Source organism: Colossoma macropomum, unplaced genomic scaffold, assembly GCF_904425465.1.
Source record: "Colossoma macropomum unplaced genomic scaffold, Colossoma_macropomum, whole genome shotgun sequence".
Lineage (NCBI taxonomy): Eukaryota > Metazoa > Chordata > Actinopteri > Characiformes > Serrasalmidae > Colossoma > Colossoma macropomum.
Window position 1 is genome coordinate 31,748,927 of NW_023494799.1, and position 144,179 is coordinate 31,893,105.

The following is a 144,179-nucleotide window of genomic DNA, read 5'->3' on the forward strand; positions in this document are numbered from 1 at the left end:
GGGTCTAAGTGGGACTTCTTTTCAGACTAAGGGTAACATGATCGTAACATGACCAGTCCACCTTAAACTAAATTTCTCCTGCTACACACACACACAACAATCACACACACATACAGCATTGCTGTCATGCAAAATAACTTTTTCTAAAATCTGTGCATTTTAGTCTTGTTCATTTCTTGCTCTTATTTATTATTTACATGCTACACTGAGATAGCTAAGATGGCTAGTTAGTGATGACGTGAATACTGGCAAAAGCTTTTATCTTAAATGTGACATAATTTTGACAGTCAATATGCTATAAATTAATGCTAGCTTAGGTCCTGTCAGCATTCTTCAGTGCCCACTTGCTCAGCTATGTCCTCATCCTGCTTTTCGTTTTGGTTTTCTTGGTGCCACCGTGTGCACAAGATGGTGCCACTGCTGTCCATCTTTTCATGATTAATTTATGGAAATTGCTAAATTGGAAATGACTCTGAATTTGACATGCTAATCTTTCGAGGCTGATGATGACTATTTATTTGATTTTCTGATCCACCTTAAATAAAGCAGCAGTTACACACTACCTCCCATTCACTACTAGAGACATACTCTTAAATGTAGCATTTGAAGTTTCTCTGAGCCTTCTTTTGCTTAAATGCGTAAGCTAACAGTTACCAGATTACCCACTATGGCACAGACCAAGATGGCACTAATCATCAGCCATGGTTTTTAGAAGAACGACCCAGATGGGACTCGAACCCACAATCCCCAGCTCCGGAGGCTGATGCCTTATCCATTAGGCCACTGGGCCTCAGCAAAGCACTTCTAGAGTGGAGGACTGCCACTCGATGTCTTCTGGCTTTGCCAGAGGGCTCTCCCCAGCAAGTCCAAAATGAATGGGAAGTATTGTACTAAAGCCATTACTTCATTATAATTAAGAACAACAGGTGAAGACTACTGTTCTTACTTATATACACATGTGACGTCTACAGCAGTGTTGGAGTACATTTTGGTAACATGATCACTCAGCACAATGAAAAAACTTCAGTTTAATGATGTAAGAAGTGAAAATTCATAACAAAAATATTTCACACCAAAGATTCTCTGATTGTGAAATTATTCTTAAATATACCTATTTTTTTAACCAGAGCATTTTGTTCCTACTGACAACAATTTAGTATTTACTTTCATGGACACACGGGGTACATCTTGGTAGTTTCACTGAAAATGGAATAATTTCCTCTGCAAACATATTTATGACAGTGTACAGCGGTAGATTATTTTGGTTTCTATAGTCAGAGACGTTTTAAAGGAAAGGAGGACGCACAATTAAGGATATTTGGAGGCCCGGTGTCCAGCAATGCTTGGACACATTCCTGCTCAAACATACCCACTAATCATTGCAACCAGGCAAACCGAGCGGGACACCAGCTCATCAGTGCTTATGCGGGACACGGTGCTTCAAACAGGCGCCTATTGGTGCCTTGATTACGTCTCTTTCCACGGAGACCAAGCGCTGTAAACAAGTTTGAATTCAAACTCTGGAGTCTCACTGTGACGCAGTGAAATGGAACACTAGACGCTCCATCATCGCTCTAAACAGGTGGAAAAGAACGTTGATCTTCAGTCGTTCATCGACACCACAACAGACGAGCTGATTTATCCTGAGCTCCGACATCGATCTTCATCCGCACTAATGCAGCGTTTCGCTTTTCGCAGCGGTCTTCCATCTACCGTCAACTGGCGCCCCCTGCTGTGTGTAGCCGGGGCTGCCGCCGCCGCGGCGACCATTTATTATTTTTCCAGACGGAGGAATCGGCAGAGGAGCAGAGAGGAGGCAGAAGAGCTGACCGTCATCGAAGGTACACACAGACACAAAAACAGCCTAAAATAGTTACTAATAAACAGTGTTTACATCAACAGAACCGCTCAAATAGCAGAATTATTCCAGCTAGACACCTAATATTTGAGTTATTAGCATAAGTAGCTAGGTTAAATAGCTAGTTGAGCGCTAATGTTGTTAGCTAGCTAAGTTAGCTAACGCTAGCTAAGTTTCTTTACTGACTAACGTTACTTTATTGACTATTAAGTGTCTTAATATTCAATTTCTGCATTTTATGGTCTGGAACCGGAGCTAGATAAACGTAAACTCTGAAATTGGCTACCTAGTAACGTTAAACTAGGTACACAGTTAGGTTAGATGCTACTGAAGGAAAGTCGTTAAATCGTCTCTATCTGTTTACATTCAAAACTGAGGTTAAAGGGCAATTCTGTCGGGTTTTTCCCCTGAATATCTGCAGACCTACATCATTTAAATGTAAACAAAACTCATTTTCAGTGTTTTGATATGAAATGTGGCATTTTAGAGAAATTTGTGTCAGAACTGTCTACAACGTGGTAGTGATAGGAACCAAACGTCTGAAGCCTTTAAAGCGCTCATATAACGAAGAACAGTACCGTTTATTACCCAGTCCATGCGGTCCATATATGGAAACTGTGCTGTAAAAACAGCCTGTTTAGAATTCATTGTTTCTGTATGGTCAGGAGAACCAACTCATTTACAATTATTTAATTAGCCTACAGCTGTTCAGCCCCGCCCAGTTATAATGAGGTTCTAGGGAAGGTGTATTCTCCAGGGTATATTTTGTTTTTTTTCATCTGAATTTACATGACCAAACCGTAAGGCACATTATTCAGTAACTGCATGAAATAAAAGTAAATGTTTATTTATTTATTTATTTATGTAAAAGCTCCCCTCAAATTAACAGAAAATTTATTTTATGATCATACACATATTGCTATATGCTTACAATTCACTGCTGAAAGCCAAAAATCTTAGACTCTCTTTGTATTATTTTATAAAAATAATTTTTACAGAGCAGATCACTAAAGAGACGCCATCTGTTTATAGTTTTTTGTGGAAAAATGGGTAGACTTTCAGTAGACAAATTGTGAGTTCAGCTTCTTCTATTATATGGGTTTAAAATTGCATTACCCATCTATTTGACTGGAAAAAAGACAGTTACAGCTTTCATAATACACTGACTTTTTGAATGTAGCTTATGAAATATGAAAGTTATGAAGAATATGAAGAAGTGCATTTTGGAACCACTGGTGGTCTCAAGGAGTTGAAGAGGTTAAGTTCTGAGTGCTTTTTAATGAGGCACAATACAGGGCAGCCAATCAGAACAGAGCTCATTTATCCTATATTAATAAAATAACAATAATATAAAAATTAATAATAAAATAATCTTATATTATTCTTAAAGGAAAATAAAAAAACTTCTATGGGATAAAGAGAGACTAGAAAACGGTCGTGTAAAAATTAATTATGACCATTTCTGTTACTCGAAAAAAGGACGATTATTGTTCTTTTGTTGCTGATGTGTTGTTGTTGTTGTTGTTAGTGTATTTGTGTTACTTTGTTAACTTGTGTCCAAGGAAAGTGGACTTTGTAACTTTCCTCAAACATTGTGTCTTTCCTCATTACTCCCCCACTGGGCTTGGCATTTCTTGCTGCTGTTAAAGTGCCTGTTTAAAATAAAAGAGCATTTACCCAAACGTGCAATGCTTTCAGCAACTTTTTGGATGCCAAACCACAATAGCTGTACAGGTTGTTCGAATGTTCCAAATAACAGCAAAATACAAAAATAACATTTTTATACCATGTGATGTCATGATCACACATACTGTGAAGCAGCACTGGCATAAAACCATGACTTCTATTGTTTAATTGTATTTTAATCATCACAGTTACATGACATACATAATATTCAGCTATATTTTGTATTCCTAGCACCTGTGGCTGTATGCTCTCAACATGAGCCTATTGCACCTCCTCAAAGTCCTCTGAGGCCACCTTCCCCACCTCAGTCACCACTGAGGACTCCTTCAAACCCAGGATTTTCCTGTCCAACTGCTCCTGAGGTAAAGTTATACAGATTACTGTTATCAAATACAACTGCGTTTTCATAGTTTTATTTATCAGTAATACTTTCTATATGTTTGGCATTTTAGGCAGCTGGAGATGATGCAGCACCCCAGAGCCATCCATCGGCACCCTCTTCACTGGTGCCACTGGCTGAGCCTCAGCCTGACCCAGGGTCTCCTAGTGAGAGAGCTGCTGAGGTAAGAAAAAGAAAAGACTCTTACTAGTTCTAATTACGTATTTCAGCAGTTTTTTTAGTAATAAGCACTGTATATTTGACATTATAGGTAGCTGGAGATGATCCAGCACCCCAGAGCCATCCATCGGCACCCTCTCCACCGGTGCCACTGGCCGAGCCTCAGCCTGACCCAGGGTCCCTTAGTGAGAGTGCTGCTGAGGTAAGAATAAACAGACTTTTATCAATCCTACCTACATTTTCAGCAGTTTTATTTTTCAGTAATAAGTGCTGTATGTTTGACATTACAGGCAGCTGGAGATGATGCATCTTCCCTGAGCGAGGAATGGTTACCTCCACACGTTACACCTGTGGCACCCTCTCCACCTCAGCCTCAAGGAGACCCAGCATCCACAGAGCAGAGTGCTCCTGAGGTAACACCATGCACATTGCTCTTATCCATTTTGTCAGTAATAAGTAAGATGGATTCATGTATTTCGGGCCAGTTTTAGAAACTTGTTTATTCAGCTATTAACTGATGCTTTCTAAATGAGCAATGAGTAGATTTTGCTACTCAAGTACCATAAAATAATGACTTTGTTATTCAGGACTTACAACCTATGTGTCTTACATTAACCAACACACTGTCCCATTTTACTGCAACTCACTGTACTGCATATTTGGTGTTACAGGCATCTGGAGATTCGGCATCTCCTCAGAGCCGACAAATTTCTTGTCCCCAGGCTCCGCCGCTGCCACCCTCGCCACCTCATTCAGCACCCGAGCTGCCTTCTTCCACCCAGAGTGCTCCTGAGGTAAGACTATGCAAACTGCTCTTATCAGTTCTGACTACATTTTCAGCAGTTTAACTGGTCAGGTAGTAAGAATTTCATATATGATGTTATAGGCAGCTGGAGATCTCACTGTGCCTCGTGAGGCGTATCAAGTGCCCGCTTTGTAGTAAGTAATTTAGTTTTCATCTTTTTGCTGTGAGAATTAAAGCTCTGCTAATTAAATTTATTTCAAATGATATTTACAAAGTATCCACATATATGAAGTTTGTTTTGTCACTACAGTACCTACTTTGCCATGAAGAGTCCCAACTTTCCTCTCAGGCTCGCAGCATTGCGCCAGGCTTTCACTGTAAGTCTATCAGATGAAACTTCATTCTCAATACTCAGTAACTCTGTCTTTATACACCAATACCTGTTCAGTTGATCTTTTCCGACAGCCATTTTCTTGGTTTCATTCTACAGCTTGTTCTGAGCAACAGCCACCATGCAAAATACATCAGCATAGCAGGCAGAGTCCTTCTTGGTGGACTGGCTGCTCGAAATGCCAGGGTAACAAAACACTGTCATCTAAACCAAATCTGAACTGTTCAGTCTGAATTATCTCACAAGCAAACAATGAAACGAATGTATCTCTTTTTTCTGCAGGAGCTTCCAGCCTTCCAGGAGGCATATGCTCGCCTGGTGGCCTTTGCTCAGGATGCCTCACATCATGAAGCTATTTGCACTGAGCTGGCGCAAGTTGGGGTGAGTTCATGCTCTCTTGGCCTCAGTTCGTAACATGATCACTGCTTTACTACAGTGAATGAGACTGTAATACTAATGTTTCTTATCCTGTTAGATTCAGCACTTCAACCTCTTAGACGTTGTCTTTGAGCTGGTTCTTATGGGAGTGCTGCAGGGAGCGAGGCCTCCGATCTATCCAGTAAGAAACTCTTTTTCTTAGAATCAAATGTGACTTTGTGTCCTGTATTAGATACATTAGTGCTGTAATCACCGGCTCTCCAAATGGATACAGTTCTATTCAGTAGAATGTGAGATGTAACATTAGATCTTAGATAAAGACTCTTATTCTGATTCTTGTATCATATACTTATGCACCCATAATGACTGTAAATGATCTACTCACATTTTTTGTCTCTATTCCAGACACCAGGAGGTTTCCTTGGGCACTTGGTGGACATGATTTGTTCTTTCAGTCCTGTCAGCACGCAGAGGAGACCCAGGGCTGACAAGTACTTGTTCCTGCTCCTGGTAAGTAGCACATTAATAGCATTAATAACACAAGTGAACAGCAGTAGAATTCTTTTCTTACTGTTTAAAGTGACAATGTGTAAATTAACATGATGTAATAGCATAACACTAGTTCTGTCTCTCTCTCAGGATGAGGCAATGCTCCTGCTGGAGGAGATCTTTGGCAGAGAGGAGCATGTTTATATGGACCCTGGATCCCTGGCCCTCACTCTGTGGGACTGCCTGGAGAAACATGTCCAGCAGCTGTTGGCGAGACTACAGGGCGTTTAACATCTCTGCCTTTCTTAAAACACAACATATATAGTTTAATTGTTTCATTTTTATTAATCACACCAGTATAATATTTGTAATTTTAAGTATGCTATTAAGTGCACTGTATACTGTGTTGCCAGCTGTTCGGTTTATCTACCTTGGACCTACATTTGTGACCATTTTATGACCCATTTGTTTTGTGAAACAGCTTCCCTTCGTAGGTTTACAGTTGCTGAGTGTAGCTCCTCTGTTGCTGTGGTACAAGTGTATTAGACACAGCAACATTAAATCAGCTAATTATTAAACCCTTCATGAAACAGCTCCCTCTCTAATTAGCTTAGACCAACCTTTGCTGTTGTGGGAGAATTTTACAATTTGAGCCTAAATTTTCCACCTCTGATTGGGGAGAGTAAGTACTTGACACTCTGTGGGGCAGTGGGTCTCCAGGACTGGAGATGAGAACCACTTTTCTGTGTTAGACCGCAGCACTGGTGGTCCACAACACTGCAAGGTTTAGCATCCAATTTTCAACTATACAGCTAATTAGCAAATGTATCTTACCATTTTAGAACAGTGTTTTCTATCCCCAGTCCTCCAGTGCCACCAGTTTGTGTTTTGTCTGATTTAACATAACTGATTCAGCTAAGAAGGAGATGCTCATTAGTTAATGATATGACTTGGTTCTGTTTGATCATGGAAAACACAAAATGGTGGGGAGTGATGACAGGAGAAGAGGGACTTTAATCTCTGCAGAGCTGTGACTCTCCAGGACCTGAGTTCGACACCCCTCCTACTCTAGCCCCTCATCGGAAGTCTGTCTCTGTTTCAGAACTAGCATTGCCTCTTTGGTTGGCAGACCAGACTCAATCCAGTAATAGCACTGAGGTGTTTAAAAACTCCAGCAACGCCGCTGTGCCTGATTAAACACATACCAGCATTACACATAACAGTGTCACTGCTGTGCTGTCACTGCTGTGCTATATTTGCTCAGAGGTGGTCCTTTGGATACATGTATCAAGTACTGGTAACTCGTTGTACAGGGCGCTTAATTGTAGTCAGTGTTTTATTATTGTTGTAGTTTTGTTAAGAATTGCTTATTAAAGGTGCACTCTGGCCAAAATTAAAACTTTAACCATTGCTATATCTGTATACCTGTTGTAAACTTGACTACTTGCATCTCGTCAGCTGCGCCGCAGTAGTTCTTAGTGAGATTGTCTAGGATACAGACTAGGTAAACTCCCTTCAGATTAGTATCTTGAAGGTGGGATGAACATTTGAACAAATACATTCTCTTTGGGGTGAATACATGAGAGCAGTTTTGAAATGTTTTTTGGCCTCTAGCTGGCTAATGCACAAGAAAGTTAGATTGCTGACGTTACAGTTACATCAGTGCATTTGTTTATCATTGTGAGGGTGGGGTGGAGGGGTCTCATTGTATGACATATTTGTGCAATGCATACATAGTAAATGGTAGTTTTAGGCCAGAATGCCCCTTTGAGGCAACATAAGGTAAGAATATAAAATGATTAATTTTAGTTATGTTATGTTATATATAGTTATATATGTTACAGACAACTTCATAGTAGATTTTAAGGGTATTTCTTATCATCTCTCTTTGCCTATCTTCCTTTATCTCTCTCTCTCTCTCTCTCTCTCTCTCTCTCTCTCTCTCTCTCTCTCTCTCATGTATTGGTGGACACGTTGTTTGCCTTTTCCTCTCTTGATGTGCTTGCAGGATCACCGGACCCATCTCAGTGACGTTACCCATCCATCTGTCTGTCCAGCCCTCCGTTCATCCATCCATCCACTCATCGATCCAGTACCAGGCAGCAGAGCTTTGACCGAGCTGAACTGACTGGCCTCCACCATCATCACTCGGTAGGTTCATCAAGTTATTTGGCTTTATCTGCATGAAGCCCCAACACAGCAGTTCACCATAAAACACGCAAAGAACTCTTCAGATCACTGTCCAACAAAATAACGTTACTAAATAACCCTGATACTTTTCTGTATGTTTCTACTCTTACTTTTCTTTCATAATGTTTTTTTTTTGTTTCTGTATCCGTGTTTCTCCAGATCCTGCTGTTCTGTCCAGAAATCCACATTCAGCTGATGATGGACTGGAATGAAGATGTGTGTGTGTGTGTGTGTGTGTGTGTGTTGCATGTGATGGTGTCTTGTATAAATCTTGTAAATATTGTAAATATAATTACTCTGTATTTTCTTCGTAAATAAATATTGTTATTTTGTTCGTTTAAATGTTTCTGAGATTGATTTGTTTTTCAAAAATCTGTTAGAAACATTGTTAAGCCTATGTAATGAAAATGTAAGCCAGAAGAGGTTCTGTCCTACTGGTACAGTCAAGGCAGAACCTATATAATAGTCAACTTGCCATTCGCCAGCTTCTTGTTTGAATTTTCCCTGTTCCACCTCAAATTGTGCAGCAGTTAGCTGCATTTAAGGTGGAACAGAAAAATTTGAACAAGAAACTGGCGAATGAGGGGCTGACTTCAGCCTCGTAAAATATCAAATGTTAAGAGACATTTTAGAAGAAGCTATTGCAGTTTTGTGGAAAAATATCCTGCTGGAGAAAAGCAGCTATAGCTGAGCTAAAGCTTAAAGCAAAGAAAATCAAGTCTGTATTTTCATTTACATTATATTTTTTAGCCTGTACAAGCACATTAGCACTTAGTGAGGCATATTTACAGCCAAGATGGTAAACTAATAAAATGAACATAAAGTGTGGCTCTTGGGTGGTTTGATTTTTGTTGAAAAGGGACAAAATAGCTCTTCTTAACGTCTGCGTTGCTGCCTGGTGTAGATCATTTCACTACACTAGTCTGATGTCATGTGCTGGGGATTTTTGGGTTTTAGAGACATTAGACTTTTCATTGAATCAAATAATTATGTTCCCTAAATATGATAAAACATTAATTTATAGTGACTCTGTGATTTTCAAAAGTCGACGTTGTGAGCTCAATTGTTCTTACATAGAATGACCAATGGTAAGAACTCAGGATATTTTATTATAAAAATGAAAATAACCTTTGGACAAAAAGGCATACAAGAATGAGCAACAAAGTAGACAGTGTCCGTTATGCTTGAGTTACAGTGCCATAAAACATGCTGCAGTAGCATGAAGTAAAATGTTTAAAATGTTCATTCTACTGTAAAGTATAAAATTTAATGTGCTGCACTTACAATTACATTAAAAAATCAAGCACTTGTTTTGGATTTCGAACACGATTGTAGAAGCTAAAACATCTGCTTATGGCTGGAAATATGTATAAATGAGTTCTGTATAACTTGGTATCTAAATAATTTCTTTTTTCTTGACCTCGCTAAATCAGTAAAAGGCATAAATAATATATGTGGAAATTTTCACACTTGTGTAAACATTTCGTTTGGCAGCTCACAGCTCGTATCTGTCGATCCAAAGCACTCATCCTGATATTGCAAGTGCCACTTGTCAACAGAGACCGGAAACAGAGCAGGTCGAAGCCCCCGTGCTGATCAGTAGGGGGGCCGCGTCTGTGTGTAGCTGCTGTAGTTCAGCCTGAGTGATACAGTGCAACACAGCCTTTTATATGCTGCACATATTTAAACCTAAAATACAGCTGATGTAACGCCAGCTATTGGAAAATGATTCTTAACAATACACTACAAAGCTAAAAATATGTGGACACCTGACCGTCACACCTAAATGAGCTTGTTGGACAACCTGTTCCAAAATCATAGGCATTGTAATAGAGTTGGCCCTACTTTGCAGCATGTCTGTGGGAATTTGAAGCATTCCAATTCATCCTAATGTGTTCAGGGGGGGTCGAGGTCAGTGCTCTGTGCAGGCCACTGGAGCTCCTTCACACCAAACTCCATGTATGAACCTCTTTATGGAGCTCATTTTGTGCACAGAGGCACGTTCACACTGGAACAGGAAAGGGCTTTTCCCAGACTGCTTGCACAAAATTGATAGCATATAATTGTCCAAATGTCTCTGTATGCTGTAGCATTAACATTAACCTTCACTGGAACTAAGAGGCTGAGACCAAACACTGAAAAACAGCCTCAGACCATTATCCCTCCTCCACCAAATTTTACTGTTGGTACTATGCCCTTCTGTAGGTAGCATTCTCTTGGCCTCTGGCAAATCCAGAGTCAGCACTCAGCTTTAACATAACTCAGAAAACACTGCTTTGTGTGTGGCCCAGTGGCCTAATGGATAAGGCATCAGCCTCCGGAGCTGGGGATTGTGGGTTCGAGTCCCACCTGGGTCGTTCTTCTAGATTGTGACAACGTTGCTAAACCCTTCAAACAGTTTCATGTATATGTTTCCTTTAAAGTTAGTTAATAAACTGATAATATGTGAAATGGAAAAAGCACAGAGTAGATCATTATAGGCAAAAACATTACTATAGTACCAAACTTAAGCAAATAGTCCAATCACAGGTGTTTCTCAGTCTGTTGAGGCCTCAAAAGTTTGGCCTAAAGATGCTGGCTGGAACACTGCCCTTAGCGGGTCAACAGGAGATGATTCAGGCAAGAGAGGATCCAGTAACACTGTAAGTGCAGCAATAGACTGCTGTTACGCAAATTCCAAACAGGGCCTCAACACACAGAGCTGCTCATTTTCAAATTTGATTCATGGTTGACACCTGAGGAAAACTTGTAACTGGAGAGAAAAAAGCCTCCTTCATTTCTTTTAAAATGTCTTGTTTATTTGTCTTTAATACAACCCAAAATGTTACAGCGTTGATATGTTTAATGCTGTGCAAGAAAAGCTGTGACTGCAGGTCCTTTTAAATGAGGTGCACCCCCAATACAGCATTCAGTGTAATTGCTGGCAAGATGTTCAATGTTGTGGATGTAATCTAATCTCTAACTCAGATATTAAAGTATGTGAGCTACTACAGTACACAGGTACAGTTATGGGTAGAGCTGCAATTTACAATGAATCAGGCCACATAAATAATAATATTTATACTTATTTATAATTACTATACTTTATAAGAATTTATACTTATTTGTGGGTAATTCTGTACAAACTCACATTGGATCTCTCTCTGGTTATGTCATGGATTTGAATCCAAATTTTCAAGCAAAATCTTCAATTCAATTCATAGAGCTGTGCAAAATCTTACATGTATGCTCCTATTAGTTACATTTTTCTGTAAGTAGTTAAAGTCAATGTTTAAGACTTTAAATAATTATAATTAAAATGAACTGGAGCTTAGTGGTAATTATATTGCTATTTTTGTTTGAATATTTTTCATGGATATTCGTAATGTGGTCGGACAGGCCCACAGGCCCCCAGCGCTATGGAATAACCGTTACATTGGCTTTGCCTATGTAATGATATAAAGGAATCTCTTTTAGCTCAAGCTTACATATTCATTATATTGGCATAACATTGTTTCCACTAGATTAACAATGACATTTTAAAATGAACCAATCATAGAAACATGTAGAAGAACAAAATAACAATGTTTATTTATAAATAAAATAGTTTATCCAGTTTATCATCAGCTGAATGTGGATTTCTGGACAGAATGGCAGGATCTGGAGATACACAGATTAAAGAAACAAAAATACAGTATTGTGAAAGAAAACGAGTAGAATCCAAAGAAATAATGTATAATATACACATAAAAGGTTACGGGTTATTTAATAATGTTATCTTGTTGCACAGTAATCTGAAGAGTGCATGTTTTATGGTGAACTGCAATGTTGGGGCTTCATGCAGATAAATGCAAATAACTGATGATCTCACCAAGTGATGATGGTGGAGGCCAGTCAGTTCAGCTTGGTCAAAGCACTGCTGTCTGGTACTGGATCAATGAATGGATGGGCAGATGGATGGACGGGCCGATGGACAGACAGATGGATGGATATCCACTCAGATGGGTCCAGTGATCCTGCAAGCACGTCCATAGAAACAAAACAAAACATTAAGTTTCACACACAAGATGTCCACCAGTGCATGAAGGAAATAGACACAGATAGACAGAGAGATGGAGAGATAGAGAGGGAAAGAAGAACAAAGCATCACAATAAGAAACACCTTTACAATCTACTATAAATTGTGCACAACATAACAAAACTAAAATGAACCATTTTATATACTTACCTAATGTTGCCTTAAAGGGGCATTCTGGCCTAAAACTACCATTTACTATGTTATGTGTCATGTTATGTAATATTCTGGTGCAGGACTGAATCTCTCAGTATGATCAGACTGACAAAATTAATGATTTATCTTTTCAACCATCAATGTTCTCTCACTATAATAACCAGCATGCATTGTTTAAAAGCTCCTCCCACCCTCAAGATACATCATAAGAAAGGCTTTTCCTGCTCTACTACACAGAAAATCTCACTCTAATAAATGTTATGATGTGAGTAGGCATGTTTACAAAAGATATAGCAATTGAACTTTTAAAATTTAAACTGTATTTTGTGTATTTTGCTGTTATTTGTAACACTGACGTATAATCAGATATAACTTACTATGGCAGTGACAACCTGTGCAACCTATAAAGCTGTTTTGCTTACTGTCTAAAATAATGAATGAATCTATATGTGTCTCCTGAGTTTTTATATATAATTCTTTAAAGAAATATATACATTATCTTTGGGACCAGAAAATGTCATAATTCATTTTTACGTGGCAATTTTCCAGCCTCTCTTTATCCCATAGAATTAAACAGATATATTTGTTACTGTGCTTTTAAGATTAATATAGGATAAATGAGGTCTGTTCTGATTGGCTGCCTCTATTGTGCCTCATTCAAAAAGCACTCAGAACTTCAACTTTCCCTAGAACTTCATTAATACTGGGCGGGGCTAAACAGCTATAGGCTAAATAAATATATGTAAATGAGTTGCTTCTCCTGACATTGCAGAAATAATGAATTCTAAATAGGCTGTTTTCACAACACAGTTTCAGTAAATGGACCGCATGGACTGGGTAATAAAAGGTAACTACAGTTTTAAAGGCTTAGCCCTTTAAAGGCTTCGGACATTTGGTTCCTATCACTACTATGTTGTGGAGAATTCTGACACAAATTGTTTCTCTAGAATGGCACATTTCATATCAAAACACTGAGAAAGAATTTGTTTACATTTAAATGATGTTGCTAGATATGCAGAAATTTGGATAAAAAAACAACAGAATTGCCCTTTAACCTCAGTTTTGAATGTAAACAGAGATGATGTGACGACTTTCCTTCAGCAGCATCTTACTGTCTATCTAGTTTACTAGCTAGCTAATTTCAGAGTTAACGTTTATCTAGCTCCGGTTCCAAACCAGAAAAGCGAATAAATTAAATAATGAGACTTTTCTGTATTTCTGACTCGTTAGAAATAACTTTACAATGTAAGAACTTAACAATGTTAGCGCCCACCTAGCTATTTAACTTAGCTACCTATGCTAAGAACTCAAATATTAGCCATCTAGCTGGAATAATTCTGCTATTCGAGGGGTTTTGTTGATGTAAACGGCGTGTATTAGCAACTATTTCAAGCTGTTCTCGTGTCTGTGTGTGGGTCATTCTACAGAAACGTCCACTTTTCTGTCTCTCCATAGGAGTCACTGGTGTTACCGATCGTCATTGGTGTTACACGTAAGAAAGGTAACACCAGAGACATTTTTAATGAACAATGCATTTTACAAAATGGCTGCTACAGAGAATCAAACCACATGTTGTCAATCATGGAATATCCACTAAAATAATTAATTTATTCCATTATTTTTTCACAGTTACCTCAGAATAAAGTAGGTCACACCAGTGACGTCAACTAAAAGCTTCATATGAAATCATGAGCTAAATGAGAAAATCTCTGATAACTGAAAGACACAGTGAACTCACCATGTGCTTTTTTCATAGATCCTCAGAAAATAGGTAAAAGGAAGTCAAGTGATGTCAACAGTGTGATTTTTATTTCAAAATAAGAGATTTTTTCTTATGCGGTAACACCAGTGACACGACTCTTGGGGACAACTACTTTTATTATGTATTTTATAATATTTATTTGGCATTTGTTCTCTTTATGTCATTTGATTTATACGTTCCATAGTCATGTATAGATTATTGTAGTTAAAACTGCTGAAAAATGTTTTTTCCTCAAAATACGGCCTCACCCTTCATACATGACTGTGGGGACAAGCACTTCTGTGGTGCTTGGAATACTAGATAATTGATTTAAAAACCAATATTGCTACATTGATGGATCAAGAAGGAGTAATTGTTAAACTAACTTATTGTTTTATTTAAAAATATAAATAAATTGTATTGTGTTTTTCAAGTTTAATATATCTGTAAACGCTAGGAACACAAAAACGGACGTTTCTGTAGAATGACCCGAGTACCTTCGATGACGGTCAGCTCTGCTGCCTCCTCTCTGCTCTGGAAAAATAATAAATGGTCGCCGCGGCGGCGGCAGCACCGGCTACACACAGCAGGGGGCGCCACCTGACGGTAGATGGAAGACCGCTGCGAAAAGGGAAACGCTGCATTAGTCCGGATGAAGATCGTATCATTATTATTGTAGGAAGTCTAAGACAACATAACATACAACAAGCAGCAGTAAGTACACCCCTGTATTTACACATTAAATAAATCATAATCAATATACAATTCCAAAGTCCTTTTTGCTTTCTTGTTTTTGAAATTTACCATAATAATTAAACATTGTACAAAAAAGAAATACTTTTACATCTAATCTATCCATAGAGAAATAAACAACAACATCTGAAACATCCAGTGCAATACAGTGTCCAGTCTTTCTTCTTACAACATTTTAACCCTTCAATCCAAAACACTTTTACACTAGTATACATAGATCAGGCATAGCATTATGACCACCTCCTTGTTTCTACACTCATTGTCCATTTTATCAGCTCCACTTACTATATAGGTGCACTTTGTAGTTCTACAGTTACAGACTGTCGTCCATCTGTTTCTCTGCATACTTTGTTAGCCCCCTTTAACCCTGTTCTTCAGTGGCCAGGACCCCCATGGACCCTCACAAAGCAGGTACTATTTGGGTAGTGGATCATTCTCAACACTGCAGTAACACTGACGTGGTGGTGGTGTGTTAGTGTGTGTTGTGCTGGTACGAGTGGATCAGACACAGCAGTGCCCCTCACAAAGGTCATATTTGGAATAATAAGCCTATTTATTTTCAAGAATAAATCTCTCTTTCTTAAAAAATGGCTTGATAACAATATTATGATAGTAAAATAACTCTTGAACGCTGATGGCTTTTTGTTGACATATAGTGGATTTCTTAGTAAATTTGGAGTGTCAGTCACAGCCAAAAAATGAGCTGTAGTTTTTGACGCTATATGACAACAAATGTTACAGCTTATTAAGCTCAGTAAGTGGTGATGTGGATGTCATATGGACTGGGATTTTTATTGGGGAAACTGATATCCTTCAATATAAATGTACAAACAAATACATGAGGCAAGTCATATCTTATGATAAAATTTATAAACAACCAAATCCATGAGCTCAAAGCCCACATCCCTCTCAGACCAGCTGCATATGTTTGCAGTGCTGTAAATGGGTTTACTGAGACAGTACTGTGGCTCTAATATCACACAACTGTCTTAAACTTCTATCTGAAATAGTCAAACTCATTAAATTATTCCTTATGAAGCCCTTTGGTCTCAAACAAAATTGTCATTAATAACAGAAGGCTAACTGCTCAATTCCACCTTAAAACTAAGTCATCTAAACAGGGGAAAATGGCCAAAGTGATACATATTTGCCAGTTCAGAAAGTTGTGACACTGAGAGACACTCGATTAGTAGGATGTTTGATCAAAGAGTTTAATTCCTGCAAAATTAAGTTGTTAAGCTGTAAACAAATCAGTCAGAGTTAGAATAATGCACAGTGGTGGTGACATGAGCCAGATATCTAAAGATGTTAATGCCAAAATGATTTCATAAGCGCATTATTATTATTATTATTATTATTATTATTATTAAAAATAGTAAACAATATTATTATTATTATTATTATGATTAATAATAATAATAATAATAATAATAATAATGATAAAAAATATCAGTATTACTGAAAAAAAGATTTTGTAGGTCTGATTCAAATTATGTAAAAATTAAAACAACAAAAAAGGAGAAAAAACTGCATATATAGTGATGGTACACATCTGTCTAATTCTGAGCTGCATTACTGAAAGTCATTAGGGGAGAGTGGACTAAGGTAATTGCTACACTGGTCATTGCTACACACAGAACATTGCTAAATCCTAAATCAGTTCACTACATAAAGAACAGGGTCGATTCGAGACACAGCCCCAATTTGACAGCAAAGTCTTAGCACCTTTGTGACCAAATCAGGTCTCTCACTTGTAATCATTCACTACATAGTGCACAAAAGATCGATTAGGGACACTCCCCAGTGTTACAGTAAATCTAGTCCCCTTTATAAGCTAACCAGCGCGCACGCGTTCGTTCGGTGGATCTCTATGCATTGAAGTACGGGATAAAAAAGGAATAAAACCGGAGTTTTTCCCCTACAGAAACAGTTAGCCAGGAGAAGGCGCTGTCTCAATATTCTTGCCTGCAGGCGCAAAGGCGCTACTACAGGCGCATGCGCGTTGCCGCCTTTATTCGGAGCAGGCGCTTCGGGGCGGAGAGCGGCGCTGCCGTTTTACACAAATATCAGATCAACAAAAGCTGGAGCGATGCTCAGAGCAGGGCGATAACACGGCAAGTACGTCTGTCTATATGTCGTTGTCTTTCGGTAGCTGTAGTTTTTCTGGACGTAGCTGCATTTCTGCATTTCTCCGTCCACGGGCAGGAGCAGTTTCCTCTGCGTTGCCAGCTTGTTGCAAGTTAGCTGATGCCCAGCTAATCAATGAAAATAGTTTGTTGCAGTGGGCTGTGCAGCTAACCGGCTAAGCTAGCTAGTTAACTGCATATTCAAAATGCTTGACTTCTTGACTTTGCAGTGTGGTCTGCCAGAAGTTAACGCTACCTTTTAGACAGCGAACACATTGTGTCAGTTTTTACAATATTGCTCTTAAAAGTGAAGCGGCGTCTTAGCCTTTTTCACGGCTATATTGAAAAAGCACGAGTATTTGGTAGTTAATAAACAAATAAGCTGAAGTCAAGCTTGTTATTCTCCAGCTTCTCGTTTGAATTTTCCCGTTCCACCTTAACTGGTGCAGCGGTTGCATTCTGGCGCCTCGGAATTTAAGGCGGAACGGGAAAATTCGAGTAAGCTTGGCTTCATCTCCGTCCATTTATGTGGTGGACGAAGAATGTCAGAATTTAACTGCTGCACCATTTAAGGTGGAACGGGGAAATTAATGCTGAAGCTGGCGAATAGGAAGCCAACTTTAGCATCGTTATAAATGGTGCTCTAACACGGGACAGGAGGGCTTTTCTGTTTGGACTGGAATAGTCATGGGATGATTTTTTTACCAGAAAACAAAGCTAAGCTGCATTTAAGTCTAATGGCTGGTGTCCAACTTTAACAAAAAACCAACGAAGTTACTGCGATGTTGTCAGGTTGAGGATGAGGTTAAACTCCCACAGTATTTGGAGGCTGAAATCAGACTAAAACAATTCCGGATTCACTTGTAAACCGCTGCTGTTAATAAGTAAAACTACTGGTAGCTTTTCTAGGTGCTCTGCTGTTAATGCAGTGTTTTTGAGGCCATGCTGTCAGCAGGAGGCTACAGAGCTAACTTAGCTGGCTAGCATCTGCCTGGTACTGTCTGACAGGAGGGAACACTTAATATTTTTCTTCCAAACTATGAGATTCTTAAACCTTTCTGACAGATCCTATAGCAGTAGTCCTGGTCACTTTTTATTTTTGTTTTTGACAGCTGGGTCCTGTCTCACTCAGGCACTGAAGCCCAGGCCAGTGGCCATCCTGTTTACACTGGTAGCAATAGACAGAATAGATCCTTGCTGTTTCAATAATGTTGGGTTTTTCTCTGTTTTTCTAAATGGGACAGAAGATTACAGAAAATATATATGTACTCAAATTGGTTAAAAAGATGATATTGTTCTTAAGCTTCGCCAGACATGCAAATTTAGACAAACTGTTATCATCTGCAAAATTATTGCAATTGTATCCTCAGTTATGAAGTATCACAGGTGAGCTTTACAGAACCTATAGCTTGCATTTTCGCTGATTGTAATAAACACTGATCAGCCATAACATTAAAATCCTTGTTTCTACACTCATTGTCCATTTTATCAGCTCCACTTACTATATAGGTTCACTTTGTAGTTCTACAATTACAGACTGTAGTCCATCTGTTTCTCTGCATACTTTGTTGGCCCCCTTTTACCCTGTTCTTCATTGGTCAGGACCCCCACAGAGTAGATATTATTTGGGTGGTGGGTCACTCTCAGCACTGCAGTAACACTGACTTGGTGGTGGTGTGTTAGTGTGTGTTGCGCTGGTCTGAGTGGATCAGACACAGCAGCGCTACTGGAGTTTTTAAACACCTCAGTGTCACTGCTGGACTGAGAATAGTCCACCAACCAAAAATATCCAGCCAACAGCGTCCTGTGGGCAGCGTCCTGTGACCACTGATGAAGGACTAGAGGATGATCAACACAAACTGTGCAGCAGCAGATGAGCTATCGTCTCTGACTTTACCTCTACAAGGTGGACTGACAAGGTAGGTGTGTCTAACAGAGTGGACAGTGAGTGGACACAGCAGCAGGACTACAGTCTGTAATTGTAGAACTACAAAGTGAACCTATATGGTAAGTGGAGCTGATAAAACAGACAGTGAGTGTAAAAACAAGAAGGTGGTTGTAGTGTTATAGCCGATTGGTGTAATTAGCATATGATTACCATTCTGTTCATAGATTAGAAAGATTGTATGAAGGAAGTGGTTAAATAAATAAAGACAAAGACATTATTAATATTCGGCCCTATCAGTTATAGGCTAACTGCTTTTTGCTGTCTTCTGTGGTGTACTTTTAGTCGGGTATGCTTCTTTGATTACTTTGATGGTCAATACAGGTAACTTTCAATTTGACTTTCTTGCAGAGCGACGAACACTACAGAAGAATGAGGGACTCAGCGTTGGATTCACTTCCCTTCACAGATGACTTGCCAAAGTCTTTCCGTTACCAGTGTTTGAAGTGTTTACTGTAATAGCTTTAAGCCAACATACGGTGCACACTTGCCAGCACAATCAACAGAGGCTTCCAAATAAAGGGACATCATTTTGGGAATAAATTGCCAGTTTTGCACCTTCGCTGATCACTTTTATTGCGTTTGGCTGCTTTTTTATGCATTGCTCTGGGTTCCGGTCTCTATCTGGTCCAATCCTAAAGAAATATGGAGACCAATGTGGAGTATATCGTAGGGCAAGTGATGCAGAAAGACTTGGGGCGACGACTACAGGTTGGACAGGAGATCATAGACTACATCTTGGACAGACAGAAGTCACATGATCTGGAGCATGATCAGACCATGTTGGACAGGATGGTGGATGGCCTGGCTACTTCATGGGTCAACTCCAGCAATTTCAAGGTGACTTAAACAAATGTTTGTTTTCATTTCTTTTTGTGTAGTCAAACAAATAGTGATATCAACCCAGAGATCACTAGAACACTGTACTGGCTGTGTGTTGTTATGTAGACTAACATTGGTGGTGCATCTCATTTAGGCATCACACTTCAGCAGAAAATGCAGCAAATCATTTAGATGAAAATGGCTATTGATTTTGAGAATGCTAAAAGCAGCTGCCCTGATTCCTGGAAAGAGAGCAGGGAGCTTCTTTATATAATGGAATTCAGCAGGGCTTGCTTTAGGCCTGGCCATCTACTGATATGTTCTCTGTGTGTCTCATTATTAATTGGAATTCATTTTTGGTGTTTTGAAAGCAGTTCAATATAGTTTAGAAAAAATAACAGGGTTATTTGTTTTGAAACCTCTGCCTCGTGGACACTCCGCTGTCTGTCTTCAGTATTAGTTTTTATTGCCTGACATGTAGGAAAATTTGTTTTGGCATGTTTAATACTGCCTGCCATAAAACACACAGATACACAACATATATAGACAAAACAGTTCATAATTTATAATGTTTTTTTGTCTGCAGCAGTCATGCTTTCTTAAATCAATCTTTCCAGGAATATGGGTGCACCAATTTCCTTATTAACTCCTAGGGTGCAGTACAAAGTAGGTGGAACTAAGTAGGCTACATTCACAAGTTGAAGAAATATACCAGGCTCACAATTATCACAGATCAACCTAAAAGATAGCAAACAAAATGCAAATGTTCTGCAAGTATGACTGTGATACCGCACTGTTAAATCAAGCAATTTGGCCTGCAACAGTCACAAAAAAGGGCTGTAATAACTTGGTGGGACTGTTAAATGCTGTGTAATCTTTTTAAGCAAATTGAGTCCAACTAATCTAGAGGTTTAAGCAACTATATGCTATTTTGCATCATGGATGGCCTGCTTATGTCTTTACGCTGTAAACTCTGTGACCTCAGAATGTGTCGTGGCAGTGACTGCAGTTAATGTTATGAGTACAGTGGAAAGTATTCCAGGAGTAAGAAATTCTGCCTGGAAAATACATTCGGAGGTTTTGTGGATTTTTGGCAGCAGCTTTCAGCAGACCATAATATTGCCCCGTCTTAAGTGTGCTCCATATTAATCTGTACGAACTGTAGCTCAGTCAGGCTGGAGTAGTGGTTATGCAGTCACTCCTGATCATTTGCGTTTCCTGCTCGTCACTGTGGTGCTTTCTTTTAAGCTCGTGATGGGTTTTTAATTGGAGTGACCACTATGTTTTCATGGCCGTCTGTCATTTTTGCAAGGCTGAGTGCTGAGCTAAAATGGATTACCAACCAGAATGATTTCAGTGGGACGCGAAGCCTAAAAGAAAAGCTTATAGAAAAATTAAGTTTACACACTTTTGCCCAAATATGGTGGATCAGCCAAGACAGGTCTGCCATGTAAAGTTTGCTTTAAAGCTACAAGGCTAATATAATAATGTCTATGTTACCCAAAATCTTTCCTTACGTTTTTTAGATAAATCAGCCCTTACAGTGCCAGTGCAAAATCAAGAAGCAAATTTATAACACCCATGGCTTGGCTGATCCACTATGTTCAGAGTGAGGAGACAGTTGTTGGTACGTTGTGCATTAAGCATTCTCACTCAATCTGACATGTCCCTGGGGGTTGGGCGGTTGGGCGGTATAATGGCAATATGGTACATTGTGGTATTTAAAAATTATGCCAGTATTTCAAATTGTGATGTCAGATTTCTATTCCACGCGTGAACGGCCGAATGAGCACGTTTATGTTCAGCTTCGGCTTTCACACTAACAGCTGTCACTCGGCTTTGCACTCTCGGATGTCCTCTAAACGAATGTTATTTTAGCATCAGTTAGCTGGAACGAAGCCTGTGCTGTGTTGTGTGGTAAGTTTGGTCTGATAACTAAGCTGTCGTTAGCTTAGCCAAAGCGCCTCTGCCCCAAACACAGCAGAACAGTTTGGCTTTCTTTTGTTCTCTCAGACATTAGTTTTTATCAAAGAAACTTGTTTTAACAGAGCATCAGTTAGTGAGAATCAAACCTGTGCTGTGGTGTGTTGCACTGTTTGGGTCTGTAGCCTACTTGCTAAGCTAACGTTAAGTTAGCTGATTAGGCTACAGATCCAAACACCATAGAACAGGTTTAATTTCGCCTTTTTTCTATTCAACGCCGGTTGCTCAACTTCGCTCCCTCAGATTTGAATCGTTTAGTGGGTTTAATTAGTGCAAGGCATGTTGCAGTACACAGAAATATAATTGCAATTTGGTATTTTGTCCACATTGTGCAGCCCTGATGTCAACTGGAACAATTCCAGCATCATGTCAAGCTTCAGACAGCTTTCAAGGCCCTATACTAGACGTCTATTTATTCACTGATGTGCTTAATGGAGCAAGTGTGCTTTTGTGCATAAGAACCCGCTGGGGTTTGATGTGGTGTAGCCTGCATGTGTGGAGCTGGGGTACATTAGACTGATGGCTCCTTCATCTGAGCAGCACTGACCTCAGGCTGACTTCTACAGATGAACTGCAGGAACTGACACATGTCTAATCTTTCTCCGTCATGCTATATTATCCTTCTGTTTCAGCCACAGGCTCTATCCTGTGTGACTGCTAACACTTTAGCTATGAGTGAACCGGAACCTGCCAGACATGTGTTTGACACCGCTAGTGCAGAATAGGCTTTTAGCTGTACTGTTAAAGTGCCTGGTTTTCAGAAAATAGCATGTAGGCTCTTTTCAGGTGCTGAATTTGAGTGGAGGGTCATTTCTAAAACTGAACTTGATTGATGGTGTAGTTAAAGAAGTAGTTTGGCAAAAATGTATATTATTGTCCCCTTACCCAATTAGTAAAGACATGTTTAATGGCTGAAGTTAGCTAGTTTTCCCCTGGAGCTGTGAGGCTAATGTAGTTGAGGAGTATAGAAGCTTCTGTCTTAAAACTTAGCAAACAACATGCCTAAATCACAACATACTGGCCAGAAACCATATCCAGTTGTTAAGTAACCTCAAGATACACTTGCTTACGTAGTTTCTAATACTGTAAGATATACTCTTATACACAGCATAGCTAAAAAAAAACACACAGAGCTGGCTAGCAGCCATCTTGAAGCCAGAAGCTAGTCTGTGCCCTTTTTAAACGTTTGTAATATGAGGGAAAGCTGTGAATTTGACTTTTATATACAATTATTCCTTCAGTAATGTAGCTAACTCTACAGGGCTCGAAACTTCACACATTTGTGTTTACCGAAGTACACTACAAAACTAAGTGGACATCTGGCTATCACACCTATATGAGCTTGTTGGACATCCCATTCCAAAACCATGAGCAATAATATGCCCTCCTTTTGAAGCTCTAACAGAATCCACTCTTCTGTGAAGGATTTCCACAAGATTTGGAGTGTGTCTGTGGGAATTTGTGACCAATCAGTCAAAAAGCAATTGTAAGGTGAGGTACTGATGTTGAGAAGGTCTGGCTTGCAGTTGACGTCCCATTTCATCCCAAAGGTGTCCATTGAGGTTGAGGTCAGGGCTCTATGCAGGCCACTGGAGTTTTTCCACATCAGACTCATTAAACCATGTCCTTATGGAGCTCATTTTGTGCACAGGGGCACAGTCATGCTGGAACAGGAAAAGGCCTTCCCCAAAGTGTTGCCACAAAGTTGGAAACATATAATTGTCTACAATGTCTTTATGTGCTGTAACATTAACATTTCCCCTCACTGAAACTAAGAGGCCTCACCCAAACCATGTAAAACAACCCCAGACCATTATTCCTCCTTCACCAAACTTTACTGGCATCTCCTAAACCAAAATTGGTACATTAGACTACCAGATAGTGAAGCATGATTCATCGCTCCAGAGAACACGTTCCCAGTGCTCCAGAGTCCAGAGCTTTACACCACTCCAGCCAACGCTTGGCATTGCGCATTGTGATCTTAGGTTTGTGTGTAGTTGATGTTGCTTTCAGAGGTAATTTGGAACTCTGTAGTGAGTGACCCCACAGAGGATAGGCGATTTTTTTAGGCCCCGCTCTGTGAATTTGCGTTCTGAGTTATTGTGGCTCCATTTCACAATAATAGCACTCACAGTTGACCAGGGCAGATCTAGCAGGGCAGAAATTTCACAAGCTGACTTGTGACAAAGGTGGCTTCCTGTGACAGATTTAAAATTACTGAGCACTTCAATGACCCATTCTACTGCCAGTGTTTCCTTATTGAGATTACATGTGCTTGCTATGTGCTTGATTTCATGCACCTGTGTTTCAATAAATAGGAGATAGGAGATGGCTACGTGCTTTCAGCCATATACAGCAACTATACTTTTATACAGTCCAATCTGTATACGTGGCAGTGATTAAATATTCATTGAGGGATCTCTGATTGTTTATGAGTCAGTAGGGGGGTAGCTGATGTTGTATTAGCATTTTTAAGTGATTGCAGCGCCAGCCTCTGTGCACTCAGTATTCCTGAGGGGCACTGTGGAGAGCACACGTGTCACCTTGGAGGAGCGCACAGCACGTACATCGCTGTATCTGCAGCTCTGACTAGAACCTGGTAGTGTAGTGACACTCAAACATTAGGGAATGGAGAGGGACCTGAACAGCTCTGGGCCACAAAATTGAGGCATGCAGAGAGTCATGTTTCACTGTGAAGAAAAGAGTATAACAGTGTTGGGGGTCTGTATCATGGAAAATTGTGGTATCATGGCTAAAGTGTATATTTAAAGGTCATGTACATATATCAGTCTTAAAGGAACAGTCATTAAAAATAGCCTGTTGAGTTCTATGGGATAAAGAGATGTTGGAAAATGGTCATGTTTTTATGTTTTTGATTCCTAAAACCACATGAAGTGGAGTTTAGGTTTCCTTTAATGTGGACCTTAAATCAGCAGCATGTTTTGATCTTTTTGTGATTGAATAGTTTTAATAAGCATAAATTAGTGGAACTAGTGCATATTGGTTCAGTAAGCGTGCAATTAGATCACCTGCTATTGTGTCTTTATTCAAGGTGCTTTTTTGTGCTTTGGGAATAATCAGTGGTTCCTTGCAACCCCTGATTGGTAGGGAAACAACTTTCCTCTTTTCCTGTCTGTAACATGATGACTTTATTGATGACCTAGTGCTGCACTCACTGGCAATAAAGCTGACTAAGCAGTGATTATGAGTAACAGCTCACAGGCTGGAAGAAGTTTTGTGATGGCCAGTGATAGTTGAGCATGTTGTTTGGACTTGATTCTAACCTGAAATATGTACGGCCTGACTGATATGACATTTGTTTTGTGATCAGTTTTTATTGATTTTGTGACAAATACATTCCACTTAGAAATACAGACAAAAATAAATACAGTCACTGTTACTGTTTTTACAAAGTTACAGATTCCATCGGCTAATAGAAGTTTACAGTACTGTGCAGTTGTTGGAGCTCAACCTTCATTTGTTTAATTCCCAGCCAAAACAGCCATCAAGTACAGTTATTCATTTTGCAGGAATAATTTCTGAGGAGATTAGATAAAAGATAATCCACTTTCATGAGTGGAAAGTAAATGGAAAAACAGGAGTGTCCAAAACTAGAGTTTAAAGTATTTTTAAAAGTTATATAGAAAACTGGACTAACAACTGCGCAAGACCTGGGTCCAGATGCCAACATCATTAAATATGTTTGGAATTACTTGAATTTTGAGAAGCAGAAAGTGCAACCAACTTCTAAGACTGAGCTTTGGAGGTATGGAAAAATATCCCTGCAGATTTCTTTAAAAACTGAAAGCAAGTATCTCAAGAAGAATAGAAGCTATAATTAAGGTTAAAGAAAATTTTGAAATTATGTTTAGTTGTTGAGACTTTTTTCCTGGCACTGAAAAATCAATAGCTTGTACTTAATGGCCATTTTGACTGGAAGTGAAATAAATGAAGGGTGTTGTCTGACTTTCAAACATCATCAAAATTGGACGGCATTGCATTAGTCTAGTTACGCAGTGCTTTACTTACTGATGTTATTGTCATTTATCACCTGTGAATGGTCAAGAGATCATAGATCTGTTTTTAATCCATCAACATTTATCCATAACCTTGATTAAAAGATTTTTTGGTAACACTTTACTGTAGGGTGCTGTTTATAAGGCTACATGACACCTACATAAGGTTGTTATGACAACTGACATAACCCTACATAACTGTTTATAAATGCTTATTCCAACAGGCGCCTGTGATGATGTACGGTACCCCTTACACATCACAGAGTAAACACTGAGTGTATATACTTACCTGCACTTACCTGAGGACCGATCATCCTTGCCTTTAAGGACCAAAAGAGAACTGAATGGGTTCACCTGAGTTTTACTTACCTGGGTGAGTCCATCCTCTGTGGAAGAGGAGGGAGGAACAAAACCTGAATGAGAGAAAATGGTGTTTAATAAGTGTACGCAGAATTGTAAATGCATGTTAATGACGTCATGAATGTGGATGGGAACAGCAAGTAGACAATATAAATTATATTTACTGTTGCATGTAAATATTTAAATATTCAGAGCTCTTGTTTTAACCCAGGCCAGTAATGGTTTATTCTAGGGGAGGAGCACCCTGTATATAAGCAGCATTACTGGGGGTACAAAGAATTCTTTCAGCTCAGTGGATGACTGAATGTAATGAATGTTGGAGATCTGTATGACTTTGCAGTCATTGATCTGTCTTCTAGTTGTAGAGACTATTTTCGTTTTGTTTTCCGTTTGAGTGTGCGTGCGTGTAAATATGTATATAGCTGTGAGCGTTGGTGTGTAAATAAAGGTGACGGGGAGAAGAACTCTTATGCCAGCTCAACTTTTTCCAATTCCTCAGACCATTTGCCCGACACTACCCATAAAGTGTGTCCCCTACTACAGCATACTGCCGGATTGAGGGACACGCTTTATCACAGCGTCATCTGTCATACAGGCTACTTTAGCTAACTTTGATCAAAATTGGCCAATTTAACCTGTATAGCAAATGATGCGTATTGTAACAAGCATTTATAAACAGTTATGTAGGGTTATTTCAGTTATCATAACAAGCTTATGTAGGTGGCATGCAACCTTTTGAACAGCGCCCTATAGTAAAGTGTTACTGATTTTCTCTTCTGAATCACCACTGACATTACAGTTAAGGAAAACACCACATAGTCTTCAATACTGTAAATATTTTAGGGCTGGGGTCCACCATTCTTGGTGATTGTGTTGGTTTGTAATTAGTTCTTTTTTATCACTTCATTTCATTTTATTTTAATGTTAGATCATATCATCCTCATGATAAATGTTGTATTTGAGTGCATTTTACAATTTTTGTTATTTTAATTATTTCAGTGTTTTGTGTGTAAATTTACCACTTCAGTCTGTATGTGACCAATCAGTTATTGTCACCTTAGTAGTTCATTATAATATGTGTATTATAGTTAAATGCAAAGTCAAAGTAAATGGGTGTGAATTCAGGCTGTGTTTATACTGGGTCAGTGTCTCAGACAGGCGATTTGGAACGAACATGTGATGTATGAAAGCAGTAATCCCTCCTCCTGTTTTTCCTGTTCTCCATTATTGTTTGTCTGGCTTCTTTCCTCTCATTGCCTCCAGCATGGTCGTAACCTCTTTTCAGGCCTTTCAGTGTCTGCCCTGTTGATTCAGGATTAAGCTGCATATCATATCTGTTATTACTGTCTGTGTAGTTTATGCTGGGCAGGTATGAGGTAGACTCATTACTTGATGGATTTCGCCTACTTTTACTGCATAATGACCACTGTGCTGTCTCTCGACCTTGGCTAGGAGACATGAACATGGTTGCTTAGGTATAGCTTGACGAATAAAACATGACGTTTTTCTTATTTAAATGAATCTCATGAGAAGCAACTAACAAAAAGATCACAGGCTAACTCGGTTGTGGGTGTTGTGAATAGAATGTTTATTAGGATAGTATAATAAAAGTATAGATAACAACCTCTTATATGTAGTGACTCTGTTGGGGATGCACTGGGGTGCTTTAGCGTTCACACTACAAATGTCATGGCTATATGAGTCATATGAGCTAAAATATGGTGTGCATGCACTGCTGAGAGTCACCTTGTAAAGCCTGAAATAATCATTTAAAAGTCAGGGGTGTTGGGATGGATTTTGTGGGAGTTTTTCTAACCACGTCCCATATCTTTATGTATTAACGTCACATGCATAGGCTCAAAAATAAGGTCCAGCTTGATTTTTAGGTTTTAAATGCAAAAGCAACGTTATAATGATGAAGATATGAATGACAGTAATAAATAATTCACTTACACTCTGAGGTCCTTCACCAAGCCAGCAGAGAGGTCTCCAAATCCCCTCCAAAACTTACTTAGTGTATTTGTAATCTAAGGAGCTGCAATGAGATGCAAACATTAACCACTGTTAGCTTTACACTCACATAACATTGGAGTCCCTATTACTGGGCTAATGGAAATTTGAATTACCTTAGCGGTGGCATGTAGGGACTGAATCTGCCTCTCTGCATAAATAAATTTCAAACGTGCAACATGTACAGTCTCACTGTACTGTGCTAATGACACAGAGACCACACCCCTTACAACAACACCTAAACAGTGCTAATCGTAGTTATTACAATTGAAAATCAGCGCCTAGAAAATGACATTTTCTCCACAGAGGAGTAAATGAGAGGGTAAAACGCAAAACACAAATACTGATTTAAGGTGTTGTTTATACTCTTCACACTTTTTGAGTGAGCACTAAGATATTATTTTTATTTGAAAAAAGCAGTCCTTTAAAAGTCTGTCAAAGCTGAACTTCAAAGTAAAAGCAACATGCAGATACAGAATCATGCGCACTTCCTTTTCTATATATACCTAAACATTTTATCTCAACAAGCTTCGAATAGTGTACATATCTAAAATGCAAATTGCATTGCTGCGAATTAAAATGAAACGCCTAAAAATAATTTTGGGTGAAAATTACAGTAAAGAAAGACCAGTTTCATCCTCTGATGCCACCTATCAGTGTTGCATGTTTAAAAATGAAACTTAAGCAGGAGGGCATTGACATTGGCAGTGGCAGTGCAAACAAAGTGATGTTTTTGCATGATTATTTAACTATGTTTGCAAGTGAATAGTCCTGCACATATGAATCTTTCTCACTCGTGATGAGGGTAAATCTATGGCGACGAGTATTTTGAAGAGATATTCTGAGCTTGGCCATGTTTTGAACCAGTGTTGCTTATATCCGTCTATGCCCTTGTGTGGGTTGTAGAGTCCTAAACATGAAACCCTTCTCTGCTGATCGCACCAGTAGAGTGAGTGATTCAGCCCAGAGATATGAAACAAGCTAAATAAAGCCTATTCACAGTCTCAGGAAGTCCAAGGCCGGGGTAGGGGGCAAAGCTAATTGTGAAAACTTCAAAAACTGTTGGTGTAAGTGACGTGCGTGGGGCAGTGTTGTTAAATAGACATAAAGCAGTGTGGGCTGATTTGTGGAAGTTTATGTCTTCTGGAGGTCTTTGTTAATTGTTATTACATATTATCTTGCAAAACTGGTACTGCAGGAGGGTATGATATGCAAATGAGCCTTCTAACCAATCACAAAATTCTTGATTGTGTGCTGCGAGCATCCTGACAAATCATAGACCTTCTTGACAACTGTCTGTGACTCTTTTCACAAATACACGTTGATCACAGTAGTGCAGGCCAGTGTTCAACATCTTCCAGGGTTCACAAAATGTGTTTCAATACAGGGCTGTCACTATTGATTGTCTTAGTAATCAAGTAATCTGCAGATTATTTTGACCATTAATAGAGTTGTAGAGTTTTTAAATAAAACCAATAATAATAGAATTAATTGAAATATAAAACAAACTATGAACAGCTTTTCAAAGATTCCAGAATATGTTACTGGAAAACCATAAACAAGGAAGCCTTTAAAAAGACTTAATTCAGCAAAAACTACACAGAATTTAGCATATTGGAAAAAATGAAATAGAAAATGTTCAAAGGTTATGACACAGTTTTTGATCATATTTAATTATGTAGTTGTTTATTTTCAGAAATAATAATTTCATAAATAATTAATTATTATTATTTAATAATTTAATTATTAAAAGAAGACCCCCATTTGACATGCCTGCTCTATAGAGAGAAACAATTACTGTTTATTTGTTGACACATTTTATACTTTATATATATATATATATATATATATATATATATATATATATATATATAAATGGGGGTGTCAGTCACACAGTTTCTTACTATAAGAGAGACGTGGTTTGGGCTAATTAAAATATGTGTTATTGTCATGCGCAATAATAACTAAGCCAAGCCAATTAATCAAGAAGGTCAATTTTAATTGATCTTTTTTTTTGATGATTTTAGAATTACTGTATTTTGCCAAGTATGTTGCACATATGAAGAATACATACGGCACACATACGACATGTAACGTATTAAATACAGACTAAAACAGTTGCATTCAAATGTTTAAACACCCCCAGTCAAATGACATGTTTTGTTGGTTTTCTGAGTGAAAATAAGTTAACGTCCTCTACAAAGAACAAACTCAGATATGACATTTTTAACATACTGGAAAAATCTAGATAATATAAAATTTACTATAACTTTTGCATAAGCCGTATTTTATGTTTTATTATTTCAAATGTGTAAAATTAAGCAACTAAACAGTAATTTTGCATCAAAATGTGCAGAAGTGTGTTCTCTGTAGAGGAAATGTTAACATATTGTCATTTAGAAAATCAACACAGCATGTCATTTGACATTTGTGCTCAAATAACTCAGTAACTAAGTGATTGAATATGTTTATGTGTGTGTGTGTGTGTATATATATATATATATATGTGTATATACATACACACAGATATGTATATATCTGTATATATATATACAAATGTGCAAAATCTTTACGTATAAACTTAATTTGGTACTTGCATTTAATGGAATAATCATGATAGCCTTATTCTAATATATCACAGTGCATATGGCTGTTATAGGTTGCAGCAATAGTATTGCAATATGGTGCTTTGTCTATACTTCAGTCCTAATCCATACACAGTGAGTTGGGCCACAGTTTGGGTTGCAGGCTGAAAATTACTTCAGCATTTTTGTGCTTGGAGTCAGTAAGGCCCGTAAGAAGGGGAGGTCTGTTTTTATGAGTGTGTGAGATTCTTTAAGGGTCAGGAAGAGGAAGATTAACCTCTGATTTCCCTCTGCTGGCCCCTGTCCTTTGTGTTTCCCTGCTCTCTGCCTCAGACAGTCCAGCTACCCTCAGGGTTTCTGTGGGAAAACAGCTTTATGTACTGCTTCATAGACATAGAGAGGGGGAAATCAGGATTAGCCAATAGCAGAAATGTTCAACTGACCTCATACTCATTAAAGACTTGATTTGATGCTGGATATTTCATGTGTTAAAAATGTCTTGATACTACAGAGCTTTAATTATATACTTGATATATTGTTTTATTATTACTTTTTGTGGCGTCATTTTCAATGTTGCCTGTAATTGTCGGTTACCTATCTGTTTTGCATTGCTGTGGAGCCAACATGAACAAATCCATCAATCCATCCATCTGTTAATCAAGCAACTTGAAAAATGCCAATTTAAATGTGGGAGTGTATGTAGCAAAAGCCCCGCCCCTTTCCCATCCACTTGACTCTGACAGGATGCACCCATATGCCTTGTTTTGGTCATTGACGATGGTTTCCACAAATGTTTCCACAGCAATTTCAATGCTGTATAGAAATCATTACCCTCTTAAAGGGGAATTCCTCTGATTTCTGCATAATTCAGTTGTTGAGATGTGAACGAAGTCTTTACATCTGGTTTGATGTGAAATAGTTCATTGTAGAGAAACTTGCCAACTCAGATTTCTTTACAGTGGTGGTGATATGGACCAGAGGTGGCAACGTCCACAACGCACATATAGTCATTTTATTTACTATCCAAAGCAACTAGTGACTCTACACATCAGTTTTTTTATGTAATATAATTTTTTATAATGTTGCTTTTAGAGGCATTAAATGCTTCAGATGTCTAGTTACTATCACCACCACTGTGAACAATTCTGACTCAGTAAGTTAATCTACAACAGAGCTTTTCAAATCAAATCACTCTTTATCGCTTTGTGTACATTTCAGTGAAAAGGCCTACTAAAAAATGAAGTGCAGCTAAAATAGTGCTGTTTCATCACTATAGCACAACAGTGATGTACCAAATTGAAAGCACACATCCGGCAATGATAAAACAGACAAAAGTACAAGACAAGGATGAGGTTGACGCCGATGGCTTTTAATAGCTACTGAGGTAGACTGAGCTAAAGCTGCCCCGGTCATGGGAATTATGTTCGTTTTAAGTAGCTGCTAATGTGTGGGAAATATAACTTAGAAATTTAGGATATAGACGTTTCAGTAGCTCATTGTGTATTCCTGTCTTTTTTTGTATTTGATCATACAATCATTACATACAGTTGTATGTAAAAGTTTGGGCGCCCCTGGTCAAATGAGATGCTAGTAGACGTCCTCTACACAACATGTGTCAGGCTCCAGTCCCCACTGGCCAAAACACTGCAGTCTTCAGCACACTACTTCATTAAACATACCTGATTCAGCTCATAAGCTAATTAGCAAGGTCTTCATGAACTGAATTCAGAGCATTAGATGAGGGTAAACGCAAATCTCCGCAGCACTTTGGCCCGGAAGGTCCCTGTTTTGACATGCCTGCTCTACAGAGAACAAACTTCTGCACATTTTAATGCACAATTACTGTTTATTTGTTGAATTAAACGTATTGGGGGGAAAATGAAACATCAGATTTGGCCTGTGCAAAGGTTAGGACAGATTTTATATTTTATATTTTTTCAATATATTGAACTCAGCAAAAAAGACAAATTGGACCGTAAAGGTTGCAGAAAAATCTCATATTTGTGTTATCTTATTTTTATGAAACATTCAGACTTCGGCGTATATCTGTATTGTTGTCAACCTTTTGGTTTAAACAAAACTGGGTTCTTGGGTTTAATAAAGTTTCTGGGCTGTTTGCTTCATATACAGGCTTGTGCTTGGCCCTACATCTCAATGCTGCATTCTGTGGTTTAAAGAAGGAAAACTTTTTAATGTCTCAGTTCATTAATACAGAATTCAGTTGTTATGTACACTCATATATGTGTATGTAACATATTTCACAGTGGCTTCGAATGTGGTTTAGCTAATCAGATCCAGAACCAGCTAGCGATGTGTTTTATGATAAAGTTGCTTTCTCCAAATTCAGCTTGCTGATTTATGATTACCCTGTTGGACAAGCACTGTAGACGAGCATATCTTGTCACCACCAAAACCAGTGTGCGTTGTGTTTTAGATGCTGGTACACTGGTCAACCAGCATGACCATGCAAGGTGACCAGCTAATCCAGCACCAGACTAGCACAAACCAGCTTAGACCATCTTAGAATGCATGCTTTTTCCAGCAGAGTAATAGCCTTACTTAGAGGTAGGGCATACACCATATTGTGTGTAAAGTTGTATATGGAGAAAAGTACACTTAATTTGGACGAATTTTATAAACACTTTTTATTTTATGGTTTTAACTTTGAGTTTATTTCACAACTCTGATGGTTTGTATGCAGTGTGCAAAGTTTGACTTAGATGTTGTGTAATGCTTTATCTGTTCGGACCTATCCTTGTGTATGGTGTGTGTGTGTGTGTGTGTGTGTGTGTGTGTGTGTGTGTGTGTGTGTGTGTGTGTGTGTGCTTAGTTCTCTGGCTGCAGCTGCTCTGTGTACCATGGTAGGATTTGCAGGGGAAAGCCTGCCGTATAATGACTGCGGTTGAACCCAAGTAAAAGCCTGGATGAGTTTTTTTAATTACAGCACAGCCTTAAACATGCCCTGTTTTGTAAAATGAACATTCATATTTACATGTTACTGCTTGCCTGAGATACACTGCCTTTCTGAAGTTTTGAATAACTTGTCATATTAATAGCTTTTTGTTATTTATGTATAGTAATAACATATACAGTGTAGACTAAAATATTATAAACTAGACCAGGGGTCGGCAACATGCTGCTCAGGAGCCACATGCGGCTCTTTTACTGCTCTCTTGAGGTTCCAAAGCAGAAATAGATTTGTATGTAAAAATAAAATAATCCTCCTTTGCAGTAAAATAAAGCTCTGCTGATCATTCAACACAGTTTTAACAGTAAATGGTCCTAAACACTGGAGTTATTGTAGAACTGCTAATTCACCCTTTAACCCTGAAGACTGGTGCACAGACTGCTGGTCACATAGGAGCGCAGACAACAGTCTTGCCTAGCTAGTAGCTAATGAAATGGCAAAGACAAAGATTTAAGATGAACATTGACAATTTAGAGATAAAGGGACAGACTTATTTGCATTTATAATCACTCCAGCTGCTTTCCTGGTACGTTTAATCTGCAAGAGAAACGGTCAAACACTAAAAAGTTGCTGAAGTCCTCGTTCACCAGCTCCTTATTCAGATTTTCCTGATACACCTTAAATGGTGCAGCAGTTAGCTACATTCTAGTGCCTCAGGCACCGTTTTAAGGTGGAACGGGAAAATTCAAACCAGAGACGGGCAAATGAGGAGCTGACTTAAGCCTAATAAAAAGTTGAAAGTTGAGTGACATTTTAGTAGAAGCTAGTTTAGTTTTGAGGAAAAAGTTCCTGTCAGAGATGCGAGAAAAGCAGCTATAGCTGAGCTAAAGCTTAAAGCAGAGAAAAGTAAGTCTGCAATTTCATTTATATTATATTTTTTGGCCTGTAGAAATACATTAGCACATACTGAGACATATTTACAGCCAAAATCGTACTTCAGTAAAATGAGCATTAAATGCCGTGGTTCCCTTGGTGTTTTGATTTTTGTTGAAACGGGATAAAATGGCTCTTCTTAATATTTGGGTTGCCGACCCCTGAACTAGACCAAAAGAAATTTTAGATAGCATTTTGTGAACAACAAGATCACTTATATAATCTCCATAGAAAGCTTTGCCAATAGAATAGCATGCTGAGGGGCAGCCATACATGAGCCTGAGATCACCACACCCAGTGCCAAGTGTAGGCTAGAGGGATATAAAGCCCCCCAGCATTGGGCTGTGAAGAGAAACTGTATTTTCTGGAGTGATGGAGCTCAATGCTGTAGTGATCCAGATCTAATCACCCAACATCTGTATCTGACCTCAGTAATGCTCTTACAGGCAGCAATCAGATCCTCACAGCAACCTTCCAACATGTAGTCCAAAGCATTTCCAGAAAAGAAGAGGCTGTTACTGCAGCAAAAGAGCAACAGACTCCCTATTAATACCTTTCATTTCTGAAGAAACGTTGGGTGAGCTGGTTTCTACAGGGCCTTGGGCATGTATTCTGCAACCAACATGGTTTTATGTTACTGAAAATATTGTAAACTTCTGAATGGTAATGTATTTTGCTGATTTGCAGATTGAACCTGATGATAAAAAGCCCCATGTTAGGCCGTCGAGGCTGAATCACACTGTAAAGTGAAGGTATCAGTTGCAGTCACCTCCCTTTTGAGGCATTCAGTCCTCATTTCGTAGAACCTGTCTCAAAACGCCTGAGCTGAACCCGCCAATCAGAGCTCTTCTTCCACAGCTGGCCTGGAAACCCAGCCGCCTCCAACGAGAGTAATCACCCCACATGCTGTAATGAGGACAGGAGTCCCGCTGCAGCTCTGCCCCAGCTTATTTTACCACACACACACCCCCACCCATCAACCAACACACATACTGGCACTGGAGGAGGGGGTGTGGTGGATTAGCCACATGCTAATTGTTAACATGTGAATATGGGTAAATATCAGTTGTTGTGAAGAGTACAAGCAGCAGCTACAGCTATAGTTTGACTGAACACCAAATTTACATGACTTTCCTTTTGGCCTAAATATAATCAGTTAGCCAAGACATGTTTGATGTCTGAGGTTTGCATCTTGTGCTGGAGCTACAAGGCTAATGTAGCTAACAAGTGTACTCATGCTTTAGCATTGTGCAAACTTAAATGCCTAAATCATCACACACTTACCTCAAACCATGCTGAGTTGGTAAATACTCTCAGATAGACAAACTTATGCGGTTTTACACTGTATGACATACTATTATCTATATAAATGAATGAAAGTACATTGCTAAAAACACTAGCAGGAGCGAGCTTGAAGCCTGTACTTTTGACCATTTTAGGGCAAAAATAATTGAGATGACTTAACAGTTCAATACAGGTTGAAGCAAATGTGTGATGATTTAGGCTAAAGATAGCTAATCGATGAGGTATAAGCTTTCAGTCCTTGTTAGCTACGTTAGCCTCAAAGCTCAAACTAAGGAAGTGAACCTAAGATAACACTTTATTAATCCCCAAACGGACGTGTTTTAGCAAGAAGACAAACAGACACACACACACACACACACACATATATATATATATATATATATATATATATATATAATATGTGTGTGTGTGTGTGTGTGTGTGTACAGGATACGTACATTCAGGGTAAAAATCTCTTTACAATGTAAGATTTTATACTTTAGATCAGGGGTGTACAACTCCGGTCCTAGAGGGCTGGTGTCCAGCACACTTTGGTGACTTACATACTAAGACACACCTGATTGCATTTATCTGTTAATTGGCAGGTTTAGTGGGTGCGTTTAAGTAGGGAAACCTCCAAACGGTGCTGGACACTGGCCCTCCAGGACTGGAGTTGTGCACCCCTGCTTTACATACTTTACAGAGTGTTATGGCAGCCCGAAAGTGCTAGGAGGGTCCAAGCGTGGTTGCAAGCTCATTCTGTGCAGCATGTGTTGCATTGTAAATGTTTATGGTGTACAGATGCAGCTCTTTCAGCCATGTGAGCGATGAGGCCTGTAGTTCAGGCTAGCCAGGCTAATGCTACATTCAATCATAGGAGGAAAAGGAAGCTCAACAGAACTGCTGGCCTATGATCAAGACTGCTTGTGTGGAGGGGTCGACACTGCCTTTTGCCCCTGGCCACAACATTTCACACTTAGGCCACTGGAGATTATTATTTCTTGCTTTTAACAGACGTGTTTGGTCGGACATGGAATACTGATTTCTGTCATGGAAGACTGATTTTGTCGCTGTTAACTGTAATCACTGCAATGGCTAACATGCCAGTGTGGTGACTGTGGCTGTTCCTCCATTTGGCATCATTATGTATTGGTTGAAGTTGGCTAGTATCACTCTGTGTAAAAGGTCTTCATAAAAACAGTGTTAAACAAGCTGGTGTTACCAAGAGGCTATCGCTGAAATAGCTTAACAGTACCCAATGAAGTAACCTAGACAGGATGACAACAGGATGGACCAGATCAGCAGGGGATACTATCTAATGTTATTAATTAAGTTAATTAAGTCTTATTAATTTTAAAAAATCCAGTTTTCAAAACTTAACACATCTGAGAAGTTTTAGAACTAAAGCATTCTTTGCTCATTGTGAATACAGTGTACAACAAATGTGTTTCTATTATTCTGGCCACAAGATCAACTTGCTTGAGTGGCCAGTGCCTGTCTGCCCCTGCTTTGTTCATACTAATCAGTGTCAAAATCATATTGACAATGTACCACCAGCTTTGTAAAAAAACTTAACATGGTAAGTTCAGCCAATGCACAAACTGCAGACTCACTTCCAGTGAGACGATCTGTGACTGTGCCCTCCAAATGTGGTATTTAGTCAGCGCAATAATCGAATGTACCGCTAGAGGGAGCTGTTACTCCAAATATATTATTATTCTTTCTTTTACAAGCGAGGCGGAGGTTCCAAAAATTGCACCGTAGCCTGAACAGAAACGCTCAGGTGATGCTTGATGTGTTGGTAAGGTGTCAGCAGGGATGCTCTCACTATTCGTTCATTGACCACCCCAATCCACCCCCAGACAAGGAAGGTTGAGGTTGGGCGCGTCGGGATGGGCGCCTTATAAAATCCTATTAGAAAATACATCATGGTGACTAATGACCTTACATGTTGCTCAATCTTTCTTTATACAGTGCATGTTAAATGGTACAAATAACAGTTTTCAGGTGTTACTTTTAAAATTCCACAAACGAGTATTAAAATAAAAGAGAATAAGTTCAGAGTTTGGGCATTACCCATGATGCTTTGCTGTACCTAATTTGCATGTTGTTGTTGAACTGTCCAGCAGCCTTTCTTGGCCTGTTTATTGAGTAAAATGTGGAAAAATAGTGTTTACTTCTTGCATATGTTGTGGAAACTTAACTTTTGGCTGTTTTATTTTATTTATATAATTAATTATTTTATTTATTTTTGGGATTTTTGTGGCAACAACTACGTTTGTTACATTATTCACTTACTTGTTTACTTATTTACCTAATTTATTCACTTAACTTGAATAATGTGTATGTATGTAAGTATGTATGTATTTATTTATTTATTTATTTTCATGTCTTTCTTTTTCAGGTGGCCCTTTTGGGAATGGACATTGTGTCAGCTTTAGTAACAAGGTTACAGACTCGCTTTAAGACACAAATTGGAACAGGTAAAATCATTTTGATTGTTTTAAACTATATTTTTGGGCAGTTTTGCAGATAAAGGACTAGCGTTCATTGTTTATAGAATCTCTTGGCTGAATAGTGTGGTAGTCAACTGTTGAGAGATAAAGGACCAGCCATTCACACCTTCTCTCAGGCTGATGGCTTATATGCAGCAGTTCACGGGAGGAGAATAAGTGACCTTTTTCTCTCTTTGTCTCCAGTCCTGCCTAGTTTAACAGACCGTTTAGGTGATGCCAAAGACCAAGTACGAGACCAAGCCCAGACTCTGCTGCTAAAAATAATGGACCAAGCTGCCAATCCACAGGTATGCACTCATGTTCTTGTAAATCAAATTGTGCAGGTCAGTCAGTCTCTGACACTGACCTCATGAAGGACTGCATAATTTGTTTATGAGTTGAATTTGAAGGGTTAGAACAATTTTGACTCATCAGCACTGAACTGTGTGCAGTGTAGTGCAGGAATCCATTGGAGCTGTATCATGCTTTAAAACTTTCACTTTGCACCTTTTTTGCAGTACGTATGGGACCGAATGTTAGGAGGTTTCAAACACAAGAACAACAGGACCAGAGAAGCTGTTTGTTTTTGCCTTATTTCCACATTAAACATGTATGTACTGACCAGTCTCCATTATATCGTCTTAATTAAACTGCTTTAAAAGGATTTTGCTTATTCTTGTTTTTCCTCTTTGCTCATTTCTTCAGATATGGAGCTCAAGGTTTAACTTTAAGCAAGATTGTACCCCACATATGTAATCTACTAGGAGACCCCACAAGTCAGGTGAGCACACCCCCACTTTAGCATGTGCTTTTTAGTTCGGGTTTTTTGAGTGTTTGCGGAAGTAAGATTTTTCAAATCGTGGTCTTGGGAGCCACCTAGTGGTTGTTAAAGGTACTGCATGTAAAAAAATATCTACAAGAGGAGTATTCTCTCTGGTCAAGCAGACTGTTTGGTGATTTCCATGCTCAGACACACCCACTAAATCTACCAGTTAACTGATGAGTTGAACGAGGTGTGTTTCAGCAGGGATACATACAAAACTGTGGTGATTGAACAACCCTTTGTATGTGCCGTATAAGCCCACTTGCGTTTTGAATGTAAAATATGTTTAAAAATATTGTATTTCTTAAAAAATACTGGAAATCTCATCCAATAAACACACATGTAGTCTGCTTCAGTGTTTTCAGATAATCGTGTTACTGTGGAAGAAGCATCCTGAATATATGGGAAAGTTGTTTTAAAGCTGGTCTAGCAAAGAAGCATTTTTCAGAATGGTGTGATACAAAGAAGAGAAATCTTGATACTATTCACAAAATACAGAGATTATTAAAGAAACACTGAGGGACACTGTTCAACAGTGTTCCTCAAGATGTATGAATTTTAATCCAGATTGAAGTCAGAAGTCACATGATTACGACAGCCTGGACAGTTTAGGCTGTTTCTTGAAACAATATAAAAAAATGATCGTTTTTCTATTTTTTTTATATTAGTTGTTATTCACAGGGTGGATTTATAGGGCTTGTAGCTGTGCACATACTTTGTGGTTGGATGATTAGCCAAATTAATAAAATTAGCCAGTAACTTCTCTCCCACGCAGGAGAGCAGAGTTCAGTTCCAGCGCAGAGGAGCACTCATTAGGATTCTAACAGTTTGTGGTGGTGTTGTAATAATATCTAATGTAGTTTGATCTGTTGTGTCATCGCTGCTCTAACATTGTGTTTTTCGCGTTGAATAATTGAAAATATGATTCATCATACAGATCTAATACACGGTTATCAGGGCTATTTGTACACCTTTCAAAAACACCTTTCTGTTGCTGTGCACTTGATAAAAACCCTTTTTAGAAAATATGAATAAGAAGATAGGGCCAGTATTTTATTGTTTTTTATTAGGGAGAGTAATCTATGTATTTTTAATTTGTTTAATAAAACATTAATGTCAGATTCAGCTAATTGAAATCATAATGGACCAACTAATCGAATATGAAAGTCATTAGTTGCAACCCTACTTCGAACTCCTCCTAGGAGAAGTTCTCATAACATTTTTATGTTCTGCATCTCAAGTAGTTAAACAATATAGAAAGTAAGTTTCTTTACTCAGGTACCCAGCTATCTGGAACTTTTTCCATCAGACAGTCCCACCAGGCATTTTCTCTTCTTAGGCTCCCAGTAATGGATGGCTGTGGCATCAGTGGGCTTCAAACTCACAACCTCCTGGCCGGACTGACTGCTTAGTCAAAAGCACCACTTGCAAGCTTCTAAAATTACTCAGATTAGTGTCCTAAATGTTTAAAGCACTTTACAAATGTGCTGTTTTTAACTTTAAATACTAATGTAGTAACATGGTGCAATGATCTAACACGTCAGGAGTTTGTGAGTTTAAACCCCAGTGATCTCACAGCTGTGTATTTTTTTAAAATATTAGCAGTTATTCACAGAGTGGGCTTAAATGGGAAGCTGTCATTCTTAATGCCTGATGTGTTTTTACAGGCCTGTAGTTCAGGGTGTAGAAGTTTTTATGCTGTGCACATGTTTTGCACTTGGATGTTTAGCCAAGTGGTTAAGTAACTTCTCACTTGCAAGCTTCTAAAATTACTCTGATTAGTGTTCTTAAATGTTTAAAGCACTTTACAAATGTGTTGTTTTAAACTTTAAACACTAATGTAGTAACATGGTGCAATAATCTAACACTTCGGGAGTTTGTGAGTTTGAACTTCAGTGATCTCACAGCTGTGCATATCTGGAAGCCTGAGAGGGAATGCCTGGTGGGACTGTGTGAGTCCTAACTAGTGGAACAACTGAGTAAAACACAAAATTATATATTGTTTACTTAGAAATATTAGTTAGTGGAACTTTTGGCTAATCTAAGATGTTTGAGCCTCAAGTTGAATTAACTTAATAAAATCAGTGTAATCAGTTACCTTATAATTTAACATTTTTGCAGTAAATCGAATCACAGTGTACAATAGCAAAATCACATACATTTTCTTTATCCACTGTAGGTTCGAGATGGTGCCATGAACTGCCTTGTGGAGATTTACAGGCATGTCGGGGAGAGGGTGCGAATGGATCTCGGGAAAAAGGGATTGCCACAATCACGGTACAGCACACATTTGGACCCTTTCATTCAGTGTGACTGTGCTTAGATATTGCAGCTGAAACAGCCGCAGGTGCATTGTAGACAACGTTATTTCTGAATGTGGCGTCAAAGCTATGTTGCAAATGCCCCTCTGAGTTAAGTTCCCCTTTTTGTGTTTTTGCATGTGACTCAAGTTCTCACTTTTACAAACTGAAGATCAGTGTTTTCACATGCTAGGTGTGACTGGGAGGGCTGAAAGGTTGTTCTTTTCTGTTTTTTTTCTTTCAGGTTGAATGTAATTTTTAGCAAATTTGACGAAGTCCAAAGATCAGGGAACATGATCCTGTCCGCAGGTGAGTGAGTACACTTGTCTGGGCGTGTCAGCCTAACAGAGCTTAAAGAAATACTCCGGTATATTTCAGTTGAATCTCCGTCTGCTGCTTCTGTATTGTGTGGTCAGCTGCCACAGATGCTGATGGCTTCTATTATTCATATGTTGAGTCAGCTGAGGTTTTCTGTTTATTTCTAAATACAAAGAAACTCAATGAAATTACATTCTGTGGTAATCGACTGTACAATACAGACGTGACTGATAGATATAGAAAAATGTTGGAGTTTTCCTTTAACTAGGACCATCAGCTCATCTCCACGTAATCACATTCGGCTGGAAAAGAATGGCCAAAGTTATCAGTGCTTACTCTGAGAAATGTGATCCACATATGGTCTCAGATCTGTTTCTCTGCAGAATTCCAGATTGATTGTCTGTTGCTTGCTGGTTATGTTCTGTTTGTTGCTTTTTAAATGGCTGCTTAATAAATCACTCTTAGCAGAGGCAAAAGATCCCCAAGGAGTCCTGTTAAGATCTGTACTGAATTTGTCCTTGTTTTTCTGGCAAACTGTACTGTGCAAAAGTCAGAGACCACTCACATCCCACTCACCCCTCTGTCTATGAAGTCCCTATATGTAAAATAGGCTGCAGAAACCACCTGTTTGGAATGAATTGCTTCTTGTGATGTCATGAAACCAATGCATATATAACAAATAACACTGAAATTATAACAAGGCATAATACAGGACAGCAAATTGGTACAGAGATCATTTACATATATCAGTCTTAAAGGCACAGTAACAAAAAACAGCCTGTTTAATTCTAAGGATTGAAGAAAGGTCGGAAAATGTTAACGTAATAACAAATTATGACATAAATGAGTATAAAAGTGTATCTTAGGGGAAAAATATAAGAAAACCATAGGAGGAATTGTGTCATTTAATAAACAATATATTGTGCAGCTCTAGTCAGGACCAGCTTTGTTCCAGGTCAGAGTGAATGACATTCACGGCCTGTGTGCTTTCTCAGCTCTGTTCTCATATATTAAGCAGCTGGGAGGACTGGTACAGTCAGCAGTGTGTTCCACTAGACAGCTGCTTTGAGCTTTGTGTGATTAATGCTGCCTTTGTCTTTCTCTTATCTTTCATTCTCTGTAGCTTCTTTATCACTTTACTTGCCTCTGGTCAATAACTTCAGAAGCCTAATTACTGCTGCACTGGGGTTTGCACTTTCATAAGAAGCTGAAGGAGAAAGATTAGACATTTAATTCACTTTCCTTCTGTAAACAGATCTGACTTATAAGGAAGTGCAAATTGTACAACTTGAGCTTCTCAGCTTGGTAACTTTCTTTGAGGAAGTATCAGTTAACTTCATTTTTTTGACCTAATGTCATACGTTTCTCAAGAATTTAGACCCTGCCATGCTACATTTGAGGGTGTGGAAAGTCTGCTGCAATAACAGCCTGTTTTTGTACTGGGATCCACTTATAAAATCTGTGTGGTTTTATGCACTAAAAACATAATTAATATTTACATGATAATTTTCCAACTTCGGTTTGAACCTTAGAATTAAACAGGCTGTATATGTTATTATACATTTAAGACTGGGACACGTAAATGATCTCTGTTCTGTCTACCGTACATTTTGTCTCATTCGAAAAGCAGTCCTGGCCAAAACACCAGCAGCTAATAATGCTTCAAAAGTTAAAGCAGTTGCAGAACACTGTTAGTATGGTATCCCAGTTGGTTGTTAAGGTGTTAAGCCATTGCTGTGCTATCCCAGGTGGTTACTAAGGTGTTGCTAAGCCATTGCTGTGGTATCCTAGGTGGTTATTAAGGTGTTAAGCCATTGCTGTGCTATCCCAGGTGGTTACTAAGTTGTTGCTAAGCCATTGCTGTGGTATCCCAGGTGGCTTTTAAGGTGTTGCTAAGCCATTGCTGCGCTATCCCAGGTGGTTACTAAGGTGTTGCTAAGCCATTGCTGTGCTATCCCAGGTGGTTGGTAATGTGTTGCTAAGTCATTGCTGACATATTCCAGGTGGATGGTAAGGTGGTGCTAGACTGTTGCTGTGGTATCCCAAGTGGCTGCTAAAGTGTGTAAAAAAATTTGGCTACAGAGTAGACGCTAACCAAGCAACTATTTGGGTATTGGCTCGACGAAGCTGCAAAATTTTGTGGTTCTAGCTTGAAAGGTGTAGGAGGAGTAGCGTTGCAAATTTTTAAATATAGAATAATAACAAGCCTGCTTAATGAATTCAAAACAGGATGTTTTTTGCAGCTTAGTTTCCATATATGGACTAAGTTTCTATATATAGACATATCGAGAGACTGAAACTTTAAAAAGGTTTTTTTGTTAAAATCGAAAGAAGTCAAGAGTCAGTTTTTTTGACCACGTCTTACATCTTTACATATTAATCTCACATGCACAGGCACAAGAAGGTCTGCCATGTTTAAGTCTGAAATGCAAACATAGCATTATACTGATGAAAATACGATGACGGTAGAAGCTAATTTGCTAACAGACTCGGAAAATACATATTTTACCAAGTTTTGAATAAGTTCTCTTTAAATATGCTTTCAACGTGCTCACAATCATCAGATTCATCCGGCTCAAAGCACAATCAATGTTTCAAAATGTTCTTTCACACGTTGCTCGCAATTGCATATTTCCACCAGAGGGGTCTCCAAATTCCCATAACTTACATAGTGCAACTCATATACTTAAAAAACAGCGTTTCCTATAATATTGTCCAGTAACAAAAACACTTCTAAATGATAAAGTTGGGTTGGGAAATGGCCATGGGGAAAAGAATTGACACTGTTCTTGATACATAAGACCACAAGAACATGAGGGCAACAAAAATACAAGAAAAAATGTAGGATATTAGAGGTAAACAGGACACAAAGGCTAAGTGAGAGTCCACTGCACACATCAAAGACCTCGCCAGCACGCAGACTTCACTAGAATACCAATTGTCCACAAAAGACTCCTCTGTGGTGTAGGTCAAATAGAAGGATTAAGGGCAAATGAGAGACAGAAACACAGAGGGAGAGAGAGAGAGAGAGAGAGAGAGAGTCAGGAGTGAGGGAATGGAATTGAGGTGAAATCGTTGAGTAGGCTAGAGGGAGCTGCTGCAGCCTTTTTTTGGAGAGCGCTAGCACTTTGTGTACGCAGTCACAAGATCAGAGGGAGGGGAGGAGAGAGTGAGAGTGAGAGAGAGAGAGAGAAGGAGCAATGCAGAGTGAAGGAGCGACACTTCCACTTTGCACACGCTAATTACTGTGCTACAAACATACGCTAACTGTCCTGCTCTACACTTCAGCACACTGGATATGACCACAGGGGAAGGTAAGGCTGCAGAAAGGAGGAACACATTTTGTCTTCTTTTCTTATCTTTTCTGTTCAGTTCATGTTTTGCCAGATGATTAAGATTCTATGCATGTGGCTGCGCGCTGAGTTAAACGCACTGTTTCCATAAGGCTAATTCTGGTGTCACAGGCTGTGCTCTGTCTTCTCGCTCTCGTCTGATAACTGACCTTATTTCCATCTTTAATGAAGAAGGTGCACATTTACAGACCCCCTACCACACTAGCCACTTTATAACATGACAGCTACTTTTGCAGGTTTGTCCACAGTCCCCACTTCATTAGATTGCTGGAATAATATATTATAACGGACTGCCTGTCACTTGCACTGTGCTACACTGTTGTTACAGTTTACATCTAATTTTCACTGTATTATACGCTCTTGTTCTATATATTTATTGTAGTGTATGTAAGGATGCACCGATATGGGATTTATTCCAGGTGCTGATGCTGAACATTTATAAGCTGTAAAGGCTCGGAGTAGATCTACCTGGATTGGTATTACAGGGAAATGCAACACACCATTGTAGAGGGTAACAAATGCAGGAAAATGAGCAAAATGCAGATATTTTGAAAACGAACGTGCCTTTCACATCGAGGCCGAAATTGATGGACTGCAACGTGGCATAAAACTAATCAGCACCAACTTGATTTTGATTATAATGCTCATAATGGCTGTGGCAGATCACAAAAGCAACACACTGAGAGTAAAAATGCTGAGGTTAAGGAAAATATATGGTAGTTGTGTAAAAGGTTTGGGCACCGTGAGCAAATTACAGGTTTTGTATAGCCCCAAACACCTTCTTTGTTTCTTTCTTTCTTTCTTTCTTTCTTGTTTCTTTCATTCTTTCTTCCTTTTTTTCTTGCTTTCTCACGTTCTCCTTTCTTTTTCTTTCTTTCTTTCTTTCTTTCTTTTTCTTTCTTTCTTTCTTTCTTTTCCCTGCTTTATACTTATTTGCAGAGTTTAACATATAAACTCATAACTTATAAAATGTGGCAGAATTTTTCCATAGGCCTCTTTTTACATTTTATTTTTCCCCTAATATGTTAAACTCAGTAAATAAACAGTGATTGTGCATTAAAATGGCGTCTGTTCTAAATAGAGAATAGAGTCTTATTTTCACTTAGAAAATCAACTAAACGTGATTTGATCAGGGTGGCAAAACTTTTGCATACAATTGTAGCTGAATAGCTGGGGAGTGACAGTGAATGACAACAGAACGTGTTTTGGTGTTTCAACCACATAAAAATCGCATCATTTTGTAGCTGCTGTAAAAAGGCCTTAACTCAGCATCATCTGAATGTTGCTCATCCGCTCTTCTGGAGTCAGGGCCAGCTCTGGCCTTGGAGGCCTTTAGCAGGATTTTGCTGGTTAATGTTCCATAAAATTCTGACAGTAAGAGTTTAACCAGTGATAATGACTACCACGATCTGCCTAAATTCTATAAATGTATAACTGGCTGATTATATTGTACATTATATTGTACATATATGTTATATTAATGCTATATTTTTATTCTGTATTTAAGTATATTATTGTATTGCTGATGATTGGATGCTTGTTTGGGGTTCTAAAAAGTTACGATTTAAACTGCAGATAATCGCGGCTGTGTTAGGTTTTGGGAAGCTGCAAGTTGAACCTGCTTTGTTAGACAGACCTCAGATCCACTACTTCCACTATAACTATAAACAAAACAAATGTCATAATGTTAACACCACAAGAACAAAAAAAAACACGTTAATCTTTAACAGCTTCTCTTTTACTTTTCAGTTTTTTGGCTCTGGATGCGTACGTTCTTTTTAAGACATGATTCGCCAGTTGCTTGTTACCCCTCACTCGTGCATCTTAGACAACATAATGGTACTGTAATAAAACAGAAGTTGTTAGAGGGCCCCCTTTTGGTCACAGGACCCTAAGCAGCTGTTTATGTTGCCTATTAGAAAGAGCCGGCACTGTTTGAACAATACAGTAAATACCCCATTAAATATTGGTTTAAAAGATATTTTTAAGCAAATATCTGCCAATACTGATATGATTCAGATATCATCATGCATCCCTAGCTGTATTTGTTGATGATCTTTAAACCTAGTGTCGCCCTGATTTGTAGGCTACTTATTGTATTATATTTCAGTTTTGTACTGCACTGCCTTGGTTAATTTCACTGTGTTTATTTGTCATGGTCACCTAATGTTGACACCTGACCCTGTGGATTTGTGCTGAATAGCTCATTGCATTCTGAATATCTAAAAGAGATGTGCAAAACAATCTCTTCAGTTTTGCTAATGTGGACTTTAGCAGGTTGTTTTGTTTTTTTTATTGGTGGTTCAGCTTAATGTTATGAATTCCTCTTGAAACAGAATCTGAAGCTTCTTCTCGGTTCTCAGATGTCTTTGCCAGGGATTAAGTATTCATGATGACCTTAATATTTCAGAGTGTGCTGCCTGTGAAATATGAGCTAGACTATGGAAAACCCTCTGACGCCTGGGCTTATTATTAGGTTATTAATGTTACGATCTAGGAATTACTCAGTAACTACTATGAAACATATATATGTGATACTGTGCAGAAGTCAGAGACCCCCCCTTCATTTATTTAATTTCCAGTTAAAGGGGCTGAAATGAACTTTCAGGATGTATTTCTCAGGAGATTAGATATAAGATAATCCACTTGCTTGAGGAAGGGTAGATACAATGGACAATAAGTGAAAAATCAGGAGTTTCCAAAACTGGTTGTCATCAAGCTCCACTCCTTCTTCAGATCTGAAAAAATGCTTCTGTCCATCCATCCATGGTGTGAAGACAACTCAGCACTGTGGGTCTGAAAGGATGTGTAGCTGTTATTGAGAAAAGAAAATCAACAAAAAAGAAGAAAATTGGCACTAAAACACAGAAACTGGACATCCTGAGACTGAGGTGTGGAAAAATGTCCCTGCAAATTTCTTTGAGAAACTGAAAGCAAATCTCCTGAAGTTTTTTTCCTGAATGCTGAAAAGTGAACTTAATGACTGTCGTGACTGGAATGAAGGGTGGTCTCTGACTTTTGCACAGGACTGTATGTTATTTAGTTAAGGAGTGAAGTTTAGGTCTTTAAGCTTTAAGGGGTAACACTTTAGTGGAGCGGTTAGTAGTCAAAATTATTTTGAATCAATATTTTTTTATTATCATATTTAGCATTGTTTTACAAATTATTGCATAATAATAGTTGATGGATGAAAAGCTTTAAAATGTGCTGTGAAAGGCTGAACGTTTTCTGACAGGCGAACAGAGTGAGGTTTCTGAGAGCGGAGTGGAGAAACGAGGGAGTGTCGGCCCAAAACAAAGATTTACCCCCGAGTGCCTCTCTGATAAGGTCAGAATGTTTGGGGCGGAAATCAGCTGAATGTTTCTTTTGTCTTCTGTCCTGCACTGTCAATTAACAGGCCCTGTGTGCCGGGTGAATAGAGCGCTGACCACGTGACCAAACCATAGTCCAGAACTGAGTGACAGGCAGAAGGGCAACTTTCAGCACTATAGCACTCATACCCTGCACCCATAACGTCTTTCTTTCTTTCTTTCTTTCTTTCTTTCTTACTTTCTTACTTTCCTTCCTTCCATCCTTCTTTCCTTTTTGCTTTTTCTTTTTCCTGTTGTCCTGTTTTCTTTTCTTTTTTTCTACTTTCATGCTTGCTTGTTTTTCATTGTTATCTTTCTTTCTTTTTGCTTTTTTGCTATTTACTTTTTTCCTGCTTTCTTGCTTTTCTTTCTTTCTTTCTTTCTTGCTTGCTTGCTTGAATGCTTGCTTTTTTCCTTTTTCTCTTCTTTTTCTTTTTTTGCTTCAGTCCTATTTTTATCTCTTTATTTCTTTTCTCCCTCCATCTCTCCTTCTCTCTCTGTTTTTTCTCTCTCACCTCGCCCTCTCCCTACTCTATTTCTTGTTGTCTCTCTATGTCTCTCCCTCTTTCTATCTCCTGTACATCTTTCTCTCTGCCACCCTCTTTCTATCCCTCCGTCGTTTAATCTTCCCCTCGGCAGTAGAGTTAGGTGATTTCTGCTCTTTTGGGGGGCGTGGCTCTGTGGGTCTGTTTCGATTTCTAGCTGTGTGATTGGTTGCCTGGCAGTGAAGATCTGAAGGGATTACTGTGTTGATTGTTGCATTTCCAGCATCTTGGCATGCCTGTGTGTGTGTGAGAGCGAGAGAGCGAGAGAGTGAGAGAATATGTGGGACCTGCTGGCTCTGTGTTGCTCTTTTATTGTGCTGAGCCCACACTCGGCAGCTTTGCTCTCCAAAACCCTTTTGGTGCAGCGCTCTCTTCTTTTAGGACGGCTGTTTTCTTCTCCGTGCTCCCCTCATCATTTTCTTATTTCATAAGCTATAATGCTGGATATCTTCTGAGAGGAAAGCACATGCCTTTGATGATGTGTTTCGGATTTTGGAAGATGAAGAACTTGTATAAGACCTTAATGTTTACCAGCGTTCTGATCAGATACTACAATCCTCTGGGTCCTGTTGACTACCTGCTCTGTTACAAGCTCTGTTATAGAGTTAGTGCTGATTCAGTTAACAGTATCAATATCGGCCAGATCCCAGCAGAAAATCCTGAATTGGATATTGAATGAAGTAAGAATAACAAATCTAGAGGGAAATATTACAGGCTTGCTTGTAGCACGACATGAGTGAAGTATAGTAGGTTATGTAATAACAGAAGTGACAGGTAACCTTAACATACTTAGCTGGCTAATTACTATATTAAAATTACAATTAGGGATGCTCTATGATTTCAGATACATATTAATATCGACTGTAATTTCTTAATGATTGACAGATTTTAGATTTGGTTGATATTTCAAACCGATGTTTGATAACGTATTTATTATACTCAGAAAGAGTGAAATGTTCAGGTGATGCTGGCCTACTGTGCTAAAATCTCTACTTTTTTTAGTCCTTAATGCATTTGTGATCCTATAGAATTAGATTTTGTATTTCTCTGTAATGCTAATCCAGGTAGATGAAGTCCCAGTTTCTATATTTTATAAATGTTTATGTAACATCGTTGGCAGATATGTAAATGAAAAACATGGATTGTCAGCATCAACCCACAATTCCCAAATTGTGCATCGCTAATTTTTAAATACTCCACACTGCACACAATTGCACTTGTTCTTGTTTCATTTTGTTGTAAAATAATGAACTGTACAAAAAAGGTGATGCCTTTTTAAATGAGAGGCTCACACTGTTTTATGCTAAAACAAAACAGGACGTCTTTGGGGGCTGATCAACACATTTGTTTGGCAAGTAGGTAAACATGAGGCTGCGAATTGAGAGAACACGAAAGACAATGAAAAGAAAACTCTTTTTCACATTCAGATTATGGCAACCTTTGTGTCAAGAGTTCTGGTTGTTCAGACCTTGCCGAACTAGCATCTCATCCATGTTGGATAGTGACTAGAGAGAAGACATCCTCAGTTGATTGATCAAGATGTGGATGAAACATGAGGCTGTTTCAAAGGTGGATGGTTCTTCGGCCAGAAATTAGTCCCAATTTTGTATATTTTAATAAAAGTTTAAAAATCAGGTAGAAAATTTGATATTTTGATAAGCAAATGAGCTTTTTTCTAATGTTTTACCCTTTATATGGTAGATCCCTGAGATGTTTGACCTCTGTACTCCGCCGCCTTATGTTTTGGTCTGACTTTATCTGTTTAGTCCAAAAAAGGCATAGAAAGATTACTGCAGCCAGCTAAAGGCTACCACAGACTGAACGGGAAGTGCTGTACTGCCAGAGGGTCTTTGGTGCTAGGTAACAGATGGTACAATGTGCAGCTAGAGCACATAGGACGTGTTGCGGAAAGGTACCAATAAGAAGCAGCTTAGTTTCATTTTTCACTGTACTCATATAAATTTAATGAATTTATCATTTTTATTATCAGCTAACTAACGTTTCACAAACTCGCTGTTCTAAAGCTGAAAGGTATGAGGTGAGATACAGTGTGACTAGGCTACTAATAGCCTAGTTAGCTTAGTTGAAAAAAGACGATTAACGTTTACCTGTTTAACTTAAATACCTTAAATTGATGCTTTTTTGTCTGTATAAATTTCAAGCCACGTCTCCTACCATGGAGTTAGAGGTTAGGTCTGAGTTTAATACAGTACAGTAATAGAAAGATGCTGAGTGTCTATGGTGCCTGATGCATCTGGTGTGTGGTAGCCATACAGGGGAATGTCCACCAATTTTTCAAACTTTCTGCTTAATTAAATGGTTCAGGTGTAAACAGACTCATTCAGAGTGGTTTGATAAGAAATGCACTGTTCTAGAGAAACTTACCAAGTCATAATTATTCACAGTGGTGAATCACAAAGTGATAGGAACCAGATGTCAAAGGAATTCAAGTCTTTTTAAAGCTCCCTTACAGGTAGTTATTACGTGAAATGGTTATGAATATGCTGCCTGATACCTGACACATAGTTTTGTGATGTTTTTGCTTTATATGCAGGCTAGAGGAGTGCTTTGCTCCATAGACGACAATGAAAAAAAATGCACTGACAGAATTTAAAAGGGTGTCATCTGAACACTCTGTAAGTCAAGTTGTTAGCTGTTATTTCTTCCTGTAGGATAGTAGAGTGTTTGAGCAGTTTCAGATTAATACTTTTAGATTTCCATCATAGGTGCTTCCATGAAAAATATATGTATTTTTAAGTTTGTAAACAATGCAATTTCAGATCAGTATTGGTATCAGCCAACATTTAAATTTCAGATTAATATCTGAACAGAGGATGTGGTATTGTGCCATTTCTGCACAGTTTCCTTCATTACTGCATTGTTGATTACTGTGTAGGTTGATTTCTGTACTCTTTCATTGTAGCCAGCAAACAGCAGGGTATACTCTTGTGTATAATGATGTCAACAAGCTGCTTGTGAGTCATGGTTGAGTTGCACTTTCCCCGTTCTGAGCAGCCCTGTGGGTTAATAAGAGGGTTAGGTGATGTCTGGTAGCCCAGCAGGGTTTACAGTCTCATCAGAGCGTCAATTTCTTCAATTGTCCTGTTTTGTAAGGACTGTGAGACGGTCAGTTTTCAGTACTGCTGAATGGCCGTGTGTTGATTGCTAACGTTCTGGACGGTGTATTGGTTTTCGCTGGTGCAGGGCTGAACAGGAGTATTGTGTGGTTCCATTTCACTTTCTGTTTGAGTGCAGCCTGGAGTCCCCCCCCCCAAGCGCCCCGCACCGAGGGTTGCCATGGTGACGAAGGGGGGGAATACCGCAGTGGCTGCCCCATATAGTGCTCCTTGGTCTGATGTTTCTGTGCCTTTAATAGTGCGGTTACACCAAAAAGGAAGAATAAAAAGAAGTATGTTTGCTGACTTTTAACTTTTCTAAGTACAGTTGATTATTAATGTCTGTGGTAATCGACTGTATGCTACAGATGCAGCTCACTGAGTTTGGGTTGAAAAACACTGGAATTTTCCTTTTAATGTCATTATTGTGCACATTCATTTTGGATGTCTCTTAGTAGATGTGGACCGTCGGCAGCTGGGTCAGAGTGGTGACTGGCCAGCAGAGTAGGGCCTGTAGCTCATTCACCATCCACAGTCTCTGAGAGTCAGTTGATGGACGCTGGGTTTGAAAGCACAGTGGATGGACACTGAGCTCTGTTATTACACAGCCAGTGAGGTATCCCGCACTGTGATCTGAGCTGGATGGTGCAAGAGACATTTGGCTTCATTGCATGTATCATGTGGCACGCTCCGTGGGATGTTAAGCAACTTTGGCATCTGAAACGCAACAGAAATAGAGCAAGAAAATGCGATCAAAATTCCAGCCTCATAGATACACTGAGCAGCTACAGGCTGTCTACTGTCAACATCTACACCTTTCATATAAGACTGACTGAAATGATACAGTCGACTATTTGTATATTAACCCTTTAAGAACTGACAGTGTAAGTGGCCTTCTAAACACTACATAAAGATGGTTCTTTAAAGGTTCTTTAATAAAGGCAGTGGTGCTACTTAGAACCATTTCAAGCTTAATTGGTTCTTTGCATGGTGTAATTGTTCTTCAGGTTAATGGAGAATGTGTTGCATGTGGTTCTATATAGAACCTTTTTGAAAATGGTTCTATATAGCACTAAAAATCTTCTATTGTTACAATAGAAAGAACATTTTCAGAAAGGTTTAGTATAGAACCACACACTTAAAAGAAATGGTTCTTCAAGGGTTGGTTTGTTTAAAAAATGGTTCTGTATGGAACCTTGAACACTCAGAGAACCTTTTGGATGATAAAAGGGTTCTTCGCATGGTGAAACGATTCTTCCATCAATTAATGGAAAATATTCTGCTGTAGATGGTTCTGTACAGAACCTTTTTGGAAAGGGTTCTATGTAGCACCAAAAGGGTTCTTCTATTGTTATAACAACAAGCTTGTAAGAATAGAAGAACCTTTTTGTCGCTATATAGAACCCCTTTCAAAAAGGTTATATATAGAACCATATACAGCACATTCTCCATCAATCTGAAGAACCCTTTCATGATGCAGCAAACCCTTTAATCATGCAAAGGGCTCTTTAAGTGTTCATGGTTCAATATAGAACCAGTTTCTTTGTGAAAGAACCTTTGATGAACCATCTTTTAAAGTGTGCATATGCAGCACATTCTCTATCAGACTGACCACTGACCATTAATATGTACACTTACTTTCTTCCAGTGTTGACATGACGCTCTGGCTGAAATGAAAAACATTGCTGTTGTAGACGTGCGTAGTCGCCTTTATGTTTCCCATAAATTTGAAATGTACGTTAGAGCTGAGGCAGGGAGAGGGATGTCAGCATAAATAAAGAACAAAATTCATAACAGCATTTTTTACAGTCATTTTTAGGCCTTTCACAATTATAACAATCACCTAATCACAATTATTTGAGATGATCCTAATTGTTTGAGCTGACTGCAATCATTTTCCACAGTTGTTACATTTCATAGTCATATGCTGCAACAGACAAAATGTGAATTGGAAGTGTTGGGTTGAGGCCAATTAATGTAAATGAAAGAAAGCAGTAAATGCATTCATTGGAAGTCAGCATGACAAATGACCTGTTAAACACTAGTTTTAGGCCGGAATGCTCCTGTAATAAGTGCTGGGTGCTTTATGCGCATTCACTGCTGCTGTGCTGGGTGCTTTATGAATGACTCCAGGAGCTCAGGAATGTTATTTACAGTAGGGAAGCGTCCGCGGTGCCGGAGCGTTTAGCCGTTAGGGAGCTGACCTGAGAGGCCTAATAAGGAGGTGGATGGAGCATCTTTCAAACGCAGCAGAGCCCAGAGACGCTGTACCTGAAACAAAGACGGTTAGAGGGGTGTGCTGGAGCGGATCAGAGAAATCAGGCCACATTTTAAGCGATATAGGTAAGGGACGCGTCCCGGCCTAGTTAGAACCTGCTTTTACGAGCACTGACCTTCATGTAAGGCTGTGAGGAGTAAAAAGTGAAGTAGGGCGTTTATTTTGTTTTCATTTTTCTTCTGAACAAAGAACAAAAAGTCAAATTTATGCAGCTTTCTCACCTCAAATGAAGCTAATCAGTGACATATCTTGTGTCTGATGTTTGCTTCTTTAGTTTTTAGCCAACAAGCAATGATAGCTTATTAACATGCACGCCTCAGACTGTTTTGAGTTGTTCAGTTATCTCTGATAGACTTCTAGACTTCCTTTTGTGGTTTCTGACACTGTATGTATAGAAATGGACAAAAGTGTAGATATAGTTCATCAGACTATTCCTTTAAAGGGCCCATATAGTGGAAAATAGAATTTTACTCTCTTTTTTTAATAAATAAGTCTGATGTAGTATGTAAACATTGCTAAAGTTTTAAAACATACTGCTCACTCCTCTGTATATACGGTCTCTATGGAAACTAAGCTGCAAAAACAACCTGTTTTGGATTTATTGTTTTTCTGATGTCATAAATACTATCATATTTACATACATTCACCTAGTAAGCCTACAGCAGTTTAGCCCCACCCATTCATACTGAAGTTCTGAGGAGTGTTTCAGCCTGGGCTGCTTTTTGAACGAAGCACAATGCAGGGTAGCCACTCAGAACAGAGCTCATTTAAGTATATCAGTCTTAAAGGCACAGTAACAAAAAATACAGATAAAGAGAGGTTGAAAATGGTCATGTAGAAATGAATTATGACTGTTTTTGATTTGTAAAAACATTATAAGTGGACCTCAGGGAGAAAAGATAAAATGCAAGAAAAAGTGTAGAATGTGGGCCCTTTAATCTGCCACATTTTATGAAGCTCATTCCTCAATCCAGCTGTTGTGTGAGGTGTTTTGTAAAGAGTGAGGGCTAGGAGGGAACGTTCAGCTTGGAGTGGTTTTAAATGTTACGAGAACGGTTAAGAGAACGGTTCTAAGTAACAGGAGCTGCACATGAACGTCCTGCAGCTCTGAGCTTTTGTTGCTGTGATTGAAGTTAAGCTGATCTGCAGAAACGAACCGAGACTTAAACCTCCTACTGCATTCCAGCCCTTTTTTCTGTCTCTCTCTTAACAAGGATTATTGGATTTCATTTGAGATGAAACGTGAGACTTTGCATCACACGGTTCAGTTTCAGTGGGTGATGATTTATGCTGCATCTCATAGCATCTACTCTACCACCCTTCATGTATTGTTGCCGGGACAAAACCACATATCTCCAAACCGATAAGGAGGAAAAAACACACTTTACTTTTAATGTAAGCGGAACTAGACGGAGTCATTTTGGGTCGTTTCTTTTGGTCCTTCAGGTTTTGACAGAATTTAAAAATGCCTGTTGTCTTTTACATTATGTGTAATTTTTATGATGAATGGACCAAAAGAAACGGCCCAAAATGACTTGGAAAAAAGTTCCGTTGACGTAAAGGTTTTTTCCTGTAAAGTTATCATTTTGGAGATTCGAGGTTTTGTTCAAGAGATATATATATATATATATATATATATATATATATATATATATATATATTTATATAAAACTGTGCAACACCTGGTAGACCACCAGATCTGAAAAAATCCACAGGTGTTTCTGTAATTAAGGTATTAATTATTGGTTAATTATATCAGTATTGGCTACAATAAGGTGGTTATTATTGGTTTATAATATAGGTATTAGCTACAGTAAGGTGTTAATTATTGGTTTATAATATTGGTATTAGCTACAGTAAGGTGTTAATTATTGGTTTATAATATTGGTATTAGCTACAGTAAGGTGGTTATTATTGGTTTATAATATTAGTATTAACTACAATAAGGTGTTAATTATTGGTTTATAATATTGGTATTAGCTACAGTAAGGTGGTAATTATTGGTTTATAATATTAGTATTAGCTACAGTAAGGTGGTTATTATTGGTTTATAATATTAGTATTTGCTACAGTAAGGTGGTTATTATTGGTTTATAATATTGGTATTAGCTACAGTAAGGTGGTTATTATTGGTTTATAATATTGGTATTAGCTACAGTAAGGTGGTAATTATTGGTTTATAATATTGGTATTAGCTACAATAAGGTGTTAATTATTGGTTTATGACATTGGTCTTAGCTACAGTACGATGTTAATGATCGATTTATGACAGTATCAGCTACATTAAGGTGTTAATTATCACTTATTGTATCAGCACAAATTCCATATTAGTGCATCTCTAGTAAATTTAATTTTCTTTTTTCAGTTTCTTTTAAAGTCTGTGTTGAATATGTTGATCGCTGGGTTCCATTGTCTTCATCTGAAAAGAAATCTGTCCCAACTGTTTTTAACTCGTTTTATAAATTATGGAGCTGTCAATCAGCTGTCCGGAAGAGTTAGCGTGCAGAGTGGCTGTGTGTGTGCTTTAGCCAGGTGGGGACAGGAGGCCGTGGGACTGCCCTGAGAAAAATGACTTTATGTAAAAGACTGTAGAAGATTACCGACTCGGATGTGTGAGAAATGTGTAAGGTTCACATTCATGCTCTTATTTAATGTATGTAAATGCCTGTTATGTAAGTTCTTCTTGCTGAAAAGACCAGCCTGCGTCATCACATGGAGATTCCTGGCTTAAACCCAAGAGGCCCCACGGTTTTACAGTCTGGTCAGGGATTAATAATTGGTTAATTATGGAATTGAGCCAGACAATTAAACAGGCTTATATATATAATTTTCATCAGCAGATGTTTTTCAACAGAATTCTAAGACTTTCTTTAATCGTTTATTCAGTTGCACCTCTGAAATTCTTACTTGGGACTAAACACAACACCCACTCATAGGACTGGAGCTCCTACAGTTAGAGAAGACTGTCACCCTGTGGATGAATATGGTACTGCATTTATAATATGGACCACAAATTTCACTACCTTTTTATTTTACCTCAGAAGTTTTACATGTATTTGTTTTTTAGAGCAGTGAATTGTAGCACTGCTACAGTTTAAATGAACCTTTTTTTATCTGTTTTTTAAAATAGAATAGAGCAAATTAAAAGTATTTTCTCTGTTCTCATTCCAGCATGGATCTAGCATTGATTTCCATCAAGCATCATGAAATAATAAGTCATTTTGTGATTCTTTTGCAAATAATGATGATCATTATGCTTCAAAGTCTTGAGGAACACAACCCAGTTCGGTATAAGATTTACATCCATCTCATTCTTTAATAATGTTGCAGTATAACATTACAAGGCTTAGCTCAAAATATATGTAAAGGCATTGAGTAATTTAATATGCTTATTGTTAAGGGTGAAGCTATTTCTATACAGTATCAAAAAAGGTGTTCAAAACATTTCATCAAAATTTAAAACTGTATTGGCGGTACATGCCTCAAACTCTTCCAAGCATGTCTCATTTACCGTCTTTTGTGGAAACCAATTTCAGTGGTCGAATCTTTCAGCATCAGGAAAAAATTTTAAAATATATCTGGCAAAAAACAGACACAAGTAAATATATAATATCAGTTCATTTACCTTAATTACAGTCTCCATTCGGTTCAGGAGTCTTGTTTTCAGGTTTTCATAGAAATCTGTGGGGATATTTTCCACACCTTCAAAGTTCAGTCTTAGAAGTTGGTTGCATTCAGTGAGGGTTAAGGTCTGGACTCTGTGGTGTGTCAGGCAGCTTCTTTGTTTGATTTGGAATTTTTCTACTTTTTGTCTATATCCTTTTCTCAGTAAGAGCTTCTTGATATCCTTTCCGACCCGTAGCGCTGAGTTGCCTTCTCAAAGTGGAAGGGCAGACAGAAAAAACAATGATTTTCCGAAGATCTGAAGCAGAGTGGAGCTTGATTTTCTCCTCCTCTGGACTACCAGGTCTTGCATGGTTGTTAGGAGTCCCATTTTCTTTATATATGTTAACTTTCTTTGACTATCTTTGACTTCTCCTCTTCTTTATTCATCCCCTTTTACACTTCTGCACATTTTGATGCACAAGTACTGTTTCTGTACAATTACTGTCATGAACAAAGCAAGAATAACACTACTGAAACTTTACCAAATGTTTCAGTAGTGACTGTTTTGGTGACAGTTTTAGCTAATATTGAGCAGAACTCAAAAACGCTAGCCAGTAAATGACTAGCAAACACAGCTTTGAACAGTTATAGACACATAAAATCATAATATTTGTTATTATGTTAATATTTGTGTCTCACTTCCAGCTCTCAAATGCTGGGGTGTGGCTAAAATAAGGCTCCGCCTACAAACTAAAACTCTTTTTGCTTTGATAGTGACTTGAAAACAGGGGACAGCATTTCTTGAATAAAGTTTTTTTTATTTAAAAATTAAACTAATGACTCATGAATCATGAAGATCTTTAAAAAAAAAATACAAAAAAAAATACAAAATCATTTTTACAAGTTGAAATTTAGCTTATTATTATATAACATAATCCTTGTAACTATCAAAAGTCTGAATACTTGTTTTTTTTTTTTTAAATAGTTTTTTACTGAGTCCACAGTTTGAACTACTCTGCTAGAATGGTCCATATAAAAAGTCCAGTTTGTATTTCCTGCTCCATTAACAGTGTCTGTGTGGTAACCCAGATTGCTCAGGCAGCACACTGTGTTCCAATACGGCTGTTCTTTCACTGGCTCACTTTCACTGGTGTCTCATCAGAGTGTGTGTCCTGTCAGCGTTAGGCAGCATGCAGATTCATCAGGAGTGTGTTATTTCAGAGAGGAAGCAGGATGGCCACTGGAGAGGTGCAGATGGTTTGGGTTACACATCTTGACTCAGCCAGTGGCCAGGCTTCTAAACGATGCTTCTAATCCCGGCCTAAACACATGACTAGCTAATAACATATTTACAAACAGATATTACTGTGTAAAGTACCCCTAAAGGCATATTTTAAATAGTAAAAATAATCTATATTAAATATAAATATTTTCATACATTATTGTTATTCCACAGGAAAGTGCTAAAAATGGCATAGGAGCATCCTTAAACCTTAACACTGAATAGGAATGCAAACATTTATGAATATGCATGATTATACACATTATAAACACCCAAAGTTGTTCCATCTTTTGTAATAGAAAGTGAAATAAGCAGGGATAATAATAATGATATTTAAAGGACCTATGTCATACAAAACCCTTTTTTTCAATAAAAGTTTGAAATGTGTGTATATATATATATGTGTGTGTATATATATATATATATATGTGTGTGTGTATATATATATATATATATATATATATATATATATATATATATATATATTTTCCTTACAGTTCATATATGGCAACTAGGCTGCAAAAACAGCCCATTTTGAATTTGTGACGTCACAAAAATCAATGCATTTAAATCTGTCCACCTATTCAGCCTGCATTAGTCATTTATGCTGAAGTTATAAGGAGTGTTTCAGCCTGGACTGCTTTTTGACTAAATGCAGAGCAGCCAATCAGAACAGAGCTGATTTACATGCATCAGTAACAAAAAGAGCCTGTTTAATTTTTAGGGATGAAGAGAGTTTGGAAAAGGGTCATGTAAAAATAAATTATGGCTGTTTTTGCTACATAAAACCACACAAACGTTGTATGTAAAATACAGGGGTATGAAACTTTTAATATGCAAATAAAAAAAATGTACATAATAGTAATAACCAAATGCTGAGTGGTGTTTTTTTTGGACGCTGAGTGTCGTCTGGCTGACATGTTGGGCGCTATGTAACCCCCCCTTTCCTGGCGTTATTTACATCATAAAATTGCAACACAGATCGGCCAAATTTAAAATAATGAATTAACTGATTGCCAGTTGCTTGTTTGGAGCACCACTCAGCACGTTTACAATCTTGGCTGATTTGGATCGTTTGGCCCTATTATTGTAATTAAGGGTATAAAATAATAACAATTTGACAGGTTAATTGATTGGACGGGTATTTTTGCAGATATAATTGAATTACAGATAAGAGTGAATGTGAGTGAAGGTGGTTATCATGGTGTGGGTGTGTGTGTGTGTGTGTGTGTGTGTGTGGGTGAGTATGTGTTTATGTGTGTGTACGTGGACCCTTCCCCCAGCTTTGTCACCCCCCTCCCCCACCTTGTCAAAATGAGAGGTGGGGCTTAACAAGTGACAGCTCAACCAAACGGTGTGATCCGGTGTGCTCCAGTACACACACACACACACACACCCACACACACACACACACATGCGCACACTCAGGGAGGGAGCCTCTATGAATCGCTCACAGAGCACACACTATTTCGTAGAGGAACACACACACACGGACACAGGAGGCCGTGAGAGCATCTCTGCAGAGCACACACACAGGCAGGGAGGAAGGGAGGGGCAGGCTGTGGAGACGGGGGCAGCATGAGGCCGAGCGCGAGTGTGTGACGGCATGTTGAGGAAGCTGGTATGCCGGAGGATCTGCGCCTGTAAGCATCTCTGTTTCTTTCCATCGCAGAAGGGAGGGAAGGAGGGAGCGAGAGAGAGAGAGAGAGAGAGAATAGCAGCTTTGGGTGTGAAAGATGAAAGGGCGTGAATAGTGGCTAATCTTCATCTGAGGGTGGCAGCATAGTGACAGTGTAAATAAGCAACAGGGCTGGATGTGCTTAGGATAGACAAGTATTTTTTATTATTATGTTGTAGCTTAGCATGTGTTCTTTATTGGTTCGGGCTGTTCTTGTTTTGTTTAAATGTAAGTGATAATAATTTGGGAATGTGAATTGATTTTCGATTCAATCTGACACTATTTTAGACCCTACTCTCTCTGCTCATGTGGAAAATGTGATAACTAGGATGCAGGCTTATGTGTGTATGTGTGTCTGCCTGGTATTTTCCATGTAATAGCAACCTGCAGTAACTGTTAGTGTCACAGGGAGTATGAGTGAGAAATAGGTGTTGTTAGCAATGAATGATGAATGATGTCTTCACCAAGCTGATGTGGTATGTGTGTGTGTGTGTGTGTGTGTGTGTGTGTGTGTGTGTGTGTGTGTGAATAATTCATTGCCATTGATTGCTGGTCTGGCACATTTCAGGGCTGTAGCGCTCACGTGTGCGGCTCAAGGGGAATTATATAGCCTGCCGATGCCTCCCCAGCACTTCCACGATAAGGTCATGCTGAAAAAGACAATGCCCTTCAGAGAGGGACCCTCAACCATGACTAGCCTAGTTTTCACATCCTATCAAAGCTAGCCTAGCTAACTTAGCTCATCACAGTAAACCTAACGTTCACGTCACAGTGAAGTTAGCATTCAGTGAGTCTAGCGTTCACATCACAGTGAAGTCAGCGTTCACATTATAGTGTATCTAGAATTCATATTTAGTAAATCTAATATTCACATTGCAGTGAATCTATCGCTCATATTACAGTGAATGTAGAATTCATATTCAGTAAATCTAGCATGCATATTAAAGGGAACCTAGCAATGAATCTAGCCTTCACATCACTGTGAATCTAGAATTCACAATTAGTAAAATCTAATATACACATCACAGTGAAGCTAACATTCACATTACAGTGAATCTAGCAGTCACGATACAGTGAATCTAGAATTCATATTCAGTAAATCTAGCAAGCACATTAAAGTGAACCTAGCAGTGAATCTAGCTTTGACATCATAGTAAATCTAGCATTCACATTGCAGTGAACCCAGCATGCATATCACAGAGAATCTAACGTTCACAGCACAGTAAATCTACCATTCACATCACAGTGAATCTAGCACTCACATAACAGAGAATCTAGCATTCACACCACAGAAAATCTGGCGCTCACATTACAGAGAATCTAGCACTGACATCACAGTGAATCTAGCATTCACATCACACAGAATCTAGCACTCACATAACAGAGAATGTAGCACTCACATCACTGTGAATCTAGCACTCACATAACAGAATCTAGCGCTCACATCACTGTGAATCTAGCACTCACATAACAGAATCTAGCGCTCACATCACTGTGAATCTGGCACTCACATAACAGAATCTAGCACTCACATCACTGTGTATCTGGCACTCACATAACAGAATCTAGCACTCACATCACTGTGAATCTGGCACTCACATAACAGAATCTAGCACTCACATCACTGTGAATCTGGCACTCACATAACAGAGAATCTAGCACTGACATTACAGTAAATCTAGCATTCAGATTACAGTAAATCTACAATTCATATTCAGTAAATCTGGCATTCAGATAAAAATGAAACTAGCAGTGAACCTAGCTTTCACATTATAGTGAATCAACATTCAAATTACAGTGAACCTAGCACTCACATTACAGTGAACCTAGCATTCATCTTACAGTGAACCTAGCACTCACATTACAGTGAACCTAGCATTCATATTACAGTGAATCTAGTACTCACATTTCAGTGAATATACCATTAACATCACTCTGAACCTTCACTTCAACTGAGATATCCTTACAAGACTGTTGATGCATTTGTTTCCCACCTATTTGTTTTAGTTGCAGCCCCTACACGTCATGTTAAAACAGTGCTTGATTACATGTCAGTCAAATGGCCTGTCCTGTCAAAATAGGCCGTTCTTGGCTGCCTTAAGTGACACAACGCATGAGACTCTGACACCAGACAGAAGTCTGACTTGGGAGACTACAACCTAGATTCACATCACAGTTTATCATACATCATTTATATCACAGTGAAGTAGCATTCAGTTCCAGTGAACCTAGCATTCGCATTGCAGAGAGGCTAGCATTCACATCACCACACTGCTAGCATTTATTATCCTTACACAAATATATAGCGCGGGGTCACAATAACCCTTCAGCTTCACTCAGCTAGCTTGGTATTATCTCAGGACTGGAATCCTAGCATGACAACACATCACAGGTAGCTTAGCATGTCAGCTTCAGCAGATCAAAATAACTGTCAAGGAATTAGTTCCAGTCATGTAACCTAGGTCAAAATAGGTTTGACTCAGGTTTTCTTTAGCTCTGCTGTAGTAAGAGCAGTCCAAGCATTACAGCTGGCCTAAGACCTCATCAACCACACTGATCTGAAAAGCCAAACACAGTATGTCCAAAGCTGTTTGATTTACTAGTAGGCAGAATTTATTTGCTTACTAAGGGAAGATGTTTATTAGATAAATATTTCATTTTGGATCTCTAACACTATTTTTAGAGAATACTGAAGTGAGAATTTGGGAAAAAATGTATCACAATTATGGCCTTTTTGTTTGCTTTTAGTTTGCAACTAAACTATAAACAAATCAAAAAGGAAAGCACTGTCATTTTGCCATGTTGTAGGAGTAGTCTTCATTAAAATATTGCAACCATAGTGTAGGACCAGTAGCACTTCCTGAATCAAGTTAACAGCTTTTTGTAATTTTTACCAACCTGTTTTCATCTTATTTTGTAATTGTAACTTTGTAATTGAACTGTTTATCTTACTAATATATGTGAAAATGCCCAAATATTGAGCCCCGTGGAACCTCATTTCGGGGTTTTACATCCAAGACATGTAAAGTCACATTCTTTCTTAACGTTTTGTCACCGATGAGGCAAAAATCAAATACAAAATGTAGTTAGTTTTTTTAGGAAGACATGCTGAGAGATGTAATTTGTGATAATAATTGTAGTTGCAGTCAGAGAGTCTGAGCAGCAAGCAGGGTTGTTTGATTTGTTTTCTTGAAACATCTGTTCTTCTGAATATTCTTCTGTTTACATATTCTCTTCTAACCAAGATCTAGTCAATTATGAGATACATATCTGAAGTGAAGGTTCTGCTGTCTCTCCAGATAAGAACATAGATGATGATGACTCTGTGGACGGAGGGCGTTCCTCTGCCTCCTCTAAGGGAGCGTCATCAGCGCGGCGAACAGGATCTATGCGCAGGCCAAGTTCTGCCTCCAGCACCAAGAGCACAGGTTAGCCCCACCCCTAAAACTGTCTTATCTGGGAAATTGTGAATAGTGCAAGGGAGCACAAAATGGTGACTGCTAAAGTACGGTTATATTTACTGTAATAGGATCATATTTAACAAGTCTAGAGCTATTGCTGTTGTTTTAACCCACTCTTAAAATGTAATGTGATTTAACATAATTACATAATCAATCACATAGCTTTTATGCATTGGATTTTCATTCAGTTTACATTTTGAATTGACAGGTTGTTTTTTTGATCACGTTTTTCTTTTGTTTTTGTTTTCTTCCTGGAAAACAAGACTTTACATACAACAGTACCCTTTCAGATCATTTAAATTATAATAACATAACTCCTTTTCTACTTACAAACATATATTATGATTTGAAAGGGTCTACTCTTCTGGCCAAATTTCTACTCTTGTTTCAGTGAGCTACATATGAGAAATAACTAAGATTAAAATTACACCACACATTTGTTATCATGGTGATAGCTGTGACTTGCAGAGGTTAAATCCCTCTGACTTACACATATGTATCTGCTCCTGTCCACAGGTAAAGAGGGCCCCAGTGCTGGTGCTGTGGATGAGGACGACTTCATCCGTGCCTTTGAGGATGTGCCCACGATACAGGTGAAACCCACTTTACACAAATGCACACTGACTTTTACTTCCAGCTGTAGTTTTAAAGAAGTTGCTTCCGTTGTTTTATTTATGAGATGAGATAGCCTGAGGTTTCAGTCACAGATCTACATACACAACATGTCCAAATGTACCTAGACACGCTGTCTTATTGAAGAGTTCAGATTTTTTAAGGTGCAGCTTGTATAATCTCCATAGAAAAACACTGCCACTAGAATGGGATGCTCTGGAACAGACACACATCAGCCTAGGGTCACCATGCCCAATGCAAAATGTTGGCTAGAAAGGTGTGAAGCCACCAGCATTGGGCTGTGAAACAGGGGAACTATGTTTGTAAGATGAAGCTCCTTCCCATACCTTTAGGATGAGTTATAGTGGTGTTTGTGATCCAGGACCAACCGTCAAACATCAGTACCTGACCTCACTAATGCTTCTCCGAATGCAATCAGATCCTTTAGTGAAAAGCCTTCCCAGAACATTGAAGGCTGTTTCTGCAGCAAAAGTGAAAAACTCTGTATTAATACCCTTTATTTCAGGAGAAGTGTTGGATAAGCAGATGTCAACAAACCTTTGGACATATAGTGTATTCGCTGTTGCTGCATCTGTGTGTATAATCTTATGATTCTGTTGCTCTCCAGTTTCTGCCTTGAACCAACAAGAATATCTAACTGCCATTTTACTCAGCTTAAATAAGCCCTCAGCCTCTCTTGGCCTTGGCTGTGCTTTCTTTGTTATAAATATTAAAAAGCAGAGAAAACTTGTTGGTTGAAACATTGAAAGGCTCAGTGAAAGAACAAGCTTGCCTTATTTTCCATCTGTAATATGATGCGTTACTATGATTGTTGCTTTCCTGTGCCAGTCTGTCACTGTAACAGTGATCGAAAGGCCACTGAGGCCACTGCACTTTCGATCGGTGTAGGCTGGAGGACTGCCAGGTCTAGCTCTGGTCCTGTTGCCCTCTCGATAGATTGAACTGATGATTGTGCTGTGTGCCTGTTTCAGATTTACTCCAGCAGAGAGCTGGAGGACTCCATGAATAAGATCCGAGAGGTCCTCTCGGACGACAAACATGACTGGGAGCACAGAGTGGCTGCGGTGAGCTCATTTCCTGCCCCTCCTCGTCTCATTATTGGTTGAAGAGCTTAAAGCTCAGCATTGAATTTTTTCTCCGTTTTTTTTGGAACAGAGAAAAAAGAAGTAGAAGTTATGCATTTTAAAAATACTATATAATAGAGTGTAATACAGTGATTTCTTTTTACTCTTTGTTCTATATACTGTGTTGCACTAAATCCAGTTAAACGAGACTAATTTTGCTTTCTTCATAATCAAACATGCACTTGGTCATACAAGCACTGACGATGTCCATGATATGTCCAGAAAAGCACAGTGTATTGTATTGTGACATAATTTATATTGTCATATTGCCCAGCCCTACTGTGAATATACGGTACTGTGCAAAAGTCAGAGACCACTTTATTCAATTTCCAGTCAGAATGGTCATTAAATAACTTCCAGCACCAGGAAGAAAAAAAATATATTTAAAAGAAAATTACACACAAGCCTTAACAACTAAATATAATAATGGACTTTTCAGTGCTTGGTGTGTTTACTCTTTGTCTTTTTTACAGTTTCAGCACTTCAATGCAGGAGACTTGCTTTTAGTTTTTCAACGAAATCTTCAGGGATATTTTTCTACACCTTCAAAGTTCAGTCTTAGAAGTTAGAATTTTATTCTTTTCACAGTCCATGCAGTCACAGGTACTCATCACTCCATAAAACCTTATTCCTCATATGAGACGTCTAGTCCTAGTGTTCGAGTACTAATTTTCTTTTCTCAGTAAGAGCTTCTTGACAGCTACATATCCCTTCAGACCCACAGCACTGAGTTGTCTTCTCATAGTGGAAGGATGGACAGAAACACCTGTGGATGTTTTTCAGATCTGAAGCAAGAGTGGAGCCTGAATTTCTCCTCTTTCTCAAACATAAAAGCTTTTAATTGCTGTTTATCTGATGACAATTTTGGTGGTCTACCAAGTTTGCACAGTTGTTGGGAGTTGCTGACTTTCCCGTTCTTCATGCACATACATCTAATCTTCTTATATCTAATCTCCTAAAAATCTCCTGAGACATGGACACTTAATGGTTGTTTTGACTGGATATTAAATAAATGAAAAGTGGTGTCTGACTTTCATGCAGTACTGTTCTTATTTTAATGAACTAATATATCAGCTAATATCGTTCTCTCTCACGTTCTGTCATGCAGCTGAAGAAGGTGCGTTCGCTGTTGCTTGCGGGGGCCACGGACCATGAGGGATTCCTCCAACAGCTGCGGCAGCTAGAGGGCGCCTTCAAACTGTCCGCTAAAGATCTGCGCTCGCAGGTGGTCCGCGAGGCCTGCATCACGCTGGGGTACGTTTGGCTTACTGTTCCACAGACTGAATGGATGATGTTTAAAGAGGAAGAATGAATTGGTGGACCACCGAGGGCTTCTAAAGAGCTATAATGGACAAGACCAATTATTTTAAGGGCTTTTATTTACTAAGTTGAATCAGATCCAAAATGGCTATTAACCTTCTTGCATTACATTACTTTGTGTTTGATGGAAAATAGTGACGAAGGCAATTTGAGTGCATAGACAAATGCAGACACACACATGCACACATACCACATATACACATGACCCATTTAGACCCATTATAGCCAGACATTAGAAATAACAAGATAAAGATGAATGTTCTCAGAGAAGACTGATTGTTTTGACTAATTGTTTGAGTTCAGTAAGTGTGTTAAATGATCTCTGATGTATTCTTCATCCTTTAGGCATTTATCTTCTACTCTGGGCAACAAGTTTGACCACGGAGCAGAGTCCATTATGCCCACGCTGCTCAACCTCGTCCCTAACAGTGCCAAAGTCATGGCCACATCTGGCGTTGCAGCCATCCGCCTTATTATACGAGTGAGTATATGGTAGAGAGTCATAACAACAGAAAAAGACCAAGTACAACAAGCGTAATATCTATATTGAAGTATACAAACGTTGTAAACTATAGTGCTACATCTGAATATTAAATAACTTACAGGTTCATTTACAATCTGATCTTCTATACAAAGTGTGTCTCTCGCACAGCCATCTTCCAGTTTTTCTTTTTTTCTCATAACACACCATTTGGAACTGCCATGCAGCCCTACCACTTCGCCCTACCCCTCTATCTCAACAAAAATCAGGACACCCTACCCCTAAACGTGAGAGCGCAAAACCGAGGGGTAAGGGCTAAGTGGGCAAGGGGTGAAATGGCACTGGGCCAAGCTGACTCTTGACCATCGGCTACAATTGGTGAGCAGTGGTGGCCGACGGTGGCCTGTAGTCGGTGGGGTGTGTACAGCACCTGTTGACTTCAGTCTGTCCTCGTCATTTTGAGTCATCATTCTTGGCCGATTAAGCATGAATCAGCAGTGACAGTCGGCTATGAGAGAGGACAAAGAGTGGACGGAGGAGAAAGCAAGAAAGAAAGCAGCACAGAAAAAACCACTCAACACAACACGGAGGATAGCCTCAACACCAGTGCAGGAATGGACATTGGAACTATTTTTGCTATTCAGATGTCATTTTTGAATGTTATCCTGGAATGTCATTTTTTAAATTGCAGGATTATGCTGGTGGTTATACATTTTGGGTGTTTCTGTCTTTGAAAAAAAAAAATAGAGTAACTAATAAATATGTTAAGTTTTGGATAATCTATTGAATATTATTATGAATATCTGAATTTCCTTAAGAATAAGAAAAGTGCAATACACTTTAACATTTCACGTTGATGATTAACTGTCAAGATCATGACTAAATGAGGCAGAAATGTGAGTCAAAACCGAGTCCTATACAAATTGAGATAAAAAAAATAACCCAAAAAAAGACCACAGCTCTACAAACCCGCGCACACACAGGCAGTGTTGTCTGAGCTGTCTAATCCCACAACCATTAAAGGGCAGATTTACTGTTTCCTGTGCAGCAGGTCGTTGAATCTGAGGAAACAACAGCCAAATCAATGGCATTGATCAGAACATAAAGTGCGTCTGTGCCAACACGCTGGCAGTGTGTTGTGTTCATCAGTGGAGGAAGCTTTGATAGACAGTGATAGTTGTTGTATCACAGCCAAGAGCCAGACTCTTTCATTTGCTCTCTGTCACATTTAATTTGTACCTGTTAAACTATTGTTGCGTGAATTTTAAGGGTAAATGTTTCGAATAGCTGTTTTGGTCCAGCTTTTTGAGTTGTTACTTTTTGTGTGTACACTAACATTCAAAAGTCCACATTTTTCAATCATGTATCACTAATTGGTTGCAAATATATGAATAAAATGATCTGTAGGAAGCTAAAAAATATATATTTTAGGTGTGTCCATAATGAGAAATAGACTGAGCTGTACGGCACCTAGTATGTTAATAAAATAACTGTAAGTTAATAAAATAACAATAAAATGAATATCCAGCATTGCAAGTGTTGCCAGAATATTCATCAAATCTCAAGGCAATCTTGACAAAAAAAATGTAAAAATGCATAATTACAATGTATTTTTCATAGGCCTGAGACAATTTGAAAGTTTTGAAATATCATGAAAATTCCATGTATAATGATACATATAGATCATATTATTATTATTACATCTACATATGGTATTTTTTAGTATATACATATATATGTCCAATCTGGCAACCCTAAACAGGGCTTTTTAAATGTGACAAAACAGCGCAGAGCACTGAGCGGTGCAAAGGAGCCTTTTTGATTGTCTTAAAAATTGAAAACTTTTGTCAGTATGGAAATTTTATGTGATTCATATAGAAGATTTATATAAAATAATAAAAATGATTAATATGATTGTAAAGTGATTCCAAACTTTTGAGTGGTGGTGTATGTGTGTATTTTTTCTTCTAGCACACACACTACCCTCGGCTCATCCCCATCATGACCAGCAACTGCACATCCAAATCTGTAGCTGTCCGACGGTAAGGCCAGCACTGACCACCACATTCTCTTAGTGACCATCGTTTGTCTTACTGTTGAATTAATTAATACTTTTTTTGCTCTCAGGCGCTGTTACGAGTTTTTAGACCGTTTACTGCAGGAATGGCAAACAAATTCTCTGGAGAGGTAAGGCCATCATATGCTGGACTACAAGTCAAGTGGTCTTTATTGTCCTGTAACGTTACTATTTTGGAAATACAAGGTTTTTGTCCAAAAGCAATGATATATTGTTATCAAATGTTGAAACAGCAGAATACCTTTGGCTACCTTTCAGTTTTAGCATATTGGTAAAAATTTGGATTCAGCTCTAAAATCAGCAACTCCAGTGTGTACAGGCTCTAGTTTTAATGCTTTAACTTCATAATAGTAAAATGGCACAACACAGGATGAACACACTCACAGAAGGGGTGCTGGAAACTCCCATATACACACACATCGTATTCATGTCCTTGATCAACCCTCGATTTGCTACACTTCTATCAGCCTGAGCGGTTGCCATGGGTAAGCATTGGACTTCCTGTGTGCACATCATGGTCAGGACTGAGAGCATTTTAGAGCAGTAAAAGAAGCCCGCATGTGGTTTCAGGAGGGGGGCAGAGAAAACCCTTCTATTGATTTAGGATCCATTTCTACCAGTACTTACTTTGGCCTGTTTGTTTCTTTTGTGCTCAGGCATGTAGCTGTCCTGATGGAGACCATTAAGAAAGGAGTTCACGACGCAGACTCTGAAGCAAGATCTGTTGCCAGAAAGTAGGTGATCTGGGTTCACATCACTGGCAGTTGCATTTGTAGGAATCTTCCCATGAATGCTGTTGGTTGGAAACTTTTACAGAACATATAATTCAGAATATAAGATGTATCTCAACTTGTCCTTTACAGCTGTGCTTTACATTGTTTAAGAATTTTATGATGAAAACATTTTTGCAGCTTTTGCCATTTTGAAGGTACTTATTTTTTAGGCAGGAATGATGATGCTAAAATCCCATTCAGATAAACTGTAGTGCGCAACTCAGTTTTTGTTAAAATGCAGAAACTTACAGTGCGTTATTAAAGGGCCCATATCTTACATTTTTCCCTTGTTATTTTTTCCTTGAGGACAACATTTATAATTAATTAATAATTCATTATAATTAAATTTTGCCTGACCTTTTTTCTGTCTTTTTTTAGCTCATAGAATTAAAGAGGCTGTTTTTGTTACTGTGCTTTTAAGACTGATACATGTAAATGAGCTCTGTGACTCATTCAAAAGGCAGTCCAGCCTGAAACACTCCTTGTTACTTCAGCATGAATGGGCAGAGCTAAACTGCTATTGGCTGAATAGGTGGATAAATGCAAATATGTTGTTTTTTTATGGCCTCACAGAAACAGTTCATTCAGAATGCGCTGTATTCGCAGTTTAGTTTCCATATATATGGGCTAGGTTGGTGGGGAGGGAGCGGTACACTGTGAATTCCACCAATTTTTCAAAATTCCTGCTTAATTCATTGAGATATAAAGAAAGGCTTACAAAAGATTAGATACAAAAGATACTAAGATTTACTAACTCTTGTACCCACCACTGTACAGTGGTGGGTACAAGAACCAAGGCTTGTGATGTCTAAAATGCAAATATAGCCTTTTTATTTGCTGTCCAAAACCACCAGTGAACCTTATATGTAATGTTAAAGTAATGGTAAAATAGTGCTAATACTGCATGTACCTCTCCTCCATTAATGGATTATAAAAATATGTTTTAGGCCATAACATTCTCAAAAGTATAATAAATATTATAAGGTATCAGGCAACATGTTTGTAACCATTTCATTTAGTGAAAAAGGTGGAATTCTCCTTAAACGATGTTTGCATACTACATCAAGCTGTTTTATTTAACGAATGAGGAAAATTTGGTTTTCCATGAAATGGGCCCTTATATTTTAAGATGATCTTTGTTTTGTATGCATGTGAAGAGTCACACTGCTAAGATCGATGTTGTTGTGTAATTGGGCAACATTATCAAACAAATTTGTTGATGTTTCCAACCAGTCTAGCTTCAATTAGCAACAACAACAGCTCAGTATCATAGGATTTTCAATTGGAAACTTAATGTCATGTAGCAACATCATCCAGCTTGAGTGAAATGAATGCCATGGTTCTGTAAAGCTTGTGCAGATTAGCAGCAGTTTCTATGAGAAAGTGAATCTGTGGGCGGAGCATGGGTTGATTTATTTGTGACCTGCTTGCCCTCCTTCACCCTTTCCAGGTGTTACTGGGGCTTCCATGGCCACTTCAGTAAGGAGGCTGAACAGCTGTTTCAAGCTCTTGAGCTGACCTATCAGAAGGCTCTGCAGTCTCATTTGAAGAGTTCAGACAGCATTATGTCCCTCCCGCAATCTGACCGCTCCTCCTCCAGCTCCCAGGAGAGCCTCAAGTAAGACATGAATCGAGCACAACTGAATAGTGGACTTTCATGTAACATTCAGTGATACTATTAGGCTTTCACTTTCAATTATTCCATCTCTCATCTCTCTCCCTCTCTATTGCCCTGTCCCTCTCGCTCTCTCTCTCCCTCTCTCTCTCAGTAGGCCGCTGTCTGCAAAAGTCCCCGTAGGAAGCAGTGTAACCAGAAGTAAGAGCGCATTCTTTTCCTTACTGGTGTGACTGAAATTACAAGCTGATAATCCTATTATTCTGTTGAAATGCTGCCACTGGTCACTGGTGCACTGGTCTAAAGTGACCAGCATTATATATCAGTGTTTTTTATATACAATACTGTGCAAAAGCACTCTTCATTCATTTCAGTCAAAACAGCCATTAAGTACAAATTTGATCTTTGAGGAGGAAATCAAGCTCCTCTATTCCTCCAGAGCTGAAAAATTCTACAGGTGTTTCTGTCCATCCTTTCACTGTGAGAAGACAACTCAACCCTATGGGTCTGAAAGGACGTGTAGCTGTTAAGAAGCCAAACAAAGAAGCTGCTGGTGTTCTCAGAACAGGAGACTGACCACCCAGAGTCCAGACCTGAACATCATTAAATGTGTTTGAAATTATTTGGATTGTGAGAAGCAGAAAATGCAACCAACTTGATCAACTGAACTTTAGAGGAAAATATCTCTGCAGTTTTTCAAGTCTCCTGAAGGGGTGGACATTTTATCAGTACTGATAAAATTATATTTAGTTGTTGAGGCTTAAAGGCCATAAGTTAAATATATGTTTTCTGCTATGTTTTAACACTGACTTGTACTTTAGAGGATATTGTGACTGGACGTGAAGTAAATGAAGGGTGATCTCTGACTTTGGCACAGTAGTGTTAAAATAGACTGTAGCTAGTGTTATCATTGTATCTCTCTTTCTGCTTCTCTCTCTCTCAGCTAAAGTAGTTACCTCTAAAGTGTCATCCACGCCTGGCTCGCTGCAGCGATCTCGCAGTGATATCGACGTAAACGCGGCTGCCAGTGCCAAGTCAAGAATGCCCACTGTACCCGCTGCTGCCCCCTTCAGCTCAGCCACAGCACTGCCCCCCGGCTCCTACGCATCACTGGGTAAACACATTACAACTGTACAGGCAGATGTGTTTTTTATATAACAGCACAATGGCAGATGGTAAACAGAGAAGGATGCTAAATAAGTGCGAGAGCCTGTTTGGTGCTAATGTCAGTATTGCAGTGATTCACAATCTTAGAGGAACCCAGGACAGCATTGTTTAGTGTTTCCCATCGACTGATTGTGTGTTGAATCAGTAATTTTGATTTGAATCAGGTCTGTTAGAGCTCAGTAAATTCTTAACTGTGCACTGCATAACTAGGGGCGTCTGGGTTTGAACCACTGTATTACACACTGTGCTGCTTGATGGATGAGCCTGAGTAACTTTTTGTTTTTAGAATAATACATTTAATTTGAAATCTATAACATAATTCCCTCTGAACACCTGCCACTTTCTTCTAGCCATAATGCTAATATCATCCTGTTATGCTTTTTCTTTGGTTCCTTTGGTTTATTTGACCTAAGATGCTACTCCTGGTAATGTGGAGGGTAAGGTCTGTGTGTATGTGTGCACACCAAGTCTGTGTGGAGTGAGGGTCTCTGTGTTGTAGTCCTCCTCCCTGTCTCTCATTCTGTGTCGTTTACTGTAAACTTGTGATTTCAGGATGCCCAGCTCCAGTCCTGGACTGTGTTCCAACACAGCTGATTTACATACACACTTATTGATTGACTTAAAATAATCCTCCAGCATTTTTCAAGCTAAACCCGATCTGCTGCATCTGTAGCAAATTAACTTGAATAATGCTGGAATATTTCTTTAGTGCTGAAATGAAGCACATTTCTTAGTACAGGGAAAACACTAAACTGTGATCCACCAGCACTGAAGCTGGGCATCTCTGCTGCGACTGGATTAGACTACATCTGTGCAAGTCTGCATGGACTACCTGCATGTGGTCTGCTGATGATCCAAACTGACTGTACTGGGCGCTGGATACCTGCAGATCAGTTACGACTGTAGTGGTTAGCATGTTTTCATTTTGTTATACACCGATCAGGCATGACATAATGACCATCTCCTTGTTTCTTCGCTCATTGTCCATTTTATCAGCTCCACTTACTATATAGGTGCACTTTGTAGTTCTACAGTTACAGACTGTAGTCCCCTTTTGCCCTATTCTTCAGTGGTCAGGACCCCCATGGACCCTCACAGAGCAGGTACTATTTGAGTGGTGGATCATCCTCAGCACTACAGTAACACTGATATGGTGGTATTGTGTTAGTGTGTGTTGCCCTGGTCTGAGTGGATCAGACACAGCAGTGCTGCTAGAGTTTTTAAACACCTCAGTGTCACTGCTGGACTGAGCATAGTCCACCAACCAAAAATATCCAGGCAACAGCGTCCTGTAGGCAGCGTCCTGTGACCACTGATGAAGGACTAGAGGATGACCAACACAAACTGTGCAGCAGCAGATGAGCTATCGTCTCTGACTTTACATCTACAAGGTGGACTGACAAGGTAGGAGTGTCTAATAGAGTGGACAGTGAGTGGACAGTGTTTAAAAACTCCAGCAGCACTGCTCTGTCCGATCCACTTGTACCAGCACAACACACACTAACACACCACCACCACATCAGTGTTACTGCAGTGCTGAGAATGATCCACCACCCAAATAGTACCTGCTCTGTGAGGGTCCATGGGGGTCCTGACCACTGAAGAACAGGTTAAAAGGGGACTGACAAAGTATGCAGAGAAACAGAGAAAAGTGGAGCTGATAAAATGGACAGTGAGCGTAGAAACAAGGAGGTGGTCATAATGTTATGCCTGATCGGTGTATATGTGAGGGGCTGAGCAAAAGTGTTTAGAGACCTGGTTTGTAATAAAGTAGTGAGATTTCAGAGGGTGAACATTAGGCTTCAGTTGTCCATGTATGTCCATGTATTCTTTGTGCATCTGTATTTCATCGTGATGCTAATGTTGGTTGTAGACCCTGTACATTGTGTACATACAGGGTCAGATCTATAGGTTATGGAATGGATATTCATGTCGACTGATTTATGGTATTACTATGTACGATTATTAGAAATTAAGATTATTATTATATAGATTAAAATTATTACTTGTTAGCAGGTTTACAGTAATTCGTAGTACACTACTGTGCAGAAGTAAGAGACCACCCTTCATTTATTTAGTTTCCAGTCAAAATGGAAATTATTACTTAAGAGTTATTCATTTTTCAGAGCCAGGAAAAAGAGCAGACAACATTTTAACTGAAAATGACAAAGGACCCTCAATGACTATACATAATTTCCTTAACAGCTTCCATTTTTTTGGGACACTGGCTTTCAGTTTTTCAAAGAAATCTGCAGGGATGTTTTTCTACATTTCTAAAGTTCAGTCTTAGAAGTTGGTTACATTTTCTGCTTCTCGCAATCTAAGTAATCCCAAACACATTCAGTGATGTTGAGGCCTGGACTCTGGTGTGGATAGTCCATTGTTCTGAGAACACTAGCAGCTTCCCATTTTCTCTGCAGTGCCATTTTTGTGTATGTTTTAACAACTTTTTCATTCCATTTTTGGAAACTCATTTTTTTTTTACACTTATTTTCCTTTTAATTTCCCGTTTCTGATGCCAGTGGTTTATCTAATATCTAATCTCCTCAGAATTATCCCCTGAAAAATAAATAACTTGTGAAATGAAGGGTGGCTTTTGACTTTTTTCACAGTACTGTATATCTCACTGTTAGCGTTAGCGCTGAAGTGCTGTGTTGTCTTGTGGAACAATATTTTCATAAGCATAAATATCTGTTTTTGTATAGAGGATTGTTAAGTAGGTTGAATCATTTGTGCTCTGTTCACACAGTGTATTCAATCTCTCTCTCTCTCTCTCTCTCTCTCTCTCTCTCTCTCTCTCTCTCTCTCTCTCTCTCTCTCTAGGTCGTGTCCGGACCCGGAGACAGAGTTCAGGCAGCAGCGTCGGGGGTGGAGCCTCTGTTACAGACAGTAGGGGGCGGAGCCGAGCCAAAGTGGTTTCTCAATCACAGCGTAAGTTCACTCCTATAATGTTTTTATTTTCAGTCAGGGACTTTATACAATGACGATGGACGTTTTCCTCTTTTTAGTGCAGCGATCTTTTGTTTCACTGCATTTCAGTCATACCATTTCTTACTGAAGTGGTATGAATTATAAGCTCTGCTCTGCTGATGCTCAGAAAGACCAGTTTCTCTTTCTATGCTACATCGTAAACATCAGCATGCTTTACGTTGTTGCCCATGGCAACAACTGGTGATTGTTTATGCAAGTACTATGACCTGCCCAATGCATGCTGTGTAATGAAGTTTCACTTTCATGACTTTGTGTAACGGAACGCCCTTCGCTGCCTTGTGTGCTGCTCATGCATAAGGATCCAGATCAGCTAATCCGGCAGGTGGTAAGACTCATGGTACAGCAGCCTTACTTAACAGTCCAGTATTTACTCATACCCTGTCGTCTGAATGCCTGTGAACCCTCATGCCCATGTGTTACTGTAGTCCTTGAAGCATGACCCCATATCACATCAGCTAGATGTTTATTTTGTGAGAAAGGAAGAGTTATTTACTTAACTCTCTCCCTTTGTTTTCATTGTATGTTGATGTCTGTCATTTTCTGTTATCTAGCAGTGTTGAATTTGTTAGTGCTGATGTGGTCAGTCTGCTTTTTTTGTTATTTTATGGCTTCTGTAATAACTTTTTTGCATGTCCTCGATCCATAAAAACCAAATACACTGTGTTATACTGTGGATGTTATTCATTATGTGGTGCCATAATTTATGCAATACTAAGAAAAAGTCAGAGACCACCCTTCGTTTATTTAATTTTCAGTCAAAACAGCCATTAACTTATTCATTTTTCAGGGGATAGTTTAGAGGAAATTAGATATAAGATAATCCACTTATCCATCAGATAAACAGCACTTAAAGCTTTCATCTTTGAAAGAGAGGAGAAAATCAAGCTCCACTCTTGATTCAGATCTGAAAAAATACACAGGTGTTGCCGTCCATCCATCCATCCATCATCTAAACCGCTTATCCTTCTGGGTCGCGGTGGGGTGCTGGAGCCTATCCCAGCTGTCACTGGGCAGAAGGCAGGATACACCCTGGACAGGTCGCCAGTCCATCGCAGGGCAGACAGACAGACATACACATTCACACACTCACACCTAGGGGCAATTTAGCATGTCCAATCAGCCTGACCGCATGTCTTTGGACTGTGGGAGGACACCGGAGTACCCGGAGGAAACCCACGCAGACACGGAGAGAACATGCAAACTCCACACAGAAACGACCCTGGTCACCCGGCCGGGAATCGAACCCAGGCCCTTCTTGCTGTGAGGCGACAGCGCTACCCACTGTGCCACCGTGCCGCCCACTGTTGCCGTCCAAAATAGAAAAAAAAAAAAAAAAAATTTGCAAATGAAGCAAAGAAGCTATTGCTGTTCTGAGAGTGATGGACTGACCACCCCAAAGTCCAGACCTCAGCATCATTGAATGTGTTTGGGATTATTTGGACCATGAGAAGCAGAAAATACAACCAACTTCTAAGACTGAACTTTAGAGGGGTGGAAAAATATCTCTGAAGATTTCTGCGAAAAACTGGAAGCAAGTCTCACGAAAAGAACGGGAAGCTGCCATAAAGACAAAGAGTGGACACACTAATGAGTTTGATCATGAATTTTTTGGGGTTTTTATCACACTGTGTGGGATAAGTGAACGCATAAAGCACACATTTTTGCTCTTTGATCTGCCAAACTGCAATTAAAAAAATTTCAATTTTAAATGAGTTGCATACATAAATAATATGTCAAATAAATTGAATGCATTGAAAGTAAGAGGCAGCTGGCTATCTAGCGCAATGAGTCATGTGTCACGAACCGGTTTTCGGACAGTTTACAACAAACAGTTGAGGGAGACGATGAGTGGAAGTTACAGCAAAAACAAGTCTTTAGTTTTACAAACCAAAAAGATAGCACTACTGAAGTGATCAAACCACTAGTGGTTAAAGCCCGTTCCAGCTAAGCCAGTTTGCTGGATCCCCAACAACGTTGACCCCAAGTTGACCTGAAATTTTACCTACAGAAGAGAGAGAGGCAAAAAAAAAATCTCTTGCTATCCACATTGGAAAGCCTTTTAAATGAGACCAAACACCTGCGTGCCGGTGTGTCTCAATAGCCAATCACGTCCATGCTCTGCCTCCCAAATTCACCTGCAACAAACTCAAGCAAAACAAACCAGATGGCCCAGAGGGTCATCACTCCTGTATATTTATGCGACAACATTTTGGTTTAGATGTAGCAGCACCACGCAAATACAGTCTGAGCGCACTTACCTGGCATTACGTTGTTTGAGTCATAAAACTGCAACACAAATCTGCCAAAATAAAACCAGTAATTTGACCAATATTAATTTTCACCTGTTTCAACTGTGTATCCCTAAATTTGTTATAAAAATTTTATATTTAGGTGTTGAGGCTTCTTTGTAATTTTCTGTTTTTTACAGCCATTTTGACTGGATGGTAAATAAATGAAGGGTGGTCTCTGATTTCCACAGTACTGTATGATGCACTTTTTAGATACTTTTTACTGATGTTTCTGTCCATCACTCACGCTCTCTGTTTGTGTGTGTACAGCTGGGAGTCGCTCCAGCTCTCCTGGGAAGCTCATTGGTCAGTCGTATGGAAAAGTCCACCATGCCACAGGCAGTGGGACCACCTCTGAGAAGCGCAGTAAGATCCCCCGCAGTCAAGGCTGCAGCCGAGAGACCAGCCCCAGCCGCTCAGGCCAGGGTGAGAGAAGCTCTACACCAACACATGCACACACTGAGACTCGGCTGATGAATCTCTTGTCCGATAAAATCAGCCAATATAAGGATACATAGATTAATTGGTATCAGTGAAAACTCTGTTGATAGATCTTCTATATTTAGAAACAGCTTGTGTCATGTTGTATTGCAATATAAATGTACTGTAATGAAATACTTATTTATGACAATCTTAACGGAGCTTTTATGACAGGCTTTGTTATAATTTACTCTATTATTCATAGTTTTACAGGCTGACCTGATAAACCTGAATACAAGACATCATAATTGCATTACCAAAAACATGTAAAATGCATACAGGTTCTACTTTCAGCGTTATGAGAACACGACACGTTACCATGAGGAGAAGTGATGGGAAATAAGCTAAGAATACTAGGGAACCTCACCCCTGTTGCTACAATATTTATATTAACATTAAATATGTGAATTTCTTCTGTTTATTAAGAGTTTTTGAACTTTATTTGAGTTTAGGAACTGGCAGTTATGGAGTTTGTTTCAATTTTTAAATATTAATTATGTACGGGCTGATGTTAGAGTCATTCTCATGAAACTGCCTCAAAACGTGCATAAACATTTGAGTGTCATAAGCATCATGTAGATAAATATTGATAATTCACGTAATTTAGTGCATCAGTTTGAGCTCTATATGGTACAGCAAAAAGTTCATTTTTTTATTTGAAAAGTTTTTTGCCATTTTTACCCTAATTCTCATTATGATGTCCACATATGTTTCTCTGTATTTATTTCTTTTTCTTTGCTTGAGAATGTGAGGATGTGAATCAACAGAATGCTTTATAGCACAGGTAAAAGGAAACCTTGATGGCAGTCAATACTATACTACTGTTATACTATACTTTGCAAAATATCTAAAATATATTTTAGCTTTAAAATATTTAGTCCAACAACAGTTTACAGATAAAAATCACAAATATATGCAGGAAAACAGAAGAGGGAAAATTATTGTGATTGAAAATATTAGCTGAAAACAGTTGGAAGTGGGAAGAGAAAAAGTGATTGGTTGACATCATTCGCAGTGCTTTTTGGGATGAGTAGTTCCTTAAAAATGATTATATCTTAATAAGTCTTATACCTGTGCCGATTTTGCCTGTTTTTCAAAACTTTTTTCCTCTGAATGTCTGTAACGTCATGATTGATCTCATAGCCGGTCGGTTTTGTTGGATGCTTAAAACTCTTTATTTAAAAATGTCCTGAAATGTCTATGGAGAAATTGAATGGGATTTTTACTTCTGGAACCAGAGCCACTGAAAAAGTGGGTGGTCTCTCTTCAGCTCTGTTGACAAAATTGTTATTTCTGTGGAGCGAAGTAGACAACAGCAGCGTGAATGTGATCCAGGATTACTGGGAATATCAAAACATATTCATCTCGAATGTGAAGTGCATGGCTGTGTTTTATTTATTATTTTTATTTCATTTAAATAGCTGTTTCTTGGAGATACACAACACATATATAGGGGCATCAATGACCTTCTGTTTAGAAATGACCAGTGCTTTTCTATAGCAGGTGCAACCGCCCCCATTTACTGATGCAGCCAAGCCAACATATCATCTCAATCTACATAAAATGTCTGTAATTAAACTAACATACTTATACTTACTGAATTGCTCCAGTGCATGAAGCTACCTTTATGTCCTCTCCTGTTTTCTCCTCTCTTTCTGCCTTTCTTTGCTCTTCCTGTGTCACTTACCCTGTCTCTTCCTCTGTTTTTGTCCTAACTGCTACACCTTCTTCTCTCCTGCTGCTCTGCGTGTGTGTATGGGGGGGTGTTAGTGCGGGGCAGTCGTATCCCACGGCCCAGTATGAGTCAGGGCTGCAGTCGTGACACCAGCAGAGAGAGCAGCAGAGACACCAGCCCTGCACGGGGCTTCACGCCACTGGGTGAGTCACACACACTCACTCTCTTACACACAGACACTTAAAGACAGAGAACAGTGGAGGCTACAGGTCACGATTCTGTACAGAATAAACCAAGTCACCAAAATGAATGGAATCCACAGAGACAACTGTAATTTAGTCCAGGAGTGGTGTTAAAGGGGAATTCCACCTATTTTTCCAAATTTCTGCATAGTTAAAAGTGTAAGATGTAAACAAAGTCATTCAGAGTGGTTGTGAAATGCTCCATTCTAGAGAAATTTGAATCAGCATCATTCACAATGGTGGTGATAGGAACCAGATGTCCAAAGCACTTAATATCTGTAAAAAAATAAAAGTCACAAAAAAACAACAATTATGCAAAGTAGTTACAGATATGAGTGGATGATATGACAAAAAATATCATGTTGTGATACAGTTTCATGATAAAAGATATGCATCACGATATTTTTGGCACAGACACAATGCACTAGTAGAGCCAAATTCAAAAAGTGTTATTAAAAACATGCTGTACTTAAACCAGTTAAACAGGGCTAATTATGTTCTCTTTTCAATGAAACATGATACAGTTCTTTAAGTGCTGATGATATGCACAGTATGCTAAGAAATGCTACTTTTTATCACAATAACAAAATGTATAACAGTAAAATATTGTCATGCTGCCCGCCTCTAGTTGCTGCCTAATGACTGTAACATTATTTCATGATAGTTTTGAGATTTTGGCATAAAATGTATTTTAAAAAAGGCCATTGTAATGCAAACTAATGATCTTTAAACACATAAAAAAATACAACATGAAACCCTTACAAAGTTCACTGGTGGTTTTGCATAGCAAGTAAAATAAAAAAATAAATAAAATGGCTATATTTGAGTCGTAAACAACACGGCCCTGAGTTCCTGTCACCACCAGTGTAAAGAAATCAGTCAGTAAGTTTCTCTACAATGAATCATTTCACATCAAACCACTCTAAATGACCTTGTTTACATCTTAACAATTAAATTGTGCATAAATAAAAAAAATCAGTATTCCCCTTTAATGTGAGTGAAAACCAAATGAGGAGATTAACATAGTCAGGCACATTTATTCATTCCAAAGTCTTGCTTTAGTGGTTTAGTCAGGATAACAGTGCTTTTGTATGCTGAGCTGCCACTTTCTGTCCCTGTTCCTCTTCGCCTCTCTGATCTCCTCCTCCTTCACCTGCATGCTGTAACTCTGGAAAATACCTGTATGTTGGTGTGTAACGTGTCTAAGCAAATTTTGTAGCAGTGATCTTTATTCACTGTATTGTTCCCAGCATGTACACTGCCCATCAAAAGTTTGGTGACACCTGGCTCTAAATAAACAAGCGTGTTACCTTAAAATGTTAAAAAACTAACCAGATTTATTTGGAGGACAGCAGTATCATATATGTGACAGTACTACCTTGGGAATAATACCCAAGTCCACACATTTCACTCCCTTTCTGTGATCTCAGTAGCTCAGGGTATCGCTTAAGATGTTTACATGTCCATACTTCCACTTCGATACTGATTCCTGTATCGATACCCACTTTTAAATGCAAACCAAAAATGAGTGTGAGGTGCTGGAAGTGGGTGTGTTTACTGACTGCAGAGTAATCAATAAAATAAAAAATATGAATATCTAATTTACACAACCGATCAGCAGTCTAGATTTTTTAACAAATGCGCTCACTGGCTCTCTAGCACTTATATGACAGACTGCTTGGGTGGATCATTCTACCGAATTAGTTTAACCTGCAGTCCCACAGTAAAAGCTATTAAAAAATATATTCAGACATTAGATATTTACAAGGCTTATGTTATGAACAATTTAAAACAAAGGCATTAACAGAGATAGTAGTAAACTACATAAACATAAAATCATCATTTTGTAGTTTCTATGGGGAGGAGTCTGTCCCAACCCCTGAATTTCAACATGTGAAAACAATACTTTAATTTTTTGTGTTTTTTCGATATTTGTTTTCTTTTGAATTTCTTTTGAAGTGAAGTTTAAAGATTTAGACTTATCATAAGTTAAATGTGTCTCAAAGTCTGAATGTTAAGAATTGACACTACCGACTTCTGTTTTCTACTACTTTCTACAATTAAGTAAACGTTTTTGCATTTTGATGAAAAATGATCTGATTTTATGTGTGTACAGTTATTCAAAGCCATGTTTGGTAGTCATGTACTGAGTTATGTTCAAAATTAGCTGTCACTCCTGAACAGGAGTCAAACATTTGATAAAGTTTTGGTAGTGTTATGATTGGAATCTTCAATCATTTTTAAAATAAAATATACATAATGAAGGTATGGAGCACTCGATACAAAAGGATTTCAGTCTAAAGTCCAAGCCTATTAAAAGTCTGACGTGTTTTGACTGTACAAGTTCAGTAGGTTGATCCAGGTATGGCAATTTGGTATTGAATAACTGAAGTTTTCAGTACTTGGTAGTGTTGAAGTAATTTAGTCTGTGCCATAAAATTATCGATTTTCGAAGTTATAAGGAAAATTTAAATCCGGACTGCTTTCTGGCCTAATATGGGGTGGCCAATCAGAATAGAGTTTATTTACATATATCAGCCTTAAAGGCACAGTAACAAAACAGCCTGTTTAATTCTAAGGGATAAAGAGAGGTTGAAAAATTATCCTGTAAAAATGAATTATGGCTGTTTTTTTACATAACTTTACACAAATATTATAAGTGAATTCCAGGAAAAAACAGGATGAATGTAAGATATGGGCCCTTTAATAATAGTTTGGAAAAGATAAATATGCAGCTAAGAGTCACATATATACCCAAAGTAGTGGGACACATTGGGACTGTTTAAGTGTAAGAAAACTTGTGCAAGAATGTTTGAGAGTTTAAGCTGAATGGCTGGTTAGGCCTCATAATCTGAACTGTGTTTGGGTGTCCTGTCCCTCCTCAATGCTGCACAGCGTCCCGGCGCCACTCCCGCTCCACCAGCGCCCTGACAGCGGGCGACACTCTGCAGACAGGTGACCTGCATGTCCCACCGGGTCACTCCAGCATGTGACCATCGCACTGTCCAGCTCCACACCCACAGGGGGAGCCACATTTCACGTTTCACACTTCACATCTATGTGTTTCGTCATTTTGTAGCCCAGAGAAAGTATTTCGCAAAAGGCTGTGGTAAACAGAAATGTTTGGCCCCGTATGTTTTTCAGTAAAGCAGGACAGTACGATTTTCCTTATTTTGGCATGACATCAACTACAAAGTGACACAACCTCAGAGGTCCATAGGAAATGCGGTTAGCTGTACGTAACACCTTGTCTTGCAGCTCATCCAGGAACATCTGTTTACATTTTTTTAAATGTGCAGAATGCATTTATGAATTTTACCGTCTAGATTTTAGTCTAACAGTCGTGATTACATCTGCCAGCTGAACTGGGCTCTGTAAGGTGTGAAGTGTGAAAGTTTTTGTTTTTTGTTTTGTTTTTGATTTTGTATATTTTTCTTTATATCATTTGTTGTATAGTTGATGAATTTATGATTTTATGTTTGTAATGTTTATGCTGTGATTCAGTTGTTGTGTATTTTGAAATGGCACATTGAATATGTCTTTATTTGCGATCTGGTAATTGTTTCTATTAATTTGGAGCTTTAAAGCTACAGTCAGTCAAACAATAAAGCTGAATTAGGTCTGAAACAATGATTGTCTACTCAATTAAATCAAGAACATTTTTATTACACAGGATAAAAACATACAGATTGTAGCATAAAGCATCAAATTGGCTTTTATATACATACATATTTTTGTGCTTTTGGGGCCTTTTGTTTTCTGGTGGTATAAACTGTGGTTCTTTTAAGATTTTTTTGTAAACAATATTGCTAAAGGATATTTTTGTGAACACAATATTGCATATATTCAACCCCTCTCTCTCTCTCTCTCTCTCTCTTTCTCTCTTTCTCTCTCTCTCTCTCTCTCTCTCTCAGATCCGTTTGGTCTGATCCATCAGGCGCGTATTTCTGCCTCAGTCAATGCCATGCGGATCCTCAACACTGGCATGGAGGTTGAGGCAGCAGTGGCTGATGCCCTGGTGAGATTTCACAAGCATTTGTCTGCTTCAGTTTTAACTCCTTAAACCTTAGACTTACTGTTCAGTTAATTCATCATAAGACATATTGTTTATATTATGAAACTTAAAGTCATATGCAGGCGCCCCTGGTCAGATAATGTTTTATTATATTTCTTTTAAATAAAAAGTTAACACATCCTCTACAGAGCGCACACTTCTGCACATTTTAATGCAAAACTGCTGTTTATCTGCTGAATTTAACATTGAAAAAAATAATAAAACATAAAATGTAGCCTGTGCAAAAGTTATGTTTTATTTTCTTCCAAAATGTTAAACTCAGCGAATAGCTAGAAACTGCACTAAAATTTGCAGACCAAACATAGTTTGACCAGGGATGTTCAAACTTTTGCATACGACTGTATATGTATGTAGCTATGATAGTAGGGAACCGAAATGTAAGTCCGTTTATGGGCGTTTAGAGTTTAAGGGGTTAAAGCAGTTCATTCAGTGCCTTTTTTGGTTGTAGGGGAAACAGACACGTAACACATAACACTAGTGGTTAGCATTGTAGCGTTTAACACCAGACCTGTGTAATCCTGAACTGAAAGCCCTGCTGATATGTGGTTGTCTTTGCTTTTCCCTTTCTGGCTATCTTAAATCCCATCAGCTTTTAGGAGACTCCAGGAATAAGGTAGTATTTTATTGATGTATGACCGCGTCTCCCCTTTCTCCATCCATATCTTCATCATCTCCAGATCTCATTTCCAGTACAGAAAGACTTTGCATACAAAATGCAAGACATTACCTATAAAATGTGCTCTTACAAACTGATACACTTTAAAACATACTGACTTAAATGTTCTGCATGTAGGGTTGTTTTCACACCTGCCATATTTGGTGGTTTTATTTGTTTTGTTATGACAAATGTGAACATTCCACCTGTACCCGGGTGCACACTGACCAACTCAGCCATGGTCTTACAGGTCTTGGTATATTTCCATTAAACCTTGGTTCTGTTAACTGCCGGTAGTAAAGCAATTTGTAGCAATGGTCTGTACCAAATGAGGGAATTCAATATCAGAGCATGCTTTCATCTTCTTTAGCATCACTGCACTGTCTGCATAACCTGCCTGTTTAACATGTAACTCTGAACAGACACTCATATTGTTCTAGCAACATGAGCTGCAGCTTAAAATATCAGACAAGCAATAAAATAGTACTGTACTGTGCACAAGTCAGCGACCACGCTTTATTTATATAATTTCCTGTGAAGTTATTCATTTTTCAGCATCAGAAAAAAAGCAGAACACATATATTTAACAGAAAATGAATGTAATATCAAATTAGGCCAATCTTTCCCGTTATTACATCTTCCATTCTTTTTAGGAGACTTGCTTTTAATTTTTCAAAGAAATATCCAGCAATATTTTTTCCACACCTCCAAAGTTCAGTCTTAGAAGTTCTTAGAACGTTCCATTTTCTGCTTCTCAAAATCCCAGTAATCCCAAACACATTTAAAGATGTTGAGATCTGGACTCTGGCGTGGTCAGTCCATTGTTTTGAGAACACCAGCAGCTTCTCTGTTTGAGTTCGATTTCCTTTTCTCAGTGAGGGCTTCTGACAGCTACACATCCTTTCAGAATCATAGCATTTAGTTTTCCTGAATAATGAATAGCCTATACTTAGTGGTGGTTTTGACTGGACTTAATACAATGATATGCCAGTGAAAGTAAACAAACATGAAAGTATTCAGAATGTATGGCAAGCAGAATGTATTCCTGCCAAATTCCGGACCAATCAACGAACACCCTCATGTATAATTTATCACACTGCATTGTGAAACCAACCAATTTTTAGCAGACCAACTAGGTGTGAAAACAGCTTATGTTTTTTGCCAGTAATCATCAATCCACTGCATGCCTCTGTCCTCATGACAGCAGATCCTCGAAAACTTGCTGCATGCATTGAACTTCAATACTAAGTATAATACTCTGATTATACAGAAGTCCTATTGTCATCTCTGTCATTCTCTTTGGTCCATAGCGGAGGCCCATGCGGCAACGGTATGAATCTCCTGGCATGTACTCGGATGATGACGCCAACAGCGATGCGTCCAGCGCCTTCTCGGAGCGGTCATACAGCTCACGCAACGGTGGAGTCCCACACTACCTGCGGCAGACGGAGGACGTAGCCGAGGTCCTAAACCACTGTGCCAGCTCCAACTGGTCTGAGCGCAAAGAAGGTCTGCTGGGCCTCCAGAACCTTCTGAAGAGCCAAAGAATCCTCAGGTACTAATATTAAATCTTTTTTATCAGGAATTGTGTTGTTTTTTTTTTTTGACCTATTGTGACCTTTCTTCATTGGTGCAATTCAGGGAGTTTGGGTACTGGTGGGCAGTATACATCTGTACTAGTGTACCACTATTGGTGTCATACAACATCTGAGTTTTTGGGTTTCTTCGTCCAGGTGAGTTATTAATAGGGAGTTTGTCCTGCTTTGCTGCAGTAACAGCTTCTACTCTCCTGGAAAGACTTTACACAAGACATTGGAATATTACTGGGAAGATTTGATAGCATTCAGCCACAAGAGCATTAGTGAGGTCAGGTACTGATGTTGGATGATTAGATCTTCATCACTCCAGCTCATCCCGAAAGTACTGGATGGAACTCCATCACTACAGAGAAGAGTGTTCCACTGCACCACAGCCCAATGCTTTATACCCCTCTAGCTGATTCTTGGGATTGAGCATGGTGACCTTCATGCTCATGTGCAGCTGCTCTTTGTGTGTCCTATTCTATTGCCAATGCTTTCCTATGGAGATTATACAAGCTGTGTGTCGACAGTGAGTGCCCATTAAAGTAGCTGAATTTTCTAATTAGAAGGAGTGTTTGGATACGTTTGGACATAGTATGCTATTTGCTGGATGCTTCAGATTGTTATGAAAGAACATCTTTCTGTATGGTTAATGTGTACAACACCATTTAAGGTTGCTTTTACTTGAATTTGAAGAGAAGCAAAACAAGCAGTGACATGGTTTGTTGATTTGAAGTGAAAATAATTTCTCTACAGAGAACACACATTTTGTACAATTTAATGCACAGTTACTGTTTATTTGCTGAATTTCACATAATAGGATAAAAAAACATCAAATGTGGCCTGTGCAAAAGTATCATTTTATTTATAATATATATAATATACACTAAAATGTGCAGAAAAATGTCATATCTAACTGTCCCTGTTGAGGATGTGTACTGACTCTCACTTATCAGAACGCATGGGTTCATGTCATCTGATAATGTGATACTGAGGTATATTTGGAAAATCGGTTGGAATGAATTTTATCAGTACCACTCCTGGTTAGCAGGCCAGACAAATTCTGAGTTACAAGCAACTGTGTAGTCAGTAGTTCTTGGTTATAACCAGTTCTTATAGGATTGATTAATACTGGCTGGTATATAAATCCAGGCAAATGGTAAAGGAACATGATCTGCCTGATTTTTGTGGTTTATTTATGAGATCTCTCCTTCTTTCAGCCGTGTGGAACTGAAGAGGTTGTGTGAGATTTTCACCAGGATGTTTGCAGATCCTCACAGCAAGGTAAGTCACTTCAAAAAGGCATCCTTCATTAATTGTCAATAGTTAATGACTAGTAGTAATCACTCAGTTACTTAGTTGTCTGGTACTGAGTTATCTAAAGTACACAGTGTTGTGATACTAACATAATGTTTGTTTTCTTGCATGTTCTTGCCTTGGTTTGGATTGGGGCATCAGAGAGTAAGTGTGGTTCTTTGTGTCAGCATTCTCTGTCACTTTAATTACTAATTTGTTTATGAAATATTTGGCTTTTTATGTGACACATCATAAATATCTGCTCTGTTGGCAGGTGTTCAGCATGTTCCTGGAGACGTTGGTGGACTTCATCACGCTGCACAGAGATGACCTGCAGGACTGGCTCTTTGTGCTACTCACACAGCTGCTGAAGAAGATGGGCGCTGACCTCCTGGGCTCTGTCCAGGCCAAAGTGCAGAAAGCCCTGGACGTCACCAGGTCTGACCTCCATCCTTCAGTTCTCTAGGATTTTTACCAGCTTCTAACATAAACACACAAAAAAAGTATCTACATTTTTTCTTCATTCCTTTTCTCTCCTCCTCTCAGGGATTCTTTTCCGTATGACCAGCAGTTCAACATCCTTATGCGCTTTATTGTCGATCAGACGCAGACCCCAAACCTCAAGGTTGGTGGACTTTGATGTCACTTAGTGATTTTCCATAGCTTTAACTGTGTTCTCTAATTTGTTGCAATTGCCTGATTAGTGAAGATATAAATCTATCATTATAGTCCCCTCTAATTTGTCCTGGTTGGGGTGATCTGAGCTGGCTGTCTCTGTTGTGTAGGTGAAGGTGGCCATTCTGAAGTATATAGAGTCCTTGGCTAGGCAGATGGATCCCACAGATTTCGTGAACTCCAGTGAGACGCGACTAGCTGTGTCCCGAATCATCACCTGGACGACGGAACCCAAAAGCTCAGATGTCAGAAAGGTGGGTGTGTTTCACAACTGAGCCTGATATCCAAACTTGGTGTGAATGCATGAACTAAAAATTTGAAGTTTCAGCACCTCAGTAGCTGCTACTACTGCAACATACAGTACTTTTTAGAAGTCAGGCATGTGTCACTTCCCACTCTGTAAAAAATCAGCATCGAAAATGAAGAAAAATACAACCATATCAAGAATGAGTTTACTTCATTCAAATAAAATTATCTGTCAGTATGGTGAGAAAATTTTACTTGAAAAGATGTTGAACTGTAAATTATCTTAATATCATAAAATCAGTAAATATTTGATTGGAATTAGGACTAGATTTAAGTTGCTTTATTTTCATCCAATAATAATAACAGGAAAAGTAATTTAAAATGAGCCAAAACTAGTGTATTAATCTTGTTTTAAGCATTTTTAAACCTCATTCGATACAAAATTTCTTGAAATGACAACGCCTGGTACAACTTTACAATGAGACTTATAAAAGGTGTAGGAATGGTTTAAAATTTGTTAATTAATGATTATTAATTAGGTCGTAAACACTTTAATGTCACTAATAAACAGTTATAACTTCTGGCTCAACTCTGGGGGAACCATGCTTTAAAATAGACAACGATGTTTTAATGAAAAAAACATTAAAATAATCTGTTTTATTATAAGAAATATTTATTTCTTTATGCCAAAGAAATGGAAGATTAAAAAGGACATAATTCACCCGCTCTTGAGTTGCAAAAAATAGCAAAAAAATTAAGGTTTAACAAGCCAGAAAATCTTGAAAATAGTTAGTAGAGCATGCTTTTTTATTTTAAGACTAACAGACTAGACTAGATTTGTATGTATAAGATTATTCAGCTGGCTTGAAAGATTTTGAAGCTCTCCGCTTTGAAAGAGTATATAAGAATGCAATGTTTTAAAATGTTTTTATTTTAATTAAAAATAGTAAAGGTGTCTTGAAATTTGTTTTTTCATAGCAGAGACCTTTAAAACAAAGTTTCTTATTTTATTTTAAGAAATCCATATAATTCAGCTAATTTATCTAAATATAATAATTGTGGACAAATCTAAATCTAGTCTAGTCTGTTAATCTTTAAAAAAAAAGCAATATAATAATAATAATAATAATAATAATAATATATATGCTCATGTTAAAGATTTTCTGGCTTGTTAAGATTTCACTTTTTTCATTGAACAGCAGAGTTTAAATAATCTAGATCAGGATCAGCTTGGGGCTGTGATAGCCATTCACCCATAGTCATTTGAGTCGTGTTTAGTCCCCTACTTCAGCTGTCCTGACCCTGTGTGTGTGTGCGCTGTACCCCCAACACTCAGACCCTCCATAGCTGGGTGAGTGAGGAGCTGTCGGTCAGGCTCGGCTCCCTGGCCTCTTTGCCCGTGGAGGGCAACCTGGAGGAGAGATGCAAGCAGGTAGTGTCTTCTGACTATTGATCCCCCTGACCGTCATGCATGACCTGCCATGCTCAAGTTTCCTGCTCTGTCTGACAACCTTCAAGAGGACGTTTCTCTCTCCCCGTTTTAAGATAAACGACTTAACATCTCCTCTGTGAGACGAACGTGTAAAGGGCTGTGTTCTTTCATAAATGTGTACACTGCAAAAAAATGGTATCTTGGCAAATGAAAGTCTAGTCGATATATCTAACAAGCAAAACTGCCAATGTAGTGAGATCATTTCACTTAATAAACCCACTTAAAACAAGTAACAGTGTCTAGAAATAAGTTGGCTAATCTTATAATAAGCTTCCAGTAATCTCAAAATAAAAAATATTAGATATATTGAATAGATTTATGATAATTTCATTTGTCAAGATACCATTTGTTGCAGTGTATATGAGTATGTGATTCTGCTATGATGCAACGCTTTCATCTGGTTAATATCTAACGATTCTGGTGCTGTGGAAGAGGTTTGATGATATATTTAACCAGCAAGCATGTCAGCTTAAGTTGTGGAATCTAACAGTTTCTTCTAATCTCTCTATGGTTTTAACACTGCTGTCAACTTGAATAGATATATTATTATAGTAATATTTACCCTGCCTTTAGTCAGAATAAGTGTCTATATCATCTATGTTCTGCAGAAGATAGTTTAATAGACATGAACGAAATATACAGTACTGTGCAAAAGTCAGAGACCATTTCTAATTTATTTAATTTCCAGTCAAAATGACCATTACGTCCAAGTGTTTCATATTTAAACAGATATTTCTGAGGAGATTATATTTAAGATAATCCATTAATATAAGCAAGAAGAAAGTCAAAGGACAGTAAGTAAAAAAAACAGTTTTGAAAAATGATTAAAAGATACATAGAAAATGTAACTCCTCACAATCATGCAAGTGATTGCTGTAGACCCCAAAACTGTCCCCATCAGATGAACAGGACTTAAAGCTTTCATCTTTGAGAGAGAGGAGAAAATCAAGCTCCACTGTTGATTCAGATCTGAAAAAATCCACGTTTCTGTCCATCCTTCCACTGTGAGAAGACGACTCACCACTATGAGTCTGAAAGAATGTTTAGCTGTTAAGAAGCCTAACTGAGAAAAGGAGACGGACAAAAAGAGGAAAATTTGCATAAAAAAGAAGCATAAAATGCACCCAACTTATAAGACTGAACTTTGGAGGTGTGGAAAAATACCCCTGCAGATTTCTTTGAAAAACTGAAAGCAAGTCTCCTGGAAAGCATAAAAGCTGTAATAAAAGCGTGAGTGGTCACACTAAATTCTAAAAAAGTTTGATGTTATATTTGTTGAGGCTTCTGTGTAATTTTCTGTTAAATGTTAAAGTAATTAAAATTACACTTAGTGACCATTTTGACTGGAAGTTAAATAATGAAGGGTGGTCTCTGACTTTTGCCTGGCATCATAAATTCTGCAGAAGGTATTCCATTCACTTCTTTGACTATGTGGGCTGGGGCCACTCTTCACTGACCAAGCCTGTTCTGTCACTATTCCATCTTTTACTCTTGTGATTCCTTCTTTCAGAAGGAAACGCTGTATTTTGCCTTGGTGACTTAATTTCCTTCACTTCTAGATCAAGGAAGCGGTTCGTGCTATCTCTCACAGTTAGCCCGTTAGCCTTCCTCTTACTGTAGTCTGAATGTGTGTTGCAGGCGGCTCAGATGGTGCTGATCTCTCTGTTCGAGCTGAACACTCCAGAGTTCACCATGTTGCTGGGAGCTCTGCCCAAAACCTTCCAGGATGGAGCAACCAAGCTTCTGCACAATCACCTGAAAAACTCCAGCAACGCCTCAGCCATGGTACACTCTCCACCCTCTCAAGAGCACAATTTAACCCCTCAAACCCCAGCAGTGCCATGCAGTTATTAACATTAAGGCTCATTATCTAATACAACCCATTTAGATTTCACTATGCTATAATGGAGCTAATAAACAGGGGTCGGTGACATGGCAAAAATATACTATCACGATACTTCAAGAACTTTTCACAATATAGTGTGCTATAATATATATTTTTTTTGACATCTGATAAGTTGGAACAGTCAGGAAAGAGCCAGTAGTGCCACATTTAAAAATACTTCAATCCAAAACTATGAAGACAGTGATTTGTATTCAGCATTTCACATTCTGCCCTGCACTAATTCCAAATAAACAGGACCAGTTATGCTCTCTGCAATGAAACATGCAGTTGGTCAGTGTTCTTTAAGTCCTGATGATATCCACAAAATGCTCATATTATAACATATTGTGACATAATTCATGATGATAACGATATATACTGTCATATTGCTCAGCCCTTATAAAGCCAAAAGAATTTTTATGCGAAGAGAACTGATGAAACATGACAAACAAAAGAGCAAATAAAGCGAATCCACTAAAAATGCTGGGAAGCTTCACTCCCGGCACTCTGATGTTTATATTGTTTAAGACTTTATTTATTGTTATAGTTTAGGCTTTTTATTTAAGTTCCAAGAAAGGTGACAGCTACAGTTGATAACCAGCAACAGAAAAAATGTATATATGTCATGGTGCACATTTTAGTAATGTACAAGTAACATGTAGATAGATTGCATCATTCAAAGTGGGGTTTGAGGGGCTGACAATATACCAATTAGGAAAGCAGACTCTTTTTTTTCTGTTGACAAGCTCATTTCTTTCAATTTTAAGGGTTCACCAAGCAACATTGTGGGCCGCACCCCTCCACGCCTCTCTAGCAGCCGCACCAGTCCTCTGACGTCAGCCACAAACTGCTCCCACGGAGGCCTCTCGCCCAGGTACCCTACTACTGCTCCAAAAGCCACAAATGCTTTGACACACAGAGTGGCCCTTACTTCAGCACTACTCCAGCACATTGGTCCAACTCATATACACTGCAATACTGCAGCAGTCGTGAATGAGATACAGCACTAAACAGCCTAGAATTTGTATGTGGGTGTGATTGCGCGTTCTCTTGCATAATTTTTCTAATATGCAATTAAACTGTCTTTTGTGGGGCAGCTAAGTTGTGTTGTCTTTTATATCTTCTCTATAGTTAAGACTAAATTTTAGTTTTGCGCTTAAGCTTGACTCCTCCCATCTGCATGTACTTCTTGACAAGTTTACCCAGCTTTGCTTTTTAAACAAAATCCATAAACAAGTACCGAATCCACAATAAAGCATAAAAAATAAAAAACAAACATTTATAAAGGCTTACTCTAATAGGTATTGTTTTTTATAAAGGCTACTTTGACATCAAGTTAACATAAAATCTGTGTTAAGTGACAATTTTTTTCTGACACTGGGTTGTATCATGACACTTTTTCAAGTGAAATGACATTGGAAGTTGTAACAACTGACAACATAACACTGACAGCATAAATCTTATACATGGTGAAATGAAGCTTACTCTACCTATAGGCCACAGAAAATGCTTTTTTGAACGTGTCTTGTTATCGACATTATATCTCTGTGACATCCGCTGGGCTCCAAAGTCTGTCATTTCATCCCAGAAAGTGTCATGACAACCTAATGCCACCAAAAAATCTGTCACCTGACATACATGCCATGTCAATATCAATAGCCGTGTTTACATTTTTGCCAATCTAATTGAATACATTCCGATTATAGATCAAGACTGAGGTGTTTGTGCTCACTCTACTCAACAATCTGATGGAAATCTCCGTTTACATGCACACTACAAGTAATCCAATTCAAAATTACACATATGCGTAGCATACCACTTAGTGTAGACATTACCATGACAACAAGCATCACATGAGTCCAGTGAGATAAGCAACAGTGAGCACACCCACACACTCTCATCTTGTAAACCGCTTATCCTTCTGGGTCGCAGGAGGAGCTGGTTTCTATCCCGGCTGTCATTTGGCGGAAGGCACAGCAGTGAGCCGTGCTTGTGTTTTTAATTGCTTTAAAATGATGTCAGACTCAGGAAAACGTACTTCACATGTACTTATTAAGGACGCGGTGAGAGGAAGACATCATGCTCTGAGACACATAAGCTGGATGACTGTAACCACTGGATAAGCATAAACTTTGTCTCCTCTGCAGACCAGTTTCTGCTCCCGCCATATTGAAAGTTATAAACCTTTGCTATGACTCAACGCACATGCGCAGAACCTACTTGAACTTTCCGCCTGGGAATGCAATCAGATATAGGCGTTTACATGTTTATTATTCTATTTAACGGATTATTTACAGGATTACCCACCTCGTTCAGTCGGATAGAAATTGTATTCCGAATGGCCTCAATCGAACTGGTCTATTCCGATTGAGTTGTATACATGGATGTATTTTATTCAGATTGGCCTATTAGTCGGATTATAAATGGATTAGTAGGCTGCATGTAAATGTGCCTAATGTTGGCAAATGCTGCACCTTTGACAAAAGTGTTTATAAATGTTTATGTAGGTCTATGTCAGTCATCATGAAGAGCATATGTAGGTATCTACATGTGTATGTAGCCTTATGAACTGCACTACAGTAAAGTGTTCCCATAAAACGTAACCCATAAAAAAAGCCCAAATTGTGGATATGCCACAAATCACAATTCATTTCATTAACAATCAAAATCAGTACATATGAGTGGTTGGCACATTGAAATCGCCAAGATGGCAAATCCCATCTTTGTTTATGGATTTTTGCTACAATTTAACACATACTTATTCTATTCTAATAGTGTGTATGTTACCTTTCTAACACACAGGGCTTTAGTTGAGGCCTAAAGCCACTTTTCCTCTGCTTTCCTCCTTTCCTACTACTTTCTTCTCTTTCTCTGTTTTTCCTCCTCCCTGCTTCATCCCTCGTTCCTGGCTCAGTCGTTTATGGGGCTGGAGCTCGAATGGTCCCTCAAAGCCTCCGTGTCCCTTCACTCCCCCTCCTCCCCCTGGCCCCGCCACCCCCCCTCTCCGGGCCCTGCGCCGGGCCTTCTCGCCCAGGTAACACACATCTGCCCGGTGGTCACAGTGTGGGGACAGGGGCATGGAGGGGTCACTCACCCCTATACAATAGTCATTCATTACACTTTGCATTTCCTGTGGGGTCTTGAGGAAGTACGACATGTAGTCATGTTGACTAAAATGCCTAATTTATAAATCATAAAGTGACAGTTTGTCAAAAAAAAATCTGATTTCCACAGTTTCAGCCTTAACCTGAATGTAGTCCATTAACCAAGACATGCTTGATATTGTATGTCATTATTGTATTAAAACTACAAAGTACACTGCAAAAATGTATATATTTTTTATTAGTGTTTTCTATTGTCAGATTTGTTTCAAGCATTATTTCTAAAAGCAAACAGAATCACGTGGCCTTCTTGCTTTCTTTGCTCCCATGTTCATTTCAGTGTTAGAAACAGTCTCAAAATAACCAGAAAAAATAGTATATTGCTGTTATTATTGTTACTACTACTAGTAGTAGCAGTAGTATCTGCTTATGCTTCTGGACATAACATCAATGTTCTTGACTGCACTTCCTAAGATAATAATGATAGTAATAATAGCTTTTAGACGGTTCCAAATTCTGAAACGTATGTGGGAGCAAAGAAAGTGATAGCAATGAGTTCAATAAAGCTTAATCTTTGTCAAATAAAAGGAAAAACAAAAGAAAACCACCCCCAGCCTGAAATGTGGACTCCAAACATGACTGATAGACTACATTTGACGTAAGGGGGAAATTTAATTTTTCACTTTTATTTGTAACTTTTCATCTATTTATCACTTTTCATCTATTTACATCACATCAGTGCCCATCATAACACATTGATTGACAGATTGGTTTGAAATCTGTACCATACAGCTCCTCTCTCTTCATACTGTGACTTCTCTCCAGCCTCGGTCTTGACTTGGATTCGCCTCTAACGGTCTTGACTACAACACTTGTTCTGGTGCTGCTTTTCCTCACAGTAGTTTTTGACCACCTTTGCTGTGGTTCTGTGCTGTGTGTGTTTTGCTCTGCATGAGACCGCAGATTAAATTTCACATTAAAGCTCCAATCAGGAGCTGCTGTATACAGCATTTGGCAGATGTTCCTGTCCAGAGCGACTTAGAATTTTTAACAAATGTAAAGTTGGAAGTCTTGACCAAGTTCTCTTATTGGGTATATCATGGTGTGCTTGACTGGGCAGGAAACTGAAACCTAGACTAGCAGTGTTACCCACTATGCTATAAAAACCTATACTGCCAGTAAAATACTGCAGTATCAGATCAAATCCAGTCAAATGCAGTTGCATCTCATGGTATTTTAACATGTAGTGCTTGAGAACCACAGTGATTGACGTGGTCAGAAGGTGAGACACCATCATTATCTACAAGCTCAGTCAGTCAGTAGTCCTAGTAGAGCTGTTTTTGACTGGGGCTGAACTAAATGCTCTGACTTTTAGGGTTCAGTCTTTTCACACTGTTGGTTTTGTTGTTGTGTTTGTGTGTCGATGCCCACAGCATGCTGGAGTACGACACAGAGAACATGAACTCAGATGAGATCTACAGCTCTCTAAGAGGAGTGACAGAGGCCATTCAGAGCTTCAGCTTCCGCAGCCAGGAGGACAGCTTTGAGCCAATCAAACGTGATGCCAAGAAAGATGATGCGGTGAGCTTCAGCGCAGCTTTATATAAAAAAAATCTCACTTTTAAAAAAGCATGAAACTGAATTGAGCAGTTTCTCAACGCTCCTTCCATAGAGATCGACCCACTATCTCATACTTATTACACACCAAAGTACTATTCATTATGGATTAGTTTTACATGAGGAGGTGGGGTAAAGTCATTTTACTGGTGATTTTAGTCCCCTCAGAATGCACCATGCCAACCATTTTCACAGACTGCGCATGTCAGTGCAGTAAAGATTCTGGCACCTTTCACCTACTATAAAACAAGCAATAGAAATTACATCAGATTATATTAATTCTGTGCAAACTGACATTCTCTGTGGCTAAAATCAAGCTGACATGTGTACCTCCCTGAACATAGAATTTAAACGTAGAAATTGCAGAATAAAACGATTGATTTTATGTAGTGATATTGGCTGTGAATTCCCAAGCTAATGATAATGCTAACGACAGTGCATTCACTGCAAGACCGGTGGTCAAGATAAACAGAATAAAAGCTAAATTTATTGTTTTGACAAGTTTTCTGTTCTTTTTTGGAGTAAAGGTAGTGCACAGATTGTTTAACCACCTATTGCAATTGCAGTACATATTGTAGCAATTGTAGCACATAACTTTGTCAAAGTATCTAAATTTATAGTGCATTATTCAGTTTCAAATGATTTTAATATTGTAGCTGTGTAGAAGGTCACACTTCTTTAATAGATCAGGTTTTGACATGAAATCATGCTACATGTGCAATGAGGTACATGTAACAGACAAATCATTGAGTGTGTTTACATGCATTCAATAATCCGATCATAATCGGACTTCTGCAGTTATCTGATTATTCAAATGGTCATGTAAACAGCACACTCCTTAGATTTCTTACATTCCTTAGATCGGAGTAAGGTCTAGAAATCCGATTAAGAAATCTGATAAAGAGAGCTGGATTTTAGCTCAGTAATCAGATTTCTCAGTGCATGTGTACTCTTACTCGGATTTCTTTCTTTTAAGTTTAGCTCAGCCAACTTTAGTCATATTACAGAACTACACCCAGGCTATCCTAGCAGTATGACCTTTCACACACATACAAAATTAAAAAAACAAATAAAAGTTTGAAGTGAATGAACCCTTAAAATTCAGGAATGTTGCCAAGGGTTTCTTTAGATTGAATTGGATTGTTCTGTGCATCTGTAAAGCTTGTCAACTATCTATGAAAGAGCGAATTTATTGGTGGAACATGGGTGGGCCAGCTATTCTGTCTTTTCCCCTTATGTTTTGTCTGTATTCCAATACATTTGATGAAATATCTCCAAACAGAAAAGCAATAATAATATTTATGTTGTCACTCAGAAGTTTATATGGAGTTCACAGTTTGTTTATGTCTGTATGTCCTTCTTCATATCTCTCTTCCTCTCTCTCTCTCTCTCTCTCATCAACACACATACACATACTTATGAATACTCAAACACACGCAGTGTGGCGTGGCGTCCTCTACTGCTGACCCCCGGCTTGCTGCGGACGTGATGGAGGGCGGCAGGATGGCTCTGGATAATAAAACCTCGTTACTGAACACGCCATCCCCCCGGCAGTTCCTGGGGCCCAGAACACGAGAATACAACCCCTACAACTACACCGACTCCATCAGTGCTTACGACAAGGGGGCCCTGAGGGAGGCCATGTTTGACGATGATGTGGAACAGTTTCGGGATGGTAAGGCCTTCATGTATTTGTTTATGTTGTGGTACATTTTAGTTGCCAGAGTGCAATAAAGCTGAAGTCATTACTGTCATAAGAAAACTTCTTACCTCAGAAACGATAATTAGGAGGAAATGGAAAACAGCGTTCTTATTGTCTGTATGCAGTCATATGCAAAAGGAATATAAAATGTGCTGTAACTTGCTGTGTTCTTTCAAATAAGTGACAGTAAGTTAGCATATCCTCTACAATGAACACACTTCCGCATATTTTAATGCACTATTGCTGATTTCTTTATTGGAAAAAAACAAAGATTGTGCAAAAGTTATGGCACATTTCATATTTGTTTTCATATTTGTAAAACTAAGGAAATAAATAGAAATTGTGCATTAAAAATTGCAGAAAAATGTCATATTTGAGTGTGTTCTCTGTAGAACATGTGCTAACTTATTTTCACTTAAAAAATCAACAAAACATATAACTTGACCAGGGTGTGCAAACTTTGCATGTGGCTATATAGTAACTGTCACATTAGTTAAACTCAAACAACAATCTCACAGTGTTTAATAATATACAGAATGTAGGACTATGACCGGGTAGCCCAAAATTCTCTGCGGTTGTGGTTTTTAGTAATTACCTTCTATTTTTCATATTTTTCATTTTTTTCTCTTCATACAAAATGTTGTTGTGTTGTTTTATTCTCATGCTAAATGTTTCTGAAAAGGTTTGGATTTATTTGACATGTGTTTGTTGTTTAAACATGATGGTGTTTTGTATTCAGATTCATCTGTTCAGCCTAAACAGGGAGTGATATAAGTGTTCCCAAGCCAAAAAACATTGATATTTACTGGCCATGTTTTCATGGATAAAACTGTGGTTTGTCAGTTTTGGCTGGATGGATTTATGAGGTTTTCTTATGACAGTGATAAAGTTTCATGTAATCATCTTTTACTATGTAGCATGCAGTACATCCAGGTACAACAGCATTAAACAATTCTCTGCTTTAGGTCGTCGGCAAGATTTTGGTGAAAACAAAATTATGCATACGAAGAGTTACTCTGCTGGTAATATTTGTTTTTGTGTTCTCACTAATATGAGTTTCAGTGCTGTCTATGCAGTTTCATACTGAAAGTGTGTTTTTATCGTCATTGGTCAGGGCCCACGCAGCACTTGGAGCTGGTTGGTGACCTGCTGAAGGAGCTGTCCAACCACAGCGAGCGTGTGGAGGAGAGACGAGCGGCCCTGCTGGAGCTGTTGAAGGTTACTCGTGACGACAGTGTGGCCGTGTGGGAGGAGCATTTTAAAACAATGCTGCTTCTGCTGCTGGAGACGTTGGGGGACAAAGATGTGAGTGAAACATTTTACAGTGCATATACTCTTAATAATACAGTATACTCTCTGTATACTATATTATAGACAGAATTGTAGAGCAAAAAAATAATTTATGCATAGATTCAGGGCCACACTGAAAGTAAAGTGCCTGAAAGAATGAATTGAATGTAACCTACATTTTGTTGTTTTCCTGCTCAGCACACCATTAGGGCGCTGGCCCTGCGTGTTCTGAAGGAGATCCTGCGCAGTCAGCCTGCACGCTTCAAAAACTATGCAGAACTCACCATCATGAAGACGCTGGAGGCGCACAAAGACTCCCACAAAGAGGTGAGATACACACTCCCCTTCTCAGGCAAGATCATGGAAAGGCCTTCTAAGCTGGGGGTACTGAAAGTGTAAGCAGCGTACAGCATGCAAAGGTTTGTGCATCCCTGGTCAAGTTCACATGTTTTGTTGATTTTGAAGTGAAAATAAGTTAACACATCCTCTACAGAGAACACACTTCCACACATTTAATGCACAATTGCTGTTTATTTGCTGAATTTAACATACTGGAGAAAAAAAGAAACATAAAATGTGGCCTGTGCAAAAGTTATGGCACATTTTATATTTTATTTTGTTTCTTCCAATGTGTTAAAGTCAGCATATAAATAGAAATTGTGCTATCAGATTTTCAGAAAAATGCCTTATTAAAGTTTGTTACCTGTAGTGTACCTGTAGGATGTTTTAACTTATTTTCACTTAGTAATTTGACTGGGGGTGGTCAAACCTTTGTATATGACTACATGATGCACACAGCAACGTCTTACAACCGAACATCGCTGGTCCTCATAAACTTTGGTTTAAAAGCACACCCAGGTCTGTTCTATCCTCAAAACACTTAATTTTTAGGTTATTTAATTGTATTATTTTTAGCAGTTCTGAGTGCAGCTAAATACTGAAAGTAGGAGGGGTGTAGGACCTTCAGCCCCCATAAAACTTTCTGGGTCTCTGCCTACAGGGCTGCACAGTAAAATGAATGCATTCAGGAATGCATTATTTCAGAAATTAAACATAACTGCTCTGTTGGTAATATGAAGCAGGAGGTGTAGTTTATGCAGCAGTTGAACCTAATCTCGTCTGTTGGTCAGGTGGTACGCGCTGCAGAGGAGGCGGCCTCTACCCTGGCTGGCTCCATCCACCCGGAGCAGTGCATTAAGGTGCTGTGTCCCATCGTTCAAACTGCAGACTACCCTATCGACCTGGCTGCAATTAAAATGCAGACCAAAGTCATTGAGCGCATCCCCCAGGATTCTCTACACCAACTGCTGCCTGACATCATTCCTGGCCTGCTGCAGGTGCCCACTCACACATACCCAAACACACATGCCTGCACATTTACTTTTGCATACACAAATCATTAAAACATCTCCTTCTGATAAACACAGCCTTGCTGCTACAGGTACTCACAGCCTTTAAAACACCTGTTACAGGTACTCACAGCCTTTAAAACACCTGTTACAGGTAAACACAGCCTTTAAAACCTTCAAGTGCACACAACTTTTAAAACACCTGTTACAGGTACACACAGTCTTTAAAAAAACTGACACAGGGACACACAGCCTTTAAACCACCTGGCATGAGTACACACGGCCTTTAAAACACCTGACACAGGTGCACACAGCCTTTAAAACACCTGACACAGGGACACACAGCCTTTAAACCACCTGGCATGAGTACACACGGCCTTTAAAACACCTGACACAGGTGCACACAGCCTTTAAAACACCCACTATAGGTGCACATAGTATTTTACACACCTGCTAGTGGTGCACACAGCCGTCACTCCTTTCTTTGTAATTTTTGACTATGTGTGTGTTTCAGGGCTATGATAACACTGAGAGCAGTGTGCGGAAAGCCAGTGTGTTCTGCCTGGTTGCAATCTATTCGGTGATTGGGGAAGATCTGAAGCCACATCTTGCTCAGCTCACTGGTAGCAAGGTAAAGATGTAGGAAAACTAAGAACTCCACTCCTGTGTGTGTGTGTTTATGAGTGTGTATCAGTTGTGTACATTTGTTCTTTATTACTACTGACTGTGTGAGCAGCCATGTTAATTTGAAATTTGTTAACCAATCAGGTTTTTTTTCTCTGTGGTATCTAAGTATTAAAGCTAAGCGATTCCCATTGGTTGGGACTTCAGGAACTGAACTGAAAGTCTAATGTGTCAGACGTACATAATTAGGGACTGACAGTGGAACCAACCATGGTTTTAATTTACAGTGTGTGAAACCAATTTTGTGAGAACAAAAATCACTTTAGGACATCTTGAAGTCCTAGAAATGTCACTGACTGCGAATACCAGTGGTAGCCTGACCAGTGTGTTTCAATCAGATGTTAGAAATGGCAAACAATGGTAGATCTAAGCTAGGGCTCTTTACTTGGTCACAGTAAAACTGCTACATGCAGTAGTAAAATTTCTATAAATGTCTGTTACAAGCCTCAAATAAAACATGAAATGTCCATTACAAGATTCAAATGTCTCCATTTTATCTAGAACAGCCAAATTGCCAGTAGCTTTGGACTAGCATACCTTGATGTTTATGGCCAGAACTGAAGGCCTAGCACAAATAATCACTAAAAACTATTCAAATCAATTCTGACATTGCAAAAGTTATGTAGTTGAACCACCTTCAGGCTTTTTTTACAGCCCCAGTGTGACTATATGTGCATGTATGTGAGTGTATTAGTTGCTAGGGAATGTAAAAACATCTCCCTCCTTTTTTCACTATGACACGCTAATAATCCTCTCTTCTTTTTTCTTGAAATCGTTCCCTGACAGATGAAACTGCTAAACCTGTACATCAAGAGAGCTCAAACGACCAACAGCAACAGCAGCAGCTCCTCTGACATCTCTTCCCACAGTTAAATCAACCAATCATCTATTCCAGCCCCAGGCCAACCATAGCCTCCCTTCCAGTTCAGTTCAGTCCTGCTGTAAAGGCTCTTTTACCTGAGTGTATCTCAAAACAACTCAACAATCTGGTGTCGTCTATTAGCCCCTTAAGTTCTAAGGAGTTGTTTGTAGACGCACACTACAATTCCTCACTCATAACTACAAAAAAATAACACATTAAGCTTGCAGGTTAATGGTTAATTGTACATTTGAATCACTCAGTTGCCCAAAGTCATTTATGTTTTTCCCAAGAGGTGTACTACGATAGTAATTTATTAATTAGAGCCCGACCGATATGAACATTTTGTGGCCGATACCGATATGGATTTTAACAGACTAAAAATTGTGATAACGGATAATATCTGCGGATAATATTATTAATTGGTTGGTACATTTTAGATTTTCATTTTATACTTTAATAGTTTTCGGTTTATTTCAACAGATCAACAGATTTATTGACACGTTGCTGTTCTCAGCTGTCACAGTTCTTAAACTTAAATAAACAGCAGAAACTCACAGTTCCATTATTTTAATATTTTAAATATTGCAGCGCTGGGAGTGGAGCCATAGTGCTTTGTGGACGTTTCTGTTAATTACCTCATTTTTCATTAGCTCTCTTCTTAACTTTTTGTAACGTGATGTTTGTGGTAAAGGTTAGGTTTATATACCTTTTACATGGTTTTGTGTAATTATTGTATTATTATTGTATTATGACATAGTTTTGCTCTGTCACCAGGAGATACCTATCCCAGTGGCACTATAATCCGAAAAGTTACTTGTTTTCTGTGTGTTATCAGCCGTATTTTCACCAATACCGATAACACTGCAGGCTGTCGACATCAGCCAACCAAAATATACTGATATTAGGAGCCAATTGAAGTATCAGACAGACAATATTTATCACAGTGAGGAATTGAAGTCGACTTGTCGCCAAGTCCTTAGAGTTAAAGGGGTCAAAGAAGGATTTCATTACATCTTCACTTTTGCATCCATGTTTCAGTGGGACTGGACTGGACTGCTGTGTTACTGTACTCACAAATGTATGTGTCTGATGTATCATACATTTGGGAGAGCAGTTGTGCCTCAGTCCAGCTGCCTGTTTAGCTGTATTGTCCAGTAAACCCTTAAGAAGCATCCTTGCTGTGTTTCTCTGAAGGTCTTTTTTGACGTCATTCTGTCACTACTTTGTAATAATAGCTACTTTTTTCTCATATTTGGGGACTGATTTACTTTAGCCTGTCACACATATTACAATTGCTTGCACATACAATCCAAGTAACAAGATTGGTTGGCTGAAGAAAACATTCTGACCAATCACCTGCCATGTTACTGTTTGCTTGTGTGAGCAGCTTCAGTAAATCAGGCATTTTTATAGTGAATGTAAGGACTGGTGGACATTCATTCCCTCTATAGGCTTAGTAGTGGACATCCTAATCACCGCTGCCTCTGACTTCTGGAACATTCTCTTTGTGCATGTCAAGTATTAGGAACTATGTTCATTTTTTGGGGCATTCAAACCTATATATGCAAGAACAGAGATTGTATTTGTACAGTAATTGTTTCATTTTACCCAAGTGGAAGAGAAAAAAAAAACAAAGATGAAGGATGAATTTATTCCCTGTTCAGTCTGTAAAAACATATATATAGAATATTTCATCTCCCATTCCACCTCTTGTTTTGCTTGATGATCATTTGGCTGGTCCAGTGACTTGAGAAGAAGGCCGAAATATGAAATACTGCAAAATTCCGAAGATAAAACTACTTTTATTGCCTTTAGGTTTGAAGACCAAGATAATTTAAGGGGTGTCAATTCAAAGAAAGCCTTGTTCACAGTCTGTCTTAATGACATTTTAAGGCTCAAAGACAACTTCTACAAAATTTCAATCAAGCTAGCTCCTTTAATCAAGCTGTGTTTGGTCATTCGCAAATTAGAAATACCACTACAAAATGGCTTTAGTTTTGTTTAAAGGGATCGACAGGCTCTGATATTACATGCTTGATGAAATTCTAAAGTTTTTAGAGCAATAATGCTAATGAAAATGATCCAAATTGGATTTACTGTTAGTCAAACCACTGTTAAAACCCAATTTTATGGTTTTTGGAAGGTGTGTTCCTGTATGGTCTTGTAGAATGTTTAGGGCCCTTACAACATTTTTGAAGCTGCTTTGAATCGAACCATAGCTCTTTAAATATTATACAGTGCTGTTGATGAATGTTGAGTCTTTTTATGTGTTAACATTGCTTTACTTAACTATTTAGGCCTTACCATGTACCGGCATCCACAAAACATTGCCTGAAACGTTACTGTTTTCTAAAATGTGAAGATGCCTCCGTCGTATTAAAATCGACTGGGGACTGAAATGGTTCCAAAAAGTTCTCGTGTCCAGCCTGGAGCTTGATCTCTTGCCATCCTGCTACACTACGTGTAGCTGTTATGCTGGGTAAACGGTGGTGAATCGTAAAATCTGACCAGACATTTTCCAGCACAGAATTTCCCATGTTTGTATCACTAGCAAACCTGATGAAAAAATAAAGATACTAACATTCAGAATAAGTCATAAAATTACAGAATAGGAATAGTTCAATCATAAAGGCTAACATTGCTAACAACAAATAAAAGCCAACAGCTACCAGTAATTGGTGGCTCCCATTCACTGTTAGTCGTGTTAGCGTAAGAAAAAAACAGTACTAAGTAATAGTTCAGTCAAAAAAGCTAATGTTGCTAACAGTAAACGGAAATAATCAGCCACAAGTTAACATCATGCTAGTGACATGCTAACTGTGGCATCTATTCACTGTTAGCCTTGTTAGCATCAGGAAAAAAAAAACACAATTTAAGTAATAGTTTGGTCAAAAAAGCAACTATTGCTAAATAGTATACGAAGGCAAAGAGATACCAGTCAGAATTATTCAAATGGCAACATGCTAGTTCGTGGTATCCATTCACTGTTAGCCACATTAGCATGGTTGATTAAGCTATTCTAGTAAGACAACTTATTTTAAAGTTTTATCTGTAATTGACTTTGCTGAAGAGTCCCTCCTGCATGCAAGTGGATGCATGCGTGTTTTAGCGGTGCCTCTTTGTAAGAACATCTCTGAATTTCAACATTCTGGATCTGTCCCTTCTACCGTAAACACACAGTACTGTTACGATTTGTGCAGTAAGCGACTTCGTACTGTATGTGAAGCTAAGTGAACTAATGTAGGTGACAGAGTAATAAGTCTCCTGGGTGTCTGTATAGTGTAGATATGTTTACATGTACACTTTTTGCATAGAGCGCTATTTGCAAACCTGCTAGCATCCCAGACTTACAAACCTCTCAACACAAATATACCTTCCTATTCACTACTAATAATGAAAGCCACCTCTTATGTTCATGCAACTTCGTTCGTTTGAGCTGCAGATAAGGTTGTGTGAGTGTATGTGTGAGTATGCGTGTGTGCATAAGAGAAAAGCCAGTGTTTCATAGACGACTGTTACTATTGCAAGTACAACGCTTTATCGCTTTTGCTGACGTACTGAAATGTTAGACAATGCCACCTCTTGCTTACTGCGCATGCCTTTTGTTTAGCTGCTCTTATTTAATATATCCATATCTGTATTTATATATTTGTTTTATTTGTGAGCTTTACAGCAACTGTACAGAAAGACCCTGTTTTTGTTAACTTTCACCTGTGATAGAATTTGCAATCTGTAAACTTCATTTGCTCTAGATAAATGAAACCTCAGAGTTTTCCACCCCTCAGTCCCTGAGTCCTTCTTAAAGCACTGTTGGATGTACTGTACATTGTCGTGTTTATTGGGGATGTGAACGGGTAGTTAAGTACTCGGTTTACCGTCCGAGGTGCCGGTATTCGAATAACTTACTGAAATCACTATTCGGGCATTTACGTTGCATCACAGGAAGACAGAACTTCAGTGAAACGTGACTGTTTTACTCATATATTTGATTGAGTATGTTGTGTTATACCAAAGATTATATAAGATGAATCAAGATGGTGCATGGCTTTATAAATAAATTGGGTCAAAGGGGTTCAGTTCCTGTCTGCGCAAGTCTTGCATCAACTGCTTCGCCACACTTCCTGGGCAGATATCTGAACAAACTCAACACAAAACTGTTTTTTTTCTTAAAATCAGCTCATCAGAAAATGTGTTCAGGCTCAAAATACTCACAAGACCCCACCAATCACAAGTGGCCAAAATTTTTCTGTAATCTTGAAGAGGAAAAAATAATCGTGAACAGACTCAAGTCCCTGTTGTCTGCTTAAGGGAACAACCCTCCTGGTTGCCAAAACCATATGACTGTGTTTTGGTAAACATTTTGACATGGCGGCTCCAGAGAACTTGTAGAGATGAGAATTCCCACTCTCCAATGTCTTCTGGGTTTCTCAAACGCTAGAGGGCGCTCCCGAGCGAGTCCAAAATGAATGGGTTGATATAGAGCATTTAAGCAAAATCATAGTCTATAAATGCCTAAACATTTTAAATGTAAAAGAACCCAATAATTACCTGAACACAGAACAGCATAAAACATTTTAACACCGCTGTTATATATATATGGGGTTGGGGATAGGAAGTGGCCAGGCTCCTCATAAACCGGCTCTGGTGGCTCTTGCTTAGGCCCCCCAGAGCCAGTTTTAGGGGAGCCTGGCTACTTCCTATTTCTCCCGTTATTTTAGAAACATGACTGCAAAAGTTAAAATAGTTTCTAACCACTTGTCCAAGTCTTTCCCTGTAATTTTTAGAAAGTAGTTGGATATATTTCACTAAAAACCAAAGAAATGTATCGGTGTAGTTCCTTTTTTCTATAGCAAACGTGGTTTGGGCAGTTGGAATGCTAGCATTACTGTTACTGAGTGTTGATTGGTTCACATTACTGCTACTGAGTGCTGACTGGTTGGTGAGTGGAGCAGCTAGTTAGCTGACTGAAGTACCTGGCGCTCACTGACGTCATGAATGTATATGAGACGCTGTTATAAACTCCTATTACTCGAGTTCAAAAGTGCACGAAGATATAACAGCAGTGTTAAATGTTTTACGCTGTCCTGTGTTCAGGGAATGAATGTGCTCTTCTGTGTAAAAATGTTAAAGCATTTACAAACTATGATTTTGCTCAAATGCTCAATAATAACCTATTCATTTTGGACTGGCTCGGCAGCGCCCTCTAGTGTTTGACAAACCTGGAAGACATTACTATAAACCACGAAAACGCAAGTCAGGGGACGGAGTGTCTCCTCAGACAAAACTACAAGACTTGAAAGCAGTGTTACTACTCTAACTGATGTTAGCCAGGACCAGAAACAATGAAATACATTTCTCTGACAAACAACATGTTGGCACATCGTCCACTGAGGGGAAAGTACGGAGCCCGGTAGGTTCGGATCCCAGTAAGGATCCCCGCAGTTCAATAATCCGTACTCTCAGTTTATAAACTGTACTGACGGATTTGTAAACTGTACTGTACTGAAACGACGCTCATGTACCTGATTTCAACGTCCATTTTTCACTGGGCTATAAATAGTCAGCAATTCTTGCATAGTCAGAGTTTAACGTTAACTTATTCCTTTTGACATGCAGTGTGCTCTCCGGGCTGAGACTCCATTCAGTCGTCGCTGGCTGCGTGGTGGGATGATATAGGCAAAAACAAGATTATGTTTACCTCGTTTTAAACAAGTGCATTCACATAATACACGTCTACAAAACGCTCCAGTTAAGCAGTCAGGTTAAACTGTAATTTCATGAAATGTTAAAGCCGTTGAAAACGGTGTATGTGAAAGGTACAGTACAATTACATAACCCAACTGTTACCTACTTTCTGGCAACGTCTGCTTTATGTCACGTTAATATTATTTGCTTATATTTATCTTTTATATTAGATTATTATTTATATTATATTATTTGTATATTATTTTTATCTTTTTTTGTCACAAAATTCTCCAGTTTCTTAAAATATCTCGTAAATGTGGCCTGTAGCGTGTGCTTTACACAGTTAGCTAGCTAACTAATCCGTGGGTACAGTTTACTAATCCGTGGGCACAGTTTATAAACTGAGAGTACGGGTTACTAAACTGAGGGGACAGATTTCCCTCCTTACAGTTTTTTTTTCTCGTTAGTGACCCCTACCGGGCTCCGTAGGGGGACAGTACCTCGTGTAGAAAAAAGAAGTCCTCATCAGCGTCCAGCGTAACTGTTAGCTCTGTTAGCGGATTAGCTAATCTGAAGAGGCAGCTTCCGCTAACGTCTCTCACTCACCTCGAAATCCTGCTGATATTCCTCAGCTGTTTGTGAATAATAAAACATGCTTTCCAGTGTTGTCACCTAACAAGGTAAGTGTACCACCCTGCATTGTTTTTGGCCAAATGCGGTCAACTAGTTATTCGTTCATGGACTCTTATGTGTACTTCACTATCAAAATTAGGTGGAATACACGTCGCTAATGTTTACTAGGAAATCAAGTGCTAGTATTTTATCACTGTTCAATAGCTGGGCAGCATGACAATATTTATCGTGATAAATTACCTCACAATATGTGGCAATATGCTTTTCTGAGTCTATTATGGATTTTCTCAGTCCAACTGCTTATTTGATTAAAAAGAGAGCAGTCAGGTTTAATTGGATGTGATTTAGCGTAGCATATGGAATGTTGAGTATAAATAATCGAAGAATTAGTAACTGATAGTATTTTTAAGTGTTGCACTTGTTTGTGTGGTCCAGCTTATCAGATGTCAGAAAAAGTCATGATATATTGCGTATTGTTAAAACTCTCTGAAATGTCATAATTTTAAACTTTGCTTTATCGCCGTGTGGCACAGTGGCGCAGCGGGTAGCACTGGGTTTGATTCCCACCCGGACGACCAGGGTCCTTTCTCTGTGGAGTTTGCATGCGTGTTGCCTGCGTGGGTTTCCTCCCACAGTCCAAAGACATTTGCCCGCTCTTTTATGTACTGCCAGTTTAACGCTTCCATCCTTCACATCTTAAAATCAACCGGTTTCAGCTGCATCCTTCCAACAAAACCTTTTCCTAATGGTGTCATTGACATTATGTTCCCCTTTAATGCGCTTTGCAAATTTCTTTCTCTTGTGCATCTAAAATGGCTAAAGGAGCTATATCTGAGATTAGATTAAAAAAAAAAAACTTGCATAAGAAAAGGGAAAGTCAAAGGAAAATAAGTGAGATTTAGGAGAGTCCAAAACTGGAAACAACGATTAAAAGATCATCCTATCAACTGTGCAAGACCTGGCAGACCACTAAAACTGTCCCCATCAGATAAATAATACTTAAAGCTTTCATCTTTGAGAGAGAGGAGAAAATCAAGCTACACTCTTAGTTCAGATCTGAAAACATCCACAGGTGTTTCTGTCCATCCTTCCACTGTGAGAAGACAACTCAGTGCTGTGGGTCTGAAAGGATGTGTTGCTGTCAAGAAGCTCTTACTGAGAAAAGAGACAAAAAAGGAGGAACATGTGCACTAGAACACCAAAACTGGACACCTGAGATTGGGTGGTTTTATGCCCTGATGAGTGTAGATTTGTAAGAGTTTACTTGTGAGAAACAGAAAATACAAGTCTCCTGAAAAGAATGGATGTCAGGTTCTGACAGAATTTAAAGTAAAAAGGGTTTATTAACAAAGGGGATATCCAAAACCAAGGTCAAACCAGAGATCACAACAATACTGAGAGGGCTAGGCAAAAGACAGTCAAAAACCAAAGCAAGGTTCACACACAAAATGGAAAACAGGAGGCTCGGTATGGGTTTGGAAAAACGAAGAGCTAAGCTGAAGCCCGGGCTTATATACTAAACTGGGGGTTCTGGGAATGTGAGTCCAGAGGTTGGGAGGCAGAGACAGCGGGAACAGCGGGACAATGGCACTGTACACAAAGTTGTTGAGGCGTCTGTGTAATTTTCTGTTTTTTTTTTTTTTTGAGGCTGAAAAGTGAATAACTTGTACTTAAGGGTCGTTTTGTTTTAAAATTCAATAAATTACATTTTTGCACAGGACTGTATGTTGTTACTGTCATATCAAAACCTTTTTTGTTTGAAAATCCTACATGTATTTTACACAGTGTAAAAATTTTATATATGTTTTTTATGTATTAATGTACGTTTCTAATCTTATGATATTACCACTTTGGGGAGTCTTATTACAATAGCAACAACGTACTGGTCACTCACTCGCTTCCTATCATTTGATGTCCCACTGACTGTAAGTGGTCAGGCAGCTGTGAGCCAGGTTACGGGTGATTTCATCAGGGAATGATGAAACAGATTAATTAACATCTCATTTTCAAATTCAGCCATTTTTTCAGTACAAGCTCTTTTCTGTCAATACAGAATCTTTGTGTTGGGTAAATGGTGGCAAGTTTGTGGTGAATTGTAAAACCTGACCTGATATATTATGTGGAAAATGTAGCTGTAGGCAGAGTGCAACTACTCTAGGCCTTGACATCACAGCCTAAGGCAGGTCTGCCTTATGGTCAGTCCAGCAGCAGAAACTAAGACTTTGCTGTAGTGATGCTAAATCAAATCTTACCCCATTTTCAAAGAAAAAAAAAAGTTTTACCATCCCACTAGGTAGGCTGACATTTCAGTGCTGTTGATTGCTAATTATTGTAGCTGATGAATCTTTATGTAGTTATTAAGTTATTGACCAAATGAGGCCAATTTGGTGTTTATATTCACAATTTAATATTTAATATCAGAAATTGACCTCTAGTTAGCGTGTGCTATTTCAGATTTCATGGCAGCTAGAAGAAGATAAATGTCATAATGTTTTATGGATCTCACCAATAACCCAATACGCTGGAGTACAGGACCAAACCAACACAGTTTGTATTAGTGGTGAAAGCTAATGGACTGCATTGTGTATCAGTATCCATTTCACCTTCAGCTCTCTGAAGGACACGCTTGCCCTCTTACAAGGAGTCTTAACTCAAGCAGACTTGCCCATCACCTGCTCCGATTGAAGTGTGGAGAGGGAAGTGTTAATGAAATTCCCTTTCATGTTTCAGCTGGGTGTTTGAAGGTTGGAGCGGCGAGTCACTCAAAAGGACCTTACATGTTTCCTCTTCTGTAGGATTTCCTTCTTTTTACCCTTGGCTTTTTTTTACAGGTCCTGTGGACATACATGGCACTGAAGTGCCTGTATGTTGAGTAGTGTAACGGCTTAACTAAGTCTAAGAAATGTTTTCATACTTATATACATGCTGTCACTATTTCATTAGAAACCTCTCTTATAGCTCCACCTTGCTCGCACACAGTTATGGACTGTAGCCCATGTGTTGATGCACAGTTTGTAATAGCCATCCTCTATCCCTTCATCAGTGTCCAGTTTCTGTCTACAAGTGAACCACTGTCAACCTATCAGTGACACTGCTTGTACCAGCACCACACACATTACCATGTCAGTGTCACTGCAGTTCTGAGAATGATCAACCAAATAATATCTGGTCAGCAGAAGCTCAGTGGTCAGAAACTGACCAACAATGGATAGGGTAGAGGACCAGCTAACAAACTGTGCATGACAGTAGATGCATTACATTCTGTAATTGTATACCTGCAGAGTAGAGCTGGAAGGTAGGTGGAGCTCGTAAAGTGGCCAGTGAGTGGAATTACAAGGTAGGGCCCTGTTTTAGCACTTTTTTTTTTCACACTTTAGCCCTTACCCACTTCGATTCACCACTCAGATGTGCGTCGTACCTACGATACACAAGTGGCCATTCATAGCAGAAGGGGACAGTGAGGAGCAGATTATTCAGTCCTCAGTGTCCTAATCAACTAGCCATGTAAACTTTGCAATGCAAAATTTTATTTTATTTAATAATTTTTTGCCACGTTGCCGTGATTTCTAGGCCAGTTCTGTTTCTGAAGTCGACACTTGTATTTGCTGGAGCCCTTGACCCTCTGAGGGCCCATCAAACACTCTTCACCTGAGCTAATTAAGTAATTGAACAGCCCTTAAGATGGCACTGGGGATTGACCCAACCAAAAAACGGAAAGGCCAAATGAAAGAACGGGGGGTAGGTGTTTCGAATGAAGTGGCCAGTTAGTAAAAGTGCAAGGTAGAGGTTCATAATGAAGTGGTCAGTACAAAGTAGGTGTTTATAATAAAATGGCCAGTGAGTGGGAGTGCAAGGTAGATGTTTCTTGCAAAGTGGTCAGTGAGTGGAAGGACAAGATGGGTAAGTGTTACTAATAAAGAAGTCAGTATTTAGTAGAAGTACAAGGTAGGTGTTTCTAAAAAAGTGTCCCGTGAGTGGAACTTAATTAGAAAGCTCTGAGGCACGAGCAAGATAGGTAACCCTAGATAAGTAAGTGTTCCTAATGAAGTGGCCATTAGGTAGATGTGCAAGGTAGTTATTTCTCATAGAGTGTCCAGTGAGTGTAAGGGTAAGATAGGTAAATGTTTCTAAAAAAAATTTTTCGCATAAAGTGGCCACTGGCCATTCAGTAGAAGTACAAGGTATGGGTTACTAATAAAGTGGCCAGTGTGTGGACAAAAATCCTGCACTGCTGTTTTTGCCACAGTGTTCATGCAGTTCATGAACGCAGCAGCAGGGGGAGCAATAGAACTGAACAAGGAATTGTTACATTCCCACCACTGCCTGGTTCACACATAACCTTGACCTATGCTACAAAATTTAGTAGACACATAGAATATGTATTACTTTGCATTAACATACTGAATAAACATAGAGGCAGGTGATTTTTGTGGTTTTGATCTGAAAGGTTTCACACATGAAAGGAAGAATTGGAATAAGAGCTTGGAATAGGAAGCTTTACTACAACAGTTCCTCTGTGAGAAAACATGTAGGTAGATAATGTAAATAAAGCTATGCAGATGTAGGAGCTTTTTACAACAGCACACTATAAAATCTCATGCTTTTTCCTTAAGTGATCCATGAATACAATTATGGCATTATAATTGAACGATAAACGATGAATTACTGGTAATTGGATAAATGACTGTATTGATACATGTGTCCCGACAAGTCATCATTGTTCCTTACAGTCAAGCGTGAGTGTGTCATCTTCTTCACAGTCTGTCAGTGGGAAAAAAATCATGGGCACTGAAGCTGAAAATGGCTGTATGGCAGTTCCTCTGGATCTTGATTGCATTCCTCAGGCTTGTATATGAGCAGCAGCGTTGAGTGTTTTCCTCAGGCTGTCTCCACTGACAGATACATTTACATCAAGAAATTGATTTACTGTAGAATTCATCCTATGTCATCAATCATTCAATTCCTAGTGCTGAATGGCCGAAATTACCTGTTCACAGCGGCTGCTGAATACCAATTTCATTTGGAGCTCCTTCTGAGTTCAGGCCTGAAGTTTCTGCCTGTGAGGAGCTTCTGTGTGATCGCAGGGTGCAGAAAGCTGCTGGAACTGTTCTCAGGGTTTAAGAAGTGGTGAGACTAGGCCATGAATGATCAGTGTAGCGATTAGTACTGTATGTCTGTCTTATTGGTTGGTTTTTCTTGTTTGTATAATGTTTTATCCTTTCAGTTTTTTCTTTCTTTTTTAAAAGGGTATATGTAATGGAAAATGAATTTTTCTAGCTGTTTTGATGTAGTATGTAAACATTGTTCTACACACCATTCGTACCGTTCACTCACCAGTCTATACAGTCTATATATGGAAACTATGCTGCAAAAACATTTGGAATTCATTGTTTTTGTCACGAGAATTTACGTATATTACATCAGCGGTTCAGCTCCGCCCATTCACACTGACGCTATAAGGAGTGTTTCCACATACACTGTTTCTTGAATGAGGCATAGTCAATCAGAGCTCATTTACATATGTATTAGTCTTAAATGCACAAAACAGCCTGTTTAAAGGATATAGAGACTGACAACATGTGAAGACGTAAAGCTAATAAGTTGCTAGCTGTTTTGTCTGTTTGGCCCTCAGGTTTTCATGCACTATCAAAGAACCATTTAGAAACCTTTAACAGTGTAACAATGTTTTGTTATATTCTAATAAACAATAAGTGGGGAAAAAACAATGTTGGTTTACACCGATCAGGCATAACATTATGACGCTCATTGTCCATTTTATCAGCTCCACTTATATAGGAGCACTTTGTAGTTCTACAATTACAGACTGTAGTCCATCTGTTTCTCTGCATACTTTGTTAGTCCCCTTTTACCCTGTTCTTCAGTGGTCAGGACCCCTATGGACCCTCACAGAGCAGGTACTATTTGGGTGGTGGATCATTCTCAGCACTGCAGTAACCCTGATGTGGTGGTGGTGTGTTAGTGTGTTGTGCTAGTATGAGTGGATCAGACCCATCAGTTGGTCCACCCTCTAGATGTAAAGGCAGAGACGATAGCTCATCTGCTGTTGTACAGTATGAGCTAATCATCCTCTAGTCCTTCATCAGTGGTCAGAGGAGGCTGCCCACAGGACGCTGTTGGCTGGATATTTTTGATTGGTGGACTATTCTCAGTCCAGCAGTGACACTGAGGTGTTTAAAAACTCCAGCAGCACTGCTGTGTCTGATCCACTCAGACCAGCGCAACACACACTAACACACCACCACCACGTCAGTGTTACTGCAGTGCTGAGAATGATCCACCACCCAAAAAGTACCTGCTCTGTGAGGGTCCATGGGGGTCCTGACCACTGAAGAACAGGGTAAAAGGGGGCTAACAAAATATGCAGAGAAACAGATGGACGACAGTCTGTAATTGTAGAACTACCAAATGCACCTATATAGTAAGTGGAGCTGATAAAATGGACAATGAATGTAGAAACAAGGAGGTGGTCATAATGTTATGCCTGATCGGTGTATATTGCATTGTTAGACCACAAAGTGATCTCTGGGATTTTTTATTTGTTTGTTTTTTTTGGCCCAGCGGCCCAGCGGCCCAGCCAATGATTCACTGACTGGCTAAGTGCCACTTAAAAAAATCGCCCTCATACCTTCACGACCATATAAGGCTAACAAATAATAAATGGAAGAAAGCAGAAATGCATTCATTAAAACACATAAAATACATAAACATATTAATAAATCTAATACCGGATGAAATAACACAGCAGTGAGAGCATGTATTTGAGCTCAGTTTGACTTCCTATATATTTTTTGTATAAGCAGCCTTATTTAGCTAATTTTACTGTTCCAGTTGAATACAATAGAAGTAAACAGGAATGGAATAAATAATATTTTTGTGTTGATCTTTAGAATGACCATTTTGTAAAGAGTTCGCCCGGTTAATGTCAGCTAGCTTGGAAGCTACAATACTTGTGCTGTTAGTCTGTATGCTAAAAGGTAGAGAACGATAGTTTATGCTCAGATTTTTACACTCTCAAGAGAAAATGTACACTTTGCTTGATTCTGAGTAACGGTAGACATTTGTGTGAATGTGTGTGCAGTAGAAATCGTCGTAGAGTCTGACACATATGCTGCTATACTAGTAACAGTCTTTTATTATAATTTAGGACTGGCTGGAGAGCTCGCTAAATCTGTTTTATGAATTCATTCATGACATAGCAGTAGACACCACATGTCAGAATTCTGAAATTAATGATCAAACAAATCCATGGAGAAAACGGTATTATCCACTACTGCTTTCCCAGCACAGGATGAGGAGCGCTAGCTAACATAGTTCCTCAGACGCCAACGCTTTCATAATAAGAGTCCTGTATATTTGTACTGTTTAACTAAGGTAACTTAATTTACTTGAACAGCAAATGAAAATTCTACTTCCTATTCTTCTTTTTAATAGTTATTATTACTAATAGTAGTAGTACTACTAGTATGTATGATAAAATGTGAGTGACAAAAGCCATGCTTATGCTTGCCTAGTCATGTTTTAAAAATATTTTAAAAACAATACTAGTAAATTTTCATTTTTCCATTTGTAATTATGTTGAAACATGAGTAATGCTGTGTTATATGTTACATTATTGGACCACAGAGCACATTTTTTCCTGTTGAGACTGACTCATGCTAAGTTCATCAGAGGCTCTTGGCTGTGAAGGGGCGTTGGCCTTAATCTGTAAACATCTCTCCCAGAGTACCTGTATTTATTGCTCTATTGTGAAGGCCGTAGTGGAGCGTGAATGCTGCAGGTATTGTGAGACCAGCGCAGGTGTCTCTCTCCCTTTCTCTCTTTCTCTCTCTCCGGTGGCCATGTCTCATCTCCGGCCTCATCAATATGCGGCCCGCCGCTGAAAATTAATTTTATTAAAGGAGCTCAATTCCCCCTCGCCGGGCCTCTCTCTGTTTAAGCATCTTTTTAGTGTATGATTAGCGCTCATTTCCCCAAACCTGGGCCAGGAGTGGCGGCTGGGTCGGCGAGGTCGGCCCGCTGAAAGAGAGCCACTTCATTGTGCGGTGACTGGACCATAAATCATCGCCCGTTTTCTATAAATCACGGCAGATGGCAGGGAGCTGGCGGGGGCCCGTGGGAGCCGCGCCGGGCCCCTGTGCATGCTGGGAAAGGCCGGACCGGACGGGCTGCGGCAGACGCCGGCCGTGTAGGAGGTCAGGAGCGCGGGACAGGACTGAAGGGAGCGCAGGGAGAGAGGGGAGGCAGTGGTGATAAGATGCAGAAGCCGGAGGTCCGAGAGAGACACCTCTGCAGTGTTTAACGTCTCTTAATCGGCCTGATTAATATGTATGTGCTCGCCTCCCGCCGGCCCATGTGAGGCCTGTCAGACTGACATTAAAACGTCTCGTTGATGGTGGGGTGGGGGTGTGAGGGTTGTGGGGGGTTGAGTCGCCCGTCCTGTCATCCATTTTGATTATGAAGATGTAATTGAGCTGAATGTGGGCTGTAATGCAGTCACAATGCAGCGCACTGTCAGGCACTGTCAGACAGGCCATCCATGGCTACATTCAGATGAGGACTGCACTGAGCTTTTAACCACTTTTTAAAACTAGGCAGATGTTGGTCTTAGTCTTGTTTTTTTTGTGTTGTTTTATATTTATTGTTGAGCCTTCAGCCAAATTGCTTACTATTGTTTAACACTGTATTATATTCGGCAAAATAACAATGTCATGTCTTTCTCTCTGTTGTACAGTACATCGCAAAAGACCACACCTCATTCATTCAATTTCCAGTCAAAAAAGTTATTCATTTTCCAGGAGGTATTTCTCATCAGATTAGATATAAAATAATCCACTTGCACAAGGAAGGTGAAAATTAACATAAAGAAACAAGGAAGCTGCTTTTGAGATGTGGGAAAATATCCCTGCAGAATTTTTTAAAAAAACTGAAAGCAAGTCGGGCGGCACGGTGGCGCAGTGGGTAGCGCTGTCGCCTCACAGCAAGAATGGCTGTATAAGGTATGACCCGGGTGACCGGGGTCATTTCTGTGTGGAGTTTGCCTGTTCTCCCCGTGTCTGCGTGGGTTTCCTCCGGGTACTCCGGTGTCCTCCCACAGTCCAAAAACATGCAGTTAAGCTAATTGGACATGCTGAATTGCCCCTAGGTGTGAGTGAGTGTGTGAATGTCTGTCTGCCTGCCCTGTGATGGACTGGCGACCTGTCCAGGGTGTATCCTGCCTTCCACCCAGTGACAGCTGGGATAGGCTCTAGCACCCCACCGCGACCCAGAAGGATAAACGGTTTAGATGATGTATGTATGTATGTATGAAAGCAAGTCTCACAAAAATAATGGAAGGCAAAAGGTGGATACACTTAATACTGAAACATAGGTATTATATTTAGCTGTTGAGGCTTCATGTTAAATATGTTTATTGCATTTTTTTATTGCACTAAATTGACTTAAGTACTTGATGACAGCTTTGACTGGAAATAAGTGCAGTGTGGTCTCTGACTTTTGCACAGTCCTGTGAACTCAGGCATAAACCCAGGCAGATTAAAGTTCTTCTTGATTTTCATTTTGTCATAAATGTACTTTTCGCTCTTTATGGTAGCTTTAACCCCTTAAATGGCCAGGGCCCACCAGCAGGCCCAAAGTTTTATAACACACTTATATGACTTAAGAACAGCTCAGCCAGTTTGCATTGAAGTCCCTGTAGTTACAGAATCATGAGCTTACGTATGTAATAAGCCTGATATTTTAAGGGATTAAACTGTAGGCTTATTAGTTAGTTATTAATCTTAAGGATTATTATTCAGCAGCTATTATTAATTACTCAGTAACTGAAACTAATTTGTAATTGATATAGTTATAAGAGTGAGGAATTGTGGGGGCTCACATATTGACCCTTTGAGGTGTTGTACCTTTTGTCTTTGCTGATATGCTTTCAGTGACTATATGGCTCCTTAATTTTAAATTATTGTGGCAAATTCAGTATTTACAGTTTTCAAATCTAGACATACACTGAATTTCAGTTTATTAGGTGTGTTTACCCTGCACCTACGCTTGTTGGCCATTTTATCAGAAACTTCTACCACATAAGTGCACTTTGTAGATTTAAAGTTACAAAGCCTTTCTGTTGCTGCACAGTATATGAGCCCCATTCTACCCTGTCCATCACTGGAAAAGGGACCACCATAGGACCACCGCCAACCAAACCAGCAGTGACTCTGACATGGTAGTGTGTGTTGTGCTGGTATGAGTGTGTCAGGCACAACTGTGCTGCTGGGTTTTTTACACATGTCAGGGTCACTGCTGGATCGAGAATAGTCCACAACTAAAATTAAACAGCCAATCTGATCCTGTGGTCAGAAACTGACCGCTGATGAAGGGCTAGACGATGACCGACACAGACTTTAAAGGCAAACCTACAAGGTGCAACAACTATGGGGCAGATTTACTAACGTTTTGTGCCATCGCAAACCCTACTTTGGCATTTAAAAGTGGCTGGTGTGAGTAAGTGATAGATGCGAGAGCTCTTTAGCACCTATAATATTATCAAAGTGACGGCCGCAGTTCTTTTGCACTTTTGCCTCTTTGCTTACAGTTGCATGCAAAAGCAAAAGTGTTAACATGCAAGTTTGGCCAGGCACCCCTGGTCACATAACATTTGGTTGATTTTCTAAGTGAAAATAAGTACACATCCTTTACAGCGAACACACTTCTGAACATTTTAATGCACAATTACTGTTTATTTGCTGAATGTAACATGATGGAAAAGAAATTAAACACAAAATCTGGCCTTTGCAAAAGTTATGGCACACCTAATATTTAATGATTTATTAATTTCCAGTATGTTAAACTGAAATTGTGCACCTAAACATTCTGAAAATGCCATATTAAAGCTTCATCACTGTAACTCATTATGGTAACTTATTTTCACTCAGAAAATTAACAGAACATAATTTGACTAGGATGCCCACTTTTGGATACAACTTGCATGCATTAATAGGAGTTTCCTTCTCAAGGTCCAAACTATTGGGAGGAGATTATTATATGAAGCATTTACTCAGACTTGCCAAGACTGAGAGTAAGTAATAACTGTAAAAAACACTTAACTAAACTAAAGTAAGTCTTATTTTTGGTGCGAACATTGCAAAAGCCATTGCTATTGTTTGTGCTCAGATCCAGAGAAAAGCGAGTTTTCAAATACATTTATTTATTTTCAATGGAAAAAAAGTTTACCATTGTTCTTTGATGAAAGATATAAAAGATCTAAAACCAAACAGTTTTAGAAAAATGATATTTTAAATTATCAAAGAGCAGATTTTGCCTAAATAATGATTTGACAGTTGTCTTTTTTAAAATGTTGTAAAAAAAAATAAGCCCATTTTGAAACTCTTGGCTCTGCAAACCCTGCTTTACTAAAACTACTTGTTATCCTTTATTTGTGTGCGCTGTGGCTACAATGTGAAATGTCACAGTTATACATTAATGCACTGAACGTATCTAAAGAGGTTACACTCAGAATCATACAGTTTCCAAAAAAGGAACTGTAATTTAACAGAGATTTTACAGTATTTCACATTTTTCAAATGCACTCGGCACAGAACTCAAGTTCAGCTTATCCCACCAGCCTTAAACCACTTATTTTTTCAAATAATGTTTTATGTTCTCGAATAATTAAAATAATAATATTCCTGTATTTTCCTGACGAGTGATAACTCTTTTTTGGAGTCATTTGGAGTCACACGCTCAGTAAAAAAGTCTTTAATTCAACCAAATGAATCACAGCTTGAACCTGAACAGGACTGATAAGAAAATACTTTTTTCTCCTGCCTGGTGGAAACAGGCTTTTGTACAAAAAGCATGTGCGTCAAACACGTGTTTATATTGTGCTGGTCATATGTTAATTACGTAGTTGCACCTGTGTTCATTTACATGGGCATTCCTAGTATATAACCTGCTAAATTGGCCACCCCTGCCAGCCTGAAGTGTCAGTAGACTGTCAGTAATTAGCACCTCTCCTAGTAAATCTACCCCAAGGTGTTTCTAATAAAGTGGCCAGCTGTGCCTGCTGGTGTTATTTCATCTGATATTTAAGCAATACAGATTGTTGTGAAGCTGTCCCACTTTACTTTCTGTTCTTCTCCCGCTGGACTAAATATAAATCGAAACCTAAGCCCTACTTTGACTTCATCGACTACAAAGTTTTACTCGGCGGTCGTCCTTGCTTTTACAATGACCCATGAGGCATGGACAAACACGGCTCTGAGGAAGGCGGCCTTATGCGTCAGTATTTTGTGGGTTTATTTCTCTAGACATCTTTATGGTCTCTGCATGTAGGCTAGATATTTACACACCGGCCTGTTTCTGTAGGGTCTGTATTCCATGCCTCCTTTGTTGTGTTCAGTGCAAAATACTTGATCTGAAGCAGGTTTTTTTTTTTCAATTCCTAATTTATATTTTTGAAAATTTTAAGGTATTTTTAATTTGAGAAAACAAATGAATGGTCATAAAAGTTTCAGTGTCTCATAAAATTCCAAATTACAACCTCCACTCACTTTCAGCTCACTTTACAGCTGATCTAATTAGCTTGAACAGATGAAACAAGTACTGTAGAAAATGGAGGTAAATAGATTGGAAGTCAATTTCAGTAACACTTCTTATGAGTCCTGTATTCACAATGCTTTATAAATGCATTCATTTAGACATTATATGGCATGGGTAATACCTTATAATAAAGTAGTCATAATTTCATGCATAACACTTTATAAAGCCATATTATAACGGTTATAATGTTACAATATGGAGTAAACATGAATGTTGCAATGCACTATAACAAAATTATGATATATTTTCTGTATAGTATCCAGACCCATCACAACAGTTGTTATCAGCTTAGCTAATATGAAGCAGCACTCGGTGTCGTGCACTTATGCATTTTTTGTAATATTCATTAAAACATTTATATGTAGTTTGAATTTAAAAGATTAATTTTTATTTAGCTAACTGGTAACTGAACAGAAATTTTAATGTGTTATGGGACGTGACTTTATGAAGTCATATACTCTTGCTTTATAAAGGCATACTTAAGAGACATTATACAAGCTTAGGGCCAGTATTATAAAGTGTTATGTGTGCCATATTACAGCTTATGAATGCATTTATAATGCATTATGAATGCAGGATTAATAGGAAGTGTTACCTAAATTTCTACTTTAAAATTAATGTCAATCAGAAATCATGGCACGTTTCCAAGTGAAGCATGGTGCCAGAGAGGGTCTCAGAGCTAGCTGTTATTGCTCTGTGATAGGTCTTTTAGATTCATTGACAAGATGAGTCATGCTTAATATGACTAGTGCCATGAACAAGGAGATAAAAAAGACTGACTTTCGAAACTGGGTAACACTTTACTGAAGGTTTGTAAGGCTGCATGACAGCAGTCGGTAGTCATAAAGGCTGCTTTTGTCCGTTTTAATGTCATTTCACTTCAGCAGGGGTTATGACGACTGATGCTGTAAATTTCTGTATAGGTTTATGTCAGTTGTCATGCAGTGCTGGCCCTGCCTAATAAGTGACATAAGGAGCTGCTTAGGGCTCCACATCTGCCAGGGGGCCCCCTTCTGGTTATTTTTTTTATTACTGTAAAATTATATTGTCTAAGATGCTTGAGTGAAGGGAAAAACAACAGTAAAACTATATGGAGTGGTCCTTTGTAGATGATTAATAAACTCTTAATAGAGTATCAGTAACACATCAACAGCATATCAGTGAAGTAGCCATAGTGCAGCTTCTGAATACATTGAGGTAAATGTCTTGAGGATGTACTGTTGATACATTACTTATGTTAACCCAAATGTCTCAACCAAAACCTAATCCTTACCTCACGCTGGCCCTAATCCTTCTAACCCCAACCTTAACCTCAACCCAAAACCTAACCTCATCCTGGCCCTAAACCTACTAATCCTAACCATAACCTTAACCCAATACCTAATCCTAATCCTAACCTTAACTAAAACTTAATCCAAACAAACTCCAGAAACTCCAGAACTCCAGAACAAACTTACAGAATGGTGTCAGCAGATTGTCTACAGCAGCTTGTTAAGGATGTTGAGATGGTGTGTATTGATCCTGTAACATGTTTAAAGACCTCTCAGGTTAACATCTACAGATGTGAACTTGGACACAAAAGAAAGTGCACATCTGGAGCCCAAAAAAAAAAAACAGAAAAGAAAAAGAGAAAATAATGAGAAGAGGCGTAAAGAGAAAGGTATGTTTTATTTTTTATGGTTTTAATGTTATGCCATTTGTTTTGGCTTGTAGTTGGACAATAAGAAGTAGTGGATCTGGAGTCTGTCAAGCAAAGCAGGTTCTTCTTAGATTGACTTTCAGCTTCATAAAACCTAACAAACACAGCTGCGGTTAACTTTTACAACAACTTTCTCTGTTAATCCAGGTTTGGATACTCAGACTGTGATTAATCCTTGTGCGGATGCTCATGAAAGTGTGCGTGAAAAGCAAATGAAAGCATTTATCGCATGAGGAGGAGACAACAAAGAAGAAAAGGGAAGTCAAACTACCTCAGTATGTAGAAAGTAAAGCATTTATAATGGTAAAAAAAAGCAAACCCCTTGATCCAGAATGCTGAGAAGGTCGTCTCTAATTTAAACTGTAACTCATTAAAACCTGAACCGAGCATCCAGTTATCAGCAATACACGAATTAGCCAGTTACAAATTTGTCATTTAGACCGCTTGTGGTAGTCATTTTTATTAGTTAGCCTCTAATTTCACAGTACATCAGCTAGCAAGATGGTGGGCCCCACCAAAAAAAATGATGCTTAGGGCCCCAAAAGGCTAGAGGCGGCCTTACATGAGAGGCTTATGTAGGTGTCATGTAGCCTCTTGAACACTGCCCTTCAGTAAAGTGCTACCAAAAACTGGAAGTTTTCATCCAGTGTTTTTATCTGTTTTATGCTTAAATTAATAATGAGGACGGCGGAAAGGATTATTGGATGTAGCCTACCAACACTTCAGGACATCTACAACAGCAGAGTGATGAAGCGTGCTGGCAAAATAACAGCTGACCCCTCTCATCTTGGACATCACCTCTTCTAGCCACTTCCTTCTAGTAGGAGATTCAGGGCCTTCAAAACAAGCACAACCAGACATGCTAACAGCTTTTTCCCCCAGAGCTGCAGCACTCGTTAGCCACAGTGGTCAACTTGCTCTTTAAACTTAAACTAAACCAACAATCCTCCTTACTGTGTTACAGTAACATAATGCTTATTTGCACAACTGTACCGATACTAGATTTTTGCAACAGTTCATATCATTTGTAATATTCTGTATGTCATAGTTAGTATATGACATGTCTACTCAGACCTGCAAATGTATAGCTATTCACATCTGCATATGTACAGATATTCCAACATCACTATAGCTTGTTTCACATGGGTCTGTATTATTCTTTATTGTCATACTTTATTCTATTTATTTGATTTTTATTTTATTTTACACTTAGTTAAAGATACTTGTTAACAGTCTGTGTGCTGTCAGGTCCGTTCAGTATGTTACATGTCATACATGTGTGCGCTCACCAAAACAAATTCCTTGTATGTGTAAAATACTTGGTGAAATAAAGTGATTCTAAATCTGAGTCTTCACTGTAAATTTGTTTACAAAGTGTACTAAAGATAAACATGTGGTAGATATGATTTTTTTTCTGTGTCCTGCAAAAGTATCAAAAGTTATTCAGACTGTTTACTGCTAAATGAAAGACCAAAAGGCTGGAATCTGATGCTGCATGGCCAAAGTCTCCACTAGAGGGTGTATTAACGCTGATTATTTGGCTCTTTGTGCCCCCAACACTGAGAACATAGAAGAGCTGACTCTGAAGCCTGTTGCTTTCCTTCAGGCCTGCAGATAAAACAATATAAGATGCCATGAAAGGCTCTTTGAGTGATGCTATAGAAGAACCCACTCTTGGTTCCCTAAGAAACCATGTTTGAAAACAAGGATATGTGAACCTTTTTAAGGTTTAAAGATACTAAAGATATTGTAGAGGTTCTACACCAAATAAACATACATTACAACATGTGCACTGTCAGTTATTGGCAGGACTTTATAATACCTTCAGTAATAACACAACATAAAGCTGAGTTTGATATTGAGTCGTACAGCACAGTATTATAGTATAATTATGGTAACTTAAAAAGGTGTAAAATGCTTTAATAAAAACTTTTTGAGTGTTTTTATTCTGATGATTTGGGTTTTGGTGTTTTAAAGACAATTTTATTTATTTATTGTTTAAATGCTGGAACACTGAGGTGTTGAGAAACATTTCATTCTTTATTGGTATTGCAAGATGTTAAATTTTAATAATGTTTGTGCAAATTACAGTTGTATGCAAAAGTTTGGTCACCCCTAGTGTCCAAAACAATGACCTGTTTTGTCAAAAATACATTGACACATGCTTTACAGAGAACACACTTAAATATGGCATTTTTCTGCAAGTCTTAATACACACATTCTGTTTATTATTCCTTTGAACATACTGGAAAAATACTGGAATATACATAAAATCTAAAATACATAACTTTTGCACAGGTCATAATTTATGCTTTTTCCCCGATGTGTTAAATTTCAGTAAATTAACAATAATAGTGCATTAAAACGTGCATTAACATTCTCCGTAGACAATGTGTGGTGACTTATTTTTACTTAGAAAATCAACAAAACATAATTCGACTAGGGGTGCCCGAATGTTTGTATACAGCTGTATAAGCAAAGTTAAAATGTTTGCTTGCGTTTTGAAAATACATATTTGATATATTCTGTACACATACAGTGTAAAACATGGTGAATGAATATGTTTGATTTTACATTTGTCTTGTAAAAAAGTCAAACTTTTCATATGTAAATTTACACATTGCTTTGCTTTACTATTGTGAGTTGTTTTGTAAAAATACAGGACATTACTGTGTTTTAAATACAGCGCATTACTATCAGTGATAGCAGAATGCAGCTACATCGTACTAGTCTTATGGTGCAGGTGACTGTGCAGTCACAGTGTACAGTTGCTGTTTGACTGTTATTTACTGTTAATATGATTTTGTGAATTACTGTGAAAGTTATGCAACTAGAAGCCAGTAATTAGTTGTAGTTTTACAGTGAATTTGTTTACATTGTGGAGGTGCTGTAAACTTTAAAAAGGTTATTCACGTTCACACATCTCATTTACAAAAAACATGGTTCTCTAAAGACGTTTTAGAACCAAAAGTGGTTCTCCTCCAGAACTGCTCCAAAGAATACATTTTTGAGACTCCTGTTTTTTAAGAGTGGGGAACAAACAAATGTGAGGTAATATGGAACATGGACATGTGATGTAATTAAACAGGTTCAGTTAGCTCTCTATTTTCTTGTAATACCTGAACAACTTAATCTGAGAATTGGACAGTAAATGGGCATTTATTTCTCAGGATTCACCCTAAATGGCTGCTTTTTTACCATAAAAGTAACTTTTTTTCATTGTAAGTGTTTTGATTAATGAGTCGTGTGCACAAGTCACAGAAATCACCTATATTATTTTACTCAAGGATGACTAGTGGTGGTTTAATACATAGCTGACAGGGAAGGATAGCTTTTCATGAATCATATTTATTTTGAATTGAATTAATTACTATATATATATATATATATATATATATATATATATATATAACAAGTTTGTATTGTAATCCATGTAGTTTGAACAAAAGGCCTTATATATGTAATTAGCCCAGGTTTTTAATAAGTTAATTCCTTAAACTTAATTTCAGTCACTGTTATTCAGTAAATACTAGAAATTACTCTGCTATGAATTATTTGGTAACTACTATGAAAAACCATCTATCCATTAGTTACATCTGTCAGGCCTTTACAGTTTAAGGTGTCTAAGTTGGCTACCATATAGCAAAGTGTTTCAATAAAGTACCACCAAACACAGAATAAGGACCTGATTTATGCATGTTATGCAGAGGTATGGAGCTGTGTGGTGTGATTGTGTGGTGGTGGGAAAGCTCTGTGTGCTCTGCAGTGCTGCACAGTGTTGGAGTCTCTGAGGGCCCTGTTGGCCCCGTGAACAATGAGGCTGGGGTGAGTGTGCTATTATTTAACAGCGGGGTAAAAGATGGCTTCCTCTGTGCCAGTGGATTTATGGCGATGTCTCAGGCCCAGGCCCGCGGCCCCTCTGATCTGCTTTTCCCCCGGTGACCCCTGACCCCTGGGTCGTTAGGGACAGACTCCAAGTGGCTGCGAGCGCTGGCGCTTAATCAGACGCTTTTTTTAATGCGAGCTGGGCCTCAGCCCAAAGCCCGCTCACATCTGGCTGGAATTGCCACCTCTGGTAATTACACGTGATTTCTTTTGTTTATTATTGTTTGTTTTGCCATGCACAAATGGCGTCTAATGGTCAAAGCACGTAAATCATCGACACGGGATGGACCGTGAAGCCTTTTATGTTCAGGAGGGAAATATCTTCATTATGTCATATTACGCAGAGCAAAAAGGGATTTCAGTCGTTACAATTACTTCAGTGACTGATTTAACAGGTTTTTTTTAACATTTTTAAATTCAGACACAGCTGTTGCTGTGATTTCTCATGACTTACTCACTGTTATGGTTTTCATTCGCATCTTGGATTAAACAGAAAGACACTTTTTTTGTGGTAATGTTTTTGGCAAGCATAGCTAGTATTACACTATAGATTTCCGTAGTTCCCTAATAAAAAAGACAGAGATTATCAAAGATAAGGAGAGTAGAAACAGCAGATGAGCAAAAATTTAGTATCCACAATTCATTAAACAGATTAAATTGACTTAAATTTCACTCAGATTTCTTTAACTTTCTCACTCAGAAAGCAACACTTTACGCATCAGTGCTCTTTGTTAGCATTACTAGCATTTTTAGCGCTACACAATTTAATAGACTTCCATACTTCCCTGATAAGAAGGAGAAAAAGAGACAGAGAAACCAAAAGAGGGAGAAAGAGAGTGATTATCGAAGTGAATGCAGTAATGTTAGCAAAACAGTCATTTTCACACATTTTAATTGAATGTATCTCTAACTCTGAGGTCAAATTCCTTAGAATTTGACAACGATCTTTACTAGCATTACTAGCATTTGCTTGCGTTGCAGTTTTCATACACTTCTGTAGTTCTCTGGTGAGATGAGAGAGAGAGAGAGAGAGAGAGAGAGAGAGAGAGGGATTATTAAAGAGAAGGAGAAGGAGAGTAGATCAGCAGCAAGATAAGCAAAACAGTCTCAACTCAATTGTTACAGTTTCTTTAGAAATGATTGGTGATTCACTGAACAGAATTCATTTGATTTTATGTATAGCTATAAATATACATTCAATTGATTTCTTTTTCAGTTGATTAGCTTCGTTACTCAGAAAGCCATATTTTATGTGACATTCAGAGCCAGTTTAAGTGCAGCCACTTCCTATTTTCTATATCAAAAACATGACTGCAAAATGCTTGAGGGTACCTGAGAGCAAGTCCTTAAGGCATGCGAGTGAATGAAGCTAAACAGCTAAAAAACAAAAATGTAATATGTTTCTAGCCTTTTGTGCAGGAATTCTTTTCATTTTGGAGAGATGAGGGACATATTTCATTGTTTTGCTACAGCAAAAAGGTTTTGGAGTATGCTAGCAATACTACTGAGAGCTGAATATAGTACATTTTTATATATTAAATGTTTACACATTTACAAACTATTAGCTCCATAGCAATTTTGGACTTGCTCAGGAGCACAGGCTAGCATTTGGCAAACCTGGAAGACATTTCTGAGTAGCGACTCTCCTCACTATACATTCTCTGACAACTCTCTTTGGTAACATTACTAGCATAACTACTATTACTAGTATTAACAAGCATTAGACCATTTAAACAGACTTTCATAAAACAAGGGGGAGAAAAAGAGACAGAAAGATACAGATAGAGAGAAGAAAAGACATTCTTTGAATGAGAAGTAAAGAGAAGCAAGGTTAGAATTTCTTTAGAAATTATCGGTGACTCATTGAACAAATTTGTGCTGATTATATTTAACTCTGATGTTCCTTTTCTTTGAATTCGCTCAGCTGCACAGAAAGCAACATTATGTGACAATGCTCTTTGCTAGCATTGGTAGCACTGCTAGCACTTGCTAGCTTTACACCATTTGAATAGACTTCCATTTTTACCTGGTAAAATGAGAGATAGATAGATAGATAGATAGATAGAGAGAGAGAGAGAGAGAGAGAGAGAGAGAGAGAGAGAGAGAAAGAGAAACAGACAGAGAGCAAGAAAAAGTGTGAGAGAGAGACAATCAAAGTGAATGAGAAGAGCAGAAGGTTAGCAAAAAAGTTTAAATTGTCATTTTTTTTTTAATTATCAGTGATTGAGCAGATTTCAGTTGAATTTATATTCAACTCCACTGTTACGTTTCTTACATTTCTTTGAATTTGCTCAGTTACTCATTAATGTGAGAACGCTCTTTGCTAGCATTACTAGCATTGGCTAATGTAACATCGTTTGAATAGACTGAAAAAGTGGAGAGAGAGAGAGAGAGAGAGAGAGAGAGAGATTATCAAAGAGAAGCAGAAGGAGAGTAGAAACAGGCTGTTCAGCATGATTCCACACACGGCAGGGATTGTGCACATCCATGTATTCCTCTGGTAGATCACACTTAAAAGAGGAGCAGCCCCATTAGCCTTCTCTCTCTCTCTCTCTCTCTCTCTCTCTCTCTCTCTCTCTCTCTCTCTCTCTCCTTCTCTCCTCGTCTTTTACTCCTCTATTCGTGTCCAGCTGGCTCGGCACCAGGGCTTTCTCTCCCCAGTGAGAGCCCTTCAAACGCTCGCTTAGAAAAGGACAACTGAGGCAAATGTTTCCAGCCCTTGGCTGCCTAATGAACACACAGCCTCTCCTGGGCTGCAGAGCCAGCGCTCCACCAGTTCAGAGGGAACCGCTACAGGACATGAAACAGGCCGGCAGGACGTCCCAGCACGGCTCAGACGGGACAGGATCTGGAGGGCCTGCACTGCGCTTTATAGTTGTGATGCTGTTGAATTATTTGTATTGTCTGCCCTTCTTAGTCCATCATCGTGGTGTTTATGCTTGAGATTTGTAGTTCCAACGCTTCACAGTGTGGCGTTTTTCTGCTGCACTGTAAAACAGCTTTAACCCTCCTACACAGTAAAAAAGGATTTTGTGTTCATTGAATTTCAAAAAATAAATTAACAGAATGTAAAAGAAAGATTATTGTTCTGGTAAATTATTAGTTCAATGAATTAAAAATTGTAATGCAACCAGGTCACTTGCTGTTTAAAGCTAAAACCTTGAATCTTTTTTTAATCAAAAGTGCAATATATACTTAGTAAAAAGCACGTTTGTGGTATAGTGAAGTGGGTAACATCGTTGACTCCCTAAGGCAAGCACTCCAAGCCTTACCAATGAGAGTCCTTGGGCTAGACTCCTAATGCCTCATTCAGCTACATCTGTAACATGATTCAATTGTAAGTTGCTCTGGGTAAGAGCATCTGCTAAAAGCTAAACATGTTTGTAAGTGAAATAGGAGATCATTTATTATGACTTTATTATGACTTGAATTTGCCGAAATGTTTCTGTTATGCACATAGTCCTGTTTTACAGAAAGACAAAAAACATTTTTCACAATATTTAACTTTTGTCAGACTGAACAGAAAAGAGTTAAAAGTGCAGAAGACAAAATGCAAATTGAACGTAATGCCTGAATGTAATTAATTACATGACTGTCTATGTAATTCATTATCGAATTGTGTAATTGTATGCAAATAATTATGTAATGGAACAACAATTCTAGACTTGTAAGGGTTAAATTGGCTCAGATGGCCATGTAGGTGCTATCTCTTCTGGAATGCTAATGAAGGGAGTGAACATGGGCCATGTGTGCGGAGGTCAGCTGGGACGGATGGGGCAGTTTCAGTAATCTGTAATAATCCACTCCGGTCCAGTAAATCGGAACCCGTGCTATCTGCAGTGACCGTGTGTATCCCAGGCAGTGCAAATGGGAAGAAGGTGGGAAGAGCAGTAGATGAAGGAGGAGAACCTTCTGGAGGTCAAGGACGAGAGGAGGAGGAGGAGGGGGTCGCTGGTTCTGAAGGTGGAACGATCCCTCTCTCTGACCGGCTGTCAGGAGCCCGCACTCGCCGACATTAATGCAAATTACAGTCCGATAATTTAATAACTCCGCCAGCTTGATCTGTCCTTTTTATTACAATTATCATCGGCCAGGGGGTTGCGTTCCATCATCGCAAAATAAACATCATCTATCATCCTTGTCCGTGATTAGCCCGTGACAGGCCGGGGTAACCGCTTTGCATAAACGAGGCCCTAATGCGGCTCAGCCGAGGGGCCACAGTCCTGCTCGATTTTTCACCACCCCAGATTAGATGTTGTCGGCTGGGGTCCGACGTGGGTTGAAGCCGAGCTTCTCATCCATTGGTTTAGTCTAGTCTAAAGTTGTATATATGTATACTGTGGCTGAATGATCAAATTTAGTTACGACCTACGCAACTAATTAACTGGTTAAAGTTATAGTTATCATCAGTGATAACAAAAGCGTGGTGTAATTGAAGGTCATTGGAATAGAGAGAAAAATTCTGTCAAAAATGCAGATCCTCACCCATCAATTGATACCAAATGACGATTATTTTTTGTGCAGTTAATCGCTATTAATCACAGTTATTTCTCAAAATTTGACCCTAAAGAAAAGTTTTTTATTTACATATTTATTTTGTTTCTAAATAAAAATAAGTTAACATATTAATATTTTGGAAGAAAAATAAAACATAAAATGTGGCCTGTGCAAATGTAATGGCACAGTTTAAATTTTGTTCCACTATGTTAAACTGCACACTAAAATTTGCATATTTAAGTGTGTTCACTGTAGAGGATGTGTATTTTCACTTAGAAGATCAACAAAACATCTCATGTGACCAGGGTATATTGACCACACCACCACCACATCAGTGTTACTGCAGTGCTGAGAATGATCCACCACCCAAATAGTACCTGCTCTGTGAGGGTCCATGGGGGTCCTGACCACTGAAGAATAGGTTAAAAGGGGGCTGACAAAGTATGCAGAGAAACAGATGGACTACAGTCTGTTATTGTAGAACTACAAAGTGCACCTATATAGTAAGTGGAGCTGATAAAATGGGCAATGAGTGTAGAAACAAGAGGTGGTCATAATGTTATGCCTGATCAGTGTACTTTCAATAATTGTGTTACATTATTTTTATCATGTGAATCCTCAACATAAAAATCACAGGAATACACATACAGTAGACAAGCTGCTGGGATCATACAGGCTGTATGTGTGCACAACTGAATGCCATTGCTGCACAGGTGTGACTCACTAAAGTAGCTGAATTGACTAATTAGGAGAACAGTCTGGATACTTTTGGACATTTGATGTACCAAGTATTAGTGTGAGTACTGATTTAGGCTAACATACTCACTTCACCTCTGGAGTTAACTCACCAGGATCCATGAGGGATCATGGAAGCACAACCACTGAGAAATTTTCTCATTTTTTTGTGATGCTGCCATGGAATGTGCAAAAGACTTTTTTGTGAAACTCATATTATAGAGGACATCAAAATATTAATGGGGCAAAGACTTTTTCTGCCTCAGGCAACCAATTTGGCAACAGCAAAACCCTCACTTTTGAAAGATAGAAGTATTCTCAGCAGAAATGTGCTGTAATGGCTATGTGACATGCATTTGTAGGACACTTCAATGTTTTGTTTTTATTCAGTGAATATGCACAGGAGTCAGGGTTAGAGTTAAGCTTTGTTTTACAGAGGAAATGTGACTCTGAACAACCGTGCAAGATCTGGTAGACCACCATAACTGTCCTCATCAGATAAACAGTACTTTCATCTTTGAGAGAGAGGAGAAAATCAAGCTGCTTCAGATCTGAAAAAATCCACAGGTGTTTCTGTCCATCCTTCCACTGTGAGACGACAGCTGTTCAGAAGCCCTCACTGAGAAAAGGACACAGACAAGAAGAAAATTTGCAAAATCAAACAAAGAAGCTGATGATGCTCCCAGAAAAAAGATTGACCACCCCAGAGTCCAGACCTCAACATCACTGAATGTGTTTGGAATTACTGGATTGTGAGAAGCAGAAAATGCAAAACCAACTACCAGGACTGAACTTTAGATTTTTGTTCTCTTTAGATTTCTTTGAAAAATTGAAAGTCCCCTGAAAAGAACTGAAGCTGTAATAAAGGCAAAGAGTGGACACACTAAATACTGAAAAAAAAAAAATAAAATTTATTTGTTGAGGCTTCCGTGTAGTTTTTCTGTTAAATATACATCTTGGAATTAAATCAATGAAGGTGGACTTTTGTGCAGTACTGTACTTCATTCGAAACAAAAATATCAATGGTGAAGTTGACGATTATGTATTAATTTCCTTTTACAATCAAAATTTTAAATGTAGAGATGTAGAAATGTTGAAATACTCTCCAATAAGTACTTTTCAGCAGCCAACAACATCTCAGCATGGTTGTTTTCTTCAGTCCAGCTGGAAAAGCAGACCCAGATGGGTCCTTAGATGAACCACTTTTGGTGTCCTAGAGAACCTTTCAGTGAAAGACTCCTTTCTTTCTTCTCTGTGAAACTACACATAATATAAAAAGGTTCTAGACAAATGCAAGGCTTTTCCAAGAACAGTGCATCCAAGTCATTCAAGAACCTTCATTTAAAGGTGCGCTTGAGAGAATGTCAAGCGTGTACCAAGGCAGTGGGAGCGGTATATCTGAAATAGATTCATCTGTTTACACTTTTGTGTATCACTACAAAATTTTATATGTGTTATTTCATAGGTTGATGAGTTCATTGTTACTGTAAGAAGTGGACGGTGCCCTCAATGACTCTCTCCAGTCCCCAGCCTCCCAGGCCTCTTATAAGCTTATTACTCTCTGAAAACTTTCGCTTATTGGCTTATTTACTGCAAAAAACATTGAAAATGCTTGTCACAAGTCGTTTTGTAGTGAGGGGAAAATGAAGGGGAAAGTTTTTTCTGTTTTAGTAACTCTGAACGTTTTCTGTTGTTTTTTTTCCAAATGGGAGAAGTTGCATTTTCACTCTTTACTGTATTTACTCAGTTTGTGTTGGTCGTAGTTGTTTTAATCTCTGGCTTTAAGGCTCAACAGCATTTTTTGGTGCTGTTGGGGAAAGAGACGAATCAAACGCAGACATATACACAGTGGGCGAAGGAGACAGCAAGTGTCTTTGTTCTAAGGGCCTTTATGGCTTTGTTTTGAAATTCTGAAGGGGAAAGGTCTTCCTACCCAGAGCAGTTCTCTCTCTCTTTTCCTCTTTCTCTCTCTCTCTCTCTCTCTCTCTCTCTCTCTCTCTCTCACGCTGTGTATCTCTTTCTCTGACCACAACAGAGTGGAATCGTTAAACCCACAGGCTTTGTGAAGATGTAAGATATATTATTTATGTTCAAACCACCGTTACGTTGTTGACCTTCAGTGCCACGGAGATGAAAGCGCGGTGGCCCCTGTGTTTTGGGTCTGGGGCTTGTGGAATGATGGCTCTGGAGTTTCTGGAGCTGTTTGTCTTGAGAGGCTAAAAGAGGCGTCTGTGGGAAAGCTTCTCTTGACAAACCAGCATGACTGAAGTATCAGCACCAAACATCCAAGTTCCTTTCAACCTCTTCTAATCCCCCGCATGCTAAGTGTCATCCTCCTGAACTCTGATTCTGATGAAGGCAGCTGAATGAAAGCCAATTCTTTAAGTACCAACATACAATACTGTGAGTCAGATTTGTCAGCTTCTAGGCTGATTTTAGAGCAATGCTGTAATGTTTCATAAGGTAGAGGGGTCAATCTGAGTATGGACAGCAGCTGATAGGGTGGGAGCATATCATCACTGTCCAAAAAAAAAAACACATGTATCTCCAATTTTTAACATTAAAATGATGCACATAAAAAGTTGAGAATGTTTTTGCCATCTCCTTATAGTTATCATTTTGGGGATTTTTTGTAACTATATCAATGTGTCTGGGCCTTAAAGACCCCCTGCACTCAGAACTGTGCTTTTTTAAATGGTTATCTCCTTTTGACTGGCTTGTTATAAATATATAGACTGATATTTATATTAAATGTATTACCATAGCACTACTATCATTAGCACTGGAAACTAGCATTAGCTTCGTGAGAAGCTAAGCTAACTTAGCTGAACAGCTTCTCACACAACCAAGTACGTTCATTCTGGCTCATTGAAATCTCAATGATGCACGTTTAGAGAATAAAAACTCAAATCTGAGTGGGTAAATCTGAGTTTTTGTGGAGTTCTTAGCTTAGGCCTACTTTTAATTCATATCCTCATTAGCACCGGAGGCTATAGTTAGCTCAGCAAGAAGGCTAAACCACCGGCAATTTCGGTTCATTGACACCACACTGAGGCAAGTTTAGAGGATAAAGACTGAAATCTGAGTATAATCAAGTGACTGGTGCCGAAGCGACAGAATCTTTCGGATTATAAAAGTTACAGCTTTTTTATGCTCATTCAGCCCCGACAAAACATAGCAAAGCATTTATTTTTCCAGGTGAAAAGTACATGTTTGTACCTTTTCATAACCTAATGTTTTAAAACAGAACAATAATATAAAAAGCCTGAAGACGAGACGGGGTGTGTGGAGTCAGTACAACTTAGAAAATATTATTTCAATGGATTATGACACAATTATGTTCCCTGACTAAAGGTACTGAGATGTACCCTTGAGGGGATCATCCCAGTGACACGAGGGGTACTGCCCCAGTGACAGTTTCATACATTTATTTCTAGGAGTGTAGTGATTGAGTAACATCTCTGACACACCCATCAAACAAGAGAAAAGGTACCTCAAAGCCCATTGCACACCATTTCACACCGTTCTGACGAAGCATGTAATTCAACCCGGAAACTATAGCAGAACAGTGCATGATGCTTTAAGATTGAACATGTGCTGGTGATGGGGAGAAAGGGGTGGGGTTTATAAATGGGGAGGCAAGGGGATGTTCACAATTTGCATAATTGTGCATATTCATAGAAGTGTTAAAGGATATTTCAGTGCCATTTTCAGTGATGTCTTGGACACAATTATAATATATATGTTTATGTATATATTATATATTATATAATATATAATATATACATAAAATATTTAACAAATTCAACATAGATTCATTTTCTATGATTTCAATTATGACTTTAGAGGTACTTAAATGCTAGCTGGCCTCTCAACCTGTAAGCCACCACCCCCTGAACTGAGAATGAAATTGCATCTACTCCACTCGTGCATTTGTGTGTGGAGTGTGCTGGGGGGATGGGGTGTGTGTGTAGGGGTTTAGGGGGTCAGAGTGAGTCCCGTGTTGGAGTGTGTGCGGTGGGGTTTTAATGAGGCTCTGGAGGAGACGAGGTGAGGGGGAGCAGAGGAGGAGAGAGGAGGGGGTGAGGGCGGGTCTGTAGCGCAGACAGCTGCCATGACCTCCCTCAGCTGGACCTGCTGCTCCACACACCTCCTCACACACACTGTCTCACCCTGCTCACTGCAGTCCTTCATCCCTCCTAAACCCCCTTTTCCTCAATCCTATCCTTCTCTACTTTCTCTCTCTCTGTCCAACTATGCTGAGCAAACTCCGTCCCACTGTGTATTAATATCAGCACATCACTGATTCATTTCCAAACTGTAATGGATTAACAGGCCTGTTATTGAATGCGGTCAAGCTCAGAAAGACTTCAAGGGTCTTAGTATTTTTACAAAAATAACGTTTGTGTGATTTTAAGTTCAAAATCATAATTAATTTGTGGTACTGCGCCTTTAAAACATACTGTCATATAGGCTAGGGGCATTTCTGTCAAATCTGATATTCATTCAATATTCTGATTAAAAAATAACTGAATAATACATCCTTCCCCCTAAAAAAAGTAAAGCCCTGCTGAAAAAGTCATAGAAACCATGAAAAGGTTACAGCATGCTCCGTCTGTATCCAGCAGTCAGTGGTGGGTTGATATTACAGTGTAAAGCCAATGCATCAAAAAGGCCCGCGGTTCCAGATCCGGCCCGTCACACAATCCTATCCGGCCTGCAAAAGTATTTTCATTTTCTGTTAATATTAGCTTGTTTCACAGTGCACTACACTGCAGTCCCCAGCATGCACTGCAACGTAATGTGTGCTCTGACTTTTCTACCCCAACAACAATCTATGGGACAGCAGCTACACCTTAGTTCTACACAATTTTACACACCTTTGTATTACCAAACAACTAACTGCAGTTCAGCCAATATAAACAATTAATTTTAGCTCAGCAGCTCAGAAATTAAGCCCAAGTATTAATGAACTTGAAGAAGACCTAGATCCTGGGGGCATTTCAATTTTTAATATTTCAAGTATTCACGTAATATTTCAAGGTCTACTACAAGAGCCTATGTTTTACTGTCGAAGTTTTTGCATATTTTGAATAAACAATGGTCAGTTTACTTCATAACAAAATGTTAACCAAAAATGAATTTAAAAATATGCGTTTTCTGGCCCATGGATTTGTTGAGATTTTTAATATGGCCCTTTTAGTGGCTGAGTTAGACATTCCATTGGTTTAACAGTGTTTTGGGGTTGATTCCAGATGCATTTGATGGTTTCCTAATGGAATCTAAAGGTGTCCTACAGGAAACTAGTGGTCTGCAATTATTACCAAGGATTAAGGATTAAGTATTACCACACTATATTAAAGCCAGAACCAGAGCACTAAGCCATAGAAGGAGACACGTGGCTTTACATCTACCCACAGAAAGTGTCATTCTGAAGTCCTTACAATCAAAACACAAATGCTAATCATCTGTTTTCACTTCAGCCAAAGTAACTAGACTAGACACATCGAATTTCACCTTTGGTTTACGTACCAAAGCAGTTCGTGAAGCATTAGTTAGATAGTATCTGATAAATTCACTAAATGATGTTGAAAGTTTTATTCTTTCGGGGTGTCGCTAGGCCAGTTTTAGGGGGGCTTTAGTCCTAAATGTTATTTATCTTCTCCGCTAAATAAATATACTATTAAGCTGTGTTAATGTGTGTTGAAATTCACAATACACAGTGCTACCAGTCCGCTGAAGGAGGGGAGATGAAGGGGGCGATGCTGCTGCTCTTATCCACCGCTGCCTCATTTGTGACACTAGATAGGAAATCGGCCAATCATATCAGACTTTGCAAGTCGTAAACCAATCATATCGTTCCTGGGGGAGGGTCTCTGGCTCCACCAGCTCTGCTAAGTAACGTCAGCCAGTAACAGCTGAAGTTGTGTCAGGATTTTGGTTACAAGCTCGCTGAAATAAACGTTAAATTTTAATAAAAGGTATAATATACAGAGTGAAACAGTAAGTACAGTAAGTAGTTACTTATTGAAAATGGATTCGTGGTCAGTATAGCTAGCTAGCTTTTGAGTTTTTGGCCGGTTGCTTGTGAGCTTGCTAGCTAACGGCTAGCTAACTTTAGTTTAACATGAGGTAGCTATAGAAAAGGGGCGGGCTATGAACAGCACTGACGTTAGCCAGCTAACAAGACAGAAACCGAAATAACGTCATTGACAGCTGTTTATTTTTTCATATTTTTCTAAAGTATTTGTATCAGTCACGCCAGTTTAGCCGTAACGTTATATTGTTGTTTACAGTAAGTGAAAAGGCCACAGTGTTAACCATAACATAACCCCCCTCAATTCCTCAACCTGTGGATGCGGCAGCTCCAAAACAGGCCTTTCAGGAGAGAAGATTATTGCCAGCTCAAACAAAAAATTAACAGATTAATCTTTAATTAATCACTGAGTTCTTGTAATTCTGAGTTTAATAAAAGTAATACTAAACACAGGGAAAGTGCGAGAGAGAAAGAAGCTGAAGGAGACGGACAGGACTGAAGTAGCAGGTCTGATGGAGGTTCGTGATCTGGAAAAAAACGAGGAAGTGTTGTTTAAGCTTTCTGTTAAAATTAATGTGAAGTTTATAGAAATGTTATTCCCTTAATATTTGTCGGACTAAGTAAAATAGTTTTTTTTAAACATGCAAGGGCAACTTCAGAACAAACTCGCACTCTTTCTGATTGCAACAACTGAGACTCTACCAATCCATAATCGGTTTATTTGAATAACATATGTAGAGTCTGCAGCTTGTCTACTGTGTGCCAACTTGACCAAATAAACATTTTAAAACAAATTTCTAGGCTGTTTCTGCACTGAAAGTTGATGAACAGACATTTTGGCGTCATTAAAAAAAATCCTTGGGGGTCCATGCCCTCAGACTGCCCTAGTAAAGACTTAGCCACCTTATCCATAAATCTCTCATGAAGCCCCTGTTTCCATTAAATCTATATAAATAGAGTGTAAAATGACATTTGATGTTTATCTGTGCTTTTCTGTGATGCTTCATATGTGCTATAGCTGTGCCTTGTGCTGTCTGCTTCCCAGGCCCCAGAAGCCCTCTGGCAGTGTAGTAAGCTTTAGTAGTCTTTATATGCTTCTTTCTTTGGAGTAAACAGATAAAAAAGTCTGACCAAAACATAAGATGCAGGTTCTTCACTTCGTTCTGGTGGAGTAAGGAATTCATGGTTCTCATGGAGTTCTCATGGTTCTTAAGAGAGTGTATAAAGCTAGAGTCAAGCTAATTTGCATATTGAAAATCTTAATTTACTGTTTGATTTTTTAAAACTTTTCTGATGTTCTGACTCGTCCCTAATAGGGGCCCTTTAATAATTAGCCTGCTGAGCAGATGCAGGGATTTCGGAGCTGAGTAGAAGAAGCGCTGTCTCAGTACTGGCACTGTGAGGCACTGCTGCAGAGGGTCCAGTGGCTTTTGCTGTCCAGCCAACGTTCTGGACATGATCTTTGGCCTCCAGGCTTTTTTTTTCCTCTGATGTCCTGCATCCTAAGGGATACCAGGAATGTTTTCCCACCTATAATGTGTGTGTTTTACACCTTGGGGTGCTAAAAGCCACCAGCACTCTGTGAGGTGTGGAGATGCTCTGAATTTAACTGAGAGGACATAAAGTTTCATCTTCTCGGGGACAGGAGAATGGACACACCACCGCATGGTAGACGAGCGCATGGGGGGTGTGTTTGGTCTGTGTGTTGAGCAGAGATCTTTACACACGCTTTAAGCTCTTAAGGAAGCTGCGATGACCTCTGGATCAGAAAGAAACACCAGATTTGCAGGGCCTTCAGCGTCCAGGTTGTAGTTCTAATAGTGCTGCGTGTACTGCCTATATCAGAATCTCAAAATACGCAACTGTTTACTGTATTTTACATACAGTTTATATGCTAAACACCTTTTAAACAATACTTTACCATGTAGTCATTGGCTGTATAAAAAATTTCCCAGCATGTAATTTTAGTCCTGCTGAATTAATGAGACGTATAATAAACTAGTAAAGAAGTGCAGCAGACAATGGATGCATGAGCATTTCCACTTGTTTGATGAGGTTTTCAGAATCAGATTAAGGATCATTTATCACTGGAATAAAATAATATCTCCGAAAGAGCAATGAAAAAAATGATCTTTTTAGATCAAAATGGATAATGTGCATCACAGTGGCTTTTTATCACAATCGTCCCTTTAAGTCCCAAAAACAGATGGCACGTTATTCCAAAGCAGATGCTATTTTGCATACAACCACCGCATGAATATTTATGCGTAATTATTTTGTGACACTGACGAACCTGTAAGCGTTGAGATGCTTCACACAAACCACCCTGTAACCCCAGCTAAAGGCACAGCCTGCTGCGGCCAGTGGCAGCGGAAATACTGTCTGCATGTTCTGCTTCTGAAAACAGTGTGTGGCAGCGGATTTGACTCACCAGTGCGGGTTTAACAGATGATGAAATGGGATTTGTTTTGATCCTGTTATCATACTGTAAGTGAATGTCTAGCGATACAAATCTGTCAACATCATTTCTTAACTGAATGCTCCAAAACAGAATCTGACCCTGTTATGATTAAGTGCCTTGTTGATTATGCCTCCTGGTGACCATGTGAATATTCTGTCTTCTGTTTGGATTTTCAAGCTTTTTAATGGCTTATTCAAGATTCCTCTAATTGTCTCCATTCGTCTTGTTGCTGGCTGTCCTCTTCCACTTTTTCCTTCAACTGTTCCAAGCAGAGAGGTTTACAAGTTGCTGCATGTCACAAAGTCTTGAGTCTCTGGAGTGCGAGTATGAGTCGAGTCTTGACTCTCTGGGGTACGAGTTCGAGTTGAGTCCTAAGTCTCTGTGCCACGAGTCTGAGTTGAGTCTAGACTCGTTGGGGTATGAGTTCGGGTCGTAAGTCTTTAAGGCTTTAAACAACAAGCCTTTCATTACAGAAAAACCTTCAGTGTTAAGGACAGGACTGAAGTGCTACACCCAGTAAACACAGTGCTTAAAATGAAGGGGCAAAACAGCTTGAAATGGCTGGTTAGTCTGTAGTTTGTAAGTATGTTTGCAAGCTAGTGTAGTAGCTAATCCAGTTCAAGTTTTAAAGAAATGTGATCTGTAGTCATAATAAAATTCTCGCTAGATTAGCTAAGAACTGGAGCTAAATTAGTGGTTGCTAGTTTTGCCTCTTTCCTTGAAACATCACATTTACTGCATGTATTGCTTCAATCTGTCCTTCAGACTGAAGGTTTTTCTACAGTGAAAGTCTCGTTTTTTGAAGCCATATCGAGCCTGACTGCACTATGAACTGTGAGGAGGGCGGCATTACAGTAATTGCTACTGTTTTCCTTTTCCTGCCTCCAGGCTGTGGTGCTGATGATTCAGGGGAGCTTTTCCTATAACTAGCTCCAGGGCCAGAGAGAGTTTAACTTTCCTGTTGCTCTGTAATAATACCCACATTTTAGCACTTTTCCTTTTCCAAAAGGATGAGATGGAATGTCGGTGCAGTACTTGGCATTTATAGCAGAAATTTTTAGTTCACTTATTGAGTGCTAATGAGAAAATGAAAATAAAAAGTTACAGTTGGCAAGGTAATAACAGAAAGTCACTGCAGTACCCATAATGAGATGCCCTCAAACCCCAACATGTGTAAGGTTGATAAAAAAAGTTTTATTTGTTTCCCACTTTATGATCGGCACTCCTGATTCAGTCAGTTTTGTTTATCCTTTTTTTACTTTGGCTGACATTTCGCAAATCTTAAGTCTTCAGTCTGAGTTGAGTCACAAGTCAGTAAAGTGCGATTTCCCCATTTCTGGTTCCAAGCATAATTTTATTTTCCAACTACTTTGTTCCAAAAAAGAGCTTCAGTTTGGTTATCTGGGCTTTAAGTGAGAGGACAAGCTTGGATTGGTCACGAATTCATTTGTTTAGTTTTTTGCTGTCTGAGGTTCTCTTAAAAGTCTTTGCCAGAACCAAAGTTCAAGAACATCAATATTTTTCCTACCTTTTTATTATCCAGCTTTCACATCCATAAAGAACCACAAACAAGACCACAGCCTAGACAGTTCTGATCTTTCTTTGTAGAGACACATAATTACATTTGAACGTATTTTCAAGCTCTTCTGTTCTTGTTCTTGTTCTTGAGTGCCAGTTTGTGTTGTATTTCTTGACTGCTGGATCCTTTTTTGTTAGTAATTTATCCAAGTAGACAAAAACTGTCCACCACTTCTTCATCTTCGCCATCAGTGGTAAAGCTAGCCTTTCTCATTGTCATAACAATCTGACGTTATCTCCCTCATTTTCATTAGGCACACATCTGTATGAGTATGCCAGAATATGTATGAACTATTTGAAAGAGCACATGCTGCTGCACATGCAGATCCAGACATGCACACAAAAACACTTTCGCTTTAAACCTCTATCCTCCCTGATGACTCTTATCACCCGTCCCCTCCTGTTTTG

At 38.8% G+C, this 144,179-nt stretch overlaps 2 protein-coding genes, 1 long non-coding RNA gene and 3 other non-coding genes across 9 annotated transcripts; 4 read left to right on the forward strand and 2 right to left on the reverse strand.

The window, feature by feature from the left end:
* Positions 1-717: 717 nt before the first annotated feature.
* Positions 718-790, reverse strand: trnar-ccg. The gene has a single exon. It is a non-coding gene; the product is annotated as a tRNA-Arg (tRNA).
* Positions 791-1,574: 784 nt separating this feature from the next.
* LOC118818661 (protein transport protein sec31-like) lies at positions 1,575-6,595 on the forward strand. Its single transcript, XM_036585949.1, has 13 exons — positions 1,575-1,841; positions 3,776-3,906; positions 3,997-4,107; positions 4,195-4,305; positions 4,394-4,516; positions 4,775-4,897; positions 4,990-5,042; positions 5,159-5,225; positions 5,339-5,425; positions 5,522-5,620; positions 5,715-5,798; positions 6,023-6,127; positions 6,257-6,595. The coding sequence occupies exons 1-13, from the start codon at positions 1,676-1,678 to the stop codon at positions 6,395-6,397; spliced, it is 1,401 nt and encodes a 466-aa protein (XP_036441842.1). The 5' UTR covers positions 1,575-1,675; the 3' UTR covers positions 6,398-6,595.
* Positions 6,596-7,391: 796 nt separating this feature from the next.
* Positions 7,392-8,638, forward strand: LOC118819410. The gene is made up of 2 exons (XR_005008148.1): positions 7,392-8,257; positions 8,456-8,638. It is a non-coding gene; the product is annotated as an uncharacterized LOC118819410 (long non-coding RNA).
* Positions 8,639-10,580: 1,942 nt separating this feature from the next.
* trnar-ccg lies at positions 10,581-10,653 on the forward strand. The gene has a single exon. It is a non-coding gene; the product is annotated as a tRNA-Arg (tRNA).
* Positions 10,654-17,006: 6,353 nt separating this feature from the next.
* On the forward strand, positions 17,007-107,736 carry LOC118819477 (CLIP-associating protein 1-B). 4 transcript variants are annotated; one of them, XM_036587285.1, is made up of 43 exons: positions 17,007-17,118; positions 19,423-19,911; positions 38,377-38,455; positions 38,672-38,775; positions 38,986-39,077; positions 39,173-39,248; positions 41,470-41,567; positions 41,835-41,899; positions 64,416-64,544; positions 65,094-65,170; positions 66,182-66,274; positions 67,443-67,588; positions 68,000-68,135; positions 70,107-70,177; positions 70,263-70,322; positions 70,869-70,946; positions 72,436-72,603; positions 72,755-72,801; positions 73,544-73,714; positions 74,181-74,204; positions 76,591-76,698; positions 79,317-79,472; positions 81,297-81,404; positions 85,358-85,461; positions 86,108-86,131; positions 87,484-87,728; positions 88,974-89,037; positions 89,212-89,214; positions 89,324-89,487; positions 89,596-89,674; positions 89,835-89,978; positions 91,307-91,402; positions 93,101-93,247; positions 94,115-94,221; positions 96,262-96,381; positions 97,882-98,029; positions 99,506-99,740; positions 100,733-100,789; positions 100,882-101,072; positions 101,256-101,384; positions 102,188-102,394; positions 102,921-103,037; positions 103,877-107,736. In XM_036587285.1, exons 2-43 carry the CDS (start codon positions 19,717-19,719, stop codon positions 103,961-103,963), a joined length of 4,749 nt encoding a protein of 1,582 aa, XP_036443178.1. In that variant the 5' UTR covers positions 17,007-17,118; positions 19,423-19,716; the 3' UTR covers positions 103,964-107,736. The 4 variants fall into 4 exon arrangements, with proteins under 4 accessions (XP_036443178.1, XP_036443182.1, XP_036443183.1 ...); XM_036587289.1 differs by lacking the exons at positions 81,297-81,404; positions 91,307-91,402; positions 96,262-96,381; XM_036587290.1 differs by lacking the exons at positions 74,181-74,204; positions 81,297-81,404; positions 91,307-91,402; positions 96,262-96,381.
* On the reverse strand, positions 37,715-37,845 carry LOC118819589. The gene has a single exon (XR_005008192.1). It is a non-coding gene; the product is annotated as a U4atac minor spliceosomal RNA (small nuclear RNA).
* Positions 107,737-144,179: the final 36,443 nt, after the last annotated feature.

Coding starts and splice junctions, on each gene's coding strand:
- LOC118818661 (XM_036585949.1), top strand. CDS start 1,676: ATGCAGCGTTTCGCTTTTCGCAGCGGTCTTCCATCTACCGTCAACTGG. Junction 5,043..5,158: donor TATCAAGTGCCCGCTTTGTA/GTAAGTAATTTA, acceptor TTGTCACTACAG/TACCTACTTTGCCATGAAGA. Junction 6,128..6,256: donor AGTACTTGTTCCTGCTCCTG/GTAAGTAGCACA, acceptor TCTCTCTCTCAG/GATGAGGCAATGCTCCTGCT.
- LOC118819477 (XM_036587285.1), top strand. CDS start 19,717: ATGGAGACCAATGTGGAGTATATCGTAGGGCAAGTGATGCAGAAAGAC. Junction 79,473..81,296: donor CCCCAGCCGCTCAGGCCAGG/GTGAGAGAAGCT, acceptor GGGGGGTGTTAG/TGCGGGGCAGTCGTATCCCA. Junction 93,248..94,114: donor CCAGCAACGCCTCAGCCATG/GTACACTCTCCA, acceptor TTCAATTTTAAG/GGTTCACCAAGCAACATTGT.